The 144,179-nt window shown below is 32.6% G+C and overlaps 3 protein-coding genes and 1 non-coding gene across 5 annotated transcripts; 3 read left to right on the forward strand and 1 right to left on the reverse strand.

The window, feature by feature from the left end:
* The first annotated feature begins 304 nt into the window (after nucleotides 1-304).
* LOC129222022 (carnitine O-acetyltransferase-like) lies at nucleotides 305-43,807 on the forward strand. 2 transcript variants are annotated; one of them, XM_054856438.1, is made up of 14 exons: nucleotides 305-446; nucleotides 1,928-2,134; nucleotides 6,117-6,203; nucleotides 15,612-15,730; nucleotides 19,905-19,958; nucleotides 21,628-21,793; nucleotides 24,002-24,173; nucleotides 24,815-24,996; nucleotides 29,283-29,383; nucleotides 29,478-29,600; nucleotides 34,706-34,828; nucleotides 41,441-41,639; nucleotides 42,672-42,809; nucleotides 43,506-43,807. In XM_054856438.1, exons 1-14 carry the CDS (start codon nucleotides 420-422, stop codon nucleotides 43,719-43,721), a joined length of 1,914 nt encoding a protein of 637 aa, XP_054712413.1. In that variant the 5' UTR covers nucleotides 305-419; the 3' UTR covers nucleotides 43,722-43,807. The 2 variants fall into 2 exon arrangements, with proteins under 2 accessions (XP_054712413.1, XP_054712414.1); XM_054856439.1 differs by lacking the exon at nucleotides 305-446 and adding an exon at nucleotides 654-790.
* Nucleotides 43,808-44,023: 216 nt separating this feature from the next.
* LOC129222023 (dolichyldiphosphatase 1-like) lies at nucleotides 44,024-77,346 on the reverse strand. The gene is made up of 8 exons (XM_054856440.1): nucleotides 77,006-77,346; nucleotides 67,068-67,168; nucleotides 63,181-63,265; nucleotides 58,403-58,499; nucleotides 51,066-51,164; nucleotides 47,787-47,915; nucleotides 46,935-47,024; nucleotides 44,024-44,307 (listed from the first exon to the last, which is right to left on the reverse strand). The coding sequence occupies exons 1-8, from the start codon at nucleotides 77,088-77,090 to the stop codon at nucleotides 44,268-44,270; spliced, it is 726 nt and encodes a 241-aa protein (XP_054712415.1). The 5' UTR covers nucleotides 77,091-77,346; the 3' UTR covers nucleotides 44,024-44,267.
* Nucleotides 77,347-117,097: 39,751 nt separating this feature from the next.
* On the forward strand, nucleotides 117,098-119,142 carry LOC129222323 (E3 ubiquitin-protein ligase RNF14-like). The gene has a single exon (XM_054856817.1). It carries the CDS (start codon nucleotides 117,264-117,266, stop codon nucleotides 118,806-118,808), a length of 1,545 nt encoding a protein of 514 aa, XP_054712792.1. The 5' UTR covers nucleotides 117,098-117,263; the 3' UTR covers nucleotides 118,809-119,142.
* A 24,932-nt stretch (nucleotides 119,143-144,074) lies between these two features.
* On the forward strand, nucleotides 144,075-144,161 carry Trnar-ucu (transfer RNA arginine (anticodon UCU)). Its single transcript is given in 2 exon segments — nucleotides 144,075-144,111; nucleotides 144,126-144,161. It is a non-coding gene; the product is annotated as a tRNA-Arg (tRNA).
* The last annotated feature ends 18 nt before the right edge of the window (nucleotides 144,162-144,179 follow it).

Raw genomic sequence — 144,179 nt, forward strand, 5'->3', positions numbered from 1 at the left:
TATTTTTCCGATCCGAGTCACGTGACAGCTAATGATCAAGTGCTCCAATCAACCAATCAACTGCTTAGAATGGTAACCTATGAGGTAACCGATTGAACATAGAACACTGCGGTTAGTAACCGGTTACCCACCGGTAGATCGGTGAGGTTCGTCGAACGTACGTTTTCATATAGGGACTCTAGTCGAACGCAAGGGTTAAAAGCTAGAAGTTGATAGGCACCGGTAGCTACCGGTCAAGAATGACGAACGTAGCCCATGAGTAAAATTACTAATAAGTTAAGTATTCAAATTTGGCAACGAAATGAGTTGCAGAAAGTAAACAAACAATAAGAAGATATTTGTTTGGATTTAAATACATTTAATTAATAAAATTGAAGCTAGTTTTTATCACTGTAGGAAAGAAGAAACCCGATTCCACAATGATTTTTCGGTTTTCAAAATCTCTGGTAATCAATCAATATTCAGCATTTTTCTAAGGAATTAAATTCACATCTTTTGTTACAATTTCTTTTTATCATTACAAACGCTGTAGCAAAATAAAAAATAGAAATAATGTTCTTTTGCCGTCATGTTTGTTCTTTATAAGTCCCTTATTTGCTATCCGAAACAATGAAACTCGTTTTAGAGGTTAAGGAAATAGGGCGGTGAGCACAGAACCAGGAAAGAGAGGAAGATAGCGCTGGGATTTAGGAATATCGTTAGCAAACATAGAAATTGGAACTATATTCAAGTGTAACATTAAATAAAATAATAATGTTACGTTTTTCAATCAATTCCCAAATGCTAAATTGTGAGCGTAAACTTACATTTTTGTGCATTTTAAATTTCGTGTTGATGTCGTATTTACTATTGTTTCGCGACGAATTTCGATCGCGACATAGTGCTCTGTTCAAATATTGCATGCTAGAACATCTTTTAGTTCTATTATTTTTTGTGTCACTAGTATAAGCGTTTGCCTGTTTTTCAGTTGTATTGTCATCAAAACCGCATTTTGTCTTTTGTGAACTGTTTGAACTTCGCAGGCGCTTTATTTTATTTAACTATTAATTTAGTGTTAAGATCTGCTGAAATAATTTAAAAATTTGCAAACATTTCTTATTCTTAATAATATGGAGTGATTCATAATAAAGAATTTGTTCGTCAGGAATACATCTAATTTTGATATGGCTTGATAGAACATCTATACAAAGATACCTAATTGTATAAGATTTTATTAGGAATATGCCACTGCCAACATTTCACCATTTTGCTTAATTTGCTTCTTAATTAAAAAAAAAAAATTTATTTCAGTGCTAAATATCAAGAAATTAAAATAAGAAAAACGGCAGACATTTCAGCAAAACATTAAGTCAGTTTACATCTTTATGTTGTAAGCAGAAAATTCATCTACTTATCTTGCTGTAAAACAGAATCACACTTGGAAACTGTGGGCAGAGACAAACTTAACAAAATAACAAAGTATCCAAGTAAATTCTTCGGTAGATAGAACCATACGCATCCTAAAGTTTGTTTTAACGCAGAAAACTTTAGTTCTTAGTTAAAAATAAATAATATTAAAAAAAAACTTATTGGTTTGCAAAATGTTACCAGTTAGGTTAAATGAGGTTGAGAAATGTTGTCCTACAAAGACTAAAAAGGCTGCATATAAAACAACTATTAACCGTGACCTTTAAAAGAAAAATTCTAATGCAGAATGTGAATGCTCATCATTATAGATTCATATTTATTATGTCTCTGGCAGTGTACTAATTTAGGTTTGTGCTGCTGCACAAACCTAAATTAGTACACTGCCAGAGTGCTAGTACACTGCCAGAGTTTAAACTGCTAAAATTAATCATCATATGCTGATATATTAATTGATAGTTTTTAACTAATCTGTTAATTAACAAAAGAAATAATAATTTTGTTCATAATGATTCTTTTCCAGTTGAAACAAGTTGACACAGTTCTTAGCAGACATTTGTTTAGTAGTTCTTCTGTTAGAGCTACATCAGTAAAAATGAATGAAAAATTTCAAGCTCATCAACAGTCTCTACCGCGGTTGCCTGTACCCCCTCTACATCCTTCTCTGGAAAAGTATTTATTATCCGTACGCCCCCTGTTGTCAGAAGAGGAGTACCACCACACTGAAAAGGTATGGCATGCTTTTAAAATACCATCTTCATTTGATGGAGAACATTTTAAGTAACCAGGAAAAATAAAAACTATCTACATTTTTGCTTAAAAATAAGATAATGCTCATTATTTATTTTCAGAGGACTTTTTGAAAAGTAAGGGATCTTTCAAAATGTTATAGCAGACCTGCCAAACCTTCCGTATTTTAACCCTATCTTACTCCCTTCTGCACAAAATGCAAAATCTTCCTCATTTTCCTTTCCAATTTGGAATGAATCTTCATATTTCTAGCTTTATTTCCTTCTACTTGCAAACATAAATACAAAAGTGACAGCCAACAGCAGGCTCTGGGCCTAGCTAGGCTGGTTCTAGTCAATTTATCAATCCCCAGTAAAGATCAAGAGCCCTCCTAAAACTGTTCATGCCATTGCAAGTAAGAGCTGCTTCTGGTAAACTATTCCAAATGCCTCAAACCCTGTTAAAGTACAGTAGACCCTCATTTTACACGGGGGTTACGTTACACGAAAATGCCACGTAAATCAAAACCGCATAAATTGAGACCTAATAGTAGTGTTAAAATAGGGGTTAGGTTCCGTAGATTAAAAAAATACTTCATTCTAGTGATGACTAGTTGTATAATAAGTTTAATGTGTACTTATATTGATTTTTATGCACAACATGCATAAAAAAACATAAATAATTTCGTGTTCTGTTTATACAGAGGAGCTGGCTATGATAGTCTTTTGGCAGTCATTTAGAATTTTTCTCTGTAATTCTATGCGGAGCATTAACGCAACCATGATCACTTGCATCGCTTCCCTGATAGAATATTCCTTCAGTAATAAACATGGGTGCCCATATGCAAAATTATAAGGGGGGGGGGGCTCAGATATTTTCCCCATGGTTTCGTGGGATATTTTCCCATGGAAACCGATTTCAGTACAGATTAGAGTTATTAAAATTTGACATTTTTAATAACTTATTCATAAATGGCTGGAGAAGAAATGTTTTTACATTTTTGCAAAGAAAAAAATACTAAAAGTAATGAAGTTCTAATTTCTAGGGGGGGGGGGGGCTTGAGCCCTCACTCGCCCCCCCATATGGGTGCCCTTGCTAACAAATCAGAAAGATCATTTCTTTTGTTCAGGAATAAAATTTTCAATGTGAACATTTTTGGTTGTGTGTCACCGATGTTGATAGCCTCATTGGTAAATGCCTCCTTTGTCAATTCTAAAAGCTCTTCCAGTGAGTTCTGAACTGTGTGAGTTTAATAACTTTACTTCTGGAAAAAGCTTTGGAACCAATCGCATAAAATGTCTTCAGTAGCCTAAGCTCGATTATTAGCACACCAAAATGCAGTTTGTTACATGTAATCTGCAATCTTTAGGAGTTTGGATTTTGAAAGAGGGGAAAATTACCTGTTTGCATTACCACATCCGCGTAAAACCAAAACTGATCGGCGTAAAATAAAATAAAAGTGTCAAATCTTAAACCCCGTATAATCGAAATGACGTAAAATAAACCCACGTAAAACGAGGGTCTACTGTAGTAATTTTTCCTGATTTCAAGAATATCTTGGGTTTTGAAAAGCTTAAAACAATGACCCCCTGATTTTGGTTATCTGTGCAGAAATTCAACCCATGAACATCTTCCATTTTAATAAAATTAAATAACTGGGTCATGTTCCTTTTTACTCTCCTTTCCTCAAGAATATACATATTAAGCATTGTAAGCCTCTAATCATAATCTAAATTCGAAAGGTCATTTGCTAACCTCGTAGCTCTCTTTTGAACCCTTTCCAAAAAATTAATATTTTTCTTTAGAACTTCTTTCATTTTACCAGTAGTTTTAAAAGTCAAGACTGTGATGACATCATGACAGGTGTGAGCAGTAAAGGCGATTTGGGAGGGGGGTGGGCAACCGGCTCTTCCCTTTTTACGGTGAATTTACCTATTTATTTTCCAATTTAGGAGCCAAAACTAGAAATTATATTTAAAAAAAGACAGAAATGCCAAAATTTTCAGAACATAATTATTTTATTTTGTATATCTGTTTACAAAACATTATTTAGAAAAAGCAGTAACTTTTAGTTTATGTATTTATTATTTGGATATTAGTAAATCAATTGTTTTACTTAAACAAGCCATACTTGCTAAATGAAGTTATTACCAAGTGTTTGTGACACCTCAAAATACTTTGTGATAAATAATAAAAGTCTTATTCATGTCTAAGTGCTTCTGCGGGGAAAGTTATTATGTACATAAATTATCAAAATCTCAAGGAAAATGTGCGTGAAGTTGCTAGATTTACATCAGTTTACACTTAACTGCTCTCAAAACCAGCCCTAACGAAATTTTACTCTTTTTTTTTTTCATTTTTTTGCCTTCAATTAAAAGTCCCATGGTTTTTAGTTGTCTTTCTTTTTGCCCCCCCCCCCATCATATAAGTCCCAATCGCTGTCACTTTGTGGGAGCCTCTCTGCTACACAGTGAGCTCTGCACCAACCAAATCTAAAGTGCTGCTTAGGCTAATAATTTATTTCCTTATTGCCCAAAAAATAATGTGTATTAGGGCTGGGCAATATAGGAATTTCTACATCGTAATGCATTGCCAAACTTACATCACGATGTAAGGGTTTTTTTCTTCTTTTTTTAAAAACTAAACTTGTTTAAGTTTTAAAAAATATATACAAGGTATAAAAAATATGTATCATACCTTCATACCAGATACGAATTAACAGATTTCAGCACCAGAAAGAAATTCATTACATTACAAAGCAGTGCTAAAAGTGCAAGTTAGTGAAAAATATGGAAGACAAGTTTTGAGATTACAATGAGCCTGTTTTTTCAGTGCAAAAAATGTAAGTAAATGGACACAAAGTCATGCATTCCATTCAAAAGCTCACATTTTTGAATTAAAAAAAGGTTTCTTGTAATCAGTAGCATGAGAGGGAAACCACCCCGGGTGACACTCAAAGAGGATTTCATAGTTTATTAAAAAATTTACATACTTCAATTCTGAAAATGTCCACTAATTTCTCTTAAATTATATTTAATCCAACAAATTTAACAAAAACACAGTGCCCAATATTGCAGGTAGAGAGGCAGGTTACATATATCATCTAAGACAAATTTTGCATAAAATGGATTTGCAGTTTATTTGTCTTCCAAACTTTTGTTATGCCACAAAAATAGAACCGAGTTATTTCTAAAAATTATATAAATTTCATATTTACTTAAAATATTTACTAAGTTTTTTTTTGGGGGGGGGGGGGATCCTACAAGTTACCGACCCGTGTGACATCTGTGCTAGGAATTCCACTTCTTGTAGCACCAAAATACATGTTGCATTTTTTGTTGCTATTTTTTATTTTTTGCTTTTTTTCTGGTAAGTGACGATATGATAAACTTACTAGGTCAGCAACATATCATTCGTCTGTAAATAAGAACACATGTGCAATTCTTACATATTTTGGGAGAAATGAAGGTCTAATTGTGAAAAATTTAAAGATTAAAGTAGCCAATCCTGAAGAGGTGTCAGTACATCGGAGCAGTATCGATGCATTGGTTTAGAGAAAAATTCTAAACAGGTTTAACAATGTAGGATGCACACCAGTTTTTGGCGATGCATCGCTGCATCGCCCAGCCCTAATGTGTATTATAAACAATCAAACTCTTTGTTTTTTAAATTTATCTTTGGCAATAATGTTATGGAAGTAAGTATAAATAGTTCAACTTTAATTAGTTTTGATGCATCAAACAAGTATTTTACTTTGATTATTTCAAAATAATGTAGCACAAAATCTTCTGTAGATTTACCTATTCCCACTGCAATTTTTTTAAAAATAAATATTCTACATTTTTGGAATAAAAGAGGTTAATAGGTATCGATAGTTGTATGAAATATTTTATCACATTATTGTGTTCATTTTTCTTATTATCTTTAGTGCCCTAACTATGTAGTATTCTTTATTTGCATTATATTAAGAAATTTATTTGCAGATTGTAAAAGAATTTGGAGCACCTGGAGGTTTAGGTGTTAAGCTGCATACCATGTTAAAAGAAAAAGCTAAAGTTACTGAAAATTGGGTAAAATATTTTATTTGATGAGATTTAGTGTTCATAAATTTTTGTTCAGATGATGTAAAGAAATAGGTGAAAATGTTTGCCTTAGTGCTGTCAACCTTGAAAACTTGCCTTTATCGAAAATTTTCAACTTTCTTGTATTTGTAATGTAAATCCAGAGATTTTTTCTCATATTTATTTCAAATAAATGTTCAACGGGACCTTTATATTGTTACTTCTGGTTGCAATGTCATTTTTGAGTTTGAGCTCCAACAAAGTCACGCCGATCTACGCTGATCAGAACAAAGAACTCTTACTACTCTCCTAAGAAGCTGAAAACGGGCAAGATGATTGGTTTTCGTAAACAAAGTGTAAGGCAGCGAGTGAATGCGCAGATCTAGAACTGGATTTCAACATTTTTTGCGTTCATAAGGTGACTGTTGTGTCTGAGATTGTCTGAGCCGTTAATGAATTGTAATGGAAACGTATTTCGTGGAGGTGTTCGTTTTTGATAAATGATATGTGAAGAAGGAAAAAGTATGCTTAGGGTTTATTACTGATAAACTTGTGAAAGAAAAATTGTTCAAGAAGGAAAACACTGATGGTGAGGCTCTTCACTTGAAATATAATTTTCAAAAATTTGTACTAAATGTTATTTATTTTTTACTTTTGAAGTGTCCAGTAAATTATATTCTTGTTCGAAACATGTACTGTCTTGACCCAAAGACTATGATAAATGATGTTCCCAAATCAAAAAATGTATGAAGCAAGTTTTGTTAAGGCTTACCAAATTAAACCAAGTTTTAGAGAAAGATGGTGATGATATTTTAAAGGAGTATAGTTCCTTTTTGGAAGATATTGTTAAAAAAAATAAGTTTGATTTTGAAAACTTCAACTATAAAGTTGATTCAGTAGACACATTTTTTTACCAGTATTTCAAGTGTGGTGAATTTTCCAAATTATGGGACATTTTCAAAATGCTTATGATATTTTCACATGGACAGGCATCAGTTGAAAGAGGCTTCTCTGTAAATAAAGCTATAGAAGTGGAAAATTTAAAAGAAAATTCTTTTATTTCTCAGCGAATAATTTGTGAAAAGATCAGAATTGCTGGGAGTATTTTTGACGTTAAAATCACTAATGAAATGAGAGAATCTGTGTCATCAGCACGTGCAAAATATATGCTATACTTAGAGCAACAAAAAATAGAGAAAGAAACAGACAATTTGAAAAGAAAGAGAATCTCATTAAAAGAGGAAATAGAATACTTACAGAAGAAAAAAGCTTGTTTGGAAAAAGATGTGAACGAGTATGAAATTGAAGCTGATGATCTTTCGGCAAAGGCTGAGACAGAAAAAAATATAAATTTATTCATCAAATCCAATAATTTAAGAAGAAGCATTAAAGAGAAGAAAATTGATATTGCTGAAATAAATGTACAAATAGAAGAGAAGGAAAATGATGTGCAAAAAGGTTCCAGTAATGCAGCCTAGGAACTTCACAGGTTATTTCAGTTATTATTATTGGAGTTTTATTGTGTTAGATTCTCATATGTTATATTGGTTTGGCAGCTTTTGGTATACATAACGTATTATATGCATGATGTAATAATTTTTCACTTGCTCTCATTTTATTGACTTTTGCTAGATGTCTAATAGTTTCTTGTCTGTTTAAAAAGAATATAATCTATATTTTTTCTTTTGACTTACTTGGGATTGTTAATTATCAAATATCATACTGTAAAATTATGTACCTAACACTTGATAAGTTTAATATTAGTAATCTTAATATATAAAAATCAATGTCCTGAGATAACATATATATATATATATATATATCAACACACAGCCGAAACCGCTGAAGCTTCAGACTTGAAATTTGGCAGGCATGTTCACATAATTACAAAAGTAACCACTAAGAAAGGATTTTTCGAAATCTCAATTAGTTCGGGAGAAATTAATTAAAACCCCTTAATTTCTGCGAAATTAAAAACCTGTCATTGAAATTCAAATCCCTTATTTTCGAAGGCTTTCCTCCATTCAAATCATTATTCAGTACTTCATCTCAACTTATGGTCGATAGCGAACTATGAATTTGATATTGTTTTTGTTTCTCACGTGATTCTTCGAGGCTTTTCTCAAGTCAAATCATAATGTTTCTGTCTTTTACTTTTATTTTTTCAAAACTAGAAACAAAGTTTTTAAGAACATCATCACAGGCGGACTATCCTTTTGAATTTAGAAGAGTGCAGTTTCCTGTTCAAGTTTGCTTTGCAATAACCATTAATAAGTCACAAGGACAGACATTAAAAGTAGCAGGGATTGATTTAAGAGAAGACTTTTTTTCACATGACCAATGTTATGTAGCTTGCTCCAAAGCCAGTTCATCAGGCAGTTTAATAATTTTATCACCAGAAAAAAAAACTAAAAATGTTGTACACAAAGAAGTTCTAGCTTAAACATAGGTATAACAATAAAATGTGGATGACCTCTGTTTGCAAAGATAATCAATACTTTAAAAGGATCGTTAATAACAGTTAAAGATCGGTTAAGGACAAGGGCATATATATATAAGGAGTCCAGGGTCCCCGGGATCCTCCCCAAATTAGAAAAAGTTATAGGTAATAAGTAATTATTATAGGGGATTTTTGCAACTAGGTGCACCAAGCACTGTTAACCCCTGCTAATTCCATTACCCGAGCAATGCTGGGTACGGGAATGCTAGTGTTTTTATAAAAGTTCTTTGATAAAAGGTTGCTGTGAAGGTTCTGTTAGAGGAATTTTAATAAACAAAAACTTGGAGATATTTGTTTTAATTTTTGCTCTTTGTGACGTTCTAATGATACATTGGCCATCTTTAAGATTTTTTAAAATAAACAGTAAAACCCCTCTAATGCAGATACTTACTCTGGGTATATTTTTTTTTGTCCGTAATGGAGGGGTGTGCACAGGACAGGGGTTTAATAACGTTGTTTGCCTTGCAATAGAGAAATGAAAAATCGTCAGCATAAGAGAGGTGTCTGTTAGAAGGGGTTTTACTGTAATTTCTTTAACAACCTTACCTTAGTATATTTATACATGCAATGTGTTGCTTAAATGCAAAAGATGAACAAAGGTTTGCACATTCTTTCCTAAGTATGAATTTTAAAAATAACGATATTTATACAAAAAACCAACCTCCTTAAAAATTGAAATAAAACTCCTTAAAAACTCCTTATTTTTTATTTGTAATTTTGAGTATGAACCCTGATAACAGTTCAAAGACGATACTACATATTAAACTAGATTATTATTGATGAATTCTCAATTATCCGAAAGTTTTGATTATCCGAAGTAGGTTCGGTCCCAATTACTTCGGATGATTGAGGTTCTACTGTATTTCCAAACATGGATAATAACATTTTAAGTGACTTTTTTTCATTCTTTTTCCAAAGGTGAACAGTATTAAGTCAAATTGTTCGTCAAACAGTGGGAAGATGATGGCATATGCAGTTATGCCTCTTTCTGTAACAGATGTAAATTGTACTAAGTTAAGTAGTGTTATGATTCAAACTCAGTCATGATATGCAAAATATCTGTCCAAAAAGATTAATAAAAAAAATAATGCAGTAAAACCTCAGAAATCCAAGCCTCAAAGATTGAAAAGTATGGATTATCCAAACAGGCCATGAAGTGTAGGCCTAACATTAGATTTGAAAAAAAAAAAAAAAAAATGAAAAAACTGATTTACAAGCTAAGTTAGATTTTTATTGACAGCTACTTTCAGCAAATGTCTGAATAGAATGCATAATACAGGTCAGTATCTTATTATGAAGAACTGAATTCAGTAATCTTTGACTGAATCACTTTCATGGTGCTTCATACTTATACTGTACGTACGTACAAAGAATTCCTGCTACTATTACACGGATGACATATTAAGCGCTCATGCTTTATCATAAAAAATCAAAAATCTGCCACTGATAATAGTTAAAATTGAACCATGCCACATTTAATTGGTTACCATTTTGTTTAAGTTCATTTCTGAAACTTAAATATTCATTTACAATAATTATTTCAAAATCAAATTACAAAACAAATGACCAGTAACAGCCTCCAGTAACTGTTCCCAGAACAGTCTCTGATAAACTAGTCGCCTCATTGCAAGTCACAACTGCTTCTGGCAAAGATATTGAAGTACTAATTTTTTTAATTTCAAGATAAAAGTCCTGGGGTTATGCTTAAAATATTTTTTTGTTGTGGTTAGATTATTCTCTGCGTTGAACAAGTTCATCGCAGGAGCATATGGTCATATAGTAAAATATGACCATATCAGTGTTTCACAGTATGCAAAATGTATTTTGTTTTAATTCTCTCTTCATTTATTCATTCAACAAAATACAATAGTCAGTGGAGTTTGTGCAAAAACATTTCATTTCCGGATACCAGTATGAAATTTTGTACAGTACTTATGTTCATATAAGAGAGCAAAAAAACGCCGGGAGGCAATTGATTGGAGGTAAAGACCCCCCTGTGGTGACGTCATCAAAATGGCCGCCATGTATCGGTTAGTACGTTGGTTTCACTGCTTAGAACTACATAATAGGTCATAATTTTGTAAAATTCAAATACATTATCTAAAAGTCGTTTAAAAACGCTCTTCAACAGTGCTTAGTTTTATTTTCTACTAGCAGTACCCGCACGGCTTTGCTCGTAGTAGAAAAATTAAAAGGTCATTTGATTCGCCTGTATATTTACAAACAATGGATGATGAATTTTCCCCCAGTTTTCTATGTTAATTTGCACGGCCATTTTACGGTTCATTCCTTCCTTCCTCAGGTGCACGACAGCCCTGGGTGGGCTCTGGCCTTCTCAACAATTTTTTTATGTTACGGTTCCACGGTATGATCATTTTGTAATTTACTCGTTCAGTTATGATAATTTGATCGGTAAAATGTTCTTAAAATTGAAATAGAAAAAGGACAAAATTGAATTTTCTCGCTTCGAGGTGTACACTCCCATGCCACAAATTAATTGTGTGCCAAGTTTCGTGAAAATAGGCCGAACGGTTTAGGTGCTATGCTCGTCACAGAGAGACATCCGGAAAGATATCCCGACAAACTTAGAGCTTTATTACTAGTAAAGAAGACAAATAGTTTAATAATTATTACAATATCAACGTGAAAATTGATAGGAAAACAATGACTTTCGTGTATTCTGTGATATTGGAGTAAAATTTTACTGTTATACCTGCATTATAAATGAACCTTTCAAGTTTCATTAAATTTAAATTCGTACTTCATGTTTCAACACTTTTTGTCAGTATTTTACTTTTATATTGAATAAAACAAAGGTTAAAATGCAGAAATATTCAAAGTCACCACCCCAAATGGATCGAGAACTTAATTATTAATGCTATCGTATAATAAAACAATTTTGTTAAAATGCTTACATTTTAAACATATAAGAGAAATAGACGAAAATTTCATGTTTTAATACAAAGAAAAAGTACCTGTTGTAACAAAAACGGTACTAAGTTTTTTTAAAGAATGTTTTACGTATTGCACTGGCGCTCACAACTACAAAGAAGTGTACAATTCAGACCTGATCTGACGCATCGACAGCGTGTAGACATCGCTTTACACTTGCATGATATAAGTTCCTGTAAATTCTCCATTGTTATTTTGGGGTGTGCATACCAAAGAGATTCAAACTCTTTACCGATTTTTACCCATCCCCACTGATATGGATCCAAGAGCTGAAAATTTTGCTGAAGACATTTTGTCCGTAGTAAACACTGCACTCTTAAGGTGATGCAGAAGAACGTTGCTAGATGGCAGAATAAAATCAACTGGTCTGTTTTGCTGGGTGAAGAAAATAATCCTAGCCTCATTTACGTTTTCCACTGAGCTTGATAAATAATACGTCAGGACTACGAAGCGCTGAATAAGTAAGAAATGCTCATCGTCTTCATTGATGCTCTCGGGTACTTTAGTATAGTACAAAAAACTTTGTCAACATCTTTAATTGCCATCCACATTTTCCATGCAGTACCTAGTTTTACCAATGCTGGCAAAACTAGACACCGTGTGCTCATGTAAAGGCATGGGAAAAAGGCAGAAGATCTGGAACACCTTGTGGAACTTTACAGTGTAAAACGTAGATGGGAAGATATCGCAGATATTTTCCACTTCCATACTTCACCCATAGCTCTTGCAGTTTCCGAAAACGGAACATAGCAATCACTACATCATCACTGTCAACAATTTTCACGGTGGTCTTTGCATGACCCGAGTATTCTATTGCATACTGCACATACAGGAATAGCCTCATATCGGCTTCTTCGTGGGATACGAGAGACATGGTTTCAAATTTTTTTCTTGACTGAAGTAATTACCGTGTCTTTGTAGGAGCATACAACCTGCTTCCCATCTGGTAGATCCAGCTTCACGAGATTTTTTGCCAAAAGATTCGAAAAGCTCCTCTTTATTTTCATCTTTCGCAAGAAATTTACCAAATGACTTTGGTATCAAAACTTTGGATTTCATACTTATTCTTGGTCCAGATCCTCTCAATTGTATCGTCTCGCTTTTCAAACTTCCTTTTGAATACCGGTCAAAAACTAAATCTACTCTATGAACTCTTTTTAATTTCATTAATATGTACGACTTCACAATCTGATCGCAGTTTTGTTGGACAGTTCAAGTAGACTGAGGAACAAGCATGTGAATCAGTGCAGCCCCATCAATGAACAATTTGGTTCCGGAATAGCTGTCAAACCAGTCCAATTGATTGGACGATACAAGAAACTACGTCAGACTTTTTTCTTGGTTTCCTAAATTTGCCAAGGTTGGATATAGAAGGTGTACACGAGCTGTTTTCATGGGAAAAAATTCTTTTACATCCATTTGAATTGCTTGGCAGGCAACATATAGCTTAGCAAAAAGAGTGCTGCCCCTCCTCAAATCAACAATGTTTTGCTTCCCTTTGGACTGAACGGAAATATTTTTTTGCTCATCAAAAGGAGATTGTTTCTTTTAATAACATCATGTATGGATAATTTTCTTAACGCTAAGCGATCTTCTACAAATGTATTGAATTGACTTGCTCTGACATCACAGAAATGGCACTTTTTTCCGAGAGAATAATTTTGTTGCTGTTAACTGTAGTTAAATCGTCATCTTCGAAAGGATTCCTGGATTTCCGTGTTCTTCAAATGTTTCAACTAGGCTGGAAACATAAGTTTCATACAGAATACAAAAGCTTCTAGTATCTTGTATCTAGTATCTAGCTTTTCAGTAGTGACGCCAGACTTCAGGCTCTGATTTTCTTCAAACTCCCCAATCATGCGCACAACTTCCGGTCCAGCAACCATCTATTGTATTAATGACGCTTCATGACGTAAACGTGATAGATTAGTTGAGGATTTTTAAATTAATTTGTTGTTTTGCTCATGCAAATGGTCGTGTGCCATCCTGGAAAATTTCCCCTCAGTTTTGGAGCCAGATATATTTTTCTTATGAAACTCCTGAAAAGTTGCTGGATGCATCTCTGGTAACTGCTTCAATTTGAACAGAAATATTGAAGGCCATCGGGCATAATTTGTATGATCAAGAGCATACATCCATGGACATATGTTCTCAAGAGTGACAGTAAAATCTGAGAAATTTCCGTGACGAATAGCGCGCACCAGAAGTAAAGTATAAATTCTAGCTCCATGGTGATCTTCCAGTACTTAAACCGAGGCAATTCTTCTCATCTTCGCTTAACACAGTTTGTAAATGTTTCGCCTATATCTTTTCGATTTTGATACGCTTTCGCTTACAGAACTTGGAGAGTAGTTACTGCAAAATCGTGAGCGTATCGACTTTTCTTCACATGCGAGACTTTCAGTGTTCCTTCTGCTCTTCCCGATGTTGTTACATGAGTTTCTACTAAGTTCATCCACTTCCTTCAAGCCATGTACCCATTGAAGATGAAACAGCCATTTCTATGTGGAGACCACCTGACATGACCAACATTATATCTTCGCCATACTCATTCAGCATAGCCCACTGAATAGATTTTAGCAGGACGTAGGTGGGACCCAGATTATAAACCCTCAATTCATTAAATATTTTACTTTTCCAAAAGCACATGAAAGAAATGATTGCGAGCTATGTTAGTATTTTGAGGTCACATGGACCAAATGAAGGAGAAAAATTTATTCTAAAAAATCTTGCGAGTTTTAAATGCGTTTTGTTTATTGAAAAGGACGTAAAGGAATGAATACAAGCCATATGATAATTTTAATGCTAGATGGAACCAACAATTGAAGTTATCGATTTCAAACCGTAATAGTATTATATGACTGATCTTTATTTGATATTATTTGCTACAGTATTAACCAGTCAAATATTCAGTTACTGAAAATTATATCTGAGTAATAAACATATCACTATGGAATTAATTATTGCTGAGAACAGCAGAACTGGAAAGAAACGAGCTAGGCGAACTGCAATCCAAAGTTACAGCTTGATTCTTGCCGCTAGATGGCAAATACTTGCAGGAGAAGTGAATTATTATGTGACAATACATATGTATATTTAATCCGGTAAGGAATTTTTAATTAAAAGTTTTAGTGCGGGTTAGATGCAGCGGAACAGTTGGAACAGTTCAATGAGAATGCCCCTCCTCTCCCGCCTCATATAGTTACGTTATTGCAGTGAAATTTTTAAAACTATTTACTAAGGGGGAGGGGGGAGAACAAATGCATATTTTTATTGTTTATTTTAGAGCTTTTATTTAGTGTTGCTGTTTTTTTTATGGAAGAATGATTTCTAATGGCGTTTTGAGCAGTTAAACGAAACTTTTCACCTTTTCACGATGGATATTTTAATGACGGAAATTTTAATAACTATAAAACTACTTGTCTTAGGAGGAAATATCAATCTCTCTATAATAGCTCTTTTAAAACATTTTCAGATGATACACATTCATATCTCACAATATAAAGATCTGTAATGTAGTTCTAAGCAGTTAAACGTACATACTTACCTTTCCAGGCGGCCATTTTGATGACATTAATTGTAATAACTCTTAAACTATTTGTGACAGGAAAAAAAAGTCAATCACTACTAAATAGCTCTTTTAAAGTGCTTTTAAGTGATATACTTTAATATCGCAATATTAAGATCCATAATAGAATTCTAAGCAGCTAAACGAACGTATTTTTCTTAATAAGGCGGCCATTTTGATGACGTCATCACAGGGGGTTCATGACCTCTCATCAAATGCCTCCCGATGGATTTTTGTTCTTAGATATGTACATAAGCACTGTGCAAAATTTCAGACTGGTATCCGGAAGTGAAATGTTTTGGGTATTTTTGTCACAAACTCCACGGACTACAAATGTCAAATGCAATTTGAGTTTTTAATTTTTTCATCAAGTTTTAAGTTACATTTTATATTTCAGCTGTCAGATTGGTGGTTAGATTCTGCTTATATGGAATTCAGACAGCCTGTTGTTGTTTACTCAAGTCCTGGCCTTGTTTTTCCATTGAAAGATTTTAATACTGTTGAGAGGCAACTGAGGTACTGTAATATCATTTCTTGTATTTTTTTTTTTTTTTGTTCTTTTACGTAAGGGACTGTCCTTTTTTTTCATTATAATCAACTCCCCTCCCCTTTGTCACAAAATGTCCCACTTCACCTTACCCTCTCCCCTCGTCACATGTCCTGTTATATCACATAAACGCTGCAATAAAAATGCATGATGTCATACTTTTTGTTCCCCCCCCCCCACCTACCCCCATCACAAACACAACTTCACAAGCTGTCTCCCCACAAAGCATAACATCATTTACGCACAACCACTGAAGATTTTTATTTATGTTATTTGTTTGAATTTAAGGTCATTACATTTGGTTTTGCAATACTTAAAAAAATTAGATACTGTTAAAAAAATACTTTTCAATGAATAATTGCATATTGATTTTTTCCCTATTAAATATGAACATAATTATTTCTCTTGGTATATATATAACTCTAGAAAGGTTTTCATTTATAACCAATAAAAACAGTCATGCCCACAGCCAGGCTCTTGTTATTCTGACCAGAAAAATTTAATTATTACAAATAATTAAAATTAAAACAAAAAGAACATATATGTAGTCCTAACATTAGAATATTTTGCAATTTTTAAAGAATTTCTTACAACTATTCAATTAATAGAAAAAATAATTGGAATTAAAATAGTTAAAAAAATAAAAAATATGTTGAACCACAATTACTATGTTTGCCTCTGAGTCAATCCTTTTATTTGCATATGGCTAAATCAATAGTACATGACGTGCATTAATAACAAACAAACTTTAATTCTGTACCTCAGAAACTGACTGAACTAAGTCCAAAAATTGTGATTTTCGATTTATTAGTGCATTATATGTAGAAGCCTATTTTTCATCCAACCATACTCAAAGGGTAAAAAGCATCCTCAGATATTAAGTGTAAAAATCTAACTACCCATCTAGAACAAACGGGAAATCCCGCTGCAACATCTCCAATATGAAAATGAATAAAACAATCGAAAGGATATCGTTTAGAAAAATGATAAAGGTAAAAACAGTTCTCTGAATAAGCGAAAATCACTCATCCCTCTCCCCCCCTCCCAATGTAAAACAAACATTCTTCATCTGAAATGACTAAAAACTCTTTAAAAAAAAAAAAAAAAAAAAAAAATTCTTTGCAATTTGAAATATTTTGCCAAATAAACAAAAAATACAATAAATTACATTAACAGTAGCTAAAAAAAGTAAACAAATGATCACGCAACTCTCTTGTTTATAGCCAAAGTCGCCAAATCACCACGTTACTGTAATCCAGCCGATCAGTGAGCAAAGCCAACTCCAACTGATTAGTGGTCCAATCTTTTGAACGAAAACTTTTTAAACTCCATATATTGCCTAATTTCTTCTTTCCACCAAAGATAAAGATCTTCCACAGCACTGATCTTTTGTGTACAGAACTACCCTGTTGTAATTTATCTGGACGAAAATAAAATTTGTTTCGTCTTTGAATTTCATCATCTTTTCCTTTAATAATGTACTGATTAGATGGATAATCCTTCAAGTATTCTTGACATTAGTACCAAAACTCAGATGGATTTCAGCTGAGAAACAAATGTTTCTATTGGTACGGTACTTTCTAATCATTTGGGTAGGAAAACCTAAAGCACCGATCCGGTCACATGGTTCAACTACGACAACAGAACACATGTTTTGCTTGAACCTTCCAGTACTTTACTTTAAAATATATCACGGGACCTAAAATCGTTGCTTTCAAGAAATGAAGGCTTCACTCTCTCTCTACGTTTTATCTATTCTCAATTGACATATGGCTGTAGGAAATTTCATTATATAAAGCAGAGCTGGCTTTCTTATTGTCCTTTGACAATGGATTAAATATTTATTTCAGTTCTCGCTCAACAATTAGTTAGAATAAATATTAATCATTTGGGAGACATAACCATCCAATGTTTAAATTAATTAATTAACAAAAACGTTTCCGATTCAATCCATCGCGCTTCAAAACGATGCTCGCCACAACTTAATTACACACAAAATATTTGATCAAAATCGGTCCAGCCACTTAAAAGCCTTATGGTGACAAACTTCCACACAGAAGATTTTTATATATTAAGATTACAAAATTAATGTGAAGAAATATGGCACAAAATATGGTTTCAAAGAAAATTTTGGAATCCGAAAGAGATGTAATTGATGAAATAAAGACTGGTATCCGAACGGCGGTTTTCAGTCCGGGGGGAGGGGGGGTATGAACTACGGTTTAACTTCAGAACAAGGTTCGGAAAAAGAATGAAAATTTTTGACTTTTTTCTGCCTTTTCACTAATTTTTACTACTAGCAAATATGAGAGTCATTCCATGTCAAGTGGACCTAGGGGTCCCCGTTCGATCACCTCCGATTTAGATGAAATTTCATACAGGTGTAGTGTGTAGAGATGCCTTTGAAACTAACCTATGCTACTTTTCAGCTTCCTAGATCCAAATCCTGAAGATCTAGGATCTCCGAAAAATGTGATCCAAAATGGTGCATCAGCTTTTTGTGCCAAACTGCCAATTTTAGACTAAGTTCACAGAACATTTTATCACACTGGGAGCCTGAAATTTTTGGCGCTTAAAGTACAATAAGCTGTTAATGCATTCAAGTATTTTTGGAAATTTGAGCTCATTAGTCTTTTTATTGCATGCGTGGGAACTCATGAAAAGCTCGGCGGGGAAATTTTTCCCTGGATTATAGGTTTTAATAAAATCTGAACAAATATAATTCAAAGGCTCGTACTTCGTGATTACATTATAAAAAATACTTGTTTTTAATGGGTTACAGTTTATGAGCTTAAATATCTATTTTCTGAAAGATATTGACATACAAAGTGACTATCAAAACCGCTCAAGTGAAAAATAGCTTATTTTTAAAGCTCTGTAGCTCAAGTTGGTCACCTTGCATCTTCTTTTCGTTAATACAGTAAACTCCCTCTAATGTGGATACTAAGAGGACAAATTTTTTTGTCCGAGTGTTTACAGGAGAGGGGTTTAATAATCCTTGTTTAATTTGCCTTAAAATCGGGGAATTAAAAATTGTCTGCATAAGAGGGGTCAACATTTGAGGGGTGTCCATTAGAAGTGGTTTTACTGTACCATTAGAAAGAACAGATTTTTACCTTTCAAAATAAGTTTTTCTTCGATGGTGTTCTTTTGAATAAGGATTGAAAAATGAGTTTGAAATTCTGTCTGTCGAAATGAATTGCTACGTTTAAGTTCAGATTACGGGAAATTTTATCACACTGGAGGCCTGAAATTTTAGGAGCTCAAAGTACTTTTAGTTGTTAATACGTTCTTGTATTTTTATGAATTTGAGTTCATTAACTTTTGTGTAGCATGCATGTAAAGTCGCAAGAAAATCACAGTGGAGAAACTTTTTCCTGGAGTTAAGAATGTCATAAGTTCTAAACAAAAATGATTCAAAAGCTCTTACTTTGTAATTCTATTGTCAATATACATGCTTTTAATGAATTATAGTTGCAGAGCTTAAATATTGGTTTTCTAAAAGATATTGCCATCCAGACTGGCTGTTAAAAACCTTCACATGAAAAATAGCCTATTTTTAATGCGCTGTAGCTCAAGTTTGTCCCATTGCACCTTCTTTTTGTTGGTACCATTAAAAAGAAGATATTTTTTTCACAATATTTTAACGGCCCCTTTACTTCAAAATATTTTAGCGGCCTTATGCAGCCGCGCAGTTTGCCACCCCTAAGCACGGCCGTGCTTGTATAAAGTATAAGTTAATTTGTTAATGTTTTTAAACATAATTAGCAAAACAAAATGAACAAATATGAGCACTTTGAAATAATGAATGAAAGATTGAAATTTTTATATTTTTATGCTTATAAAATTCAATTAAAAATTACCTACAATCAAAATGTTTTACTTTGTTTTCAGTATTTGTTTATTTTATTTTCCCTCTCCATCATTGAATATACTAAAATGACATTGGAATGATATAAATGTTAAAACATGTAATGTTAACTATACTGGTATTTTTAGTAATTTATATCTGACTTCATTTGTTAATTGTTATAATCCTATTACTACAATCTTTACAAGAACTTCACAAATTTGCAAATTGTTATTTATTTTGAAAACTAGCTTTTCATCAACAGCTGATTTTTAAAAAAATTTTAAATTTAGGTATGCTGCTAGATTGGTTGCTGGTGCTTTAAATTATAAAGAATTGATTGACAGGTAATTAAAATTTTGTTTGTATGATATCTTAAAGCAAGATGCTGAAGTAGGTTTTAACAGAGACTTTTGTGGATAAACATTGCAAACATATTTGTATGATCTTTAATAATTATTCAAATTTTCTGTAGTTTTTTTCTTTCCCTTTCGATTAATCAGTTTTGTAAGCTTGTATTTCTTTCAAAATTTTCTGTTTTTATAGTTTTCTGGCAGTTTTTTCATTGCTTTAACTTTTCCATTCATTTTTCCTTTTGATGTACCATGTTTCCCCGAAAGTACGACCTAATCAAAAAATAAGCCCTAGTGTGATTTTGCTTAATACTCCTAATATAAGCCCTACTTTAGATGATTGCAGAAATCGGAAGAGGGGTTGTAAATGTATTATTGGGCACAAACAGGGGTTTTGGGGTTCTTCACCTGTAATTTCTAAAAATTCTGACTTGGTTGCTTTAATGAGAGGTCAAGATTATTGAAAGATAATTAATACAGTCGAACCTCCATGTATCGAACTTCCACATATCGAAATTTTCTATATATCGAAATCCCAGCAAATTTCTATGTTCATTACATAGAAAAATTGTTTCTATATATCGAAAAAATCTCTATATATCGAATTTTTTTTCAAGACATACATAGATTTTTTTCCTCTTTAGACTGTTTGTCTCATGAAAACTAAAGGTTAGGGGAGAAAATTATGTTCACTAAAGGTTGCTACGAAACTCGTAAGGAATCTAGGGTTGAGGGGTGTGTAGATAGGTCGTTGTTTTGCTCTAGAATTCTTAAATTCCCTCAAGTTTATTTCAAATATCTTAGTTGTAAGCAGTAACATTGTAAAATCAGTTTCAAGTCATCCCTTTTGTCTGTTGATTATCGTTCCTAGTCGTTTTAGCAGCAGTAAAAATCATTCAAGTTAAGAAGATTAATTTTTTACTTTTCTCTCGATTTGTCAAAATGAAAATCTCCTAATGTTGCGGATCAAGTTGAATTGCAGAAGAATGAAGATTTATGAAGGCGCAAAAATTTAATTTCTGTTATTTTTTTAATTATTAACTTTCATTTAATCCGATGCTCGTATAAATTAGAAATTGGGGTTTCATGCACGAAAATTAGCTTTAATTTTAATGTTTTAGGAGATTTTTAGGATAAAATAAGATCGTTTCTATATGTCAAAATTTCTATATATCGAATTTTTTTCTGGCAATTTGCTACTTCAATATAAGGAGGTCCGACTGTATATTGGACTTGAATAAATGTACTTCTTGAACCCAAATAATTGTGCTTTTTGGGCAAAAAGCAAGTATTATTTATGGTGCATAAAAAAATAAGATATTTTCTAAAACTAAGCCCTAGCATATCCTTTGCAACAAAGTTTTTAAAAGTCCGGATCTTATTTTCAGGAATGGACAATATATCATGTGAAACATATTAAAATTTTCTGCTTTTTTGTGCATGACTGTAAGCATGAACTTTTTGAATTAGTTCATGAGTGTTGAATGAGATGTTTAATCCTATCCTTCATTATAGTATTGTAGATTACTACAATACAAAGTACTTTTCTTGAGTGTTTTTCTCCTTCAAACAAAAGAGAGAGAGAGAGAGAAATGTCTTAATGGTGGGCTAATAATGATATTTTAAAAGGTTATTTCATTACTATACTCTGCTTTTGTTTCAGCAATTCCTTGCCCCTTGATTCAATGGGCGGCCAACCTCTTGACATGTCTCAGTATTCAAAAATATTTTCAACTTGTCGAATTCCTGGGTATCCAAAAGATGGCTTATATTATGGTAACTTGGAGGCTGAAAAGCCGAAACACATTGTAGTTGCTCATAATAACCATGTAAGTATTCAAGTTCGAATTCAGTATTAAATCTGAAGTATTTAAATGCATTTGGAATAGCAACTCATATGTTCCTCAATTGAAAAATGTGAATTCACACCCACACTCGAGAAATGTGTAGAAATTATCAACTTACACAGGAAAGGAAGATCAGAAAGGAAACTGATGTAAAAAGTATATTTTATTTAAAAAATGAAAAAATTTTTTCTCTATTTAAATACATTCTTATCATAATGTTCTTGATTAATACACTGCAGGACGAAGATAAATAACAGCTATTGGTGCTGTATTTGCACATTCGAAAATGACTTCTAATAGCGAACAACCTCCATTAACGACCACTTTTTTCAAAAATGGAGAGTGGTCGCTCCAGAGAAGTTTGACTGTATTATTATTTTGTAAAAAAAGAAAAGAAAGCTCAGCCGTTTGCAGATTTTTTCACCAGTGCGTAACGAATTCCAAGTAAATTTTTTTTTTTTTTTTGCAAAATCGAGTTATATATGTACTGTCGGCCCTGCTTAACCTGTTCGGGACGGCAGCCTGCTGAAGCCAGCGCTCCCTCACGATGGCAGCTGTTACATGCGGACTGTGCGTACAGGCTGGGGCAATTTCTCCCGCTAAACCTAATTCGCATTTTCAGAAAGTACGCATTACATAACAATGGATAAAATGTACACTTCGCGTAGAAACGAAACCATTTTTTAATGTATGATAAAATACGTATGTCATAATTTCAATCATAACAAAAAAATTTAATGATCAATTAAAAAATACAAAATATATTGTTTTTTACTGTAACTAAGATTAGACAATATATTTTGCACAAAACAGGAAAAATATTTGTGCTAAATTTTTGTGAAATACTTGAAGAATATTGTAACAATTCATATTTTAAAGCCTCATGAAAAATTTCAAAGTACTGAGCAATGTGCATTGCACATTTTACACTCATAGGTAGTGTTAAGTCTTTTATTCTGCTTCGAGCAAATGATGCATCTCCGTCTAAATTCTTTGCCTTCTTTTTCAGCAAAATTTTAGAAAGTATCTACTGTATGAAGAACTAAAATAAAAATAATTTATAGTTGTTTCAATGTCGTCCGAAAGATCCATAGATGGATCAGTCATAAATTTAGATATTTCCTCCTCGTAAAGATGACGTGTTCACCATGGCTACACAAATGAATCTAAAAGTAAAACTCCTTTCTAGAATATCTCTCATGAAATCCCATTATAAATGGAATCAAAACTAGAAACATCCGTTTTAAAATGAGTATGTGTTTCCCTTTTCATTTGCTAGCACATGTATATTTTTTTTCACGAAATCCAATAAATCACAGACACTTGACAGACCCCATTCTGACATCAGAGATAGAAATACTAATGTTCTAGACCAATCATCTGGACGAACATGGATACGTAACGCCATCTGATAGTCAACATTTTGTTCTGAAATCGAGCCGCACACTAGCGTCGCTCCGATTCTTGAGCATATGCCGGAAGGCAAATAAGCGTGATTCGGACGGGACGAACAGCCGCCGCTGACACAAACGTGCGTCGTTCGTCCCGAACGGGTTAATCGAATATCGTCAGTTCTAAGAAATGTTATTCGATTAAGCGAGGAAATTTTCTTTACCTTTCTAAATTGACAACATTTGTCTTAAAACGTAGAAAAAAAATCAATAGCTATGTAAGGGGAATAATTGAATAATTAATGTTATTAATAAAAAGTTTTTCAATTGAGATAAATAAACATCAAAATAGTTTTAACGTATGAAAATTATAAAAAGTAACTAACAACTTGGGTAATGAAATCTTTGTTTTAAAACTTTTTTTTAGTACATTATTTTTTGAAAAAAATCCATAATTGGGGATTGCTTGCTCAAAAACTTTCAAAAACATTTAAAAAAAGGAAAAGAAGAAAAATCGCCAGTCCACGGCTTCTTTTCAAAAGCTCCTGCCCATTTCGCATTTTAGGTTACGATACACTGACCTCAAGAAATCATTTCACACATAATGAATTTCATCATGAACATTGTCATAATACTTTTTTATTTTAAGAAAAAGAATACTTAATGTCTAATTAACTTCATCATAAAGTAATATTTGAAAAGTATCCTGAGAAATTGTTATTTAGTTTTGTGTGGAGTATGTGTTAATATGAAATTTGTATTTATTTTAATTTTTTGTTTCTTTATTTCTCTTTTTTAGTATTTTGCTGTAGATGTGTATGGGAATGATGGAAAACCTTTAAATGAAAGTCAACTTTTAGCTCAATTTAAGATCGTTCTTGAGCAATCAGTGTACCCAAAATGTCCAATTGGAGCTCTAACAACTTTACACAGAGATAACTGGGCTAAAGCATATAAAAGATTACGAAAATGTAAGTAAATTACAATCTATGAACTAACAGAATTTACTAGCACAAAAGCTAGATGAGAAAGTTTGCTGCTCTTATATCCATACCTCTATACACTATTCTAAAATTGATTCTATTGGGATGATTTTTTATATTGATTAAAATTAACAAAATTTAAATAGTAAGGAGATATGTAGTCTGCTATTTTTTTTTCTCTTAATGTTGTTTTTGCTTAATTTAAGCATTTATTTTAGCATTGTTAATTTACTTCAAAACAAAGAGAAGTTTTCAATTGAATCTTTTCCCACTTTCGTTCTCTATGTTTGTGCATAACTTTGAAGGCCATAATGCAGTTTGAATACTTTTCATGCATGTTTGAACTGGTGACTTTTTATTTATTTAAATTATTACTTTTGTAAATCTATTTAAATTATTACTTTTGTAAATCGTTACCCACTATTAGAAATGAGCGTGGCCTAGTCCACAGAACCAAAATGGATACCTATGTGCGACCCATACTTTGTTGGAATACTAAGGTAAAATTATGAAAATTAAAAACATTATTTTAATTAAAGTTTGTAAAAGAAAAAAAAAACTTTTTAAATAATTGAAATTCATTTTGCTTTATTCTAAGATTTTCAGGCTAATTTTTCATCTTTTTTTAGATGATAGTAAAAACAAGTTTTCTCTTCAAAAAATTCAAACAGCAATATTTCTTCTGTGCCTTGATAAAGCTGTGCCAGACGTAGGTGCACTAAATAGAAAAACTCATGTAGCTTTGCAGACTATTCATGGGGGTGGAGTTAAAGGAAATGCTGGAAACAGATGGTATGATAAAACAATACAGGTACTTATATTATATATCCTTTTTGCTCCTACAAAAAACATTTTAATTTTTTATTTAATATTAAACCAAGGCTATAAATGTTATTTATATAAGGAGGAATGTTTTTATCCAACATTTAAAAAAAAATATTTTAAAGTTACTTATTGCATAAGGCTTAACTTAAAAAAAAAAAATAAATAAATAAAGAAGAATTGACTAAGATGCTACTTTTGTATAAATTTTACATTTTAGCTTATTCAAACCATATTTAAAATAACATGTATCTGGTAGTTTAGATAGGTGGCTTTTTTGTTTTGTAAATACAGTCAGCCCTGCTTAATCAGGTAACAGATATACAAATACCTTATACAAATAAAAACTCTCCGAACCGAATATTTCCCCCATAGACGCAATATTAAAGATCCCCGGTTAATCCAATAATTCCCCCGATAATAGAATAATATTGATCAGCCTTTGCAAATATTTTTGCAGAATTTTTTTTTTTGAATAAATTAAAAAATGACAATTATTGACGTAAAAATATAATGTAATATTTTCTGGGGTCTACAACAGGCGAGAAAAACAACATTCATGTTCCTAATTAAATTGAATAACAAAGAAATATCCACATTTTAGACAATAATAAATTGATAAAGATTAAATGTAAACACAGTAGCTGAGTTAGATGAGGACAAGAAAAAGGGAGTCAGAACAGTGTCCCCAAAAGACCTTGAGCAAGCAACTCACTATTATGGCCTCTTTCAACAAACAATGTACTGAAAAAAGGTGTTAAAATAGATTTCATAACTCAAGTTATAAGTTACTTTAATTTTCATTGGCACTTGTAATATAAATATTAATTACGTATTAAATTATTTTGTTGTTTACTTAGTTTATTTCAAAATTTTTTACCAATAACATTAATTTCTTTTACATAACTATTGATTAATTATTATTACATTTTAAGACAAATATTTTCAGTTTAGAAAGGTAAAGAAAATTTCCCCGCTTTATCAAATAATATTTCTTGGAACCAATGATATTTGATTAAGCGGGGCCGACATGATCTCCATTCTTTTAGGGTCTCTTTTCTATAGTTATAATGGGTAACCTCATATCAAGGTTTTATTATTTTGTAACTATGTTTGTTTTTGAAACATTTTGCTGGAAATTGAGGAAAGATAAAGGAATTTTACTATCAAGATTTTGTAGCTAGCCTAAGATGAGGAAGCTACCTCATTTATTTACATGTTAATCAGTATTGACTAAGATACATTTGAGCATGACCTGATTTCATTTTTAATCATCGGTAGCTAAGTTTACTCAGTACTAAAAAATACTAGTACGTAACAAAACGGGCATTTTTTAAAAGCAGTGTCAGATTACATTTTGCAATGCAGCAAAAAGTACAACAAAATCATTACTGTGAGATAAATTGCATTATAAAACAGTTACTGAATGTTTAATGTTAAATATTCATACTTGTATACAATTAATAAATGCATGAAAAGGTTACACAATACACTAACTAATTTTGATGTGAGTGGGAAGATAACAATGAAACTGAGAATAAAGGAATACAGTTGATTCTTCTTTTTAAGAATTTGACACTGTAGTAGACAAGCAACACCATAAGATACAGCATATCATTTTCTCTATCTAAGGCTAATAAATGCAATATGGTATTATATTATTCTTTTTCTAAAGAAGTTCAACTAAAATTAAAAATATGTAGACTGATGAGCAATTGATATTTTCTCGCTACTCATATTCATGAATAAGCAATCATCTACATCAATAAAAAATTTTAATAAAAAAATATCACTCATAGCAGATTTACAAATTTATATGAACACAGATTTTTGATCAAATACAAATGAAACTGTAGTTGATAATTAGAAAAAATGTTCCTTATTTAGTGATATTTTTTAAAAACTAACAAATTTGCATTGAATAAATACATCTTTATTGAAATTTGCCTTATTTAATTATTATTGAATGCATAGTAAGACACATTTAGGAACATAATTTTTTTTACTATTTTGGGCAAAAATATCTGTAATTTGATATGTATTAAAAAAAATATGTATTTTTTCAAGTAACACAGGGTGCAGAAAATCAACAAATAAATATGAGACTTGCGCCATAATACTTCAAAGGTTACACGATTTAGTTATTTTTTGTGTTCACTGAAAAAGCGAATTACTGAAGTAGGCTTAACTGTATCTGTAGTCCATGCTGGCTAGAATATGGGATGGACTTAAGTATTATTTAGATGTGATTTCAGCAACAAATGCTGCACATATTCTACTCTAGTAACTAGTAATGAAACATATTGTTATTTGTTTAATAAGATGATTAAACACCTCACATGACATTTGTTTTATTTACTGTGATGGTGCATCGCCACCTTCAAATATAATTTAGAAGACTTTCTTTTTATTTTTCTATTGTCGTAAAAAAGTCCCATACCTGAGAAGTATTCTTGCACAAACTGCACTTTCATACGACAGTTTGTTGCTTTTCTAGACATTCAAAAATGTCTCAATCACTTTTCAGACACCCTGTATATTATATTCAAACATCTGCATTTTTCAATGTGGATATTAATTTTTCCTACATAATAGTTGCATGTTTCAAAGTACAGTGGACACCAGTTACCTGAATCAGTGGTAAATTGAATCAACCGCTTTAATGAATCAAATTGCTAAAAGCCAAGCAACTTCCAGCTTTATTGAATTAGCCGCTTTATGGAATAAAAACTGTTTAGAAGAAATGCGATTTGTATAAGCAGCGGCCACTGTACCTACAACTTGTATTTACCAACATATTGTTTTAAGTTATTTCAATGATATTAAAAATCTATTTTACTAATGCATTTTATTAGCAATTGTTTAAAATATAGAATTGAATAACCCTTCTGTTGGGTGCTTACCCACTTCAATGCTGATATTACTTTGTGAAATACAACAATAGGAGGTTCCTAGCTTAAATTTTGTTTTCCCCTTTTCTTAAATAACAGGATATAGCAGCATTAATTTTGAAAACCATTGTTCTGCTTAATGGACATTTTCATACATTTTTCTGCAGATCCATTCATTAAATATTATAGCCCAGATTATATGCATAGTAAAATCATCAAAATAGGCACTAAAAATTCCTAAAATATGAGATAAGACTTCAAAAAATATGCACTAAAATTTTTTTACTCACTTAAATAAAATTTTTCTCATCTGAAAGAAAACACGATTGACGTTTCCATTCTTGAAATTTTTGTGTTTTTGGCAATAAATTTTGATTTTTGGCAAGAATATGCACAAAAAATAGTACGTGCATTAACAGAAAGAACAAAAAAAAAATCGGGTGACCCAAGAGAAACTCAAAGGTCTCTCGATTTTCGTTCTTTTTGAAGGACAAAAATTTTTTTTGTGATCTCTCTTCTATGAAAAAAAAAATCTAAAAGTGTGAAAAATGCAATGTGCAGAAACGTAAAAAAAATCTCTTTTTTATGCAGTTACAGTGATCTCTCGCTTATACGCGACCTCTGTTATACGTGTTTTTCACTTATACGTGTTTTTTTCACGGGCCCGGCCAGCGATATAAGGAAACAATGTTGACTCTTGTTCATTTATACGCAAAACCTAAAATGCACCTTTCACTTATGCACGATAAAATTTTTTCAAGCTTTAGTAAAATCGCGTATTTGCGCTTCGCTTATCAGAAAATTTGTACCCTTCTTGTTCTGTCAATTTGGATGTATCGCACGCCTTTATTTCATTTTTCGAATACTTCCAAACACGCGTTCTTTTTTGCACAAATGAGCAATTGGGGGTGGAATTAGTCTTTTTATTGACATCGAGAGGGGAGAACAGGTTACATACGAAAAGGTTGTCGTCATTAAAAGTCGTGGTCAATCGGTAAGCATTGACGTTGCCTTGTATAAAAAATAACAATCGTACAACTTCATTTTTTTAAAAGTTACAATGCATAAACCGAAATTATGTGCATATTGATTCATTAATATTAGTAGTGTACTATTAGTATTACTATAACTGATGTAAACTTATTGCATTTAAGCTTATTTTTTGGTTTTTCGCTTATGCGCGAATTTCACTTGTGTGCGAAAATTTCGTTGTCCCCTTGGGTCGCGTATAAGTGAGAGGTCACTGTATATGCATTCATAAGAAGCAAAAATATGCAATGGCATATACACCAATGCATTTGTATGTAATCCGGGCTATTGATTAGGCATACTGTAGATCAAAAACATCCTTCAATGCAACATTTTTATTCTTTTTAATGTTTAGTTCATTGTAGGTGAAGATGGTGTTGTTGGTTTAACTTACGAACATAGTCCAGCAGAAGGACCACCTATAACCAGTATGATGGACCATATTGTAGACTACATGTGAGTTTACAGAAATGAATTTTAAAAAATCCAAAAATTCATTGTTTAGTTTTTTTGACATAATTTTTCATGTAGAAACGTTAAAATTTTACAGTGAACGCACAAAAGGTAATAAGTGGCTGCCTTCATCTGCAATTAATGAACCTCAGAAATTGAGATTTAGACTTTCTGATGAAACAATGGAAGATATAGCTGAAGCAGAACGAGATTTAGACAAGTAAGTTTGTTAAAGTCATTTTGCCAAAGGATCTAGTTTTAAAAGCTGTCTGGAAAGCAGTTCCCATTTTGAATGCATTAGATATGTAACTTAGAGTCAACCAGTTTTAGATGGTTGACTGCTAACTGTGTGTTATTAGTTTGCTTAGTAGTTTAAAAAGTGTTTGTAGTTTTGTTAAGTTGTCAAATTATGTAAAAGACCAAGTGTGCCACCATTATGTTTGGTTTGTAATACTACTTTTATGTTAGAAAACATGGTCTAGTATTTGATATAGATTAATGTCTTGAGATATATCAAAGTTACTCGAGAGAAATGAGGCATCTAAAGAGCACTTAAAAAGGAATGATGTGTTAGTAAAGTAATTTCTGCACCAACCTTGTTCATGTCTTTCATGCTGGCCATGATGACGAACAAAGCCAGCACAATATTATATAGGGTGAGTTGAAGTTTGTTTAAAACCTGATCACAAAACTGGCATCCAACTTGAGGATATTTCATCCTTATCCTTACACCAAACTTTTCACTTTTCCCTTCAGGGTCCACTGTACCTACCACTATTTGTGGTTTAACAAGTTGAATGGGACCCTGAAGACAGCTCTAATTTTTTGATCTGGACCAGAAGCCAATCAATTCCTGGTCCAGCACCCCCAGAGGTATCACTTTGCTTGGAGGGCTTTGTGACCTTGAGCATATTTAACATCTCCCAGTCACCATTAATGAAGACGAAGGATCTTCTAACGGCTAGGATCGAACTCGGGACCCTCCGGTCACAGGCCCCCTGCCTTACCCCTCAGGCCACCACGGCCCTTCCTTACACCTTGAAAGAGTTTATGAGAGAAAACATTTTCCAAATGGTGATGAGTTTTCATAAATCTCCCAATTCCTCATAGAACAGCAGCAGCAAATTTGTAAAAAAAAAAAAAAAAAAAATTAAATATGTTAGCATTTTATTTGAAAACTAGCCGCCTGCGGCGACCAGCTGGTTCGCCTTCTTATGCCATTCAACTTTCTATGCAAGCAGCCACCTACGGCGGCTGTTTGGCTAACTTGTCATTTACCATTTTAATTTAAGTTTGCCGCCTTTGGCGGCTATTTGAATAAATTTGGCAGCAGCATTAATCAATCGATCTCTATCTTTTTTGTGCCATTCACATTTTTACGCCAAGATTGATGCCTTCTCTCGGCGGCTATCTACCTTTACGATCTATCTCTAAAATTTCTTATCCATCTCTATTTATTTTAACCTCCCAGCTCATTTCTAATAAAAACAAAGATCACGCAAAAAACCGCTTTTTTATTTAAGTAGAGCAAAAAAAAAGGTTATCTCCAAAATTCCCCGTAGTGTACCAAGTAAAGTAAGTGACAAAGAAAAAAAAATCTCGCTGTTTTTAGTGACTTAAATGCGCACAACTATGAAATGTAACGTAATATAGATACAACAAAATGTCCAGTTGGGGGGGGGGGGGGAGAATGAAAAAAGAAATAAATGCAATCCCTAAATAAAACAAAAAAAAAAAAAAAAGAAAGAAAAAAAGCAAGCGCTGCCGGAAAAACACGTGGTCATCACGTCATTAAATTAGAAGTAAGCTATGTAGTAAAAAAAAAAAAAATATTAACATTGTTTGCGATTAAGATTCCGTCGTAAATATCGAATCGAAATCCAAGTAGTGACGTCAGAGCCATAGAAGATTGAAGAATGCTTTTTTCGACTGATGCGTGGAAAGACATGATGTGTTCAGTATTAAAAAAATTGTAAAAAAAAAACTATTGCATATTTTTAAGAACTTTTTTCTTCTGAAGAGAGCGAAATGTTTTTACTATTACCAACTTAAATTTTAGAAATGAGGCTTTGATACTTCTCGCAGGATGATATTAGAAAAATATAAAACCCAGAAAAAAATGCAAAATAAAGGTTTTTTCAAAAATTTATAAAAAATACAAAAATTGCTCTATTTTCAAAATTTTTTTGTTCATCATATTTAAAATTAAATTTCCGACCCTATGTACAAAAAAATATTTGTCTGGTGCGATTGGTTCGGGGTCTGTGAGGTTAAAAATACTAAAAAGTGCTAAAAATCACATAAAACATTGAATAACTTTTTTTCTAATTAAAATATGAAAAATCGAAGCCCAAGGTGCACAACTTCAGCAAAAACTGCACCTGTATACCAAATTTCATCTTTCTAGGCCTTACCGTTTTCCCGGGATGCGCGCCTCACACACACACACACAAACATCTTATTTTATTATATGTATAGATTGTGATATTACTTTCCAAATAACTTTCATAATTCTAGAAGTTTCTTTTTTTTTTTTCAAAACTTTGAGCTGCTAATATTTTAAAAATGAATGTTTGTTTTGTTTCAAAAGTCAGTTTTCTGTTGAGGATATGTGTTAAATGCAGCTAAGAAATGCTGAGGAAAATAAGAATGAAATTTCATAAGAATATATTTAGAGCAATTCCTCACACTAATTAGAAAACGTGTATTTCATGCTTCTGTAGATTTTAAAACAAACTTCTTTGAATGTGGTTTAAAATATAAATACCATTAATTTAAATGCATCATGCTTGAGTTTTAAAACAAATTTAAAATCCAATCATGCTGCAGGGTTCGTACTCAATTTCAAAAATTTAATGAAGGAGTTTTGGAGGAGTTTTGAAGGAGTAAAATGAGGATTTGAAGGAGTGCATACTAATGGGCTGTCCTTAAATGTTGTCGCATTTTTTTTCAACATCTTTAACCCCCTACCCTCTTTGTCACAAAGTGTCACACTTCATCTTACTCCTCCTCTAGTCACATGTCATTTTTATAAACATATTGTCATAATAACAGTGTGATGTCACTTCTTGTCACCCTCTCTCTTCCCCTTGTCACAATTTTGTGAACCAGTCTCCCCCTCAAGGCATGACATCACTTGTGGATGACCAATTTTACAATATTATAACTGCCATTTACTAAACAATTAACACAATCACTTAATATAATACATCTGCTTCTGTATCTTTAAGTAATAATTAGAGAAATCGACTTTTGCAGCTGAGAGTGTGGTGGAAGGAAATGCAATAATCATAAAACTTGAAAAATAGTCAAGCCCCCATTTAAGCATGGTTTACTTCAATTATGAAATGTCTTAGTCATCAAATAATATTTTCACCCCTTCATCACCCTTATACCTTCGCCCTTGTGACAAAGTTAAGTTGTCGATCAAAGTATGTATTTTAAGTTACTGTCATAGAGGAAGACTATGTGAAGAAGGAGTTTTGAAGGTGTTCAAATCAAAATGAAGGAGTTTGAAGGGCCCTTCAAAAAAAAATTCCCAAATGAAGGAGTTTTGAAGGAGCGTACGAACCCTGATGCTACTGTCACTATTTCAGACCCTCTTCTGAAGATAAAATTTCTTCAAAGTAGATTTTTAACGACTTTCAAGAGATCACAAAAAATCGTCCTTAAGTAAAATATATCCTTAAATAGAATGCTTCTTAAACTACAATGGAGCATCCTGGACCGTGAAAAATCCTCGTTAAATATACAAATACAAATGTGACGACCAGCAACAGGCTCTGGGCCCAGCTAGGCTGGTCCTAGTCAATTAATTAGTCCCCAATGAAGATCAATGGCCCTCTTAAAGCTATCCACTCCCTTGCTCATTACCGCCTCTTCCGGTAAGCTATTCCAAGTGCCCACGACCCTGCTAAAGTAGTAGTTTTTCCTGATTTCCAAGTTAGCCTGAGATTTAAATAGCTTAAAACAATGACCCCTTGTCCTGCTTTCCCCCCAAAAATTTAATCCATTTACATCTTTCATTTTGATAAATTTAAATAACTGAATCATGTCCCCTCTGACTCTCCTTTGCTCTAGGCTATACATGTTAAGCCTATTAAGTCTGGTATCATAATCTAAATCTGAGAGTCCCTTTACTAATTTAGTTACCCTTCTTTGAATCCTTTCCAATACAAAAATATCTTTCTTCAGATAAGGCGACCAAAACTGAACAGCATACTCCAAATGAGGTCTTACTAAACTCCTATATAAAGGCAGAAGAACTTTCTTAGATTTGTTTGAAATAGATCTATTGATAAACCCAAGCATTTTGTTGGCTTTGTTACTAGCAATACTGCACTGTTGACTAAACTTGAAGTCCTTATTTTTATAAAGATACCCAGATCCATAACATTTTCTGCCTGATTTATGACTGAACCCTGTAAACGATAACTCATACGCTTATTTCCATGACCTAAGTGTAGCACTTGACATTTCCCTACATTAACTGCCATACCCCATTTATCTGCCCACTTAGTAATATGATCTAAATCCTCTTGCAGCTGTTTCAGAGAAAGTCTTTAAACAGAGCGTCGTTAAACAGAGAGCCAACTGTACTATTTGACTTTTTTGGTATTAAAAACATGGTAATGATGTAATTGAAGGGCTCTTCAAAAAAATTTCCCAAATGAAGGAGTATTTGAGGAGTTTTGAAGGAGCGTACGAACCCTACTGTCACTATTTCAGACCCTCTTCTGAAGATAAATAAAATTTCTTCAAAGTAGATTTTTAACGGCTTTCAAGAGACCACAAAAAATCGTCCTTAAGTAAAATACATCCTTAAGTAAAATACATCCTTAAATAGAATGCTTCTTAAACTACAATGGAGCATCCGGGACCATGAAAAATCGTCGATAAATAGAGAAAGTCTTTCAACAGAGCGTCGTTAAACAGAGAGCCAACTGTACTATTTGACTTTTTTGGTATTAAAAACATGGTAATGATGTAATTTGTAGTACCTATTTAGATTTAAAATTAGTGTGCATGTTTTTTTTCCCCCCGATAAAAGTAACCTTGAAATTTCTTTAATGAAATATTGAATGCCAATGAAAAGAATTGCTAGCTTACACTTTTACTTTACACCTATTTTGAAAGTACATGCTAACTTTAAATGTCGTGTAATAGAAATTTAAATTTTGTTCCAAGGGAAAACAAGATGTAAAACTGAAAATTAAAAGCAAGCTGTCAATGCGATCAGTTGAAATTTGGAAAAATATTTTATTTAAAAAATGTGTTGCATTTTTTCCTCTTTCCTCCCTTTACCTGCGTTATTTTTTCTTTCAGTATTGTAACTGATTTGGAGATGTCATGCTTTACGTATGAAGCATATGGAAAAGATTTTGTGAAATCTCAAAGGTTAAGTCCGGATAGCTTCATTCAAATGGCAATTCAGCTTGCATTTTACAAGTATGTCATAGCTGTTTATTCAATACTACTAGGAATAATGCATTATCATAATTATAATTCAATAAAATATTTAATACATTTTACAAAAGCTATATACTTATTGTTTTCTCAGCACATATTCTGTAAGCGTTGCAACATTTATACCAACATGGAACTAATTTAAACTTCCATTCCTGGTACTTTGTACTATTCCTTCCAGAACCCTAAACAAATCTCCAATCCTAGTGCTTTAATTTATATACCTGTAAGCTGGGTACGACTGCAGCTACGAAGGAAGGGCGCCCCAAGCTTAAACTTTTAGGAGGGCGGAAATTCTAAATTTGCTGAACATAACACCAAGTTTTGCCAAATGATAAAATAAGGGTATGCACACATAAGTGCATCATATGAAAAACAACATTCCGACATTTAAAAAATATCAATTATATCTCTAAATTTGGCTAGTAAGGAAATTGTGTTTCCACAGTAATTTCCCGTGACCTCCTAAGGGGCCACCCCTGCTTCTGAGCACACTGGGCAAAAACTTTGTGGTGCTCCTCTTCCTTGCTATTACTTTACAGCACCACCCCGTTTAACCTGCAACTTTCAATACAAAGTTAGTTTCTTCTCTATCTCGAATGTACTCCTCTTAAGTCAAAGTTTTTAGGACAGTTTCGTTTTAATTTTATGCATAAAAATGCAGCCAAAAAATAAGATCAAGTTTTTTCTCCTTTAAAATATTGCTTTGCTTTTCAGCTCGTATGAAGGGGATAATGTATTTACAATAATGCTTCTTAATGCGCTCAGTTAGCAAGATTATGTGAAAATTTGTCTATTGGACCACTTTTTGCCATGGCCGACAACCTAAAATTTCATTGATGACTAATCTTTGAAAGATATAAAATTTTGGCAACAGTTCAAAAAAAGTAGTTTTTACATTCTGAATGACTCAAAAAATCATGCTTGTGTCATGTATTTATGTTTTAAGTTTTAGCAGATTGGCAACATCGAGAGAACAAAGCACGTAACTTGATATTGGAAAAGATTAATTTTAAAAATTGTACTGATCAGGATTGTTGGTAATAAAATCATGATACAATACTTAACATGGTGTCAGAGTATAAAGTACTCACGTAGCCAGTACTAGAAGCAAAAAGTGCTTTTCATTAGTCCTTTTATTTGTAAAATTTGATTTCGGGAGTTTAAAAAAAAAATGGCTGCAAATCTTCCAACAATAGCAGCTTTTCATCCCGGCTCAAATCCATCCGAGGCTTGGCGCCATTGGCGAGAAGATTTTAACGATTATGTAGAAGCATTGAAATATGGTAAAGAATCGGAAAACACGAAAACGGCCCTCTTTCGACATGTTTGTGGCGATGAATTGAAGAAGCAGTTACGAACTTTCAACATTAAGCCTGAGGGTGGATCAAAAGAGGTAACATTGCAACAAATTTTGACTGAATTTGACAAATACTTTAAAGATTATGTGAATGAAGTTTACGCCTCTTTCAAATTCTTGGAAATAAGCCAGAAAAGTGAAGAAAAATTCGTGGATTACTATTCACGTTTACGCTGCGCAGTAGTGGAATGCAATTACGGTGAACTTTCAGATCGAATGCTTCGTGATAAAATAATTCAAGGACTTCATGATAAATCGTTACAAGAGCGATTGATTCGGGAAACTTACAAAAATAAGAAAACTCTGTATGAAATCGTGGCTGAATGTAAAACAGCCGAGCAAAGTAAATTGCAAGCGGCAGAAATGGGTGAGAAAGTTGAGAAAATTAATTTAGATGATATAAAATACAAGGAAAATCGCACGTATTCGCAAAAACGCGAATTTCTGTGTAAAAAATGTGGAAAAAGTCATGCGCCAAGAAGATGTCCTGCATTTGGCGATAAGTGCCGAAACTGTGGCGGAAATAATCACTGGTCCAAAGTGTGCCGAATAAAATCAAATAATAGACAACGTTTGCCAAGTGTTAATACTGTAGAGCAAACTAGGGGCTCTGATTCAGAAAATGGGTACTTAGGAGAGTTGAAATATATAAATCATCTGGAAGAAGGAAAATCAAGAAATGTATGGCTTTACAAACTAGACTTAAATGGAAATGAAGTCACATTTAAATTGGACACGGGAGCTCAAGTTAATGTCATTCCAAATTGCGAGATATTAAAGTGGGTTGAAAAGCCATTGGTGAAGAAAATCAAAACACCTGTACTTGATTACAGCGATAATATTGTGCCGATTCTTGGTGAATGTATGCTTAGATGTATAACAGCGAAAGTGAATAAGGTTCTAAAATTTTTAGTTACCTCTTTGGATTCAAGTCCAATATTAGGCCTCAAAGCTTGTGAGGAATTAGGTCTTATTCAAAGACTTTATAATGTATTGAGACCTGTGAGCTACTTAGGTGAAACTCCTGAGGAAATTTTGAACCATTTTTCTGACGTATTTACAGGGGTTGGTCGTTTAAACCGTTCAGTAAAAATAAAACTGAAAGATCACTACACCCCTCACATAGCAGCACCCCGCAAAATACCTCTTGCTTTGCATGATAAAGTTAAAGAAGAACTGAAAAATATGATGGATTCGGGAATTATTACAAAAGTGGATGAACCAACAGAGTGGGTGAACAGCATTGTTGTTGTTAATACCGCAAAAAAGTTACGCATCTGTCTGGATCCAAGACCACTAAATGAAGCTATCTTACGACCTCATTACCCGATACCTACAAATGACAGCCTTATCACACGACTTCAAGGAAGTAAAATATTTACGATTTTTGATGCAAAGAATGGCTTTTGGCAACTACCACTGGATACAGAATCGTCATTCTTAACTACATTTGCAACTCCATGGGGAAGATATAGGTATTTAGTTCTGCCATTTGGCCTTAATAACGCTGCAGAGGAATTTCAGAGAGCTATGGAAGAAACTTTTGATGATATGCCAGAAGTAAACCCATATTTTGATGACATTGCTCTAGGTTCATCGTCCATTGAAAAGCACTGCAAATTATTGAATAAAGTTTTAATGCGAGCCAGGGAAGCCAATTTGAAATTCAATATCAGTAAAACCCAACTTGCAAAGTCGTCAGTTAATTATTTAGGTCACACTTAGTCTGACAAAGGAATAGAACCAGATATTAAGAAAGTAAAAGCCATTGTTGACTTTCCAGCACCACAGAGCCGTGAAGAGTTGCAAAGATTCCTTGGTATGGTGACATATTTATCTAAATTTACTTCTCACCTCTTGAGTTTAACCTATTCTTTAAGAGAACTGTTGAAGAAAGATAAACAGTGGATATGGGACGCAAATATTCAACGAGATTTTGAGAAAATCAAGAAAGCTCTAGTACAAGCTCCATGCTTACAATATTTTAATGAAAATAAAGCTGTGACATTATCTGTAGATGCAAGTCGCAATGGACTTGGAGCCGTTCTGCTGCAAGACAACAGACCCGTAGCATATGGATCAGCATCACTAAGTGAGACACAGCAACGATATGCCCAGATTGAAAAAGAGTTGCTTGCCGTAATCTATGGTTTAGAACATTTTAACTACTATACTTATGGAAGACCAGTGATCGTTCAGACTGATCACAAACCATTGATTGGATTAAAAGAGAAGCAGTATGATACTATATCACCTAGGCTGCAACGAATGCTCCTTAGACTTAACAGATATGATGTCAAACTTGAGTACGTCCCAGGAAAATTATTACTCATTGCTGATACACTTTCCAGAGCTCAATTAAAAGAAGAAAAATTTGAAAATGAAGAAGAGACAGAAGCAAGTGTAAAAATAAATATTCTAACTCGGGCTTCACCAAGCAAGTGGAAAGATATTGCAGCAATTACTGTAAATGATGAAGAATTACAAGATGTTCTATATCATATAAAAAATGGGTGGGATGATAAACGAAGTACTAAGAAACTCGCCCAACCTTACTGGCATTGTAGAGATGAGTTATACTCTACAAAAGAAGGAATTATTTGTCGCGGTCAACGGTTAGTTGTGCCACAAGCTTCAAGATCAGAAATACTAAATAAGTTGCACTTGACTCACAGAGGTGTAGTAGCTTGTAAAGTGAAGGCAAAAGAATACTTTTACTGGCCTTCCATGAATATTGATGTAGAAAACCTTATTAACAGATGTAAAATTTGTCAGGAACACCAACGTAACAATCAAAAAGAAACTCTGATTGAACAAGAAGTACCTGAAAGGCCATGGCAAAAAGTGGGCTGTGATTTTTTTCATTTGCAAGGTCAACAATATATTTTATTGATTGATTATTTTTCAAAATATGTGGAAGTTCAGTCAGTGAAGCATAACAGTGCACAAAACGTAACTACTATCTTTAAATCTATTTTCTCCAGACATGGCATTCCGGAGGAGCTCGTGAGTGATGGGGGACCGCCATTTGACTCAGAGTGTGTAAAAAGTTTTTGCATGGAATGGAACATAAATCATCAGATCACGTCACCGTACTTTCCTAGGGCCAATGGACAGGTTGAAAGAGCAATTCAGACAATAAAAAAATCACTGATAAAAGCAGCACAAGATGGAAAAGACTTATATACGGTCTTGTTAGACTACAGAACCCAACCATCTTCTGATCTTCCTTCTCCCGCTGAGTTGTTGATGGGTAGACGACTTAGATCCCTTTTGCCATCGCATCCAGAGAAAATGCGACCACACTTCCCATTAAAGAAAGCACAAGAATCTTTAAAGAAGCGACAGAAAGCACAAAATAAATATGCAAACATACATGGAAAAGAGTTGCCAATTCTTCATAATCAGGCAAAGGTATGGTTTCGTAAAATGCCGAACGAGCCGTGGAAGCAAGGAACTGTCATTCAATCCAATCATAATTCTCGGTCTTACGTTATTAAAGGGAAGGATGGTGGAGTTTATCGCAGAAATAGATTTTACATTCGTCCAGACAAATCAGAACACTATAGTTCTTCACAAACAAGATCAGTGGAAGATTTTTATCCTTTGACTTTGGCTAAGGGATCAAATCGAGAAATAAATAAAGAACATTCAAGCATGCCAGAACAAATAGTTCACAAAACAAATGTCCAGCAAGCATCCGCGGAAAACCCGGTAAGAAGATCGTCAAGAACTATTGTCAAGCCTCAGCGATATGGATACACTTGAACTGAATTCAATTATTTATTTATTACTGTAGAAAATATTTTAATCCTTTTTATTTCCTTTAAAAAGGGCATGTCATGTATTTATGTTTTAAGTTTTAGCAGATTGGCAACATTGAGAGAACAAAGCACGTAACTTGATATTGGAAAAGATTAATTTTAAAAATTGTACTGATCAGGATTGTTGGTAATAAAATCATGATACAATACTTAACAGCTTGTAAGACAAAAAAACGTTTAAAAGTAATGCAAACTGAAGTCACTGGAAACGGAATCAGGCTTAGGACAGAAACAATAGTTAAAACTTCTTCAGGAGCTGCGGTTACATAAACAGCAATGGTAACGAAGCTAAAGTGACCAACGAATGGGATTATTTTGAACTCTTTGTTGATGTGGACTAGGCAAAAATGAAAGATTTAAACATCGAGGTAAATGTAATTACGTGTGAATCCTTGTTTAATGAAGATATTATGCAAGCTTTTTGTGGAGAGTTCTCGTGCAGATTCTGATGAATCTTTACCACCTTCTAACTAATTAGCAAGAATCAGATTTTGCAATCATTTTACTGCAGTAGGAAAATTCTGAGAATGAGGACAAGTCAAATTGTGTTTACATAGTTAATGAAATTTTAAGATATGATTTTAAAAAAAAAGTAAGCAAATCAAAAATAGCTTCTTTTTTTGAAATGTCTGTAAAAATATTTTATGTTATCCTAATAATTAAATTTATCCAAACTCTAACTGTTATAATTAATCTATTATGCACTGTTTCTGATAAAGAAAAGAAAAATTCTTGCTATGGCTGGGAAAGGAACTTTTGATACTCAAACTACCAATTACTCGAAGGTTTTAGGTTCGGTTTTTGGGACTTCGAATCGAGAGTTGACTACGTACTTCTAATTGTAAAAATGGTCAAAATGAGATGCCGAGAAGGTATTGAAAATTTGAAGTAATAAAAAATTTAGTGAAAAAATACAAAATCTAACTTTTTATATGGGTTGCAGATCCCCTATTAAATAAAAAAAAAAATCCTTTACTTTGTTTGAAAACCGCCAATACTTGCCCTGAAATCTGATTTTTGTGTGCGTCTACTCTTTTGGCTTGCAAAAATCTGTTGATATTTGCACAAGCCTCAAATGTAGGATATTTTATAGTAGTTGAAAACAACCAATTTTTTGTTTCTCAAAAGCTCAACAGCAACTAATTTTGGATTAAAATACTTATCAGCCTGTAAGCTAAATGTGAATCCATGTTTCCTTGGAACTGTGCATTTGAATAATAAAACAAGCTTAAAAGAGACATGAGAGTTGCTCTGTTTAACACACTGCAAGTTATGTTGTATAGCACTTATAGGACATTGACTAGCATAAGTTTTTGTTAAGTGAAATTCATACTTACTTTAAAGCAAAATTTTAATTACCTAATTGCTTCAAACCAATTTAAATATTTATGTTGATTTTTTATCTTATAGGATCCATAATGAAATAGCTGCTACTTATGAATCTGCTTCTAGTCGCAAATTTTTGCATGGCAGGACAGAAACTATACGCTCAGCTTCTATGGAAGCACTGGACTTCTGCAAATTAATGACAGACAAAGTTACAGCCGCACACACAAAAGCTGCAGCATTACGTTCTGCTGTTGATGCACACAAAGAGTACACAATGCAGGTGATTCACAAATTGATGCTATTAAATCAGTACAGTTCTTGATTCTTTGGAAAAAGTAATCCTTTAAAATTTTCAAAATTGTGCAAAAAAGGCAGTTTTAATAAATGATTTATGTCCCACCTTTTTATTCTTCTTTGCAATTGAAAATGTTACTTAAGCTAAACCAAACCAAAATTAATGTTGATTTTAAGTTGTAATAAAGAATAACTATAATTGAAAAAACCTTAAATCTTTATGAATGCTTGCATTATTTAAGTTTAAAAAATGAAATACATTTATGTCGAGAAAATACATATAGATAATTAAAACAGCATTAACAGAACTGATAACCTTTAATATTCTGAACAAGAAGATAAAGATCAGGGAATTATGTATTGGCTATTTGAAATCAGGAAATTTTTTCATTACTTTTGATGGATTTAAAAATTTGGGTAGTTGAAATAAACTTCAGATTGAAAAATTGGAAATGCTTTTAGAATTTCTTTCACCCATCCTCTTTTGCTTTAATATAGGGACTGTGTTAATATTTAGTTTTTTTGTGCACTTTGTTGTTTGATTAACTTTTCACTTTTATCTTAATTGATTTATGGCTATCTATGTCACTAGTGAAGATCTTGTGCAATCAATAATAAACTTCTGTTTTTTGTAGCACATGCGCTGTTTGCTCAGTAGCATTTAGAATATTATTCGACCATTGTTGCACAGAATAGCCCCATTCTATTTACTTTGAATTTTGTAAGAAATCTCTTGCCTCAAATTGTGATTCTACGATGTGGTCTATCCTAGATAAGTAATTACAAGAAAAATGTTCTGGTCAGCAAATAGTATTGGCCCATATTATTAGCCCACAAGTATTTATTTGATACTCCTGTATGGAAGCATTGTAATTCTTACTTGAATATTAACATTACATTTCATGAGTTGTCTTACCCTGCCAACACTTTTGTATCACACAATTTTAAATATTAAAGAGGCACTTCATTTGAAACATTTTTAGGAATTCAAATTTCTTTTTACTTCTTCTTTTTTCAGGCTATCAATGGATTAGGAATTGACAGACTGCTCTTAGGACTCAGGAAAGTGGCATTAGAAAATGGAATGAATGTCCCAGACCTATTTTTAGACACAGGATATACAACTAGTACTCATTTCAAATTATCAACTAGTCAGGTAACTATACATGGCTTTATAATTCCTAGCACATTATACACATGCTCAACAGTCTGTTGTAAAAATCAGACTAGGTACAACAGAAAACAGTTACCCATTTTTACTACTCTATGCATCCTTTTGCTCACCACTTCTATGAGGGGTGGGGTTAGGGAAAAAAAACTAGTTTTTTATACAAAACCCCTGCCTGCCTTTTTTTTTTTTTAAAGGTATGTTGACTTTTGTGGTTTTTCTCTGAATTGTGATGATTAGTGAAAAAGAACAACATGTCTAAAGTAAACATTCTAGTTTCCATGCTAAATGGTCTATGGCAGAAACCATTTGAGAAAACTCCTTTATTATTACTTTCATTAAAAATACTGTTTAGTAGTACAGTATTCACAATTTTTTTTAAAGTATGTATTTCTTATGAATTTGTAATAGTAGAATTAAATTTGAAATAATCAAAATTGTTTTTGGAAATTTGGATTAACCATCTTTTCATTATTTTGTTTCATGTTAATTCCTTGAAGAAGTTATAAATGGTGCTGCACTTTACATAGTTGTATAAAATCTTGTTCACAATGGCATTTAGTGGTTCAACTTTCATAATAAAAATATTTTATACGCTCAATTAAATTATCTTTTAATACTATTTTACAGTTTCAATTATAATTTGTTTCTCAATATTGTGTATACAATAAATCTTTATTTTAGGTGCCATCAAAAATAGATGCCTTTATGTGTTATGGACCTTTAGTACCAGATGGTTATGGTTGCTGTTATAACCCAAGACCTACATCAATAAACTTTGGTTTGTCCGCCTGCAACAGCAGTCCAGAGACACACTCTAGCAAATTTATGAATGCTCTAATCGAAAGCTTAACTGAAATGCATGATGTTGTTGTTCAATCCCAAAAAGCAAAACTATGAATTTTTTTTTTCTTTTCCCTTTTTACAATTGTTGAAAAATTTAGAGTATTCACTTATATAACTTTATAAAAGATTTGTTTTAATTATTTATTACATGTTTGAATGAAAGAAAATCTTTTCTTTTGTGAACTGCAGTACAATGATTCAGCTTCCTCCTTCCTAAATTGAAGTTTAAATATTCTCCAAACACAACTAAAGTATTTTGACATGAAAAAATTATTTTTTTAATACAATTTATAATGCATTAAACTGCACATATGTAACTCTTTGTATGTTGCTTCTGCCAAGAAAACTTCTACTACTAGAAAGAAATTGAATTTATTAAATTGTGTCAACAATATACAATTAACAATAAGTGATAGGCCTCTAAAAATCTGAGTTATTAAACTTGACCAGAAACGTAAACAATAATTAGAGGTTAATTTACAAAAGAAATGAGACATTTTTCTAAGAAGCATATAAAAATTTAAATGGTCCATTTTTGCTTTAAAAATGTGTTCTATTCATCCATCAAAGCAATGGTTTATTACATATTTGAGCTAAATATTATTGAGATTTCATGGACACCAGCTTTCGCTGTCTTGTTCTGCAAAATAATGAGAATATTAAGTACATTTCAAAGGAAAATTAGTTTTTAAAAGAAAATAAATGTTTATGCTACAAGGTTCAGTTGCATTTAAAAATTTTATAATGTAAACTCAATGTATTTACTTAACAGAAAATTTCTGACACACTGCCAATAAAGCATTTTTACCACATGCATGTTTTCATAACATGAAGACACCTGCAATATTTTCTAAATACATAAAAGATTTTTTCTGTATAACTATACAATTAAGAAGAACACTACGTACAAATTGCCTGTATTTATATTCCATTTGTGTAGACAATTTTAAACTTTACAGCAGGTTATGACAAGTGTTTAAATTTTGAGTCTGTCCATTTATAGAGAAGTTGAAGAAACCAAATAAAAATTTTGTTACAACCACAATTAGGTTATAAAAAAAAAAAAAAAAAAATACCAGTAAAAAGTGAAAAAGAGTTGAATTTGTTATGTTATAGCCTTAAATTTGCTATACATGGGCATAACCGTATTTAAATGGATTTTCAGAACATTTAAAAAATAATTGAAAAAAGAAACTAGAATAAGTTATATTTAATCCCCTCACGTTCTCAAAGTGAATTATTCAATGTAATATTTTTTAACTTATGACTGAAACTCAAACACGCATAACTTCTAGGGGCAGATAGACTAACATTTGAGGGGGGGGGGGAGAAGGTCATGCTGCTGAATGGGTATGAAAAATTTCTGAAACTGCTAGTGTGTCGGTAAAAAGCGACAAATCGGCCAGAAATAAGTCGCCGAATAGGGCATAAACATTACAAATTAATTTCATGAGCAATGAAAAGAAGTCGTATTTCCAATATTTACTTTCAGAAACAATTAATGAAGTGAAAAGACTGCTGAAATCCTCTACATTTTATTCATAAAGTTTTTTGAGCACAATGTGGATGGATACTATTCTCGATGGTTTAGGGGGGTTGGGTTATAACCCCCATGACTCTCCTTTTGTATTTGTGCAATGAAAAGAAGTATTATATTTACTTTCAGAAACAAATAATGTATTTAAAAGACTACTGAAATTGTCTACATTTTATTCATGCAGTGTTTGAATACAACATGGACAAATACAATTGTCGGCGGGTTAAGCGGTGTCATGGCCCTCTCCTTGTATTTGCCCTTGATAACATCTCATATAAAAATCCATCATTGTTTATTTGTTTTAAATGAATATTAATGTATATATTTTGAATATAAATGAATATACATTTTATTCCCTTCTTTTAAAATGAGATTTAAATGAAAAAACATTGCATTCTTGAAAGAACTTCAGCACAAAAAGAAGGAAGATATAGAAGCTTTTTGTTTGATATAACATTTTCTGCACTCCAACACTGAACTAATGTAATAAAAACAGTGTTAAAAGCATAACACTTTGCAAAAAATTGTCAACTTGAGTTGAATGACTTCAGAGATAAGCTTTCTGCTCCAAAAAAGGGAGAGTGGGGAGGTTCCCTGAAGCCCAGAAACAGTTGCCTGTTTTTTTTTTTTTTTTTGCAAATTGGAGCTTTGAACATGGTATTTCTTACTATTACTTTGTAGCACATAAGTATTTATTTCTTACTGAACTAATGCTTTAAAATTTATTACAAAATAAAGGAAAAATAGCAAAGTTAAAAGATAACTCTAAACTTTTTTTAACTTAAGAGATAAAATTTTATTTAATTCTATTAATATAGTAGAGTCCCAAAAATCCGAGTTTCAAAAGTCCGAGGTTCCAGTTTTTTTGAGGTGATTCATTGACACATTTTAGGTTATATATTTAACAGCTGAAAATATGATTTGTATTAAAATCTGAAAATCAAAATCTTTCGTTGTAGTAAAACTTCTTTAATTACATACAATAAAGTAATAGAAAGGTATTGAGAGGTCGAAGTCAACAACACTTGCCAAGTGACATGAAAGATTCATGGACTACCTAGTGGTGGATTAAGATATGCTTTGGAGATAGAACTTGGTAAGAAAAAAAAGAGTTGAAATTAGCATTGTTTTACTGTAAAGAACAGGCGAACAGCTCTTTTGGAACTTCTAATTGCCATCAAAAAGTGAGATGCACAACTTGACGCTGTTGAGTTGCATATATATTAAATTTAAACCTACGGCTAGCCGTTTTTCTACTCGATACATACATATGCACACATACATTCAGACGTCACAACTCGGCGAGAAATAAAATGCCTCTTTTTTGGTTGCCTATAAATTTTATACACATAAACATGTACAGACATAGTAAAAGATTAGTCAAATTTTCCTTAGGGGTAATTAAAGTGGAAATTTATTTTATATATATATTTTTGGTGAAGATAATAATTCTTTTTCTTTGAACAAAGAAGAAAAAAAGGGCATCATATCCTCAAGTCATCCAAAAAGTGTAATTTTTCAATCGCTAAGAATTTCCCGTATAGTCTGAGTTTTCAGTAATTCTAAGGTTGCATAAGCTCCTATTATATCGAATTTTTGAGACTGTACCGTAGTAATTGTCTTGAATATTACAGAATACACCTGGTTTATTACTTAAATATTATTAATCATAATTTATTTAAAAGAAACAATTTGCACTTAGCATCAATTTACTCTCCATAACAACTGACCTGGATTCAGTTCGATGGGACGTATATTCAAACCACATGACATTTGGAATGAGTGTTGTATCTCTCAGCATCAGGAACTCACTAATGGGCCTGAATCAGAATAAGAGAGATATAACTAAATTGAAACATTTACAAAAAAAAAAAAAAAAAACAACTAATATATTAGACCTGAAAATCTAAACTTTCAGTAAGTTGCACTACCCAGGGCACCTTTCAGTTTACTTACTAACCATCAAACTTGACAAGTTAATGGCTGAAAATTCCTTTTAGTAAAGAGTTTTTAATGTTCTCGAGTAAATTACATTAAACTTTACTCAAGAATACTTGTTGAGTAAATTATGATAACAAAATGAGACAATTGACTGCATTAAGATCCTCACCCAAAATCACCAAGTAATTATAACAGGGAACTTATATGCATCTAGAATTAAATATGTTTAGAGATGATAATAGATAATGCTTTCAATGGGGGGGGGGGGGTTACATATGCCTCTAGGGCAAATTTTATATAAAATGCTTTTGTAATTTTTCTTGTTTTTTAATTCAAACTTTTGTTACACCACAAAAATAAAAAATGTGTTGCCCTATGGAAATTCTACTTACTTCATGCTTAAATACAGAATTAAAAGGGTTTTTTCTTGAAGGGGAGCTAGGAATGCCACAAAACAAATGGATCCATAATGAATCACATTTAAATGAAGTCTTACAAATTGTCTTAACAATTTCTACATGAAAATGATATAAGTGTAGCAAATAAATGATGCCTGGGTCAATGAGATTCAATGCCAACTTTATTATTTGAACAATTTCAATAAGCTACTTCCTTCTATTTATGTTTTAAAAACCACTTACCATGCAGCAATAATGGGAAACAGAGGTGTAAGTGAAAATTGTGTGATAATAAACCATATGCAAGCTAAGAAAATACCCAAAGTTGCTCCACACAGGACTTGATTCCATGTGTGATATTGAAGATATATTCTATAAAAAAAATATTACATTGTAAAAAATTATTGAAAAAGTTAACATATACATATATAGTATCTTGTACTGTATCTATAAATAGGTACACTTGCTACAGCCTGCAGTGCTGTGCAAGTACAGAACTGCTACACAGTAGACACACACAACAATACAGTTGAGTTCCAATAATTCAAGTTACTGAAAGATTAATAAACATTAGGATTATGCAGACTATGTAATAATATATTGGAGACAAAATGAGCATACAAAAGTGCAAACACAAAAATTTCTTTTATAAGTTTGACATTGTTATTTTTTATTTTAATCACTGGCTGTTAGATCTCCGACAGTCCACTTATATAATTTTTCACGTTTTCTTCCCGAGTCCCATAGTGACACTTCTCCAACGATTAATTCCTTTGCAATTTTTAATTTTTTTGCAGTCTCTTGTATAGATAGAAAAAAAGAAGTTTTTGCACTACCTTGGATAAAAAAAAACTTGGACTTGGAAATGATTCACATTTCACACATTTCCTTGCCATTCTGTGGAATGCCAAACGAAAAATTAGAAAAGTATGAAATAAATTCCAATTCATTTTGAATATCAAGAGACAAGTCACCTGCTGGTAGCGAAAAATTTTCCTGTTGCACTTTGTAGTTTGTTCCAAGAGTGTCAAAATACACTATTTAACTAAATTATTTAACAAAAAAGTAGTTAATAATTCTCATATTTTATAGTTTGCCTAAAAAGTGCGGCATATATACAATGTCGAAATGTATTCTATGGAGTGCCAGTGTTTTATACTTTGCCAGCATATATATAGGAAAATATATACAAATCCTATTTAACACAGACAGTTTAGTAAATTCAAAATTAAAATATATATGTATTGCAGGTAGGTAAGGGACGAGGATAAATAGGCTGCAATTATTCAAATACAAAATTGAATATTAAAAATGAGCTGGCTGGTGGCATGATGGTTAGGCGCTGGCATTCTATGGCTGTGGACTAGAGGTGCAACATCGATGGCAAAACATCAATGTTTCAAAACATGGATGGCATTGATACATCGACCAAAAAACATCAATGTTTCCAAACATGGATGTTTTAAAACATCGACCTTTTCATCAATGTATAACATACATTTTTGAATATACTACACTAATTTAAGTAATACAAAAGAATACGTACCCGACGAATATATTGAAAATACTGAACCTCAAATCATGAATATAATTTAATAAGAATGATTTCGCAACATCTTGGTATTATAGTAGGAAAAAAATTGATAATAGTGCTTGTCTTATTATCAATTTTTTTCTGAAAATTGATAATAAGACAAGCACTGATTAATACAAGCTAGTTATAGTAATAAGGAAATATTTCCAAACTGAATGAAACTAAAAGTAAATTTACATCAAAAAAGAATCGAAAAAATGTATCATAGCAGTTACTGTCAGTTGAATGGTGAGAAAAAGTTGTGCTAATTGTTTTAAAAATACAAAATTAATTCTAACAATTTTGTTTAAGAGCAAGAAATATGTGTTGTACTGTTAGTTGATAATTAAACACAAATTGTAAGTAATAGAGGGACTACTTGTTGGGGGAAATCAATAAATAACCCCAAATATTGTTGTTGACAGTTTGGAGAAAAAGAAGTTTACTTTGTCCCCAAAAGCTCATTTCTCTTTTCGCAGACTATCCCACCAGTCAGAGAAACATATCTTTCCGATAGAACAGAAGTTGCCATTCACTATCAAATACTTTAAAATTTCAGAGCTGGTAAAAGTTACATTAAAGTTATAATTATCATGGTAGAAACGTATAGAATTTTCCTTTAGTTTAACAACTAAAGCTTTGAAATATGACTGCAAGTTCTGGCACCAGACTACCAGTGTCAAGTTCTTCCAATTGCTTTGACCTCTTCCTCACTCTCTAGTTAATTTTCTACTATCTTGTAGTGATCTCTTCACAAAAATCATCCTCTACACAGAAAAATTAATCTTATAAAATGAGTGCAAAAAAAAATTTTTTTTGCCAGTTCCATAAGTGATTTTAATTACCTAGTGAGAAAATTAGAGCGAATATTATAATTTTCAATTAAAATGCAAAAACATCAACATCAAAAAAACATTTAAACCTAAACATTGATTGTCCAAAAACATCGAAAGCAAAACATCAATGTTTCCAAAACATTGACATCGCACCCCTACTGTGGATCCAGGTTCTGACCTGGGGTGGATTTTCGAGATGCAGAAAATCCTCAGTGCCCATGTCGTCTGATTATGCTGCATGTAAAAGATCCCTTGGGTATTTGTTTGGCTTAGAATTCCCTTAGCAAAATTAAAATTCCTAGTGCAATTTCGCAACAAAGAGAGCCCAGGTGCTTCCATCTGGTGGAAACTGGGCGTCTAAGTTATCTGTGCCATTGAAATCCAGTAGGGGCACATGAAAGACTGGATACTGTATCGGAGGATCGTACTAGGTCTGCTAAAAGGCTAAATAGCCTAAAAATGCAGCCCCCATTAGAAGGAAAAATATATATACATTAAAAATTAAATTAATAACATCTTTTTTTAGAAAGATGGCTGTAAAGTGCAGAAATATTTACAGCCATCAGGCCAATTAAGAGTAAACTGAACATAAAAACTTCTCAATGACCATTAGTAAAACCATCAAGTTAAAATTAATTAACTGGGTAAAATAATTACTGCTAATCTATATAAAAACACCAGAAAAACCAAACACAAAATACTAGAATAATTGCATATATCTGCAATAGTAGTACGATAACAAAAACAGGATGAAACGTTTTACAATTACATATAAATCTGTATAAAATAATGTAAAACACACACACACACACACACACACACATATATATATATATATATATATATATATATATAGGGAAACTTACATTGCTGAATACTTAGAGTTACATTTGAAAAAGTATTAACTCTAAAACTAAATGTGTAAGGCCTTAATTGGGTTTGCACAGCCAGTTAAAATTTTAGATGATCTCAAAGTGTCGATTATAAAGCATCAAAAATGTTATGCCAATAAATATAGCATTTTTTAGGGGGGGGGAAATGCCCTTCTTAATTAAATCAAAAATACTGACAGTCAGAGCATTGAAATAGTGTACTGAAAATATGCATACATACCTGCTGTATGAGACAACAGCAGCAATACAAAAAATAAATATAGTTGCTATATATTTCCATGCATTTTCTAAAGGGTATGTATTGTTTCCATGATGTAATCTATTAAAATGAAAAAGTTTTTAAGGAAAAAACTTCATTCATTTTCTAAAACAAATTGCTAACATAATAAAACATTACGATAAAGTACATATGAAAATGAAGTAGGATTTAAAGTTTTAAAATTTTTTTTACAAAATGACTAATAACATTTTAGTTATTCAATTTATATTTTGATGTTAATAGTTTTTCAAAAAGAGACAGCAATTTTTTAATGGTCTTACTTTTGTTGAATAGCATACATGAAATTATTTTCAATTTTTTAGTAACTGGAGAGATTTTGATACTAATTTATTATCATACTAGTGATACCCACAGGGCTTTGCCTGTAGTAGAGAATTAAAAGGTCTTTGGTTTGCCTGTATATTTACAAATAATGGATGATGAATTTCTCGTCAATTGGCTATGTTCATTCGCTCTCCCATGTTATGGTTCCACGTCATAATTTCGTAATTTACTTGTTCATCTTATGATAATTTTGCTCCTGAAAATGTTCTTCAAATTGAAATAGAAAAAGAACAAAATCAAATTTTCAAAAAATCGCTTCCAGGTGTACACCCCATTGCTACAAACAAACTTTGTGCCAAATTTCATGAAAATCGGCTAAATGGTCTAGGCACTATATGCGTCACAGACATCCAGACAGAGAGACTTTCAGCTTTATTATTAGTAAAGAATTTAAATGTAATACAAATAAACTCTAACTTCCAGCATAGGGGAGAGGGGATTCTCAATCCTCATGTATATAATAGCCAATGATTGAGTAACACACGTGTTTCAACAATGAAACTCGTGCCACTGCATGATAATTCGATAATGTGTTTTGGTAATGTTTAACATGCAGGGAAAGGCTTTATTTTGACAAGACGGAACTTGATCCAGTCACTTAAATGTTTTATTGGTAAGACTGCCATTTCAGGGGAATGAAGAAATGAAAAAGCCATCAACTATGAACGCTATCTACTAGAGTTCAGGGTTAATCCACTGGAGTTAGGGTTAAAATTCCATCTATCAAAATTTCACCAAACAGGCAATTGCTTCATTAAAATGTAGAAGAAGAGAAGCAATTTTCACCCGTCATAACTAACGGGCGACTTTTTAGTATTTTAAGAAGTTTAAATAGTAATGCATGATAAGTGGGTGTCCTCTCACTAAGAAGTTAAATGGAAATGACCAGAAGTTGTTCAAAAACAGAAACCAGTTTATTTAACTATTTTGATTTTAAAGTTAAAGCTTCTTTTTTTTACACATTTATCTTGAAAACAGTCATAGCAATTCAATTTTTTGTTAACAAAAATACTAAACAGCTGTTGGCTGAGTTTTTAACTCTTTCTTAATACTTTATTTGTACTTCATACACATTGTGTCTTTTTTCTCATTCCATAGTACAAAGTTTTCGACTGCTTTTTTACAAAAATACTAGTTGGAATTTTAATAACAGATGGAATAATACGGAAAATATTGCATGTACATTTAAAAAAAAATTAAAATAAGAAAATGTTAATATAAGAATGGCTGTTTGATAAGGGCTACCATTTTAACGGGCTAATGCAATTCATGTAACTAAAAAGTCTATGCATCAGTACAAAATATAAAATCATTATTGAGTATGTGAATTCTAAATTATTTTCCCAAGATGGCGTTAATTGTACCACTTGTATCTTTTTTAATCTTTCAATACATGGATTTAAAAGGTTTGTATGTAAGCTGCTAAGCATGTTATAAGACTTTTGCTTGTAAACAGCAAGTGTTCATGTCACATGCAAAACATCAGAAATTGTTACAAAAAGCAGTATTATAATACTACCCTTTTTATAATACTATATTCTACCGCATTTTTATAATACTATATTCTACAGCATTTTTATAATACTATCCTTTGCAGAAAAGTGTGAGCGGAAATGAGTCATTTGCTTGTAGATCTGATGGAGTATGACAACCATGCATTAGACATTTTTGAAAATTTGAACAAGCTATTTAAGAGAAATGGTTAAAATTACACAATAGAAACAAAAAGCTGATTTTGCACAAAGACAATGTTAGGCCACATGTTGATCAGCTTGTGGGCCATGATGGCCTGAACGGTAAGGCATTGGACTCGGGACTGGAGGGTCCCGGGTTCGATCCTAACCGGATTGAAGATCCACCGTCTTCATTAATGGTGACTGGGGGACATTAAATATGCTCATAGTCACAAAGTCCTCCAAGTAAAACAATACCTCTGGAGGCGCTGGACCAGGGATTGCTCGGTCACTGGTCTGGTTCAAAAAATCAGAGCTGTCTTCAGATTCTCATCCAACTGGTTAAACCACAAATAATGGTAGGTACAGGGGACCCTGAAGTGAAAACTGTTGGTCAGCCCATTTGAACATACCTAGAATAGGGAGAAATAAGAGGTAGTGTCCCATTTGCTGTACACACCAGACATTACTCCTTCAGACCATTATTTGTTCCAGTCGATACAGCAGAACAGGAGCCGATTTAAAATATCACAAATGTTGCAATTGCAAGGAGCCCACCCAATCAAAGGGGATACAAAAATATAAATGATTTACATAGTTCTTAGATAGAAAAGGAACTTTCAAAAATCTGTTAATCCAACTCTGCACTTTTAACTTTTTACTACAGGGTCTCCCGTACCTATCACTCTTAACGTCCCTTAGTCACCATTAATGAAGACGGTGGATCTTTGACCGGCTAGGATCGAACCTGTGACCCTCCGGTCACAAGCCTGATGCCTTACCGATCACAAGTAGCGGATTTTAGGGGGGCACAGGCCCCTCCCAAAAGGATTATTTGATTTAGCTATTTCAATTATTATTTTTTAATTGACTTCTCTATAGCATAATTTTTTTATAGTTAAAAAGAACACAAAACACTCAGCGTATTTTGAATGAAAACATTTTGGTTTGCTGAAGAAGTAATAATTCGTTCATTAACTCTTATTTTCTAAAATCAATAATTAACACTTTTTAAGAAATGTATAGGAGTGCCTAAAAGAGTTATTTTAATCCAGGAAAGTATTTGCAAAACCAAAAAAAAAAAAGATCTCTTTCTTAGTTTATAAAAAATGCAAAATGAAAGAAATCAAGTAGTTTCAAGTCATGGTAGAGTCTTGGTAAAACCGTGAGATTAATGGAAATGGCATATAGTATCAAAATATGTTATCTCAACTGTATCATGGCTTTAAGAACAAATAGCAACTGCTTTAAAATTCACACAGAAATAGTTTCTTAATTCTTAAATAAAACTGTGTTATGATGCTATGATTTTCTCAATCATATAATATTTTAGAGGTAAAATATAAATTAATTTATAAAAACTCAAATGAGGTCTGGGCGCCCATATGTGAAATTTTAGGGGGGGGGGGTGTCAGAATTTTTTTCCCCTACCGTTTACAGTTAAAGACAGATATTTTTTGCTTTTTTAGTTTCTGCTATTTATTTAGATGAAAGAAAGAGCTAGATTTGCAAAGATGTTAATTTTTGTAATTTATACTGACTAGGGATACACCGGATAGTGATTTTGCCGGATACCGGATATCCGATCCCCCCTTACCTGCCGGATTCGGATATCCAACATTTCGATTGCATTGCATGTTCGCATATTTTTCTACAACGCCGTTTCAAAACAATAAATCAAAATTGTTCCACATATCATTTCTTTAAAAACATGTTAAGTACATTCAAATGTACTTTTTTTAGAGCCTCTATATTTTAATTTAGGAATTGTGCTTTATATGAAATGAAACATTAATATATTGTTTTATTTCGACAGATTTTTTCGAAAGAGACAAACTTTCCACAAAAATTAATTCTGTATGTAATGTACACATGGTTTAAACTTTTAATTATTCATAGTTGAAATCTTAAAGGTCGTATAATGAGTCGCATTTGTTATTAGATTTGCATGACAAGTAGAAAATTTTTTTAACTTCATCATAAAGTAATACATTTTCTTGTTTCCAATTTAGAAATAACAAAAAATAAAACTTTGCTTTGAAATCATTTTTATTACAGATAATACACGTGTAAAATTTTTCTAACATAAAAGTTAAAAAAGAAAATATTAAAACAGGGCCAGTTTGACTCAAAAAATAAATAAATAAACTTAAATAAACAACTTAAAATTTTACTTTAATTCCAGAAATAAAGGTACATTTTCTCTAAAGATGCAAATTAGCATCTTAAATACAGGGGTGCCTCCCCCCCTAAGAGCAAGGGCTCACTCCCTAAAAACCATAAATACCCCCAAATAGAAATCCCCCCCCCCAAAAAAAGAGAAAATACCCCTAAAACACCCCCCCCCCCTAGGTGGGCAACCCAGTTAACAAATTAATAAACTTATGCTAAAATAATCAACTGAAAATTTTACTTTATTTCCAGAAAACAAAGATTCACTCTCTCTAAAGATGCAAATTAGCATTAACGATGCGGGAGAATGCCAGAAGCTAGCTTTGAAGAGGAATGGTCATTTTTGAAGCAGCAATTAAAAGAGAAAGCATCATCAAAAAGTTTATGAAACAGTGAAAGCTTTAACTGGAATTTTTGCAAAAGTAAATTCAAAATTAAACCCTCATTTCGTACCGGATATCTCTCACATTTTTACCGGATAACTGCCCGGATATCCTGCAAAAAACTGTCGGATATCCGGATCCTGAGTGGCTTGACGGATCGGATACCTCATAGTTCCGGATAGTTAAAAAATCAGTCGAATAGGTCGGATACCGGATAGTTACCGGATATCCGGTGCATTCCTAATACTGACTTTACTGTTATTGAGGTTACTAAACACATTTTGACCATTTACGCAAAGGCGGGGCCGACTGACCCACGAATCTGGTCTTAAATGAAATGCTTCATTTTTTATGGAAGAATGTGGATCCTACAATGCATTGTTATAATTCTGAAAGCAATTTCAGTGCGAATTGGAGAGATTGACTAGTTTTAATAACTTATTTATCAATGGCTGAAAAAGTAATGTTTTTATATTTCTGAGAGAAAAAAAATAGTACCAAGAGCAAAAGAGAGAAAGTACTATTGTAGCAGGGGGGGGGGGGTAGAAAAGCTTCGAACCCCTGTTATGGGCGCCCATGAATGAGATAAGAGTTTTTTAAGAACCTTTTCCTCATGTTATAATCATTGTAACTATGTCCCTAATTAAAACCACTTATTGTATAGCATCTCGGTGACATTATGTTGGGTTTAGTATTTAATTGAATTGAAACATTCAAGATATTTTACATCCACATTAAAGGTACATTAGTGCATAATATTTAGATATTTAAAGTAGATTTATTGGTCTGAATTGATTTATTAAAAAAATAATTAAGCCATCAAAACTTTGCATTGAAACAATGTATGGGGGGGGGAGTTGTATTCAATTTTCCGGGCCCCCTTCAAAAGAATTTTCTGTGTTCGCCCCTGCCGTTCAGTCCACCATGACCCCTAATCCGACTCTGCAGTACGCACTTACTGTAGAGCATTTCACTTCATATGACAGCATACAGAAAGGGATTGATGAATGGATCACCTTGAAATAAGCAGATATCTTCACTCAAAGAATCCGTTCACTGCCCAAAAAATGGGGTGAAAGTTGTCATTTCAGTTGAAAAATATTTTAAATAAAATCACTTAATACTTTTATATTCAATGTTTTTTATAAACATAAAAAACGATTAAACCTTATTTCCACACCCAATAGATATTTAATTTTTAACAACTCACAATGTTGAATTGTGTTAATTTTTTAAGTAAATGAGCTAGAAGCTGTACAAAAAACTTTTATGCAGAGATAAATGTATAATTTTGTCAGAGCAACTACAAAGATAAACTTAAAAAACTAAGGATTAAAGTTAAATTTTTTGGTAAATTTGTCAATTTAGTCCTTTTTTATTTTTGTGCTACTTGAATTCTGACATTTTTCCTGGTTTTTAGGTTTAGTAGACACCTTGTTTGTATGGACAGGGTTTGTACGGGTCATGGAAATCCTGGAAGGTCATGGAAAAAAAAAAAAAAATCAGACATGGAAAAGTCATGGAAAACTAATGTTTTGATTAAAAGTCATGGAAATTTATTTAAAATCATGGAAAAATTTGTTGAGCAGTAAGAAAGTAACAGTAGCTAAAAGAGCATTAAAAACCTTGAGTGATTTAAAAGTATTGCTAGTAAAAGATATTAATACTGAAAAATTGAATGATCCCAAAAAATAAATCTGAGTTTTGGAATCCTGTTGCATTTACTTCTATAACAGTTGCCCGCCTTTTTTTTGTAATGTGATTTTACAACTGGGACATCACTAATTTTGAATTCGCCATTATTTTCAGCACTTCTTATATTTTATATTCTGTAATGGTGGAATTACATGTTCTTGATTTTGCCTTGCCCACTCAAAAAATAATTTAATTGGATCCAAGTTCCTTTCAAACACTTGTAAAATAATCATTATTAAATTTATTAGAGCTTATCTTAATTTGTTGAAGGCTTCAGAAAATTCATATTTTTGTCAGGGGATAGAACATTGAAATAGGGGAATTCTAATACTCTAAAACAGTGGTGTCCAACACATGGCTCGCAAAACTGATTCATGTGGCCAGCTGAAATATCTGTTTTAGACAAATGAATTTACTGAAAAACGTGGCTTTACTTTAAAGAACAAAAATACTCTCAAGTTACATGGATAATTAGATGCACTGTTGACACCTAAGGGCAATATTTTGAAAGTAAATTTATTATTCAAAACTTTAATGACTCATGCAAGCTTTGTTCCATTCATTACTATTCTGCACTATTTATTAGACATTTTAGCATCAGTATAGTGCATTCTCTATATTTTTACTTCACTTAAATTTAAAAATTAAAGACAAATAAGATCAGTTTGTAATTAGTTTCTATAGTGTGCACTGACATTTTTTCAATCACAAGCACAAGTAGTAAGCGCTTCGATCAGGTAATGACATTCACGTAAAAGTTTTCTAAATGCCTTCCAAAAATTGGAGAGTTTGACATTAAATAGTACTATTCTCTTCGTGTAACAAGGTCATGAAAATTTTTATGAAATCATGAAAAAGTCTTAGAAAAATCATGGAAATTTTTTATCCAAAGTGAGTATGAACCCTGTATGCACTAACAAAGTTTTGAAAAAAATCTCACAAAACAGAGCTCTTCAAAATTCAACAGGAAACTAAAAGCTGTTAAGCATAGAAAGTTAAATGAAGCAATGACTTACCAATTCAAACTTACCTGATTAACAAGAAAAATGCCATATAGGTAGCAAAAAACCACATAAATTGTGCATGATTCGATGGCATGCCATATTCTGAAAAAAGGATTTCCCTACCTGGAAACAAAAAATTTAATATGAAGTTTATTTCAATGTAAGTGTAAAATTAAATTATAGATTGAGAATACAGACTGAAGTTTTTTTAAAAATAATGTAGCATTAATTTTATTTAATTTTTCCCAGTACAATGGATACCAGTTAACTGAATCAGTGGTTAATTGAATCAATCATTTTAATGAATAAAATTGTCAAAAACAGAACAAATTCAGCTTTATTGAACTAGTTGCTATATTGAATCAGCCACTTGATGGAATCAAAAATGTTTGGAACAAATGTAATTCATATAAGAGGCTCCACTATATACATATATATATATATATATATATATATATATATATATATATATATATATATATATATATATATATATATATATATATATATATATATATATATACACACACACAGTTGGATCTCTGTTTAACGACGCTCTATTTAACGATTTTCTCTATTTAACAACGGCTTTTTGCGGTCCCAGATGGTCCACTGTAGTGTTAAAAGCATTCTGTTTAAGGACGCTTTCTACTTAGGGACAATTTTCTGTGGTCCCTTAAAAGTCATTAAACAGAGAGTCAACTATATATATATATATATATATATATATATATATATATATATATATATATATATATATATATATATATATATATATACGCAGTCAGACCCTGATTTAAAGAATCTCTATTGAATGAATTTCATGAGTTAGCAAGCAAATTTTTCTTTTTCCTTCAAATAAAATGAAGGCAAAAACCCGTTTACCAAATAATAAACTACAAATTAACAAATTATTTTAACAGCCTAATTTTTTTTTTTTTGTTAATTTGAGTTAGAAAATATTAGATTGCTTTCCAAATGATATATCGATATTGTCTGAAGCAGAAAAATACCTTCCTTGGAGTCTGCAATTTTTAACGACCAAATGGGCAACCATTGAATGACAATTCTGATGCAGAAAAGCAATAATATCCGATTAAAACTTACTTTTCCAAATGCTTTACACATAATTGTGCATGGTCTGGAAACTAAAAACATATCTCATGCAGCAGGCTGTAAATGACAGAGCATTTTCTTTCCTTCATAACGTCAAAAGAGAGTATTTTGAGTCAAGTATCAAGGAAACTGTCAAACTTCTATTACTCGGTACTTTAAAATTTCAAATTAACTAATGTGTAATAAGTCGCGGAATGCTGAATAAAAAATGTTTACTTTCTAATTATGGATATGTTTGCGTAGTAGCTCTTTACGGCTTTTGGATAAGGTAAGTGCGGTTTTGTTTTTTTTTAATTTTCACACCCTGATATTACACATAATCCCGATTTAACGTATAAAAGTTTCGGTCCCAATGAATTCACTAAATCGGGGTTCGACTGTGTATATATATATATATATATATATATATATGTTAGGCCAGGTTACTGATCAATGGTACAAACAAAAAAAAAAGTGATCCTTTGAAAAATATTGTTAAAGTGCCCCCCCTTCCCCCTCCTAAAAATAACAAATAAATAAAGAGTTTTCTTTAAATAATCACAGCAAACAAAAAAAAAAAAAAAAAAAGAAACGCATAAGTTGCAACAATTCACATTTTAAAGAAGTTCTCGAAAAACAAGAGAACAATTGTTCTGCTATTTTCTCACATAAAAAGTTATGCTTTAGCTGACATGTTTCAACAAAAATTAAATCACTTATGCATTTAGAGGATCAGAAACAAATTGAAGAAACCAATACTATTTTTCCATTATTCTTCATAGTAAACAGCTGGGAAGAAGCTGTAAATTTCAGCAATTCGGGTTACTCCACCAGTAACAGACATGCTTAAGACATCGCTCTCAGGTTAACTAAATTTTCTAAGACTTTTAATGTATTTAGACTTTTCAAACTATTTTTCTCTCATTCTACTACATCTCAGCTAACGTTTGGCTGTTTCTGGATCTTCTGAATTGGTCAACTCTATTTTTATTTATTCAATTTAAAAATAAGGTCTGACCCCCAGTAGCAGACACCGACAACTCTGATGATACCCAGTAACAGATAGGATGAGGAAAGGGCGAGTATTGGACAGAATTCCCCTTTTCTCTTCAAAACGTACAAAAGTTATTTTTAAATCTAAAATCTTATTATATTCAAATAAACATGAAACACCGGCAGACCTCGTGGTGGCTGTTCATAACCTTCCACCACTGCAACTGGTTCATAAAATTTACTTCGATAACAATAGATGGTTGCACCGTATTCATGAGTCGCAGCGACATTAGTTTTACCTGTATAAAATTCTTAATATTTAAATCCAAACTTACAACAATTTACAAAATTGTATAGATTTTTACAAAAATATCATTTATGTTTCAGAAAATATTTGTTTCAAAACTATCAACTTTATGTACAGTGGCTTCCAAAAGTCTTCGTACACCTTGAAATTTTGTTGTAAAACCAAAATAACGCAAAACTGAATTCGAATATGAAGTCCAATTTTTTTTCACATTATTCCTATACCATTCTGAATACAATCCAGTAGTTTTTTTTTTTTCAAAATATTGCAAGATTTTATTTTTGAAATTTGTCAAAAACGAAGAGAAAGAGAAAAAAAATGCCACAAAAGTCATCATACACTGAAATATTTTCGAATAAATTCATGATTAAAATTATCATATGTGGGTTTTTTATTATTTTTGCATTGTAATGACACTGTAAAGTCATTTGCCGTTAATTTTTTGTTTATTTATTCCATAATATTGTGTTTATTACTTTAAAATGGCTGGTATTCGTAAAAAACCACAAACACCATTCGAAATTTGATTTTTTTCCTCATATTAGCGGTAAATTGGTTTAAAATGTCTCTAAATTAGTTAATTATTCCATTCTATAGTAAAGTACTTGATAAAATGCTTTAAATAAAATACTTGGACCGAAAAGAAGGTAAACTGGCAAAGTTAACAAAGCGTGATCGGAGGTTTACAGTTAAAAAAATTATGAAAAATACACATTTGAGTGCTGAAAAAGTTTCTGCAGAATTGAATGAAACATTTTACGTTTAATTTTCACCTAAAATTGTTCGCCAAGTTCTCTGATTAGCTGGATTAAAGGGGACCTCTTCCCGCAGAAATTTTCTTGTTCGTGCGGAAAACAGTAAGCTTACGTTTTCCGTCGTAATATCAACGATAAATAAGCTCAAAACGTTTTGGAACAACATCTTACTTATAGATGAAAATAAATTCAAAATTTTGGGTTAAATTGTTGTATAATTGTAAATAGAAGAAAAAATGAGAAATTTAATCTTAAGAACTTAGTTGGATCAGTTAATCAGAACGGTGAAGGTGTTTCAGTGTGAGGGTGCATTACAGCATCAGGGGTTGGAAATTTGGAATTTTTTGATGAAATTATAAATTATGCTGTTCATTTAAATATTTTAAAAAACAATTTTAAACTATTAGCCCAAAATTTGGTAATCGGAAACAATTTTGTTTTTTTTATCAAGATAACGATAAGAAGCACACGTTTGCGTTTGGAGCCTCAAAAATTGTCCTTAAGCTTAGAAATATCTCCTCAATTGCCAGATTTAAACTTAATGGAACATATTTGGAGATATCTGGTAGCTAGATTAAGAAAGTACACCATTGAAACAAAAAGTGAACTAGAAACAGTAAAACTCGAAGTGCGGCTGAACACTTACTCAGAAATTGCACAAAAAAAGAAAGAAAAAACAATGAACTCTATTCCCAGATCTTTAAAAGCTGTTGTTGATACTGCATGATATTCTACAAAATAATAACTTTGTAAAAAGCTAAATTATTTACTAATTTTTTGACATTTTTTCAAAGTGTACAAAGACTTTTGTGAGATAAAATTTCCGGCAAATTTTGGCTTTTGATTTTTTTTAAAAATTATGTTTTAATGTTTTATTAAAAATTTTTATGCAGTTTTGTTAAAAATAGATCATAGATCTTGTAATAAAATACCTATTAAGAAATATTTATTCTAACCAATGAATAACGGCCTATTTCATTGAAAGTCCTAGGTGTACGAACAATTTTGGGAGACACTGTACATGTTTTTAGCACACAAGACGCAGAGTTTCTCGTCAAACTTTCAGAACACTTGACAGCATACAAGAGATTCATTCCACTAAAATTTGATGAAATTTAAACTTTTAAAGCAATTAATTTCTCACTGCACATGCATGAAAGGTTGCAATTTACAACTTTTGAAATTTCATAGTCAAATAGATTTGGCAACCTATTAAAAAATTCCAGTTGAGTATCAGAAAAACCGAAAAAGATATCATCAACCTAATGAGCAGCGCTTTAATTATCTTCGGATAGGCAACAAATCCTAAGGAATCTTTAAATAATAATCTTTTTATCATGAATCACACTGAGAGATTGCAGGCAAGTGCAGATAAGCACAATTTGCAGATACAGCGAGCTCTGATCATGAAATGATTGGACACAGGGGTTGGTGAGGAGGAAGGGGGGGGGGGCAGCTGCCTCCATTGTCCCTTGGATGTACCCAAATAAGAATTACTTTTTCCCCCCAACTCTAAAGAAGGGCCTTAAAATAACCCTTTCAATAATGCTTAGATAATTTTTGAAAAAATATTGAAATGCTGAAAAACAAAACAAGATAGACAAGATGGCAGAAGCTATTTTATCTGTTTTCAGAAAACGTTTAGTTTACTTACCACGGCAAGGACGCACCTCTTTAATTAAATGCTTCAATATCCAATTAATAGCTTCATTCAAGCAAGTACCAATAAGGAAACTTATCTGCAATTACAAAATTAATCATCATCAGTCATCAAAGAATTTAACATCACTAAATTTTAAAGATATCAGGGCTGTAACCAGACATTTGCTTTGGGGAGAATTTTTCCCGAAAGCATTTCTTAAGAAGTCTATAAGATTAATCAAAATTGATTTTGTTTGTACATTCTATTGCATTTCTTAAATAGTAGATAATTTCAATCAGGGGGAGATATTTCTGCTTTATGGGCATTAATATGTGCTAAATGAGCAAACATAGCAAAGGACATACATATTTAATAAATGAAAAAATCTGATGAGCTCCTAGTAAATAATGGTTGCCTTTTTAACTAACTCAAAAGGATATGTGCTTGTACTCATATACACTTATCAAAAGTAATACTTCTTAAATGCATATTAACATACTGATAAAATAAACTTATAACTGAAACTTATGTTAAATATAAGGAGGGTTTTGAAATCAAAAGAATTGGACATTTTTGTTAGGGTCTGAAAGGTGATTTCATAATAATAATAACAAAAAAAAAGTAACCTGCTTTCTGATATCAAAGATCAAGAATAAGCAAAAAACAGAAAAATTGTGATCTAATATAGAAACAAATATACTTTTACTTTTTAAGACTACTGTGACACTACTACTGTGAACTGGTTGCTATTAGAAGAGTGCTGGAGATTTTCCTCTCTAAAAGCATCCACAGTGCCAGTGGCATAGTTATCCTCTATTCAAGTTCAGCGCTGGAAGCCATTCAGAAGGGCAAGTGCCAATTAAGTCAAAAAATTATCCAATCCATCAACAAAGTCATTGCAACCAAGAAATCTTGCACATTACAATGGATACAAGCCCAAGTGAATATCCTAGGTAATGAGAAAGCCGATGAGCTTGCCAAGGAGTCTAGATCCTACCCCCAATCATCGAACCTCACAACTTCAATTGACAGGGTTCATACACTTGTGGCTAAAAAAAATTCCCTGACTTTTCCAGGTTTTCCACGTTGTTTTTTTAAAAAATTCCAGGTTACTCGCTTCATTCAAAATTAAGTTTAAATAGTAATATTTTCAAAATAATTAAAAATGTTGAAAGTAGCAATGCGGAAGAACTGAAACTTTTCTCCTTAGATTAGAAAAAAAAAATCTTTTTTTTTTCTTTCCCAAATTTCAAGTTTTTTTAAACACTTTCTTCAAAAATGTTTTAATTGATTTACTAATTGTTGAAAACAAAGTGCTTCCAACTTATTTTAGCGTTTTCTCGATGTCATGTGTCATGACTCTTGAGTAATATTAGTGTTTTGCTGTAATGGAGCAGCAATCTTTTAGCATTCACTTTTGGTCTTTTGGTTCACAATACTCCTTTTTATTTTCTTATTAGTATGTAACACAAAACATATTGAGCAAAATACAAAGCTATTTTTCAGTATAAATACGATTAACTTGTTGCATCGATCGCCATACCAGAAAATGCATAATAACAAAAATCAACATCCGCCTATATAGGCCAATGCCAATAATCTTTTTTTTCTCTTTTGCTTATTAAAGAATGCTTCCATTAAAATTTTTCTTTTCTAGAAAATAATTTTTAAAAATTCATAATTTGTTGAACATTTTATGTTACTTTCAATAGTTTACATAGAGACAAACATCCAATTCTGTTTTTGGAAGTTTACATCTACTTCCATCATGCAAACGACCAAATATGACGACTAAGTGAAAAACTTAAGACTTAAAGATAAGACTTAAGATTGAAACTTAAGTAGATTTTTGAATTTGTATCATAAAAGTAGTTATAAATAATTAATAATCCTTAAAAAACTACAGTTAAGTCAAAATAGTCAGTTTTTAGCACATAAGGGTCTAAAGCAATTAGAATAAAAAAAAATTGTTCTGAAGATAAATTTTCGCATTTTTCAAGAAAATAATTATGAATTATCCGAAAAAAGGCACATTTTGCGTTGTTTTCAATTGTTTGCATAGCAATAAACATCCAATGCCTTTTTCGGGAACTTCGGCACTTAAAAAGTCTTGGATACTTCCACCTTGTTAATGACCAAATATGGCGGCTGCGCCCGAAAATAAGTAATTTTTTGAATTTATAGCATGAAAACAATTTAAAAATAATAAATCTTCATGAAACTACAATTCAGTTGAAAAGCTTTTAGCACAAATTGCATCCAATGATGTGAAGATAAAATTAAGTTTTAAGAACAAAATTTTTCATTTCTCAAGGAAATTATTTAAAATAATAATAATAATAATAAAACAATTTTCAGTACATTTTGTGATACTTTCATTAATTTGCAGTTAAAGAAAACATCCAATTATGCTTTGCTTTTGGAAACTTTGGCATTTAAGGATCGTGTCTACTTCTATCTTGTGAGTGACCAAAAATGGCGACTACAATTCACACGTAGCTTAAAAGACTTTTCCGATTAAAAAAATAAGACTTTCCCAGATCCCCCCCCCCCCCCACTCCCATTTTCAGGCTTGTGCTTCCGAAGCAGTAAATTGTCCTCTTCCCTGTTGAGTTTGGGTATAATTATTATTCACCTGAGGAATTATTTTCTTGAGAACTATTGAGGGTCAAAAATGGCGGCTGCGAAAGTTTTTTTGGGTCGCCACTTTTTAAATTGCCAGTTTCATTTTGCCTCAAAATTTTAACAATTCAGGAAAAATAAATAAAACGGAAGATTAGATCTCATGAAACAAAATTCTGTGGAAAAAAAATTGGAAAAAAAAAGTTTGAGGTGCAAATTTGGGAAATTCCCTGACATTTTTAACTGTTTCATTTTCCCTGACAATTCCAGGTTTTCCCGGTTTTCCCGGAGCGTACGAACCCTGATTGATGCCAATGCTGTGGCCAGCCCTAGACTTATCAGCAACAACTTGAAATTTCCTATTTCAGTCTTAAACTGCAATTGCACAATAGCATCGATAATAACCGGGCTACAAACAAAACACGTAAAGGACATGAAAATCTCAAGTGATGGACTAAGAAGTTACTCAATTCACTGCCTACACTGCCCTGACCTTTCAACTGTCTCCTTAGCAAATCTTTGGCTGCCCAGCAATTCAGGCCAGGCTTCTCAAGATCGGAATGCATGACCGAAATGACTTGATTTTTTCAGAAAATGCTGTGGAGGTATCCGAGGCCGTCTTCAAAAACTTCGGAGTAATCTAGTGCTTTTTGTTACACATCATGGACAAGACAACAACAAGACATTACACTCAGAGGGACTCCTCATTTTGAAAAAATGATGAATGAGAATGAGTTGCAAGAACGCTATCGATGAAAAAATTCATGCTTTATTACAATTTAGAACTGCTTCATGACAGTTCAGTAATCAAAAAACACCTAAATTTCACTTCAGAAAATGTACAATATGCAAATCTATTAATACAAAATCATTTTATTTATATCAGTGAAAATGTTCATAAGGAAGAAACTCTAAAACTAAACGTTTCAGAATGATTCACAGTGATGGCTGATGAAACAACTGAAAATTCTCAAAAAGATACAACAAGTTTTCAATAATAAATGTACAATTTTTCAATAATGATAATAATTCCATTTTTCAAATGAAATTGAAAATAAAAATATTAATAATTTTTCCGAAAAAAAACATTGAAAAGCATTTTTGGGGTAGTTTTGAACATTTTCAGAGAAAGTTTGAACCCTAAAAACTTTCCTCCTGCATATGCACTGAAAGACTAGTTTATTTGAAAAATGATTTCTGCAAAAAAATGTAATACATTAATACATTATAATAAAATGCAATATCATATAATATTTAAGAAAATTTAAAAAACTCACAGTATGTAAATCTCTCTTAAACAAAATTAGGGTTGCAAATGCAATAATCAATGCAAGAGGACACAAACTAGAAAGTGCTAATATCTTTCCAAACCAATCACCTGTGGGGAAAAAAACAACATAAGTATAAATATAAAAAATCTACATAAGCTATAAAAGTCTCAAACAGAAATATTATTTCTTCAGTCCTTCGCGACCTTCCTCTGGCTATGCTCATATACCATTTAACTTTTTTTAAACAATACAAGATTTCCTCACTTTAATGATACATTTCATTGGTTCAAATTGGACTGCATTAAGTGTCTATGCTCTTCGATTTAACGATATCCTTGACTTATCAATAACATCTTTCAGTACCTTGAGAATAGTTATATGGGGGTTATAATCTAATATTTGAAATCCAATATTTCCCAAGACTTTCCAGGTGTGAGGACACCCTGTAAAGCATACATTTAATTCAACAGCCATTTGGACATTAAAACAAAATAAAACAGTCGAAATATTAGCGGTAAATACTGCCTTTGGATAAAATAAGTCTCGAAGATTGAAAGGCCGCTTTTATGACGTGCATTCAGGGCTGTGGAGTCGGAGTCGGAGTCGAAGAGTCGGAGTCGGACTGATTTTGGCGTAAAGGAGTTGGAGTCGGAGTCGGTAGAAAATATGCCGACTCCGACTCCGGTCTACTTTTTTTTCTTTAATTTTCGCTGACTCTCCTGGCATTTTTTGAAAAACTGACTACCAGTTGATTCAATTACATGTATAAAAGCCTACTAATAAGAAAACAACTGTCATTAATAACCAGCTGGCTTGATTGTTCATCGAATTTTCTGTAATAGCCACCTACGCTGTTCCCTAGTTTGCTTGTTTTTCAACATTCTTGAAATAATAGCAACTGTGAGCACGGTTTTCTTACCTAACATTTTATATTTTTTTAATCACTTTAAAACAACAATAGTAAAATTTTTTAAAATCACTTTAAAACAACAATAATAACATTTTTTTTTACTTCGACCTCAGTTATAAAATTGTAAAAGGAATGTACCCCTTGAGCAAGTTGGAGCCCGTAGTTCGAGAGGTATCTTACGGTGTTCTGTAATTCAACTTAGTGTTGGCGTGCAAAGGCGCAAATCTAAAAGACATGATAAAATATATCTGTCTTTTCAATTTAAGGACAACATCTACAAGCTTGATTCTCAACAAAAGTATGAAATAGAACAAATATCTTGGTTACAACACTCAAATAATTGCAGTTAATCTTAAAATCTTCATTTCAAGATTAATTCTAAAGCAGCCAGTAAAATTAAAATTAAAAATTGAGGGAATAATTATAGGAAAAAGAAAAGCTATTTGTACAAAGCTGTATATTGCCGCATTTTCTGTAAAATTTTCTCCAAGCGTACATGCACCCCATATTTTCCCTCAATACAAGTATAGTGCCTTATTTTCGTTGAAATTTTATAGATGAAATATAATTTCAAATTTATTGGGGATTTTTTTTTCAGAATTAAAGTATGTGTATTGTTTTTATAAACTCTGAAATATACTTGAGGTGTCACCCACCAGATGGATCTCGGCCGGAGCGGACCGCCCTCGCTCTAGAAAGGTTTTTTGACTTAGCAAAAAAAGCGTTTTTGAAAATCACACGATTTGATCAACATCTATTCGTTAAACATTAATGGGGAGTAGAGACGTACCGAGTAGCACTTTGGCCGAGTAGCCGAGTACCGAGTACTCGGCCTTTCACTACTCGGCCGAGTACCGAGTTACCGAGTACTCGGCATTAAGTTAACAAGTACCAATTATGTTTTAAGAAGAACCACTGACACACACATGATCAATTTTGAACTTTTTGGAATAGTAGTATAGACCTCTTTGTCCAGATGAAAGTTTTTAAAAATAAATTCCTGCTGAAATTTAATTTCGCATTATTTAAAAAATTTTGTTTACGTCAAAAATTTTACAAAAAAATTATTTTTAAAATTAAAAATAAATAAATAAAAGGTATGATTGATCAAGTTGGAATTAAGACAAACTATACCAATCTATTTTAGTTCTAGTCTGCCAAATATAAATAATTTTTAAAAGCAAATGTGCAGGAACACTGCACACACGTGTTTCTGCGTTACAAGGAACGTCTTTATCAGTGCATAAAATGTGAGCTAAAGAATGTTAAGACATTCAACAAAAAAATTCGACTTTTGTCGAATGCCTTTAAATCTACAAGCTCACATTTTGTGCATTGAAAAAGGAATTTCCTGTAACGCCAAAACACGTGTCTGCAGTGTTCCTGCACTATGCTTTTAACGTTGTTTTATTTCCCTTTTTTTTAAGCAAAGGAGAAGCTGGGTGAAGGAATTTTACGTCACGGCCGCTTGAAGGGTTAAAGATAAAAAGTCCTGCTCACACTTGTTTAGAATACAGGTATAATGGTGCCTTCTTTGTCTACAGTTTGGTATATTTTATGCTATCCTTTTAGAATTGCACTAATAGCACAGAGTGGTTGCTTACTCCCGTGGATAAAAGATAGAATTCTCTAAAAGAGATTTCCTAAAACTCTGAGAAAAAGTTAATATGAAAAAATGCTGGTAGCAAAAATTTAACTAGAATAGCAATTGGGTGCAGACTGATAGGGGGTTCTCGCAAATGTGTGTCAGGTTAGATAGATTTTCAGCCATTGAATTTGCACTGGGCCAACCCTAAGAAAAATAAATGTCCAGTTACAGGGGTTATCAGTGTGTCCAGTTACTGAAGTTTCACTGTATTTAAACGGGAATATTTAGAGTAGAATGTTTATAAATCATTTGTATAAAATAAAAAGTGGCTTTAAACAACATACCGCCCTTCAGGGGCGAATACAGAAAAATCTTTTGGAGAAGGCACAGGAAATTGAACTTTTCTGGGGTAATCTTTTTGATCAGCGGAAAACAAATCCATGTTTCAGTTTGATATTAGATTAATGAAACAAGTTAAAAGCTCTGCGAACTAGAAGTGTCTAGCTTCGAATTTGTCTTTTAGTCCGTTCTTTGCCCAGTTGGTTAGAGAAATCATTACTGGACAGATATCAAATTTTTACTTGTATTTGGCCTAGATCTGATTACACACAACACAACAATTAGAATGACATACGTTTTTTTTAATCTTCTTAGTAGGAAAACAGACGTAATTTAGAAGGAATTTAAGAACTATGAGCTGGTATTTATAGGATTTGTAATACTTTGTTATACTTAGTTAGATTTGTATTACTTAGTTATAAATTAGAATTAGATGATTTTTTTTTAAAATTTCTATGTTGTCTTAATGCATACTAAACAATAATTTTTAGTATGCATAAATTGTTGCAGGAAAATTTCGAATTTCGCGATAACCTGTTTTTATTGTTTATTATTAATTTATTTAATTAACTACTTCAATTCAAAAAAATCTTGAGTATTAAAATGTTTAAATTTGGGTTCAAACACCAATGTATGTCATTATTCAAATTTTCTTTGATGCTATTAGTAATTAGCTAAGATTGTAAGATTGTGATCAATTTTTTTTCTTTTATCAAAATAAGGGGGGGGCAAGGGGGCAGAATCCCCCAAAGTCCCCTAAAGATTTTCATTTTATATGTTAGCACACATGTTACTGATCATTTAAAAAAATATATAAATTATTTTAATTTAGTCCCTCATGCCAAAAAATTAAAATTTTGAAAATCATTTTTTTATTTAAAATTTTTTTACATTTTTAGTTTGTTAATTTTTTTTAATTGCTGAATATAAATTTAGATTTTTGATATATTTTTTTCTAAAATGCTTGAAGTCTTAATGTATAATGTGAAAAATTTCAAAAACTTTTTATCTTTAGTTGTTGAGAAATAATTTTTTTTGCAAACAGCTGCAGTTAATTCTGAGAGAACCGTGAATGACAACTAACACAAAATCTCAAAACCAGTGGCGTACCGAAGGGGGGCGGAGGGGGCGGTCCGCCCCAGGCCCCGCTTTGACATAGGCCCCCCAAATTTCAATTTTTGGTTTTCACCAATATTTTCGCATATCTTGGTTTGAATGCTTAAACAAGTTGGCTTAATAAATCATAATTTTTTTAAAGACCAAATATTTGTTCAGGGATACAATCAATACCTCTTCGGGATCAATGGAGGGTTTATGATACCCAGGCCCCACTTTGACATAGGCCCCAAAATTTTAATTCGTTTTCTTTTTCGCCAGACGTGCCTTATGTCATGGTTTAGATAAATAAAAAGTTGACTTTTTATGTAGAATGAATATTTTCTCAGTGACTCTTGCCTAAACAAAGAGAGGGCAAATTATGTCCCACAGGCCCCGATTTGACATAAGCCCTGAAATTGTATCTTATTTTTTTCAGTAGATCTGTCATATACATCATGATTAGAAATATTAATCAGTTACCTGTATATGCGAGTATATATCATAAATTTTGTTAAATATGACTTTTTTTCAGTGACTCGTCCTAGTGTACAAAGGTACATGAGCGCTTGGGCCACGAATTTAATGGGGGCCCCAAATTTATTTTTAAATTAACTAAACCTATAAAAATCATTTGCTTTTATTTTGTTAAGTGCTTTCAGCAAAGTTTTATGCATTTTTTTTTCAAACAATTTATAAAAAAAAACTAATGCATAACAGATGCACGTTTATAATTTTTGATCATTACAGTATACAGCTAAAATATCTGTTTTATGTTTTGTTTTGTGTATTAAGACTACGATGGTATAGTCTTAATTCATACACTACTAATCGGGAAAATTACGCTCTTCGCTTTAGAAATCGGATTAGTTAGTTAAACCCACGCATACGCAAAATTTTTTTGTCTTAATTTCTGTCGAACATTAAATATTTTTAATTCTACCAGCAAAGCCGCGCGGAGCGTTTTCTCCACTTCAATCAAACGCACCAGGCAAGTATAGGGTCACACCAGAGTTTTTTTGTCCGAAGAACATAAAGAGTGTTTTTTTTTTTGTGAGTGAGACCTAGCAGAAAAATTTTATTTAGACTGTGAACGTGTGAATTTCATCCTTATTTAGGTAAGCATGTTTTAAAAATATTTTTCTCTGAGATTAGGTGATGTTATCAGGTAAATAGTTAACTGGTGTGTCTTACTCAAAGGAATAATAAAGGGTTTTTTTTTTCTGTAAAAGAAAATTTTTATCCTAAAATTAATTAAATCTGGAATGCCTAAACGCTTCTGTTCACTGTACTTGGATGTTCAGATGCAATAAATTTTTAAGATACAATATAATTTTAGGACTTTTTTCTGTTTTTGATATTTTCTGACAAAGCACAATTTTATTAAAAATATAGTATTTACTTAATTTTACTTAAAACCATGTGTTTTGCCGTGGTATTTACAACAGTGTCCGAAATCAAACCAACACTACTGAAATATGTAAAAATGTACCACTTAAAACAATTATTGTAATATATGGTACGTACACATAGTTTGAGAAACTTCAGTTTTAATACCAGGTAGGCCCCCATTTCGAGTAGCGCCCCAGGCCCCCATCTGTCTTGGTACGCCACTGCTCAAAACTTTGAAGGGTCATAAAATAAAAACTATTTTTAATAGAGAAGAAATACTTTAGGAGGTTACTAGAGACGTACCGAGTAGCACTTTGGCCGAGTAGCCGAGTACCGAGTACTCGGCCTTTTACTACTCGGCAGAGTACCGAGTTACCGAGTACTCGGCCTTTCACTACTCGGCCGAGTTACCAAGTACCAAGTATGTTTTATGAAGAACCACCGACACACATGTGATGAATTTTGAACTCATTGGAATAGTAGTATAGACCTCCTTGTCCATATAATAGTTTTTAAAACTAAATTCCTGCTGAAATTCAATTTACGCATTATATAAACAATTTTGTTTGTGTCAAAAATTTTACAAAAAAGTTATTTTTAAAATTAAAAATAAATAAATAAAAGGTATGATTAATCAAGTTGGAATTAAAACAAATTTATACCAATCAATTATAGTTTTAGTCCACCAAACATAAATAATTTTAATACAACAAATGTGCAGGAACACTGCAGACATGTGTTTCTGCCCCCCCCCCCCCCGTTACAAGGAACGTCTTTTTCAGTGCATAACATGTGAGCTAAAGAATGTAAAGACATTCGACAAAAAAATCTGACTTTTGTCGGATGCCTTTAAATCCACGAGCTCCCATGTTGTGCATTGAAAAAGGAATTCCTTGTAATGCCAAAACACGTGTCTGCAGTTTTCCTGCACTGTGCTTTTAACGTTATTTTATTTCCTTTTATTTTTTAAGCAAAGGTATTTTCATAATATTTTATAACTAATTTTTGTTTGTAACAAAAATCCATTTTTAATATAAAAATTCCATATTTTCTATACTTTATTTTTTTGCATAATTTTACATAAATAAGTTTTATCAACTTTGGGGACATTAAAATAAAGATTTATTCCATTGAAGCATTACAAACTTCATTATTCTCAAAATTTAAAATTTGACTTATAAATTTTAATTTTAAATGATTGCAGAATATAATGCTTGCTCTTTTTTCTATAAATTTTAGTATCTGCCTTGGACAATATTCAATTTTTTGCAACTACTCGGTATTGGCCGAGTATCTGATCAGAATTTGGCCGAGTACCGAGTACTCGGCAAATTGGCCGAGTAGGCCGAGTACCGAGTAGTTACCGAGTACTCGGTACGTCTCTAGAGGTTACTTAGGACTATGAACCATAGAAGTATACAAAGTTTCATTGAAATCTGAGATGGTGGGTGTTGGGGTGTGGTTGAACTGACATGGAATGACCCGTGTATAAAAATCTAATGCTTGGCAAGCTTACACAGTGAACTCCTAATTATCCGCAGAATAGGGTGGCACTGTAACTGCGGATAATCCGAATAATAAATAAAAAACGATACTAGTGTACACAATAGTTAAAAAAGATGAATAACATTAATACATACATTTAAATTATAGTTAAAAATGAAAACATTGAACGTAAAAAATATATGCCAAAAACTAAAAAAAGAACAAAATACAATCATAAGTTCAAAAAACACTTAATGACCATAATACTAGTATACATACCGTATAAAAAAGTGAAAAGATCCGCGGACAATCCGACCATAGATAATCAGGAGTTTATTGTGTAGTTAGGTTCTTGATATCATGATTTTTTAAATCACAATTTTTATGCAGGTATAAATTTTAAAAGAATTTTACAAATGTGATCCAGGTTATCCAGAGATTTGGATGAAGGGTGTTCTTCTGTATGCCAGTTTAAAAACTCAAATGTCCTCTGAACGAATGTGATTTTGTTTTCAAGCGGCTAGCACTGCATTAATAAATCTTTTGAACATGAAACAGTAACTCTTCAATTCAATTTATTTCAACAAGGGAATTTTTTTTTTACAAAAATGCAATTCACAAATAAAATAAGAGAAAAAAAATTAACTTCTAATTTTTCTCCTAGTTTTCTAATTTAAATTTAGAAAACTAGAAGAAGAAAACCCTTCATAATATTTAGTTATTTAGGCAAAGTAAGTCTTTTTTGCACTAGACAAAAATAAAATAAATAAATAAAAATTATCTGACAATGTTAAAATTTGATTCTTTTTAATTTCAATTTTTTCAAAATTATTTATCAGTTACTGAACAAACTAAGATAGCAGAAAACCACTTGAAATAAGTTGTATACTTTGTAATGATATTAAAAGCAATTTGGATTCGTACTTGTATGTAAGTTAAATGTAGGATTCTTTATTATTAGCGTAACATGTTATACCATGATTCTCAGTCATCAAATCTCATTGTCAGGAAAGAAATTAATGAATAAATAAATATCAATTCATATGCAGAATAGAAAGGGGTACACCCCCTCCTTTGAGCAAAGAAGCGCCCCCTCCTCCCCCCGCAACTGCAAAAACCTCCCTTAAAAAGAGAAAAGTACCTCTCAATCTCCCCCCACCCTAAAAATTTCAATGGCATAGTCTGCGCCATGACCCCCACCCTAGGTGGGCACCCCTGGAATAGAGGATAGGCATGATGGACCAAAGTTGCCATTTACTACCTATTATAGTAAATTACTTTTGCTTTTGGAATAATTTATTTAACTTTTTATTTATTTTAAATCAATAATTACACTTAGTGTAGGTCAGCAGGGGTGTTAAAAGGAAACGCATTTCACAAAAGACTAAATAGATTACACAGTTTCAGTTTTAAGTTGACATGAAATAAAAATCTCTATAATTATTTTTAAAAAATTAATCAAACATTCAGTATTCAGCGAAATATTTGGTTAATATCAACTGAATATTCAGTATTCCGCAAAATATTGTATTAATCCCCCCCTTCCCCAGCAATTTTTATTTTTATTTATGACCAACAAAGCGCACCTATAGTCTCCTACAAATCCTAATGAAAGCACATGACTGGTACAGTCACATTGAATAAATTAACTTCAGAAAATGTAATTTTGGCAGAGATGAGTAACTTTCAGAAGTCTGCAACTGTTTGTTTGTAAATGGTTTTCATGAAGAATGGAGCAATAAATTGCATTTCTCACCTAAAGTTCTCTTAGTTCACAATTATTTGTAGTTTCATTATTTTTTGTCATAATGAAAGATTTATGATAATATTTTTTCGGATCAAGAGCCTGGGGCACGTTAGTCCACTTTTGAAAACCACAAAATATGAAAACGTTTGGAAAAAATAGAAAAGAAATATTTGCAACAGTGAAGTTGATCAAGACCCAAGTTGTGTTGATTTGACAAAACATGAAGATGTGCCTAGCATAAATAGAGCTGAAAGTAGAAGTAAGTCAATTTAATATTAGCTTTAAATTAATATGTAATATTCTTCTTTTATCATTCTAAAACAGAAGTTGTTTTTGCAATGCGGACCAAGTAAAACGACAACATTGAGTTGAAAGTATTGTTGTGTAATGTACAAGTGTATACATACAAATACAATTACAAAAATGACGACCAGCAACAGGCTCTGGGCCCAGCTAGGCTGGTCCTAGTCAATTTAAAATCCCCAGTGAAGATCAGTGGCCCTCTTAAAACTATCTACTCCCTTGCTCATTACCACCTCTTCCGGTAAGCTGTTCCAAGGTTCCACTTCCCTGCTAAAATAATAATTTTTCCTAATATCCATGTTAGCCTGAGATTTAAATAGCTTAAAACAATGACCTCTTGTTCTGTTTTCAGTGCTAAACTTTAGCCCTGTAACATCTTTCATTTTAATAAATTTAAACAACTGAATCATGTCCCCTCGGTCTCTTCTTTGCTCAAGACTGTACATTTTTAGCATTCTAAGCCTGGAATCATAGTCTAAATAAGAAAATCCACTTATAAGCCTTGTAGCCCACTTTAAACCCTTTCCAATACTAATATCTTTCATCTTAGTTACATTGATTGTGGTTTTATTAAAGAATTTTAATTTTAATGTCATCGCCTCAGAGCAACAGTATAAGACATCTAATCCCAAAAATACCACTAAGATATCCTATTGTTGCTCTGATGCGACGATGTGTTTGCAAAGAATAGTTTATAAAAAGATGTGCTGGCAATAAGACATATACTAAAGGGTGTTTTTTAATTAGTTTTGTTCTTATAGTTAAATGCTATATTCAGTTTTATTGTAATTTACTTTTTCATTTTACAAAGCACCTTTTTTAATTCGAATTTTGGATATACTTCAAAATTTTTCTGTCCATCTTCGAGTTCGGATTATTATTGCATACAAGCATTAAGAATATTAAAACTACTTCATAAAAACTTAACTCGCAGCTCAAATATTTCTATTCCACATTACTTCTTTTATTCCAAAAGTTATAATTATTATTGCAAAGATTCAGAACAAGAATATTATCTCGGGATTTCAAAATGACAATATGAAAATATAATAACTTATTACAGTAGGACGTTAAAATAGACTTACCACTCTGATATTCAACATGACTAATTGCCAATGATGTCCACTGTATTTGGCCTTCCTTATCAGACAAATCAGATTTGAACTCCATTTCAAGTAAAATTTTGTCCACGTCTTTTTACATGCATGATCATAACATACAATTCAACAACTTTTAATAAGACATTGACATTGATGTTTATTTCAATGTTTTTCAAAACCTTTGCAAGAAGAAGATACCTGTGTGAAATATATGCCGTAAATAAGCAAATGAGAAAATTTTGTAATTAATAAAATTAACAGGCTTGCGGAACGTTAATCGTAAGTAGGAAGCAGTGATGTGTTTTGTTTCTGCTCTTTTCCCTTTCATGTTTTAGTTTTGCTTTACTCTGGTGAGCAAAAGAGGAACTAGAGCAACAAATGTTAAAAGGCTTTGCAGTCGAATCTTTTTACGGGACAAAAAGTCACTAATAATTCTAAAAGAATGCATTTTAAAATCTTATTTTTAAGTTTTTTCATTTTTAAGCTCTTCATTTTTAAGCACTTTTATTTCTTTCGAATTTTTGTCCCGAGAAAGCGCGTTATGCCTAACAGTCTCTCCTCTTCAATTGGTAAAATCAGCCGAATCGTTTTTTGCGCTCAAAAAAAGACTCATTTATGTTTTTAGTCTTTAAATAGAAAAAATTGGGTTTTTCCGTCACTGAAGGTTAATTTTACGATCCCTTAAAGTCCCCAATTCAATGATTCTTAGAACCTATTTTTTATTCCATCAATCCTTTTAAAACTAAATGCTCTCGGCAGATTATTAGAACAGGGAGGAATCCCCTTTCTCCCCAATTTTAGAAACTATGTAATTATGCATTTCTATATGTAATATTTTGTTTTTCTTCCCTGTAAAATTCATTGAAAATATACCCTTTGCTCCCCTTCCCCACCGGAAAATTATAAAATGACGGGCCTGGGGAAGGTACTTTTCCGAATTTAAACTTTTTCATGGTGTATGAGACACTTTTACAATTCGCAACTCCAACGAACTATAGGGGGCACTGCAGTCACTGTCTAATGGCGGAATTGAAAACTAAAACAAACGCATGTGGTAACGAAGAAAATGCTAAAAGTGTTGTGATTTTTGTTCGTATGTATGATTTTTTCGCTTTATTCATTTGAAAAGATTTTTCAAAGTCTTTTGGTTATTCTGACCCATATAGAAAGAGATTAGAAACCAAAAAGTATTACGAAAGTAAACAATTAATGCAGAACACACAGTAAGTTGTTCTGAAGCAGCCATTTTCACGATGTTGAATTCGGAATTCATAAATTTTTGGTTCGCTTCGAACGGCATTTTCATTTTGTACCGTTTTTTCTATACATTAGTACATATTAAGTTCAGTTTCGTGACATTTCCAGCATTTGTTGACATTTTTGTCACATAGTGCACATACGTGGCAGACTGTCAAGAGTAACGTTTAACACTAGATAATTTATTTCTATGACTATATGATTGGATATCCAAAGAAATCATGCATTTAATTCATTCGTCATGGAAATGATTTACCTGATATGCGAAATCTTGTCAAGATACATTATTCTTTCACATAATTTTAAAACCATAAGCCTATAAACAGATTTTTGGCGAACTTTTATTTCTTATTGTTCAAATTCTTAACGTTCTTTCTGGATTTTTCAATCTGTTCTGCGATAAATATTTTCAAGAAAATTTATTTGCATACTGTCTATTTCAGTAGGATACTGTAGTAACAAAGGTTATTTAAATCATTTATGTGGAATTAGGTTAAGGAAAAGTGTCCAGTCAATGTTGTTAAGTTCGTTTTTTTTTCCATCGAATTGAAAAACTGATTCAAATTCACTCAGAACAAAATAAATAAAATGTGTACTCACAGTTTATATATGGTAGTAGTTTTCTTTTCAGTTGATTGACCATTATTTCTTTTCGCTTATCGAATTCTGTAATCTTACTATCATTTTATTCCACTCATGATAAAAATTAAAAATGGTTTAACTAAAAATGCGAAAACTCGCCAAGGCTACTTTGCTTGCACAATACTAAAACTACTATAACCCTAAACAAATTTGGCGAAACCTTTCAGCTGAGAATAGAAGGAATAAAGTAAATTCTTTTCTCGGTTAAACATTTTTCATTTTGTTCTACGATAATAAATTCAAGAAAATATTTTGCATACTGTCCATTCCAACTAAATGCTGCTGTAAAATATGATTAGTTAAATTAATTTAAGATTAAAAAAACTCATATTCTTACAAATTCATACAAAACAATAAAAAATTTTACCTGGTATTACGTTATCCAATTTTGTTAATCCAGACTTTTCTTGTTTACGCTTCCACCATTTAATACTTTTTTGAAAGAAATAAGAAAAACTAACATTATTTTGAGAAGCTCGAGAATACTCTTAGGGGACGAATTAATTTCTGTAGCTGAAAGCAAACTAAGACACATCGATTGCGTTAATAAATACTCAGAACAAACTGCCTGTGTTTACGTCAACAGACACACGTGATGCGCAACGTGGCAATGTTTTAGGTGCAGACGCAGTTTTATAAATCACCGCAAGGTAGCGTATTCGAGCGCTGGAGTTCCGAATACACTTCTCTGAGAGAAGTTGTGGAAAAAGGGAAAAATGTTTTCGGTATTTTCGTCCTCGTTGCTTGCGTTACCTTCATAGTCAGGGATGTCCACCTAGGCGGGGAGGGGGGGGGGAGGGTCATGGCTCAGAATACGCTATAGAAAATTTTTTAGGGGGTAGTGTTTTGATGGGTATTTAATTCTTTTTTTGGGGGGAGGGGTCTTCATGATATTTGGGGGCAGAATACGCCACTGAACTTGAAGAAGGGAGCACCTCTGTCATAGCAGCATTACAAATACAAATGTGATGACGAGCAACAAGCTCTGGGAGCTAGGCTGTTCCTTGTCAGTTTATTAGTCCCCAATGATCAACGACCCTCTTAAATCTATCTAGATACCCAACGAGAAACCAGCTTAATAGGCAACAAGTTCTAGCACAGACGGGCAAATGTCTAAAATGAAATGAATGAACGCAGCAACTTTTACCATTAACAGAGTTAGTGCCCCTTTAGAAGGTATGGGTGATTCTCCAAAATCCTAACAATATTATGTCCCAGGAGCCTTACACGCAAGAATAGTTTGACCTAGGTTTTTTTTTTTTTTTTTTTTTTTTAATAATTTAAAATAACTTTTCGAATGTTGTTCCTTTCTTATTAAAGCAATAACTCATTTATTTTTTCCTACAAAAATTTTGTGAGTTACCAGAAAGTCACTCTGTTGGGATATCCCAATTCATTTCTCAAATGTATTCAGATTATTTTAAAATTTTAGGTCACAATTTTAACTTATACGTGCAGTATTAAATTATACGTACTTAAGGGTGCAAAATAACATTTTTTAAAGAAATTTAATTACTTAAATAATCAAGGTACATCATTTTAAAGTTTGTCCCCGCTTTTCCGTTTGATTTGAATGTCGGCCATTGCTACTTTGTTTGCTGTTTTAAAAATTTAGTGGAGTATTAAACTGTTTTGAAGTTTTTCTTTTCTTTATTGGTATGTTTATTTGTTTCTGGTAAATGTATTTTTTTTTTACTCAATGATAATTTTTTCACTAATGAGGAGTTAAGTTCACAGGTACCCTAACTTTGATTTCTGTTCGTGTATGTTCGATCTGCATTTCTTCCATAATGTTAACTTTTCATTTTTTTAAACATAAAAATCTATCTTGCAAGTAGGCTAGGTATTAACTTAGATTTCTTTGCATGTGTTGTGTTACTTTGCTGAAAGGATTAAAACTCTAAAGTTGTTTTGTGGAAATGTTTAAGGCTTATTTTCTAGAAATTTTTATGTTCATGAATGTTCAGTTTAACCATTCGATTTAAGCATGCATTCCCCCAAAACATCTATCCAGTTTGTTAATTTTTACAATTGCACATTGCTTGAATATGTGTTTGCATTATAAAGATCAAGATTGCATTTTAGTCTTTCCCCTTGTTGTCGGATGGCACAAAAAGGCCCAATGCTGGGTTTATTATTTGCATTCATGTTTTAGCACCTCATCGTTTACATTAGCAAGATGAGCACTACTATTAATATTATTTCTCCCTAAAAGCTATGAAATCTCATATGCTGGAATTTTGGTTTTACCAATGTATTAAAAGTGTCTCACTTACTCCTCCATAATAATAAGCATTTTTTGGCATGATTTTTTTTTCAATTTCCCGATTGTTTTATTTAAATTCAAATGGTATTATATTTGCTTGAAAACTCAGCCCACTGTTGACTAAAAAGTGGTTTTGTTTAAAAATGCCAGGTTAATGAGAGTGCATATGTAAAGTTTTTCTCTCAGGTGTTTTCGTCCTGCCAGAATGTAGATGAGTTTTCTGGATTTGACGGGGTTATTAAGTATCAAGTTTTTGGAAAATCTAACATATTAAAATTAGTGTAATGTTTTATAAGTCTCTGAATGCTGTAAATTTTGCAACAATTAAATATGAATCCAAGTTAGCCAACTATTACTCATAAAAGTTTGGCTTCAAAATTCACATTGTATGTATTTGATGTGTAGGTTTCACTAGTGCCATCAGGGGTCTGGCCAGAGGATATTTGGGTCCGTTAACGGACCCTTCACAAAAATCCGATCAACCAAAACGGACCCTTCACAAAAATCCGATCAACCAAAACGGACCCTTCACAAAAATCCGATCAACCAAAACGGACCTTTCACAAAATCCGGATCGATCGAACAAAACGGACCCTTCACAAAATTCTGATAAACAAGATCGGATCTTTCACAAATTGTTTATTGAAAGAGCAATCTGAAAGTAAAATAACGCATATTTCTGTGTATAAACCAATATTTTTTTTGAACCTTTTTTTAAGTCTAACTAGAGGGATCAGATTATACAAAATCGGCTAATTTTGAAAAAAAAAAAAAGGCACTCTTGCGATGCTCTTTCAAGCGATAAATAATTGCTACTGCCAAATAAATATAATGGTTGTTTGTTTTATCACAGCTAATTAGCAGCGGTGTTGTAAACTTTTCTGAAAAGGCATTGGTAAGCACTTTTCTCCCTGCTCATGATTTAATAAACAATAATAATATATATCTGCGAAATGAACTTATAACTGCAAAGGGATAGTAAGGGTGGGGGAAAAAATATGATCGCTTCAGATAGGGTTACCAACTTCAAAATTATCACCACTTAGCGTCTGGGCGTTGAACCTTTATAATGACTTGATTAGAAAATATTCTCATCATTTTACCAACTTGTCAATATTTGCGTTTTTATGGTGGGTGCAGTGTGATGTTTAATTGTTATTTTGGGAGAAAATTATATGGGTTTTGATTTTTCGATGCTAACAAGGATGATTAACTTTAAATAAACTCTTTTAATTACCGTTTTTTTTTCTTTAGATGTCTACATTTTGAAAAATGCAATCTTTTAACATCCGATATGAGAATCATATTTTGTTCTTTTTTCAAGCTAACTTCGCTTTATTAGGATGCAAATAAATGAAAAGTCTTTTTATTTCTGTTAAAACTCTCATTTCAAGTTTTTAAAGCAAAATTCCATTTTCTGTTATTAAGTCAAAAATTAAAATGCTGGATAGATGGTTTATTTTATTTTATTTTTTTTTTTTTTTTGCTTCAACTGTGTCCGCAGATATTAATGAAATGTTTATCATAGGACTCTAAAATGCAATTTTAAAATAATTTTATCAAAAATATTTCTTTCACGAGCCGTTTTCATACTTTTGATGCCTTCACTTTGAGAATTGCGATCTCTTTGCATCCGCTATGGGAATCCGATTTTTAGAATTTTTGATGATTATTACGCTTTGTTAAGAGGTAAACAATTAAAATATCTTTTTATTTTTGTTAAAATCACGGAATTTATAAGTTCTAAACGAAATTCTGTGCTTTTTAAGAGTCTTGGGTCAAAAAGTTAAATGCTGAACCCTATTCTGAATTTTATTTTATTAATTTATTTTTCTGTTACAATTATTTTAAATACTGTACAGAAATATTTCTAGTATAATTTAACATAATGCAGAACAGTAGATAAATATTGATACTTGAGAGAGCGATGTCCCCCCCCCCCCCCCGCCAAAAATCAGACCACTCCAGAATGATTTTCTTGACATAGAAGAGGAAAACACTCAACTTTAAGTTTAATTGATGCAGTTTGTGCCATCTCTAAATTCTAAAATTTCGTTTTAACAATTTCAATCAAATAATTTCGCAAATTTTTTTTTTTTTTGGGGGGGGGGGAATTATTTGATTTTTCACAAAATTAATTCATTTTTCACAAAATTATTTGATTTTTCACAAAAAACGGACCCTGTGAAAAATCCTGGACAGACCCCTGGCCATACCAAGTAGCTCTTAGTTCGAGTTCAGAGCATCAACCTTGTTGACATACACTTTACCGAGCACTTAGAATGACACTAAATACTCATAATACAATATAAAAATTATTCTTTTGCAAATATTTAATTATTTTATAGTATGAAAGAGAAAATAGAGAATGAGAAACATCCGGAGAGGAACATTTTACCGCGTTTACCTAATAAAATTGATGTAGTTTCTTTTTTATGTTCCTTCTCTGTCAAGCCAGTTTTTTTTTTTTTTTATTGCAGTATCCTGTGTTTGTCAAGTATGTAAATATATAATTCATAAATTGTTATGAAAAACAAGATAGCAAATATTTATTTCTTTATTTTAGCAGAGAAGAAAAAAACCAAGCGGAAAAATTACTGAGAAAAACATTCAAGAGGAACTATTTAAATTAATGTAGTTTCTCTTTTATGTTTGTTCTCTGTGTTTTCGACATCTTTTAAAATTATATCCTTTAACACTCAAACATATAAGGTAAGTATATCTTATAATTTAATAATTCCAAATGTGAAAACACATGCTTTATGCAGCATCAGTTCATTATTTTTGCAATTTTCTCATTTTTTGAATTAAAAAGTTTTCTTGGCTGTTTTTCAGAACAAAAATTAGAAAAGGGAGATGTTTAATTCAAATATTTTGGAACAGTTTGGACTTTAAGGTGAAAAGGTCTTCACGCCAGTTACATCTGCAATTGTGGTTATGGCTGCAATTTTCTTGAGTATTGTATACTCGACTGCAAGCTTACTTGACAATGGAGAAATAAGATGAGACCAAATGAAGGAAATAGTTCATTGTGTCTTTTCCAATATTCGGGGTAAATTACGCTCTACCGTTTAGAAATCAGATTTGTTCGTTAAACCCACGCATACTACCTTTTTTAGTCATAATTTCTGTCAATCTTTAAATATTTTCAATTTTACGAGCGAAGCAGCGTGGAACATTAAAACCATTGGAATCAAACACGCCAGCCAGTAGCAGCTCATACACAGGTGGTGATCTCCTCTTATTTGTGAAGCAGGTAGGGTGAGGAAGCTAGTAAGTGTGACGTTTTATCTGTTAACACGGTTTTTCTTCTGTGTGTCGTGATGATGTCACTGTCCACTTAAGTTGCAGGCAAGTATAGTTCCAAATGTCATGATGTTATTGTAATTGAAATTCTAAATTTTTACATTAAATTCTAAGTATTTTTTTCTGCTGTAATATGTATTAACAAAGTTCCAGATGTTGCATTGGCATTGCCAAAATAAGTATTTTTATAAATTGGTCTTCTCCCAGTATTAATCAAAATTAGGGCAACAGGTTCTGCCATGAAAAGTTGTGGTTAAAAATTAGTTGCGGCACATCAAAACCTGACTAGATAAAATTAAATAAATAATAATAATAAACCTGAATTTTTGACATCTTGAATTAAAATTAAGCTTTTTGCAATCATGAGTGTGCATGTACTGGTGCGTGTGTTTTTGTGTATGTGTATTTGTAAAGATATGTGAATGTTTGAAGGCGTGTGTGTGCGTAAAGACGTGTGTATGTTTGAAGGTGTGTGTGTAGGATGCAGAAGCAACCGCACAGTAGGAGCGGATTCTGGTGGTCAGTGCTGCTGGTTAGACCGTGCTTGCTGGAGAAGCAGGACCTGAGCCAGTCAACGGTGGTACTCCCGAGGCTCCTTTTCAAAAATCAAAGGACTAACATCATTCACCGGTGAAGTGAAAACAAGAAGCAATTCCTGATTGCTGAAAACAAACATAGATGTTTTGTCCCTGTCAAATTTTCATGCAATTGTGATGTTTTGTTTGTATGCATTTTTTTAAATGTTAGTCAATAAAAACATTTTACAGTAATTTTGATGACATTAAAGCTTTTTTCACTACGTAGAATTTAGTTAAAAAAAAGTAGAGATTGCTGTGTGTAACTCATGTAAAGGGAAGAAGCATATAAAGGTAGGTCATTTTGCCTAGGAATATCAAAATTTTATTGAAGTTCTGTTTTCAGATTTGAAATTCGACATCTTTTAAGAGATATGAATGAAAATAAATATTTTCATATTTGTCTATTATTTTTTTTTTCAGATTATACATGCATTAATCACAATGCATCATAATATTTTAGTGTTATAGTTAATTCTTTTTGAACACTTATCAAATAAACTAAACTTTATTAAGTATTATGCTTTATTAAGTATAAAACTTCGAAAAAGAAAATGATACTTCAAAATTCAGAAAACTAGAATTTGCAAACTAAGATTAAATTTAATTCATTTTTTAGAGGAAATAGGAACCGTTTTGCAGAAAGGAGGGGGAAATACAGTCGAGCCCGCCTATTAGAATATCGGTTAACTGTATATCCTGCTTAATGTAATACATTTTCAATGTACAGAACCATGTCTATTTTAATTCTGTTTAATAGAATATCCGGCATATTAGAGTAATTTTTGTGGAAGACTGGCTATTCCATTAGGCGAGCTTGACTGTATTTGGAAAAAATCGTAACACTGCAATAAAACATTTTATAGTGCACAAGTGATAAGAACTCATCCTTTGAGGATCATCAAGTCAATAGAACAAGCCTGTAAATAGAGTGTTATTTTTATTAAAATTTTTGTGGCATATACTTTAAATCTATAGACAAACTTACACGTTTTAAGATTGTTTTTTTTTATCAGCAAATAAGTTATTTACAAATATTAACACTTTTATTCATAAGTATCAGGAACAGATCTTACTCATGGTGCCAAATAAGTTACTTAAAGTATTAAAGCTTTCGCACTTAACTACAGTTATTAACATTTTTCCGAATTATTATTAGCAGAGATGCTAAATTTAGGTGATTTATTCATCGACACCAAAGAGTTGCTACTTTTTAACTTGTAAAATTGGTTAAAGCAAATTACTTGGAAAGTCTGAAACAGTATGCGAAAAAGTAAAAACTCCTTTTATAGGTACCCACAGGGTGAAAACTCATCCTTTAATGATTATTGAAAAATGAAAAGTCTGTAAATAACTTATGAATCTAGACTTCATTTATTACTAAATTTTGTGGAATATATTTTAAAGCTGTAAACAGATTACAGGTTTAAAAATTACAATTTTTTATATCAATAAATTAATTTATTTGCAAATATAACACTTATATTCATGACAATCGGTGAAAAAAATCTAGAACAGTATGCAAAAAAAAATATTTTATAGGTAGGTATAGAATGAAAATTCCTCCTTTGAAGATTGAAAAAAAGAAGAAAAGTTTATAAATGAAATTTATGACTGAAGACTTTATTTAAAACTTATTACTAATTTTTCTGAAATATATTTTAAAGCTGTAGACAAGTTTACAGGTTTCAAAATCACAATTTTTGTGTATCAATAAATAAGTTATTTGCAAATATAACACTTTAATTCATATTTATCAGTAAAAAGGATCGTCACTGCATTGAGAAAGCAAATATAAGATATTTTCCAAATAACTTATTTTTTAATACACAAAAAGTTGCGTGTTTTAAACCTGTAAATTTGTTTCCAGCTTTAAAATATATTTAAAAACATGAAATCTATAAAACATCGATTCTAATATCTCCTATACATCTATATGATCAAAAATCCATATCTATAAGCAGTTATAAAGACATCCAAAAGCTTTCTGGACATTACATCCTATGAATAGGAAAGAAATATCCTCTGCATGTGCATGAGCTATCCAGAATATCCCCTTCATATCTCTGAGATCGCCGCAGAACGTCTGGATATTTTGGATGTCACTGGAAGTTAAAAATTTTCAACCTTTCGACCACTGGTGGATATTCAATTAGACATTCGGACATCCCATGCACATGTTTTGTATTTGGCTCATATCCAGTTCTATGGCTAGTGGATCTCTTGTAGATAACTTTTAAAGATAGGTGGTTGTCTGGGAATGAGTTTAATTGCTATAGATAAAAAATGAACTTAAAATCTGCTGCACTATAACACTGTTTATTGTAACCATTTTAATGGATTCCTAAAATATATTGTTCATAAGATTTGTCTGCTGGTCTCATTAAAATTCGGAAGTTTAAAAATGGGTCTGAAACATTTTTGTTGTCCTTCTCCTGGGCAACATTTTTGTTTTAAATAAAAGAAAAAAATTAATTCTACTCATAGTGTGTAGTTGAATTAAGACTTTGACCCAAAAAAATAACATTATTTTCGTTAACTATAATTCTGGGCCTACGTAACAGGCTAGTTTCAAGGAAAATCACTCTCCTGGCGGGGGAGGGGGGGGGGGAGTCATTCTCTCAGCGTAAAAAAAAATCACTCTTCTAGCCTTATTTATAACGCACTGGCAATACATTCAGAAGAATATACTTTATTTCCAATATATTAGTTAGAAAATAAGACGAAGATTGAAATATTTAAAAAAAAAATGATGAATTTGGAAAATTTGATTTTTTCAAAATGTAGCAGTAGAAAAATTATATTTATTTTTTCTTGTTCAAACGAAAATTTTAACAAAAGATTTGTTGCTTATACATCTTTATATTTTAATGTTGCTTCTGGCTTAGATAAATTAGAGCACAACTTTTTAGAACTAAGTCCGTTAAGGGAGGTTTTACATAGAATTTGTTTTGTCATGCAAAAAACATACTTTCTGATTTAGGTTATTGGGCTATTTTTACATTACTACGGTTAAAATTTCCATAACCTTTGATGAAACTCATTTTTTCACGCTTAATAAGTTCCTAACAGAGTAAGTATAATTTTTTTTCAGATTTTTATAAGAATTTGTTTTTGGAGAATCACCCGTATATACATGTATAGCGGCTTTCGACTGATGTGGCCACGCTTCTGCCCGTCTATTTCAAGTTTTGCACGTTTAATGGCGGCCATTGACTTTCGCTGCGGAGATGTGCAACTAATTATACTACATCTATGTTGATGCTGTTCCAAGTGCCTACAACCCTACAAATGTAGTAATTTTTCCTAATTTCCAGACTAGCCTGAGATTTGAATAGCTTAAAACAATGTATCTCGTCCTGCATTCTGTACAAAATACAACCCATTTACGTCTTTCATATTAATACATTTAAACAACTGAATCATATCCCCTCTGACTCTTCTTTGCTCCATTCTACACATATTAAGACTTTTAAGTCTAGAATCCAACCCTTGTTTGAACCCTTTCCAATAAAGAAATTTCTTTTTTCAGATAAGGAGACCAAAACTGAACAGCATGCTCCAAATAAGGTCTTACCAAACTTCTACATAGAGGCAGAGGAACCTTTTTAATTAGATTTGTTTGAAATAGATGGGTTGATAAACCCAAGCAATCTGTTGGCTTTTTTACTTGCCATTCTGCACCTTTGACTAAACTTGAAATCCTACTTTATTGAGACCCAGATCAATAACATTTTTTGCCTGACTAATCACTGAACCCCGTAAATTATAACTTGTATGTTCCATGACCTAAACCTAGCACACTTTAGGCACTTCCCACCATTAACTACCATACCCCACTAATATGCTCACTTAGTGATATTATCTAAATCCTCTTGATTTCACTTGTTCTTCATTTTCTCTTGTTAAACACAACAAAAAGTACATAACGAAAAAAAAAAAAGTTTGAATTTTGAGAACTTGAAATCTCAAATTATGTTTTTCGTAATCACGAATTGCAATAGGACACTACTCGTTTCTACTCCTCGTTCTCGGACACAAATGTTAGATAATGTAGACGCACGCCGTGCGCGGATACATCGACGCGGAGTGGCACATCATAAACTCAGATTTGTGCCAAAATTGGTATATAGGGGTTTTTCAGGTCGCTGATTATAAAACTGAAGTCAAAATTACTGTAAACGAAATAGCGGATCCAATATCGTCAACGCATAGGTGAAAAATATGTAAGAATTTTATAAAAATTAATTTATGATGGTTTTCGAAGTCGCCGATTATAATAATCAATATCTGATGCAAAATGAAAATATGTTATTTATTATATAAAAATATTTCGAAATTAAGGAATTAAACACATTTAAAGAAAAAAGTAACAAAGAAAGAAAAAAGAATGAAAACAAAGAATCAAATAATATACTATGATACTGGGAAATCAAATACATTTTATCAATCAATTAGTTAAAATCAATTTCAGATTCGAAATTTATGTTAAAATCAGAATCTGTTTCCGAATCGGTGTCCAATGTAGTTCTGTTCGCGTTCTTAATGTAGTAATGGTTACTGTAGTAGAAAGTAATAATTCTACAACTTCCTGGGATAAGCTTTTTTTTTTTTTTTTTTGGTTGCAATTTTCTAATACTGGAAGTATACGGATCAGAAGATATCACATGAGCCGATTGAAAGTATCTTCCATAGTTTTAGCTCTCGAACATTTTCGCGAGAAATCTTCGCAATATCTTTTAATATCTTTGGTTCTGCTTTCTTGCGCATCTTCTGATAATTCACCAGTTGGTGGTAATGCATGTGCTATTATTTGTGGACCGCGAATTAATAATTTGTGCACCGAAGTTGGCATGTAATACCACAGATACAATTCGACAAATTTCCTTGCAGTTTCTACTGTATGTACTTGAAACTTTTTACAATCTATCGCATGGCAACTTGAAACAACCTGCAGAATCACGTAAAAGCGCTAAATTAACATAGAGCATAATAACATGTTAGGCAGCTAATGGCAGTTAATGTTTACGAATTTCGCAAGATAAGGGAGTGAACTAAAAAGCCCTAAACGTGAATCTTAGCGTTATATAGCGTTATATATAACTTTTCATCTAGTTGAAAATCGAAATCTCTACCATTATTTCGCTTTTGTCAGGGGACAGAATTTTAATTTATTTTAACAGGAAACAAATGAAATATCTATCATATCAATGTAAAAACATTTTCTACATACCTGCAGAAATCGTTTCCATGTTGTAGATTAAAAATTGGACATTTCACTTTAAAATTATAGATTTTACTAGAAGACCCGATAGACGTTGTTCTGTTCGAACTTTGTAAATTGAAAAGTTCAAAAATTTCAATGAACTATCAAGTGTTTGAACCGTTTTGTTGAAAAAAATAAATAAAAAGAAAATGTTTTAAGCTGCTTGGTGTCAGAATACGTATCTTTATCACAACTTAATTTATCTAGTGCCCGCAGAAGAGTTGTTTTATCTATATTTTTTTTCAATATTTGTTACATTTTTTCTTGCGTACTTGATGGTTTGTTCCTTCAGTCATACTCAAAGGATAAAAAGGTTCTCCAGATATTAAGTGTAAAAAACTAACCACCCATCTAGAACAAAAGGAAAATCCCGCTGCAACATCCCCCATATGAAAAAGAATAAAACGGTCGACAGGATATCGTTTGAAAAAATGATAAACGTAAAAACAGTTCTCTGAATAAGCGAAAATCACTCATCCCCGCTCCCTGCCGATGTAAAATAAACATTCTTCAACTAAAATGACTAAACACTCTTTAAAAACGAAAAACAATTCTTTGCAATTTGAAATATTTCGCCAAATGAACAAAAAAATACAATAAATTAGATCAACAGTAGCTTTAAAATGTAAACAAATGATCACGCAACTGTATTGTTTATAGCCAAAGTCGCCAAGCCACCACGTTACTGTAATTCAGTTGATTAGTGAGCAAAACTAACTCCGATCGATTAGCGGTCCGATCTTTTGAACGAAAACTTTTAAAACTTCTATTGCCTAATTTGTTATTTTCACCAAAGGTCAAGATCTTCCACTGCACCACAGATCTTTTGTGTACAGAACAACCCTGTTGTAATTTGTCTGGACGGAAATAAAATTTGTTCCGTTTTTAAATTCCATTACCTTTTCCTTTAATAATGTACTGATTAGTTTGATAATCTTTAAAGTACTCTTGACATTGGTGCCAAAACTCAGATGGATTTCAGCCCAGAAACAAATGTAGCTAGGTACGGTACTTTCTGATCATTTAGTTAGGAAAACCTAAAGCACCGATCCGGTCACATGGTTCAACTACGACGACAGAACACTCGTTTTGCGTTAACCTTCCAGTACTCTGCTTTCAAATATACCACGGGATCTAAAATCATTGCTTTCAAGAAATGAAGGCTTCACACACACACTCTCTCTACGTTTTATCTATTCTCAATTGATAGAAGATTTCTATCTTAATATATAAAAATCTTCTGTGCGGACGTTTGTCACCATAAGGCTTTTAAACGGCTGGACCGATTTTGATCAAATTTTTTGTGTGTAATTAAGTTGTGGCAAGCATGGTTTCGAAGCGTGATGGATCGAATCGGAAACGTTTTTGTTACTTAATTAATTAATTTAAACATTGGATGGTTATATCTCCCAAATGATTAATATTTATTTTAACCTATTGTTGAGCGAGAACTGAAATAAATATTTAACCCGTTGCCAAACGACAATAAGAAAGCCAGCTCTGATTTTTGTAATGAAATTTCCTACTGTGATATGCCAATTAATAAAACGTAGAGATAGAGACAGTGAAGCCCCCTTCACTGTCTCTATCTCTACGCCCAACGATTTTAGGTCCCGAGATATATTTCAAAGTAAAGTACTAGGTAAGTTCAAGCAAAAAGGTGTGTTCTGTCGTCGTAGTTGAACCAGTGACCAGATCGGTGTTTTAGGATTTCTTAACCAAATGCTGAGAAAGTACCGCACTTAGCAACATTTATTTCTCGGCTCAAATCCATCTGAGTTTTGGCACCAATGACCAGAATACTTTAAGGATTACTAAATTAATCAGTATATTATTAAAGGAAAGGATGATGGAGTTTAAAGACGAAACAAATTTTATTTTCGTCCAGGTAAATTACAACAGGTTAGTTCTGTATACAAAAGATCAGTGCAGTGGAAGATCTTTATCTTTGGTGGAAAGAACAAATTAGGCAATACATGAAGTTTTAAAAGTTTTCGTTCAAAAGATCGGACCGGAAATTGGTCGGAGTTAGCTTCGCTCACTGATCGGCTGGATTACAGTAACGTTGTGGCTTGGCGACTTTGGCTATAAACAATAGAGTTGTGTGTTCATTTGTTTACATTTTAAAGCTGCTGTTAATGTAATTTATTGTATTTTTTGTTTATTTGGCGAAATATTTCAAATTGCAAAGAATTGTTTTTCGTTTTTGAAGAGTTTTTAGTCATTTTAGTTGAAGAATGTTTATTTTACATCGGGACGGGGGGAGGGATAAGTGATTTTCGCTTATTCAGAGAACTGTTTTTACCTTTATGATTTTTTTAAAACGATATCCTTTCGATAGTTTTATTCTTTTTCATATGGGGGATGTTGCAGCGGGATTTCCCGTTTGTTCTAGATGGGTAGTTAATTTTTTACATTTAATATCTGAGGACGCTTTTTATCCTTTGAGTATGGCTGAAGGAACAAAACATCCTGTACGGGAGAAAAAATAGTTAATAAAACAACTGTTCAGTGGGCATTAGATAAATCAAGTTGTAATAAATATACGGATTCTGACACCAAGCAACTTAAAGCATTTTCTTTTATAAATACAAATACAAAAGTGACGACCAGCAACAGGCTCTGGGCCCAGCTAGACTGGTCCTAGTCGATTTACAATCCCCAGTGAAGATCAATGGCCCTCTTAAAACTGTCTACTCCTTTGCTCATTACCACCTCTTCCGGTAAGCTGTTCCAAGGTTCCACTATCCTGCTAAAATAATAATTTTTCCTAATATCCATGTTAGCCTGAGATTTAAATAGCTTAAAACAATGACCCCTTGTCTTGTTTTCAGTGCTAAACTTTAGCCCCGTAACATCTTTCGTTTTAATAAATTTAAACAGCTGAATCATGTCCCCTCGGTCTCTTCTTTGCTCAAGACTGTACATTTTTAGCCTTCTAAGCCTGGAATCATAATCTAAGTGGGAAAGTCCACTTATTAGCCTTGTGGCCCGCCTTTGAACCCTTTCCAATACATTAATGTCATTTTTAAAATAAGGAGACCAAAACTGAACAGCATATTCCAAATGGGGTCTTACCAAACTTCTATATAAGGGCAGAAGAACTTCTTTAGATTTATTTGAAATAGATCTATTGATAAACCAATTCATCTTATTGGCTTTGTTGCTAGCAATGCTGCACTGTTGGCTAAACTTTAAATCCTGACTTATTAGGACCCCCAGATCAGTAACTTTGTCTGCCTGACTAATGACTGAACCTTGCAAATAATAACTTGTACACTTATTTCCATGCCCTAAATGTAGCACTTGACATTTCCCAACATTAACAGCCATACCCCGATTATCAGCCCACTCCGTAATATGATCTAGATCCTCTTGCAGCTGATTTGCTTGTTCTTCATTTTCTACAGTCCCCATAACTTTGACATCATCAGCAAAACAATTCATGTTCCCAGAAATATTTTTGTGAATATCGTTCATAAAGACAATGAACAAAACAGGTCCTAACACTGATCCTTGAGGAACTTCGCTTAAGACCTCACTCCAATTAGAATAATTTCCCCTTACAACTACTCTTTGTTTCCTTCCGGTCAGCCAATTTTTTACCCAAATGAAAGTTTTCCCTCCTATTCCTATATCAGCTAATTTGCTAAGTAGAGCAACATGCGGTACCTTATCGAAAGCTTTTTGAAAATCAATGTAAACAACATCTACAGGCTTCTTATTGTCCAAAGCCATGGTAACTTTGTCATAGAAATGTAATAAATTAGTTGCACAAGATTTACCTTTCTAAAACCGTACTGAAAACTAGTCAATAGATTATTAGTCTCTAGAAAATTTACTATCTTAATTTTCATCAATGTTTCAAAAATTTTGCAAACCACCGAAGTTAGACTCACAGGTCTATAATTTCCCGCACTCCCTTTAGACCCTTTCTTGAAGAGCGGTGTAATGTTAGCCAGCTTCCAGTCCTCTGGCACTGTCCCCGAATTATAAGAAGCATTGAAAATGTTTGCGATTACATCTGCTAATTCCTCTGCACATTCAACTAAAATTTTCGGATAAATATTATCTGGCCCCGGAGCCTTAGTCTCTTTAATTTTTTTCAAATGAAGTAAAACGTCATCCCTGGAAAATACAAAGTCCTCAAGCTGTACTATAGCTTGTGTCTTGTTGGTGTCAACTGTTGAGATACAGTTATCGTTAAAAACACTCGAAAAAAAGTTATTAAGAACATTAGCAATATCACTATCGTCCTGAATTAAAATTCCGTGCTCATCAACCAGTGGCCCAATATGACTATTTCGAACTTTCCCCGAATTAGCGTATGCAAAAAACCTCTTGGGATTCCTGTTTATGTTATCTGCCAGTCTTTGCTCCAACTCTCTTTTCTGAATCCGTACCAAATACTTGAATTTACGCCTTGCCTTACAATGTTGGAGCCTATCTGCACTGTGACCTGTTTCTCTTAACCTATGAAAAGCAGCTTGCTAGTAATTTAGAGCATCTTTAGTTTCCCTGGAGAACCACATTGGCCAAATTTTAGTATTGACACCCTTTCTCCTAAAAGGAACAATCCCTAACCGTATTCACTAGATTTTCCTTAAACTCTGCCCACTGAAGATTCACATCGCTATTGTCCAATCCAGAAGAAAAAACTGCTTTCAAACTCTGCCGAAGTGCCACAAAGTCAGTATTTCTGAAATTGGGCACAAACCTAAAATTCTCTACTTTGTGCATATCAAATTTAATCCCAAACCTAATACTGTTGTGGTCACTATCTCCAATGTGTTCCCCTACACATAACCCCTGAACAGAGCTTTCCATGTCGCAGAAAACTAGATCTAAAATCGCGTCCTGTCGAGTATCCTGAGTTACAATTTGATCTAAGAAACAGTCACCAATTACTTTCAAAAAATCCTCTTCTCTGCTATTACTATGGTAAAAATTATTCCAATCAATTCCAGGAAAATTAAAATCTCCCATTATGATGACTGACCCCTTGCTAGAAATGTCACTAATAATACTAAACATCTGTTCGTCTTGACCCTGGCTTAAGTTGGGTGCCCTATAAATATTCCCCAAACGTAGTTTTTTGCCCTTATTACTAATCAACTCCAGCCAAATCATATCAATCTCATTAGGTTTATCATTAATTACCAATTCATTGCAAATTAAAGTGTCTCTGACATAAAATAAAACCCCACCACCTCTTTTACCTACTCTATCTTGTCTAAACAAATTATACCCAGCAATAGATAATAAATCATCATCACTTTCGGTAGCCCATGTCTCGGTAACTCCAATAATATCCAACCTCTCGTTTTTAATTATGCTTTTCAATTCTTCCATCTTGTTCCTAATACTACGAGCATTTGTATAAAAAACCTTAAGTAAGCCCATCTTACTTTTATTTAATGCTGCACGATTGTTTGAATCCCAAGTGTTAAAATCTTTTCTCTTATTAGCCACCCTATTTCCGTTTCTACTAAAATCCCGATAGTTAGTACCCTTTCGAATTCTGCTCCTTAACCATGCCCGCCATTCCAACTTAGTTTTTTAATTCTGAAGCCTCTAAAACCAAACCACTAACCATTTTGACCCCTGTAGAGCTCAGATGTAGGCCATCCCTAGCAATCCAATCTCGTTTACATCTACTCCACACATCAATAAACCTGATACTACGCTTAACGCAAATTTCCTTGAGTACCAGGTTCATACACCTAGCCCGTTGGTTTAACCAACTCCTATGCACTCCATACCTGGGAAGCAAACCAACCACTTGGGTTGGTTTGCTTCCCGAGGTACTTATTTTTTTCAACAGAATGGTTCAAACACTTGATAGTTCATTAATATTTTTAACTTTTCAGTTTACAAAGTTAGAACAGAACAACGTCTGTCGAGTCCTCTAGTATATTAAGATAATCCTTATATATTATTTCTGTAGCCTGTTTTTGGTTTCTACGCGAGATTTTCCTCAATTCTTGATAGATTTCTTTGATTTACACCTTATTTTAAACCTTATCGTGCAGACTACTGACGAAAAATAGACCCACGGTCTAAAAATTGTTTCTTCGGGCAAAAAAAACCTGTTTTAAGGAACCAGAATGAGGTTTTCGGTTAAATTTATAACTTTAACTTGCACTGCTACCGACACAGCTGACAAGCTTGATCGGCAGAGCGTTCGTCTGGTAACCAGGAGAATGCGTGTTCGGGCCCACGTCCGGACAATCTGCAGCAAAAAATTAGAAAAATATCGCGCTTTACATGAAAAACAAATAGGAGGGAATACATGAGGAAAAAACGCTCCTAGCTGTTATGTAAACTTGATGCAACACGGAGCTAAATTGATACTCAATTGTGCGGGTTTTTTTTTTTTTTAAGCTTTGGCTCCGGAAGAAAATTGAAGCATAATGTAAGCGAAAATATAAGTATCAGGTTTAAGATTTCAGATTACATTGGAATTGTTTTTTGTTCAGTAAAATATAATAAATCGTATGTTGAAATATAGATTCTTCTAATGAGTAAAAAAAATAGCGTATCACATTTTTACTACATTTGAAAAGCTACGCTTAAAAAAGAACTTAGTTCAAATTATTTTGTATTTTAACCGTGCTGTTAAATGATGAACACGTGCTGCCATCTAAGTCATAACGGTTCAAACAGCCAGCGATAACAAATTGTAAAAATTTTAAAAAATAAAAACACTTCTCGGCAAGGAAAAAAAATTAAAATTACTTGTGTGTGTGTGTGTGTGTTTTTTTTTTTTTTTTCCGGTAGAGCGTTGGGCTATAAACTGTATGAACTTCGGGCCAATTCGAGCTGTCCGACATAATAGCAAATTTACAGTAATATTACGCATTACATGTACTCATAACATACAACAGATAACACACGTAATAAAATAAATACAGTGGGAATGCTATTTGGTGTTTCGACTCCTTTACACAGGCTACAGTTATCATTCAGATAAGTTGACTGCTAATCGAAGGGTGTTCTTCCCTTTTTTTTAAAGCTTTGACTCCGTCCAGACCACTGAGCATAATGTAAGCATAAAAAAAGTATTAGATATACCTCAAGGGAATCCTTTTTGTGCAGAAAAATATTTTCATTGTATGCTGAAATATAGATTTTTCTAATAGCAGTGTTCGAACTTTTGTACAAATGAAAAAATACAACGCCAAATTAAAACTACGAGTTTCAACCAGTAAATTTTTAATTACTTATTCGACGATGTAAAACATTAAAATTATTATCAACTTCATTAGTAAGAAATCCTTTTCTACTCCTCTGCTTTCGGCTGAAAAAAAAAAAAAAAAAACATTCTGTCTACGTTCGAAAAATTACACTAAAAAACGGACTCAGTTCAACTGGTTTTGGTTTTGAATTTTAAGTGTTCGATTAAAAGAAAAACAAGTGCAGGGTTTTAAGCCGTACAGGTTAAAGAAGCATGCTATGGGAAATTGTTCAATATTTAAAAATAAAAACACTTTTTTTTCCAACCGAATTTATTACTTCTCTAGAATGTTTGTTTCAATCGCTACGTGAGATCTTCCTCATTCTTTAATCAAATTCCATGTTTTACGAATAATATTAAATCGTATCATGTGGCTAATGACAAAACATAGACGCATGATCTTTTTATTTTTTTTCGGCGAAAATCTTTTTTACTGTGTTTTATTACGCATTCCTTCAATGAGTAGCATTCGAAAAGGAAGGCACAGTTGTTAGGTTTGTTGGAGCGTCGTACTGTTAATCAGAATGGCGCCAGTTCGAATCCGTGCCACTTAATATCTCTTTAATGTTTCTTTTTTTTTCCGTCAGATGCTCACATTGGCAGGACTGTATTTGCCACAACCTGTTTTTGCACATGCAAAATTACTGATTTTTCACGTGTCACTCAGTCACACTTTTAATGATATTTATATTTCCATTGAAAATGCGTACAACCAAAAAGGGAGCGATTATCAAATTATCACAATGTTGTATTTAACGAGGTTTTGTTACTGATGTCTTTAAATTACATGCCTTCTCTTGTGCGCTTACTTTTTTCCGTTTACTTTTTTCGGTTTTTCTTCATAATATTCTTTCTTTGCAATTTTTAAAGAGCGAAATGCCTTATGAAACGATTCGAAGTATAGTGCGGAGTTCCGCACGGGTGACTAGTATAGCCTTATTTTCGTTACATTCTAGCGACACGCGTGCGCTCTGCACGAAAGCTAAGTTTCAACTGAAGGGCACAAGCGTAGTAGTACGGTGCAAATAGACCAAAAAAAGGCCTAACCTCAACATCCAAAGTAAAAGTTTCCCTTCATATCCAAATTGTTCTATACAGTCCACATATTGTTTGGTAAAAAGTTACACCGTTTTCAGCGTCGGGTTTTGGGGGGAGGGGGGGGGAAGAAGTTGGTAAATTGGAGTTTTTATCAGTTTTTCCGAAATATTTAGAAAACTATGGCGTTTAGCACGAAAAGTGCAATATACAAAATAATCTACACTGAATTTCGAACAAAATGGTCCTAAACATTATTTTGTTAAGTGAATGGTTGCAGAGTTACGGCAGGTGAAAAATAGAAAATTTTCATATTTTTTTTAGATTTTTCGGAAAAAATATTCATTATCACTTAGAAAACTAATTTTTTGTATGAGGAGTGTTTTGTAAAATCAAATTGCGATCTATAGGGCCGATGGTACGTTTGTGATAAACCCTTGAAGGAACGACAACCTCACCACCTACTCAAGGGGCTCTACTTGTAAGGGAAAAGAAGCATTCATGTACCGTGGCTATATAAATCTGCAGCATGGAGAAACACAAACTTTCTCTAGACAATGCCGCAATAAAAATGAATATATTTTAAACATAGATGATTTTTTAAATTATAAAAATTCATAACAATTATGATTTATTGCTATATCATTTTTAATTATGACATTTTTATAAGTGCAGCTTTTGAAGTTTTTTCTGTAGAAAATAGGCATATTTGCCTGTATATTACAATCATATTTTATTGTTGTATATTTTTGACGTTCGTAAATTGAGTTCAATACTAATGTTTAATAAAAATGTAGAACGTTGAATGCGACAGATTGTGATGTAAATTATTCACCAGTATTCAGTCCTCTTCAAGCATACCACCGTCCTCTTCTAGATCTTCGTCTATGATATTAGTGCCCCTGTTATTACTTCTTAGACCTCAGCAATTGCTGCACATGCTTGAGCAGTTTAGACTACTACTTCTGCACTCGCAGCTACGGAAGCATTCGGCTTTGCAAACGCGCACTATGAGGGAAAGTAATTCCCAGGGAGCTGGAGAACGCATTGTTATAATTGGTCTCAGGTATTCACTAATCTTCTTCCACCCCCACTGGAGGTAAATTCTTTTTCTCATCCAGCCTTTGCTGAACCTGGTAATAGGTTCTATAGGGTCTATATGAATGCTGCCTGGTTGCTGCTGAAGTGGGGGTAAGCCAACTTGAACAATGAATGTATGGGCTGCTTTGCAATAGCCTGCAAGTAACACTGCTAGCGAAAGCTATATAGATCTTCAGTATTATTTGCTCTAAACATCGCAAGAAAGAAATACTTCCCTGCGTCAGCCACTGCACTGGGGTCGGCTTTGGAATCATTAAAGACTTAGAAGCTTCGTACGAAGAGCATTGTTGGCTTACACTTTCCTATATGGTGAAATGTTTCCCTTCTTGTAGAAAGATGGTACATTGTCACATCCTGTGAAGGCATATATTGCAAAGAGTACACCCTTCATATCTCCAATGCTTCGCTGAATGTCGAAACAGTGCATACCTTCTCCTGCTGATTGCCTTTCTTTGGTACCACTATTTTCAATTTGTTTTCTGATGGTGTATGAACATTCAACAAGAATAGTAAGTCCATGTCATCACCGATCACACAAGCTTCTACTCCATTCTTAGCTTTATCAATCGCTGTTAAAACTATTAATAAGACAGCATCACCTGATGCTTGATGAACTGTGCAACCACCTCTTTGCAAGTACATTGTCAGGAGAGAAATAAGGCCCATTTTGTTCTTAGTGTTAGCTAGAAATTCACTTTGGTTGATAGTTACATCGATTGAGTCTTCAACTTTGACTTCAATGTTAGTAGTAGAATGTGATCTATGTAATTGTTCTTCATCTTTTGAGGTTCCTTGCTCGTATTCATCAAAAACAAGTTGCTGGCCTATAATGAGCAATTACGTAATTTATGTATTGCTCGCAAATCTGTCTGAAAGTAGCTGGGAAACCTCAGAAAACACAATGAAGAAGGTGATCATCATCAATGATGTAGGACACTTTTTCTAAATCTGGGGTGATCGATGATTCATTTGAATCTGGAACCAAAACAGACACCATTGAAGATTTGCTCCCCATCCTTATCAAGCCAGATTCGTCGAACAAGGATGGAGGATATGCACATAATTCAAATTAAAATACAGTTGAGCCCGCTTATTAGAACATCGGTTAAAAGAATATCCCGCTTAATATAATACATTTTCAATGTACCAAACCAATATAATGTGTTATTTTTATCCAGGTTTTCGGAATATCCCGCTTATTAAAATATTTTCTCGTGGCAAAATGGCTATTCACTTAAGCGGGTTCGACAGTATTTCTTACAATCTCTCATATTTTCATGCAGTGCACACAATCCGATGTAAGAGAGTATTAAGCAGGGGCGCACGTGGACTCAATTAAAATTTTCTGAAGGCAATGTGAAATTTTCTGAAACTATGAGGAAGCTCGACCCTTCCCCCTTCCCCAGTAAACTCTTCAAATATGCATACAAAAATCATTTAAATCATTTATAAAAATTATTTTAAAAGTTTTTTTAATTGTTTAAAATAATTTTTCCGTTTTAAAATGTGTTGTTAACCCAAAATTTTCGGAAATTTCTGAAATTTCGGATCAAAAACACCCCTGGTATTAGGGTTCACACATACAGTGGTGTTGTTAATTGTCATAGACTTGGTAATAGAGGCTAGAGACTGAACAGCTAACTTTCTTTTCAAATGTATCTCTGAATGTTTTGTTCTCAGTCTTTTTTAAAGCTAATAGTCTAACTTCAAGTGCTTTATCACAGTTCACGCAAATTGCAGTAAACCGGTTCCCGTTCCCAGTATTTCTACGTTTCTAGAAAGAGGTAGAAATTCTTACTTTCACGTTTTACAACTTTTGCTCTTCATCTATGGTAACAATTTTAGGAAACTCGATGAGGGTAGGCCAAACCTAGTGGGATCCCATGTAATGCCTCTTAGCTTCTTTTAGACTAGAATACGACTATACAATATTACTTTTTAACAAAATTGTTTAGTTATTTTTGTTTACGTAGTAGTTAGAATTTCATTTTCCAAAAAAATCTGAAAATTTTCTACTTTTACACCCGCCGCACAGTGTGGCATAGTGGGCAAAAATCCACCGAACTCGCGCGTTTTGAGCTAGGATCTTCTATTATGGCTCAAAATGCGGCAAAATTTTTCGATTATTTCGTAGTGGTGCTACAATTTTGAATTTCTTAACCCCCTAAGCCCCGCAGAGCTCAGAATGGACCCAAGTCGCGATTTTGAAAACTAAAAAGTATGACCATATTTTTTCCCTGATATGTGTCTCAATGCTTAGTATAAATCGAGGAAATCGATGATAAAACACAACTTTTGATCGCTGCCGGGTGTTCAGAAATGCTTTTTTCCACCGTATAAGTCATTAAAAACATGATTTTTCAGGGTTTTCCGTTGAAAAAATGGGTTTTAACGGTCTTCACACATCTCCCGCTCAAGAACAAATATATATTTTAATTCTAATCTACAAGTTTTCAATCACTTTCCAAAGTTCAAAAGGTAAAAACTTCCCTGAAACACCGAAAAATTGCTCTAAGTCCGAATTTCAGCTCGAGATCCTACCATTGTCCACGGGAATAAATCTGCAATAGCGGCAAACAGCTTATTTTATCTGTATACATTTATGTGTATACATTTTGAGAATAAATCGTCTGCGTTCGAATTAAGACCTTTACATTTAGAATTTCCGAATGCTTTTGATGTTTTTAAGAAAATTTAGTGTATTAAAGTAACAGTTTAGGAAATGTGTAGATGCAATATTAGTATGTTTTGTTTCCTTGGATTAATCGGAATATTTGAATTATGGCAGGTATGTTCACTCTTTTACATAAGTATGCAAAATAGAAAACTTTGTTCTCTGTTACATAAATAAGTATTTAAACAAATTATGTAAATTACATTTTTTTAAATCAGTTTCTGCGTGTAAGACCAACAAAACATAAATTTTAATATAAATTCAATAAAACTTTATAATAAAGTTAAAATAACATGTCTTTACTGTTTTTCATACTTCTAAAGTGAAAGCTAATGGACATATAATTGTAAATATTTGTTTTTTAAATTAAATAGAGTGAAGTAAAATCATATAATTTCATTAATCCTTTCATCCTTACCCATAATTTAGCTAACCTATAAATGATGTTGTTAGGAACAAAACTGGGGCTAAAAGGGTTTATCTGAGCATTAATTGTTTAGTTTAAAACACATTAAATTTTAACATGTGTTTTTACATTTTAAGTTAGAATTCCAACAAAAACACTTACGAAAAAGAGTGAAAATACCAGTTACAATTCAAATATTACGATTATTCCGAGAAAACAGACAAACACACACTAATTTTGCGTCAACACATTTGCTCAACTGTTACTTTAATACATTCAATTTTCTTAAAAACATCAAAAGCATTTGGAAATTCAAAATGTAAAAGGTCTTTATTTGAACGCAGATGATTTATTCTCGAAATTGATACATATAAATGTATACATGTAAAATAAGCTGTTTGCCGCTATTGCACAGATGCGCTCTCGTGGACAATGGTAGGATCTCGGGATAAAATTCGGACTTTGAGCGATTTTTCGGTGTTTTAGGGGGGATTTTGCCTTTTGAACTTTGGAAAATGATTGAAAACTTGTAGATTAGAATTAAAATATATATTTGTTCTTGCGCGGGAGATGTGTGAAGACCGTTAAAACCCATTTTTTCAACGGAAAAACCTGAAAAATATTGTTTTTAATGACTTATACGGTGGGGAAAAGCATTTCTAAACACCCGGCAGCGATCAAAAGTTGTGTTTTATCATCCAATTCCTCGATTTATACTAAGCCTTGAGCCACATATCAGGGAAAAAATATGGTCATACTTTTTAGTTTTCAAAATCGCGACTTGGGTCCATTCTGAGCTCTGCGGGGCTTAGGGGGTTAAGAAATTCAAAATTGTAGCACCACTACGAAATAGTCTAAGAATTTTGCCGCATTTTGAGCCATAATAGAAGATCCTAGCTCAAAACCCGTGAGTTCGGTGGATTTTTGCCCACTATGCCACACTGTGCGCCGTAACTCTGGAACCGTTCACTTAAGAAAATAATGCTTAGGACCATTTTGTTCGTAATTTAGTGTAGATTATTTTGTATATTGCACTTTTTGCGCTAAACCTCATAGTTTTTTAAATATTTCCAAAAAAACTGATAAAAACTACTAATTTACCAACCCCTTCCCCCCCTCCCCCCAAAACCCGACGCTGAAAACGGTGTAACTTTTTACCAAACAATATTTGGACAGTATACAACAATTTGGAGTTGACGGAAAACTTTTACTTTGGATGTTGAGGTTTATGTCTAATTGCACTGTACTATAGGTATGAGGATAGACCCTTCTCCTTTTGGAATTTAACGCAGTCAGTTATCCTTCTACTTCTATCCATCCCACAAATCAAAATTTCCCGAATCAAATTTTCATTTTTGAGGTTTTGGCCAGCTTTTCGGGATTTGGTCCCACTGTTCGCCGGGTGGTGGGTATAGACCTACCACCGTTGCGGACGGGGGACACACGTGAGTAAAGATGCGAATTAAATATTGTGCTCTTCTGAATGGCATTTCATCATTTGTGATGTCATCGGCGGAAGCGTTTTAAACAATGAAAGCGCGCCGATTAAAGTAATTTTTTAAGAAATATTAAACTAAGTCAAATTATTTTAAAAATGGTCAGATCCTATGTTTTTAAGCATGCTCTTTCAGAAAAAAATACTTAACATTTTGGAAGCGATCCCATTGTTAATAGGTTAGTACATGGTACATAACTTAAATAGTTGCCTCTGATAAAAACCAGGCCAACTGATCACTGCAATAAGTCTTTTAAAAAATTTTATTTCAGGCAGTATAGAAGCGGGAACTGGTAGTTTAATATTTTTTGAGTTTTGGAAGTACTTGTTTATGGGGAGAAGGAAGTACTTGAAACAGGTTTGTCCGATTTTGTCCCGGAGAAAAAAAAAAAAAAAAAAAGACGGATCTTTTTGGTTTAAACTACTTATTATGTCATTTAGTCTTCGTTTTCACATATATTAAAATGCTAATCTATAGCAGCAGAAACCTAAAATATGACGTTTAATGAATGCAGAATTTAGTTGTTTTACAAATACACCAAGATTGGTTTAAAAAAAAAAAAAAAAAAAAACATTAATAAGATACGAAAAGTGGCAACTTATAGCATACAAGTGTTTTATGATTACAAGGAAGCCGTTTTCAGTGTCAAAGACATCAGCTTAGGTGGAGGATCATCCAACAAAAACGTAACAGTTTTGTCAGAAATGATTTGCAGTTTTTGTGTATATATTCCTTTCCTTTTTTCATTTTACTTTCAGCAAACGTATTGTTTTATTACTTAAACTGACATTTGTTAGCATATTAAAATGTATAGAGATCATTATTATCATTAAGACCGGCCGGCCTGACTTTTTTTTTGGAAAAGGTCGGCTTTGAGTTTAGAAAGCACATAATTGATGAATGGAAGCACCATTTATCAACATTTCAATAATTTTGAACCAAATTAAGAGCCGAACAACTCCTGGTGAATTCTACTGTTAACTGTGAGGATCAATAGTTTCGCGTTGAGATTTAAACAAGCATAGATAATTCGCTGCGGAGTATAATCCGCACCTCATAATTTTACTTATTTTGCAGACAATCCACGGATAATACGCATGAAACTAAGGTAGTTTGAAATATGCAATTTTTGAAGCACGGCAAGAGACTACTTTTTAACAGCTTCAAACCAGTGTTAAGGAACTTTTAACCACGTTAAAATCTTCAGTAGCGTTGATTTAAAAATATGAATCCCCCAAAAGATTATGCATTTATAATTATGCAAAAACATTTACTTTTTATTCATTTACACAAAATTTGTATTTTCAATTAAAAATTACTAATTACAATTTAATTAATTGAGCAGCTTAATTAAGAAAAAGAAAGTGCAATACTTCTAATTCTGGTTTATTATAAAATTTTTAAATACAATGGTAAATGGAATGAAAGTAAATTCAGAAAGAAAAAAAAAAAGAAAACGTCATACACATAAACTACGTACGACAATTTTTACAAATGACAGCAATCTGGGATAGATAAATATATAACAATCAACAGTAATACTTCTCTCCTTCCAAGATCATCTAGATACAAGTATATAGCTCAATTTTGTAATGGTAGTATGAATGTTTACGATTTAGATTCAGGCTCTTTTAATTCAGAGCGAATTTTCTTACTCTCTTCCAACAATTTGAATATTTCTTGATGTAGATGATCATTTTTAGTTTCCAAGGCATCCAAGCAGTTGCTGATTTCATCAAGTTCCTGATTCAGCTGGGTATAAGCTAAATATAAACAAAAACAGAAAAAGACGGTTTGAGAATTTATCGGAAAATAAATAGGAGAAATCAACTATTTATTAGAACTATGCAATGAATGAAGCCCAGAGACTGTTGCAGGTCTTTTCCCTTTTGTATTTGTATCACAAATTTGTTTTTTAACTTCAACACCAAAAGCAGCGAAACATGGAATAATGTCTTGTATGAACATAAAGGTTCTATGACAAAACTTCTTTAGTACTGATCAATATTTCATTCAGTGGAGACGTAAACTATTTATCTGAGAGTACGTAGGCTGTTCAATAAGTGATAAGACTAATTTTACTGCCGCGAAACCACTCATCGGAATATTAATTTCTGTGGCATGAAAAATGTTCGTTGTCTGTATTAACAAAAGCTACCGATAGTTGGCTCGTACACAGGGGAGGATCTAGAGGGGGGCCATGGGTGCCATGGCCCCTCCCAAAGCCTTGTGATTGTAGGAATTTTTTTAAGGAAAAAAAAAGAAAAAAATATTGTGAGAAGATAACAAAATTTAACACATGTATTTTACTGAAAAAGAAGTATAGGCCTTAATTGGGAGATAAATTATATCCCTATCCTCAAAACAAAACTTTTATTTCCAAAATTTTTCCCCATCTTTTGCATCATTTCTTGCTTCTAACTACAGACACTTGGACGATCTCTAAATGCTGCGGTTCTCAGAGTATACCTATTGTTCACAAGACCAAAGAGAGCCTAAATTTTTGTTTTTATGGCTTTAATTTCGAAACTAGGAAGAGAACCCCCTTTTCCCATGCCCTTTCACAAATACCTTGATATGTAGCAAAAAATTGCATTTTAGGTCTTTTATTTGGAAAAAATGTCAACGGAAACTAGCTTATCCAGCCCTTATCACTTAACTTGCTTAAAAGCAACTTAAATGAATTTTTTTGAGACTTCAGTTACAAATGAGTTTTTACAGGCCCCCTCCCTCCCTAGTTGATATTGTGATGATAGCAGGTTTTTTGAAGGAGCTCGCGAATCTTCCATCCCTTTCTAAAATATGTATAAATATAGTTAAAAACCGAATTTTTAGAGCTTCAATGGCAAAATATTTCCAGGAAGGAAGGATTCTAATCACTCTCACACTTCTTTTAATGTAAGCAAACATTACCCAAAGGTGCATTTTTAGGCTGGACAACTGAAGAGTTAGAAGAGCACTCCTCCTCTTCTAGCTTCTCAATGTATAATGACAGAATAATTTGGTTTCTAAGCTTTATTTTCAAAAAGTATTTTGGGGTCAGCGCCCGAAACCTGACCTTTCTCCGTACATCATCAAAAGGTGACAAAATGCGTTTTTAGTTTCCTAATTTTCAAAAATTACTCGGAAATTTAAATTTTGAAGCATTTTTGAGGGAGATTCCTAAATCCACCCCCTCACCAAATGTCTCGATACCCCGAAAATTGAGTTTTTAAAACTTCATTTTAATAAAATTGCTGGGGAGTTATCAGGGCCCAATTTCCCAAAAGGCAGAGTAGGCAGCTGTCTAGGGCGGCAAATTTGCTATTATAATACACATTTTTTGAATTAAATTGTTATTCTTGAAAGTAAAATATTAGCATTCTTTCATTTTCCAGAGACAATTTTTTCTTGTAATTTAATAATGATTACTCTCACACATCTTATGAAAGTCAAATGTTTTTCAATCATGGTACTAGCCGAATGGTCATCAAAATTTGCCGAATAAAAATTTTTTTGGGAGATCACTGTGATCAGGGCGCCTCAGAATGTGAAACGCCATCATTTCTTCATAAGTTTGACAATTTTAATCTGGGGAACACTTTTTAACGTTTTTTTGAGTCAAGGATATTTTGCTTCTTTTAGGGTAGGGAGGGGGCGGCAGATTTCAAATTTGCCTAGGGGCGCCATGGAGCTAAATTTGGCCCTGGGGATCTTGTTCAAAAATTTCGGATGGCCCCTCCCAAAACAATTGGCTGGATTCGCCACTGCTCGTATAGACTCATGTTCTTGAGTATCACGTGATTGAATTGAAGCCTGTTGGCGGGCACCTACAAGACGCAGCCAGTTGTCAAAACAGAAGCGTCGTTGGAACAAATTTATGCGATTAAAGTTTGTTTTCGTCTGCAAAAATCAGCATCCGCGATCTTTAATATGATACGTGAAGTTTTCAACGATGAAGCAATATTTAGAGTCAGAAATTTTTGATGGCATAAAGATTTTAAGGAAGGCAGGAAAATGTGGAAGATATTGAACGTAAGGGAAAACTGTCAACGTTCATCGCAGAGACAATGATTAACACTGCTGCTATAATCATGAAGGGGACTCACAGAATTATTTTACATCAGTGATTTCTGGCTGTTTCTTTAGCATAAGAAATCATTACGAGGCAAGCATTTTGAAAGCAACAAAGCATATCTAATTTCTGGGGAGGCGGCTTTGACTAAGCTCTCACAAACCTTACGTTCACAAGTGCTAATTCTACATAGCTACCAGTTTGTTTCGCTCTCTGAACTCCTTTAAGAAGTTTTCCACCTCCAGCTCTCAAAGTGAAGAAATTCATCCAAGCGCGGGTAAACGGCGGGAGCAACTATGACTCTCTTAAATTACTTCCTATTCCGGGCAGATGAGTTCTAAAAAGCACGAAACTGCAGTCCTTGGATGGAATGACTGAGCTGGCGGTGTAATTTATGTATCTACTTCTAATTAAAAAAAACTTTTATACTTCAAATATATGACAAAATGATTCTTCATCGATGACGAATAAAACTGACAAGGATAGCTAAGCATTATTTGGGGTTACACAAGAGAAAAAAAGGAGAGATCTTCTCACCAATGCTAACGTTTGAGGGTACATGGTGAGGGTTCTTTTAAACCCTCCCATGAAGAAATAACGAAATAAAAGTAGTGTCTTCTACTGTTTTTCAACAAATTTGACCCCCCCTCCCACCCTGCCCTCTTTCCTTTGTCACTTCAACTTAACCCCTCTAATCCCCTTATCACACGTCACCAGGGTTATCCGGGTTTTTCACTGGGACAAAATATCATTTTGTCCATTTCCATTGGCGGATTTACCATGTCGGAACTGTGAAGAGCCCACACGACCATAAGGGCCCCGAAAGTGATACAAAAAAATGCATATGGTAAATGATTTACATACACTATATCACCAAAAGTATTAGGACACTTTAAAAATTCACATTTTTTACGGATTACTCGAGTAATAAGAGACCACTTGTCTCCAGATGCCCTTTTCCAATAAAAACTAAATCACCAATTCGGGAACCAGAAATAAATTGAGAAAACAAAAAAGGGCTTTTTATCAGTCTTCATCGTAAATAGCTGCAAATAAGCTACAAATTTCAAAAAAAGGTTTGCGAACTATGTAAAATTAATATTTATATTTTTGTGAAAGTATCACTTATATTCATGAATATAAAAGCATTTTTTTTTCAAAAATGCAAATTTTGTTTGAAGGATTTTGTTTTCGTCATTCCTTACCAAACTTTTAGAATATTTGACAGCATTCTAAAGAATCAAAATACTAAAATTTAAAATAAAAATGTTGAAAATTGGATTAAGTATAAATGTTGAAAGCAACTAAATTTTAAACCGCGTATAATCGAAAACACGTAAAATAAACCCGTGTAAAACAAAAGTCTACTGTATTGTTTTTTTATGAAATATATGAAGCTTCACGTGCGGGACAAAATTACCATTTTCCGTGGAATGGCCCTGCAGTACATTTAAAAAAAAAAAAAGGTTGCAAATTCATTAATTAGTAATTATCTCTAAAGCTTTGCTGGTTACTTACATTATTTGGATTTTCATTGTCTAATCATATCTAAAATTTAAGGAAACATTTTGGGAAAAACAATTTAGTTTTTCAAAAAAAAAAAAAGAAAGAAATCATTAAAAAAAAAAAAAAAAAAAAAACTACATGGTCAAAAAAACACTTGGTTTCAACCGTGGTTTAAACCAAAGAACCCTGATAAGCATTGAGAATATTCAAAATAACATCCGCTCATTCCTCTGCACATTCAACTAAAACTTTTGAATAAATATTATCTGGTGCGGAGCTTTAGTTGCTTAACTTTTTTTTCAAAAGAAATAGAACCTCCTCCCTGGAAAACACAAAATCCTCAATGCTATTAAATAGCTTGTGTCTCGCTAGTGTCAACTGTTGAGATGCAATTATCGTTAAACACACTGGGAAAAAAGTTATTAATAACATTTGCAATATCCATATCGTTTTGAATTAAATTTCCAAGCTTATCAACCAGTGGCCCAATTTGACTATTTTGAGCGTTTCTAGAATTGGCGTAATCAAAAAACCCTTTAGGATTCCCGTCAATGTTATCTCCTGCCTTTGTTCCAATTCCCTTTTCTGAATCTGTACCAAATATAGTCGGATCTCAATAACTCGAAGCTTATAACTTGAATATTCCGTTGTCTCAAAGTTTTCCTTGGGTCCCAAACTCTTGAGACTGTTATGGAAACTTCCTATAACTCGAACGTCTTATCCAGTCCCTTGGGACTTTGAGTCATCTAAAGTTGATTGTAGGGTCACTCGGGGGAATAATGGGTTACTCTTTTTCCGGGGTAAATAATGGTCACCAATTTCTTAGTGCTAAAAAATTTTTTTATAAAAAAACTAAGTTAGGCTAAGTCATACTCATACATACAATTTTCCTATATCAAAGTCAAAAACAATGCAACCGTGAAGAAAATAATAGGGGGAAAAAATAGTTTTTACAATTCCATAAAAACATCTTCAAGAAAGATTGTCTTAGAAAATCGTGATTTTTTTCAAGATTCGTGTAAATGAAAGTTTTGAAGGAAACATTTTGTTGGTGCCGTTTTTTAATAGCAAATGGTATAAGCTTTTCATACCAACATATATTTTTACTTCTTTTTAAAAATAGTTAGTATTAAAAGTATACTGATTCATACCCCAGTTTAGTGGGGTAATTCTGGGTCAGTATATATTCCGATATTTTAGATGTTTTTCTTATTTATTTGTGTGAATAATATCAGTATTAACTTAAACTCATCATTTTCTGTGCCAAACTTTCTCTCAAAAAGAAAATTTGATGCTCCAAGTGCAGCAATGGATGATATATCATCTTCAGTTGCTGCTGAAGCCCTTTTGGCTATCAAATCCTATACAGCTTTGAAGATGGAGTTGATTTCAGCATGCAATAATGGCACACATAAAGTAATAAAATAAGAAACAAATTAATATGAATCCCTAGAGTGTACCAAATAAGGGGATAATTCAATAGTTATAACAAATCTTGTATCTTGGAACTGCAAGAGAAAAATAAGCAGAAGAAAAATCAAATGCAAAGCACAGATGTAGTCATCGCGAAAAACCCTGCTAGCAAAAAAATAAAAATACCTCAACAAGCAGATATAGACAGCCCTTAAATGCAAAATGAGCTTACTTTGGCATTGTTTATGACAACGAAAAAAGCGGGAAGAATCTGCAATAACTCAATTCCAAAAATATTCATTCTTAAAAATGTTAAAGGGTGCTGCAACCGAATTTATTCTGCACTTAAACATCAGATAGACTAAGTAATGAATGATGATAGTGACATGTTCTACAATGGGAAAGTAACTTGGACAAGGAAAAAACAGAAATGAATTTTCTGAAACAAAGTATCGAAAATTTTATTTAATCAAGCGAGACATTTTTAGAAGTAATTTGAAATAAGTGCATTTTTTTCAGTCTAATTAATTGAAATTGTAAAGAAAAAACCTTGCAGTTGGCAGAAACATGACTGTTGAAGGTAGAATACAAATATTAAAGAAATTTCTTCACGGAATTGTGGGCTAAACCAGGGGTTCCCAACCTGTGGGTCGTTGGGGGTCGCGAAGCATTTCTAAAGAGGTCGCGACATTATCCCTAAATTTTAAAATTTATCATTGCATTTTTTAAAAATTAAAATACATGGGGGAAAATGGAATCACTTTAGTGTAGCATCAATACTTGAGCGCTTTGGCGAATCCAAAGAGGGACTATGGGGCTACAGCAACCCCCCTCCTCTTTCCTCATATCAGAGTATCTGATCCACAACAATCTGTAAGATTGTTTAAAACTTTGGTTTGGGAAGAGCTCCGAAACCTATCCGTCCCCTAACTTCATCAAAAATAGCCAAGAAATGGGTTTTTAAGATTTTAATTAAAAAAGAATATATTACAGGGAGTGCCTACTGTTCTCTTTCATACAATTAAAAATAGTATAAAATTTCGTTTTTAGAACTTAAAATTTCAAAAATTCCGGGTGAGGGTCTCCGAACATTTTCGCTTGTCATCAAAGATAACCTATTCTTCTATTTTTTGGATTTAAATTTCGAAACATTTCCTTGGGAATGCCCTCAATATCCTCTCTTCACCAACATTAGTAAAACTCGCCTAAAATGTCGTTTTTGAAACTTAAATTCCAAAAAAATCCGGGGGAGTTATTCTGAATTCAAACCTTTTCCCTAATGATTACAAAGATGGCCTACAATTGCGTTTTTAGGATCTCACAGGGGTGCTCATCCCCTCCAAGTTCAATGGCACAAATCTCCCCACCCGTCCCCCATTTTCTCACCCTTCTCTCCTTTTTTTTATTTTTAGCTGTCTTTTTTATTTTATTTATTTATTTTTAAATAATTTTTATTTATTTATTTATTTTTAATTGTTATTATTATTGTTATTATTTTACTAGAAAAGTTCTGTGCTGCACCAATGACATACCAAATACACACACACACACAAACTGAATAAACCCAGTAAGCAAAATATCTTGCCTCAGTATTGCATAAAGGTTGACATGCAAGAAAAATCATCTTGCATTAATGCTGCCTCAATATTGTTATGTTACTCCATTTATGCTGTCAGCAGGCTGCCACAATATTGACTGACAAGGTGTATGTAGCATAATATCAGGAAAATATCAAGGTAGGCTGCTTTTGTAATATTGCATACGTATTGATATGACAGGATAATATCAAGATGTTGCCATGACAGCATGAAATCAAGGGCTAGGCAAGATGATCTTGCTTTTGTAATATTGCATACGTATTGATATGACAGAAAAATGTCAGGATACATTGACATGACAGTATGAAATCAGCACGTTTGCAAGGTGTTTTTTTTTTGTTATTTATTTATTTGTATTATGTCATTTATTTATTTGTATCATTTTCACTTTAAACTCGAAAATTAAATTTCATTCTTTAATTATTTCTGTTATTTTTCAAGATAGTTTTCTAGCCAAAGAATATTTTCTTAAAGCTGACATCTGATCGGAAATTCATATAAAAGTATTAATAGTACTCGCAATTTAATTTAAAAAAATGAAAGTTTCTTCGTTTTGCCTAATACTTGACTTATTTTTTAAATTCATGCTTCTAATTGTGTTATAAAGACATAAAATGCCTAGCTAGGAATGATTGCAGAAGGTTTTATAGCACATTTAAGAGTAAAGATAGCAAAATAATAAATAAATAAATAAATACAATAAAGTACATTTTCAAATGGATGTCAGCATTGAAAATATCCCATGGACAAAACATATGAATTTATCTTAAAGAATAACATAAATAACCATTGAATAAAATTAATCTTACTCATGAGATTGAAGTGATAATACGAAATTCTGGGCTTCATGTCCTTTGTTTCAAAGTCTAGGGACGAAAAAAGTTATTTTCGGCCATTTCTAGCATTGATCGCACATCGTCTGCGATATGACTTGTTTAGTACTATATTAATAAACAAATGCAGTTATCAGTCATTCATAAGTTATTCCTAAAACAATAATATTCCACACTAATAACTAAGCAACCAACTTAACGAAGCCTAAAAAAATGCAACGCCACGTGCAGCTCCTCTGAACTGACTGAATCGAAGATCGAAGCAGGAAGATGTGCCAACAATGCGAGGGACGCTGGGTAGAAAGAACTGTGCGCATGCGCAAGTATCAATGAAGGTCCACCTGTTCTATTGTGTACTAATTACCTTGACGGCGACAGCATGAAATCAATATCATCTTGACGGCGTCAACATGTATGCAATGTTGTTATTATGAGGTAATATCAATATTTATATTTTAAGATGAATGCAATGTTGCATACGTGTTGTTATTGTAATATTGCTTTTTAATCTTTATGCAAGCTTTATGCAGTATGAAACACGTCAATATTGACGCCGTCAGTATAATATCAAGATCTGTCAAGGTTGATGCAAGAAGTTTTGCTAGTAGGGAAGAAATGAAATAAAATATAAACAGAATAAAATAAATTAATAATAAATAAAAAAAGAAATCAATAAATAAATTGAAATAAAAAAATGTACCCCCCTCCCCAATAATTTTGATGGCACACCTTGCACCATAATCCTCCCCCCCCAATAATTTTGATGGAGCACCTTGCACCATAATCCCCCCTTGTGGGCACCCCTGGGATCTCAAATTCAAAAATGTTGTGGGGAAGGGTCGTATGAACCCTTTCTCTTAACTTCAACAAGGACCACTACTGCGCTTTTTTAGAACATTTCATTTTCATTTTCGAAAAATAGAGAATCCACCTCTCCTCTACCTTATCTTTAAAAATCATCTAAAATTTCATTTGTAGGGCTTCAATTTCAAAACTTTCAAAGGCAGAGTCTCCGAGCTTAAACTATTCATAAAAGTCCCTGAATCTCTCCTCCTCTTAACATCACCAGAGATCTTGCAAACTGCAATTTAAGAAATACACTTTCGAACATTTTCCGGGGAAGGACCTTTGCAAAGGTTACATTTACGACTGTAGAATCACATTGTTAATTCTCTTTTTTCACTTATATAACGCAATTCTATTAATTAATTGTTCATATGCTAGTAAATGACACCCCCTAACCCCAAGCAAAAATAATAACTCTCTCTCTCTCTCTCTCTCTCACACTATATATACATTTGGAAAAAATTGAGTGGCTGCCAAATGCCTTCCTCCCACTTTTTTGATTTCGCGAGGGCCTTGTTAAACGAAAATGTCTTCATTCACTTCAATGAAAGTTGGCATCACTAAAATTATATAAGATTTTTATGACCTCAACTCCTCCGAAAACCAAATCCTGCATTCGTCACTGCTAGAACACGAGAATTTTGAAAGTGTCAAAATGTATGCTTAACATGATATAGTGATTATCTTTTAATTAATATTTCCACAATCAGTGCATGTTGCCCATGGAGCATAAATAAAACATCTCGAGCACCTTGAGTTATTATGTAAAATATGCTCAATGTCTATGCATATGCACTCACGCATATATAGAAATGTGGGAGACACATAGGGGGTCGGGTGTTGTTTATTTGGTGGAAAGGGGGTCATGACGTGAAAAAGGTTGGGAACCACTGGCTTAGAGCAAAGAGCAATAACTAAATGTAGTCGATTAGAAAGAGTAACATCAAATTATTTCAATCATAATGTGTTATTTCTTTGATATAAATTTTTTTATCATTAAAACATCTCTTTGTGGGCCAAAAAAAAAAAAAAAAAAAAAAAAAAAATCATAATGGTTAATTACTTTTGACAAGGATTACTTCAAAAAAGGGGGTGACCTATATTTACTCCATGTGTGACCCATAATTGCTCCGATCCGGTGGAATTCTTGGTCACTCATTTAATTAAAATAAAATAAATAATAATGCAATTTTATGTAAAGGGATTAGTTGAATAATTTCTAAATTATTTAAGCTTACTCCATGCCAAATTAAATCATTTTATCTTTTATACTTTAAAAAATATTAAAATGTTATGGTTTTTACACACATATTTCTCTTGTCTGACCCTACTTAAAATTATGCTTGAAATACAATGCTGGAGCCTATCAGCACTCTGACCAGTTTCTTTAAACTGGCGAAAAGCGACTTGCTTATAATTTAGAGCTTTTTCAGTCTCCCTGGAGAACCACAAGGGCCAAATTTTAGTATAAACATCTTTTCTCCTAAATAGAACATAATCTTCAACCGTTTTTGCTAGTTTTTCCTTAAATTCCGTCCACTGCAGATCTATGTCGCTATTTTCCAATCTAGGCGAAAATACCTCTTTCAAGCTTTGCATAAGTGCAACAAAATCAATATTTCTGAAATTGGGCACAAACCTAAAATTTTCATCTTCGAACACATCAAATTAAATTCAGAACCTAATACTGTTATGATCACTATCTCTAGTAAAATCCCCTACACATAACCCCTGAACAGAACTTCCTACGTCACAAAAAAACTAGATCCAAAATTGCATCCTCTCGAGTTCCCTTTGTTACAACTTGATCTAAGAAACATTCACCAGTTACTTTTAAGAATTCCTCTTCTCTGCCATTACCGGGGCAAAAATTATTCCAATCAATACCCGTAAAACTGAAATCCACCTTATGATGACGGATCCCTTAATGGAAATATCACTAATATGTTAGCAATCTAAAACACAAGTCATTGTTCATTTTTCCAAAATTATGCATTACGATTACAGCTGTCTACTTCAGAGAGGGATTTTATACATGCATAAATCATTCTACAGGATTTTAAAAGAATAGTAACAACCGATCGCAAGCATCAAAACTAACCTTCTGAGTCAAAATCTTGAAGATCAGAATCCACGGACACAGACGACTGACTTTCTTCAATAGCTTCATCTTGAGGCTCTCCTGATATATTAGTTGCTGTCATTTTGCTTGATATTAAATTTTCTACGAAAACGAGATAACTGGAACGACTGGAACACTGGAATTTTTGTATTTTTAGAATTATTTTTAAAGAGCAGAAAGCTCAGCTGATGAATCTCAACCTGGTTACAGTTAATGAAACAATTTGACGGAGTAGAAATTCAAAATTGTTTACTTTTTATTTCTTAAGTAATCTCTTTTAAAAAGTAAAATCTCTTTTAAGAAACTCAGTTGTGTCATCAAAATGATTTGTTTTCAATGCAAATATCTTGTTAGCGAAAAAAAAAATTTTTTTTTTTTGTCTTCCGAAACCGGTTTTTGTTGTTTGTTTGTTTTCCGTTTGGATCAGATTTTCGTTTTCCGGTAAGTGATAGCAGAACGAAAGATAAATAAGAAATAGCGTTTGTTATTACTTCACTCATGCGTTGGAATCATAATCACATGTCTTTTGAAGAAATGTCTTATTTGGAAATACTGTTTTCAGTTAGATCATAAATTATTTTACAGTTCAATAATTTATTCATCATTCAAAATGGATAACATCGAAGCACAGACAGAAGAAATAATAGCACTACAAAGCATTTTCGAAGAAAAAGAATTTCTAATTGAGGGAATGAATCCTATATGCGGGCGGTATATTGCCGAAGTTTTATTGCCGAACCCGTTTTATGTTGTTTCAAAACGCGGATTAGGAACGAATGGTGCAGAATCAGAAAATTCTAAAGAATCTACTGTTGACGAACACCTGCAATTAGAACATTTACCTCCAATCAATTTGTTTTTTGAATTTCCTAGTACTTACCCTTCAGATACTTGTCCTGCTTTTTTGTTATCCTGTAACTGGCTTACATTAGATCAAATAACTTTGTTATGCAAACAACTTGAAAATCTATGGGTAGAAAGCTTCAATGAAGTTATATTGTTCAGGTGGATACAATTTTTAAAAGAAGAAGTCTTAGGTTTTTTGAATATTACGGATACGCTTGATGTCACTGAGCTTACCAAGTATAGTGTTAGAAGTGCCTTCACGTGCCAATCTGTGTCTTGTAACAAAACTAATGGAAAAAACATGTGTAGTGATGAAAGCAAAATGAATGTAAATAATCAAATGGATGGCGATTATGTAGTGGGAAAGAAGTGTAGTGGGTTCCAGAACATTCAACCATCTGTTCATGGTGGCTCTGGATCAATTGATAATAGAGCTATATTGGATTTGCATGACGGGAAAGTGCTAAAAGCTCGGTTAAAAGATTTTGAAGCCTTTAAAAAAATGGAAGTCTTCCAGAACTCTTGGCAGTTTTGTAATATTTGTTTTGCTGATAAAAAAGGAAGTGACTGTACTGTGTTTAAAAGTTGTAATCATTTCTTTTGCAATGAATGCATCAAGTCCTATTTCGAAGTTCAAATCAAAGAAGGTAATATATATTCACTAAATTGCCTGGAAGGGAAATGCTCCTCTCAGGCTGATGGTACCATGGTGAAGAAAATAGTGAGTAGCGAACTTTTTGAACGATATGATTCTTTGTTATTATCAAGAACCTTGGAAAACATGTCTGATATTGCCTATTGTCCAAGGCAAAAATGTCAGTGTCCATTACTTTTAGATACTTGTGGCCGAATGGGAGCTTGTCCCGCTTGCAAATTTGTGTTCTGTTCTTTTTGTAAAATGGCGTACCATGGTGTAGCACCTTGTAATTTTAAGTCTGGACAGAAAAGGCAAATATTTGATGAATACATGAATGCCGACGCAGCGAGAAAAGCAGAATTAGAGAAGTCGTATGGTAGAAAAGCTATGAAGTCACTTGTTGAGGATTGCCTATCTGATTCATGGATTTCTTCTAACAGCAAAAATTGTCCCCATTGTCAATCTGTAATTGAAAAAACGGAAGGGTGCAACAAAATGACTTGTTTTCGATGTGGCTCGTACTTCTGTTGGTTATGCCTGAAGTTGCTAAAAATGTCTAATCCATATTTACACTATCAAGACAGGAGTTCTCAGTGTTATGATCAGCTATTTCCGGAAGAGTACTTAGATGATGCATTTGAGATTGAACCGGGAGAATTTCTCAATCTTTAATTTTTTTTTACTCAGTTGATTTGTGTTACAGTATAAGAATTATTAAAATTATTTGATATTTAAAAATTTATTTAAAGATTTTTTTAAGTCAACAAGATCTATTTCAAATGGATTTAAAAATTTTAGTTTTGGAGTGTTATACCGGTGTCAAAGAACAGGTTTGTATTACCATGTGTCCAATGTAAATTTTACATTTCTTTGAGGTTTTCAGCAAAAAGATATTTGAATACTTCTATTTTCCTTACTAAAATAAACTATAGGTACAATGTTTCATAATTTTGTACATTTCAAGCAAAACTTACTGATTGTGTCTCTCAGATTATTTAAAATAAATATTTTTAGACCTTAGTATCTACTTTAATTTTTTTTCGATGACTAGCAATATATCAATTCATTTTAGTAATAAATTACCTATTCGTTATAATTATTTCACTTCAATGTTACAAAGGTGTCAAATATTTAATTTTGTAGATGTTGAATAATACTGTAAAATATTGATATGACTCATGAATTACTGTTCAGAATATCATTTAATCTTCTCAAGAATAGATGAACGTATTTACTACCAAACAGATTTTAGAATTTACTCTCTGCTCTGTTTAAAAGAATATCCATGTGTTAAAACTAGGGCTGGTTCTAGTAAATTTGCCGCCCCAGGCAACGTTGAAAAGTGCCGCCCTCTGCTCTTAATAATGTATACCGATATATTGCTCATTTGGAAGAGGAGTGCCACAATATGAAGAAATGGAGAAAGGTTTGAAGTTTCACTCTTCAGGACATTTACTGTAAGAAGAGTAAATTTGCTGTGCTCTCCAGTAGTTAATATTAGAACGAAAAATCTGCCACTTTTTTTCCAAAGAAGATAACGTCATTTGAAACCTTTTAAACACAGAAAAAAAAAGTTAAAAATTTTGTATTGTGGCACTTTTTTTTCCAAACAAGGAATATATATTTTTAAATCATAGAGCATACTCTCACGCATTGCTGCAATTTGAGCTGCAAAGAAAAGAAAAAAAACTGAGGAACAAATTTGAGTTTTTCATTTACTTTTCTTTGTTTCTGCCTCCTTACATTTTACCATCAAGAAATTTTCTGCCTCTGAAATCTGGTCCCTGGTAGCACAGGTCGCCTAACCCAGGAGCCAGGCCTGGTTAAAACTTGCTCACAATAGTGATGGATTTACCATATCACAATTGTGAAGTTCTCCCATGTCAATAGGGTCCTTATAGAAGTTACAAAAATTTACTTGATGACTGTTTTACATAGTTCCATGATAGACAAAGGGGGCACCTAAACTTGTAAATCAGCCACTGGTTCACAATTTCGTGTGCATGCCTTGCATAGGTTTTTACATGGAGAATTTTTGTACTGGGTCTTTTTTACTAAGTCTCCCAATATTAAAGGAGAAAGGTTGTCTGAAGGTCACTGATATGCTGTTGTTAGTAATTAGCAACTAGCTTAGTTGTTTTAACAAACAGTAAAAAAGTCTGCTCAAGAAACAAAAAGGATATTTTTCTCTTTGCCTCCCAAAAATTTTCAATAGCCCAGTCTGCACTATAGCCCCCCAGTTGCGCACACCTGTATTATCTATCCCTGTGCCCCTACCTGTTCTCTTTATACCACAAGATGATACAAACACTACTTTTACGACCGCTGGTTGTATTTCATTATTAACAGGCCTTTATTGTATTGTTATTTAAAAAATTAATAGGATTTTTTTTTCTTGCCATAAAAGTTCTGTCTAATGGTAATATCATATTGGTACATGTAATGAGAATTTTCTTTTATTTTGCAGTGCATATTAAATTTGAGTGTATCAGTAAGTAAAATTTTATTTTAAAAAATGCTCAAATTTTGTATCTGAGCTTCTGGTGTTCTAAAAGTGTTTAATTAGCACAACTGTCTAGTGGGTTCACACATTTAGGGGACCCTTGCAATACATTTTTGGGAGCCCCTTTGTCTGATGGGTAGATATTGTCACATGCAGTTCTGGGCCCCTTGCAAGACCCTTATGTCATGGGGGCTACTCACAATTGCAACATAAGACGAATGTAGCTAATTTTTATCAAACAAAAAATGGTTTATTTACAATTCATAAAAAATAACAGCATTTTCACAAGCAGACACAATTTGATGGACTCTTATGAACGAGATATTACTATGCACAGCCAGAGTCTAACTGTTGCCAACAGTATTATTTGTTTACCTTTCACCAACGCCTCCTTAATACTAAATGCCTGTCACTTTCTCGCTTTTAACACAGAGCAAAAGTGATCCCAATAAGTAAATTTCAGTTATCTTGCTACTGCCACCTATCAAAGGTCAAAGGTATTAGAAATTAACTGCGCAATTGGTTAACTTCTAAATTTAAATTTTGAAATTAACCAATAAATAATTTGATTTGAATTATTTGCCATAGCAACGCCATCTTTGTATAGCTGCCAGGTAGCGTTGAAAGTGTACCGACAGAGGATCATTTTTAGAGGCAAGTGTGAGACGCATTAAGAATTACAGAGGCGTTGCTTTCACATGAGTGAAAGGAAAATAATAAGCCACTATGAGTCATTACGATCTAAGGATCAAGTAAAGTATTTTAATAGCTCTTGTGAATAGATTCCAAAATATATGTATAAAGATTAGCATAATAAGCAACTTTTATTAATGCATCTTGTAAGAAACAATGCTATAGTTAAATTGCGACAGATACAGGTAATTTGTAATTTTTTTATAACTTTTTTGGTGCTTTAAACTGGGGTTTTTGATTTGAATAAAATGCCAGAGCTACACTCTGTGTTAAAAAAAAAGTAACAGAAAAAAAAATTAGTGCAACTCGAGAAGAAGAAAACTTACACCAGCAAAATTTGCATATATGTGTCTTCATAGGCAATTTGTATGTGGGGACAAGAGAAGCAACTGCCCTATAACTTCTGAAAGTAAAGGGGCCTTGCCACTCCACTTTTCTTAGTTCAAAATTAACTATCAATCAAAAGATGATAGTGTTGATCGATTCATCTGTTTAAAGAAAGGTAGAAGAATCAACGTAACATTTATGTGTTTTACATTTTAAATCTTCTGTTATTACTTCTTAAACATTAAGATGGAACTTGATGAAATTGAAAGAAAATCTTCTATGACTGTTGGTTTTGATTTTTTTGAGTCCATGTTCTGAATTTTTCAGAAGGGGTCATTTAGACAATAATCCAATAATGTAGCCCAATTTTCCAAGACAAAGACAAAAGGGGCTTAAGACAAAATTTGGCTTAAGGAGCACCTTCTCCTACCTCCTTGACCCTTTGCCCCATTACTTTTTCGGTGCACCAGCTGCCTGTGGTGCTTCGAAGGTGTACCAGCCACAGTAAAATGCAAAAGCTGTTCCTTAGTAAAATATTTGCATAACTACTGATGGCTCAGCTTTGTCAGTTGTCAAGCTTTTGCACTTCAAACAAATACTATAATATATATTTTTTGGTTACCAGTAAGTATATGAGCCTATTTAAGGCATGATCATGGCACAGCTGAGCCTTGAGCCTATTAAGGCTGATGGCTCAGCTGTGTCAGTTGTCAATCTTAAAACACAGTTTTAGCTATAAATTTTACTTTTGAAAAAAATCTGGAAAAGGTTTGTTTACATGCGATGCCTCCTATTATAAGACTTATGAGGTGCCATAAAAACAACATTGGAAAACAATTGTTTGCATTTCATAAATCAACAATTTGCCCTTCAAGCAATTTTTTTTTCAATTAGCAACGAGTCTATATGAGCCTATTTAAGGCATTGTTGGCGCCAAACCTACTCTTCTTCCCCCCTCCCCTCGATCACTTAACTATGCCCTTTCACAATAAACACCCACAGCAGCATTTTCTTCTGCACTTTCATTTCTCCATTCTTCCTTTTGTGAAGTAAAAGAAACTCGTCCAATATTGCCTTTTTTTTGCAGGATATTGTGCTCTACTCCATATTGGATGTTTCTCCTACATGATTTTCATTCTCAGTCAAATGTATTAATTATTGAAATCTAATACTGTAAAAATATGTGCTTAACATTTAACTCAGAAGCAATTATAACGTATGAAATTATAATTTTCAACGTGCGAAATGGGGTTGCTGTCTGATTATTGTAGTCTGATGGCACTGTCAAAATTTCTTGGGACCATAATCAAGCAAACAGCAGTATAACCTCTGCAACTGCAGCTCAGACTACTGTTTCTTGTTACAGCACGTAACATTAAATTATACACAACTAGTTCCAACATTCTCCATAAATATCGAAAACATATCTAAAAAAGGCATTTTAGGAGGTACCATTATAGTGGGTGACTTTACCAGTTATTTCTTTTGTAGTGTTGGATTCTTCCTTTGTTTGGTGCTCATTTCTCTTTCTTTCGGGATTTCGGCTAAATGAGTAAAGGGAGGTGGTTACACACCTTACTGATAAATGTTTGCAGTTTTGCATTTTTCACTCGATTTGGGGGCAGTATTGTTAACGCTGATTATTTGAAAACTAATTTCATTTTTACAATTTTGCGTGGCATTGCCTCTTCTTCTGTCTAACAAACTGCAAATTTTACTGGGTCTGGATAAATTCTCTGCATTTTATAACCATTTTTTCGTTTGATGCTTATTTTTTAAGATGGGCTGTAGAAAGAACAAGGGAGGTGATATGAAAATCTATAAATCAGAAAAATTTCAAAAACTCAGGCAATTAAAACTTATCAGCATTGAAACACATCAAAATATTAAAAAAATTCAGGGGTAAAATGTGACAATCAAAATTGACTGCCAGTGTAACTAATTCTTTTGTTTTAACATTAATTTATTTTCATCTGACTGTCGAGAAATTATAAAAATTGTTATAAAGAGAGCAAGGTTTATTCATCTTAATTCTTAAAATTTCGAACTGTTTTTATAATTTAAGTGTGACTATAGAGAGTTATACCGTAGCATTATTGTGCTGCCATCTAGTATATTTCACGTCAGTTAAAATGGTTCCTCGAGCGACTTTTCTGAAATTCTTCAAATTTCTTCCTTCATTCAACTAATAAAAGAAAGATTGAATAAAATTACAAGTCGATAAAAATTTTGAATATTCATATACATAGGTACATACATATTTATTTGCTCTCTATCCCCTTGCTTTAAAATGCTTTGACAATTTTGAAAACTTTTTGAAAAAAAAAAACATGCATTTTGCCTGGGATGTAGGGGGAAAAAAATCAAATGAACAATTTTGTTCTGCTTCAGAAGTATATACAAAAGAAAAGCAGATAAATTATACATTTTAGTTGAAAATTATTATTATTTACGAGTGTTTATTTCTAAAAATTATGGAACAGCAGCTCGGAAATAATAAAGTTGTAAACCTATTTCCTCCGAACTGGCAATGTCTATCACGTCAATACTAGTACCTTTGGATGCAGGACATCCAGAGGAAACTTTCCGCCCTGTCTCACTCCTCTAAACCTTAAGGGACCGAACATCCAGTGGTTAAAATACATTTAAATAAACCAATAAACGTTTAGAAAATATCTTTTAAGGTAGGATTTTTCATTGAACATTTTAATTTATAATTTTACCATTTACATTGAAAATAAGCCAGTCGTTATGTCCTCTACGATGGAATATTGGCTCATCCAGTATTTTGACCGATGTTAGTTTCAACTTCATCTACATCAATGTATTCTGAAACTTCTTTTTTTCTCAAACAATGGATGTTTGGAGAGATATTGAAGGCATATTTGTGTTTCGGCTGACAAAACTTTGCAGACAAAAGTCATTTACAGACAGACGCATGCAGAAGTTGATTATATCGATAAATATAGTTTCCACAAACGGGGCAAACTTGACATAAGTTGAAATTGGCTTAATTTTTTTCCTTTTATTTAAGTACACGTTTTTTGTTAACATTAGTCTTAAGTTCTCTTTCTGAAAATTAATAGTTACGTTCAGAAAATGTTATATTGCACAAGATAATTCCTTTCTGACCCGTACACTCAACTCATATTAAGATATTGTCTAGAAGATTATCTGCATTTTCTCCTCTAAGTAAAATACCCAAATAAAATTTCTTTTACTGCATAAAACCTGTTTCACAGCGAGTATAGTGTTAAAGCAGAGAAAGCACTAAGAGTCCCCGTCCTCGCTACGAAACAAATTGACAAAATATGAACTCGACAAATGAAGAAATACTAATAACCTTTGAGCCTTTAGTTTATAAGTTCTACACTCTTTACTTTCATTCATAATGAGACCAATGATGAAATGGAATACTGCTGTTTTCGGAAATAAGTCGTTACCGTCTGAAAATGTTATATTGCTAGTAGAAATGAAAACAATCCGAAAAAAACCGGAAAATTTCAGAAGAAACGGGGAAAAGAAAACCGTTTTTTTTTTTTCTTTTTTTTAGGAGTTTATTTCCGATTCGGAAAAGTTGAAAAATGTAATTTTTTCAACTTTTCAGGAAGTTTTAACTGAAATTTCCAGCAAAAAGTGATAAAATTAGTTAGTACTTAAATTCTGATGCTATTTCCTTCTCCCCCATCCCCTCCTTGTATGTTAAAATACTATCTAACTTTGATAATGCAAGTTGTATGACAATAAAATTTGCATATATAGATCAAAAAACATTTAATACTTTTTGCCCAAAAAATGAAATGATTTCCACAAAATTATGTCAATAATATCAATTATATGTTTATTTATTTATTAGAGTCCTAAAAAAATGAAAATTGGTTTTTCAAGTCGCACATTCTTTTATATTTTTTCCATTTAGATCAGAACAACTGTAAAAAGAGTTTCATATAATTTAAACAACGGCTACCCGTGCAGACTTGAGCCTGAAAGTGTAAACCAGCCCTGTGTACTAGACCGAATAAAAGTTTTTTTTTTTTTTTTTGGAAGTTCGTAATTTCATGTAGATTAAAAAAAAAAAAAAAAAAAAAACGTTGCCTCTATAGCCGCACATGTACCACAAAAATATTTATCCAAATCAAAAAGTATTTAGGTGTCCATCAGAATGCCTAAAATTTATAATTTTCTTCAAAAAATTGATTTTTTTCGATTTACCTTCTATAAAAGTACACATACATTTAAAAAATAAAATATCAAGTTCAAAAATTATTAGCGAACACATTTTCAAATCAACATTTGCAAATTTATAATAAAAAAATAATGTATTTAAAATGAAAAAAATAACTTAAAATGGAAAAGATCCATATTTTGAGTACCATGTGGGAGACTTAAATATCGCAAGAAAGCAAAAATTGCAATCATCGACTCTATTGTTTATATTTTTCATCTTGATAACTTCTTAAAATTTACCTTACATTTTTAAAAATATATAGAGAAATGGCATCAATTTTTTGAAGAAAATTACAAATTTTAGACCTGCTTGACACCTAAAATATTTTTTGATTTGGATAAATATTTTTGTGGTACATGTGCGGCTAGAGGCAACGTTTTATAAACATGAAGTTTCAAACCTCCAAAGAAATACTTTTTCGATTCGGTATAGTACACAGTGTTGGTTCCCACTTTCAGGCGCATGTCAGCACAGGCTGCCATTGTTCAAATTGCATGAAACATTTTTTACTTTTATTTATTTATTTATTTATTTTGATCTGAAAAAAGATAAGAGGGTGTGCTACTTGGAAAATCGACTTTCGTTTTTTTGGGGGGGGGGGAGCACTAGGGTACGGGGGGTCTTATTTTTGAAGATGTTATTTTTTCATGAGGCACCCTTTCATTTTGTTTCTTTGGATGAAAAAAAAATTCACATATCATAAAAATAAAAATTGAGTAAAATTTAGAGGTTGCTACCATTGCTGTAAAATTTGATTTTTTTTTTCTTTTGCATCGATTATTATAATATTTATTTATGTTAAATTTTTGTCATTAATTTTAATTAGTAATAAATTAGATTGTTACTGACTTTGAAATTATTTCATATTTTATTAAATAATGTCAATAAACTGTAGCTACAATCAACTCTCAACCTCTTAACTAACTGCAACTGTTAGTTAGCAACTCAAAGGAACACAAGTTGTCAGTTAAGAACTCAAAAAGAAAATTAAAAGAGTTCTATCTCCATAGTAAAAAACAAAATTATTGGAATCCATCAGATTATTTGCTTGATCTTGCTCTTGCTGATGAGACTTTACGCAAGATTTCACTTCCAGGCGAGAAATTATTTCTAACCGAAAGAAAATTAGGAGGGCAAGGCGAAATTGGTAACAAATAAATCTCTATTTAAAGAAGGCAACAGAACTTGCGTGAAAAGAAGAAATTTTGAAAGAAAGAAACTCATGAAGAATCTGAATCAACTGTAGTGAAAATATTTTTTTTTTAAAGCCTCTGTTGTAACTAAATGTACTTTGACTGATTCTGAAGAACAAGAATTAGCAATAAAGTTTATCTAGATTTGATCTTTTGTTGTTGAAAAGCATTTTCACTTACAAGAAGGAAACTGTTGCTTCAAGTAATTTTATTTGACATCTACGTGTCATTTCTGAAGAAACACAAACTCCAAATTGGTCTCTTTCTTAAAGAAACCTAAAAGAACAACTCCTCCAATGAAACACTGTACAGCAGATTTTGTAGAACTAAAACCAAAGGAAAAAAAATAGAGGATTTCATTACTAACATTCAGATTTTTCACCATTAAGATCTTTTCATCAAGTTTTTTTTGAAGAGATATTATCAAATAGTTTGGATGATGAGTAGCAATCAGAAAAAGGCTTGTTTATTTCACATTACTAGAAACAAAGGGGAAAAATTACAACATTGGTGAATGGTAAAAGACTGAAATTGTAAACCAATGATATGAATGGCATAGTGGAACTTTGCATGATTTTTGTTTGGCATTATTATTCAGCATAGCAACCATGAAATGCTTATTATTTTTTTGTATGCATAGGAAATAAGCATTCGGGTTATGTTTCTACCCTAACCAACCCATGATTGCAATGTTGATGTCAAATATTGCAATAGAAAATTGAGAATATATTTTTACTCTATTTTTTTACAATTAAGGTAATTTTAATCATTGGTAACAACCGCTAAATTTTGTTCAAATTCTGTGAAACTTTTAAGTGGGTGTTTTTTCATCAAAAAAAAAAAAAAAAAAGCAATTAAAGGGGTGCCCCATAAAAAATTCAAAATTTTTTCAAAAAGGGCATTATAAGACGCACCCTAGGGGACACCCTAGTATCTAATTTATTATTAACTTTTGCATTCCATTGAACAAAACCCAACTAACTTTTACGCAACACAGAACAAAAATAAAAAGTTTTGAAAGAATACAGAATTGAATTATTATAAATTCACATAGCAGTAAATTAAACACTACTTTAAAAAAAAAAATCTGCATACTCTGTCGTGCTAAGAACAGAAGTGGAATCTGCAGTTCAGCTCAAACTGAGATAGTGCGTTTTAAAGTTTGCCTCTTCCATATATTTGATTCAGATGTCCTTTTTTTTTTTTTTTTGTTTCAGAATTCTTCTAAAAACAATATCAATCATGTTTGAATGTCAATGATTGCTATTATTATTTCAAGTTTCAAAGGCAATCTAAAATATAAACCTAATTGTTATGAGTAGACACTATTTACCTTTTATATGTTCCAGGAAAAATTAAGATACCCTATTTTTATTCATAAAAAATCAAATTTTCCATTTTCTCCAATTTTTAAAGAAAAAACTCGTAAAAAAAAACGTTTTTTTTCCACCACATCGAAATTTCCAGAAATTTTACATTTCTAATTGCAAGTAATAACTAATCTCTCCTACCCATCTACCCATATTAAAATTACGTCGCGAAGCTCCTCAACTGCAACTTCTCCAATGAATAACCCCGTAAAACTTGTTTGACTGCCAAAATAGTGTTAATGCAGGGAAAACAACCAGACTCCCCGCTCTCGCTGAAAAGAAATCGGAGGGGGGGAAAAATCAAATTTTCCAATTTTTCCAGAAAAAAAAAGTATTTTTCCCACCAATTCAAAATTTCCCGAAATTTTACATCTGTAATTGCAAGTAATTACTAATCTCTCCTACCCATCTACCCATATTAAAATTACGTCGCGAAGCTCCTCGAATGCAAATTCTCCAATGAATAACCCCCGTAAAACTTGTTTCACTGCAAAAATAGGGTTAATGTAGGGAAAACAACCAGACTCCCCGCTCTCGCTGAAAAGATATCGGAGAAATTGACTGAATTAGAGAAGTATTATTAGCATTTGTGTGTGAGCTTTCTACTTATATACTTTTCTTTCATTGATCTCATATGCTCTTTCCAAAATTAGTCGCTACGTTCAGAAAACATGTTATATTGCACGGAAAAACTTCCTCTGCCTTCTAGTCATATGAAGTTTGTGTTGCGTAGCTTTTACTTTCAATTCTTCTATAAATAAAAAATCTTAGTAAAGCCTATTTAACTGCCAACATAGTGTTAATACGAGGAAAACGACCAGACTCTGTTCTCACCAGAGGCGTGACCAAAAATTTTGGGGCCCGTCACAAATGACTTTTCCTGACTCCCTCCATACTGTTTACCCCTATATTTCACGCCTAGTTTTAAAAATATTGGGCCCCCTTCTGACCCGAACCAAAAGGTGTTCCTTTTCCCCCCTCCCCCCCGTGCACGCCCCTGGTCCTCACTGCAAGGAAACCGGAGAAACTGACTGAATTCAAATTATGTTTTTCGCAATCACGAGTGTGCGTGTGTGTATGTAGACGTGTGTGAGGGGTTTGTGTGTAGGGGGGTATGTGTATGTGTGTAGGCATGTGTGTTTGTGTCTGCATGCAGGTATGAGTGGGTAGTTGTATGTAGGTGTGTATGTATGTGTAGGTGTCTGTACGTGTGTGTATGTGTTTGTGTATGTGTGTGTGTATGTGTGTCTGTACGTGCGTGTATGTATGCGTTAAGTGTAGGATATTGAAGCAACCTGGAGACGGTTCTCGCTATAGGAGCAGCATCGTGAGGAGCCGGTCGACGGTGATGCTGCAGAGGGTGCTGGTGGGAAAATAAAATGATAGCACATCAAAACAGTCAAATGAAAGCAATAAGCAATCGTGATTGCTCAAAAAAAACTTGTTTCACCTGCTTTCACATAGTGTTATTGCAGAAAACGCAACCAAACTGACCAACCATCGTTGCTGCAAAAAAAAAAAAAAAAAAAGAAAATAATAATAATAATAATAATAATAATAAAACAGAGCAATTAGTTGAACTCGAACCCGAGAAAGAATGAAATAATATTAAGGTTTTGGCTTAGAAGTTCTATGTTGTTTCTTCTCTGTCTCTATTTTTGTATTGAACTTATTTTTCCTGTTCTTACCAAAATTTGTTGCAGCGTTCAGATTTTTTTTTCACAGATTACCTCCTTCCTTCCTCCAACCCGCTTTGCGATTGTATCGCAAAGTTACTAAATCTGTAAATTTTCCAATAAATGAAAAAAATCCCGTTAAAACACGTTTCACTGCCAGTGTGCCAGTATAGTGTTAATCCAGGGAGTACAACCAAACTGATCAAAGATCACCCTCGTTACAAAGAAAACGGAGAAATTGGCTGAATTTGAACCCAAGAAATACAGAAATATTGTGAACCTCTGAGCTTTGAGCCTATAATTTCTATTTTACTTTTTTGCCTTCTCTCTCTCTGTTTTTTACTTTCTTCTATATCTAATATATAGAAGAAAGTATTGGATTCGTGCAAATTTTCGAATTTCGAATTTTGACGGATTCGAACGTTTTGAGGTGTGCTGAGTCCATTTCGACTATTTTTGGAAAATGTCTGTCTGTCTGTGTGTGTGTGTGTGTGTGTCACGTCTGTGTGTGACCAGTTTTTTGTGACCGCTCTACAGCAAAAACTACCGCATGAAATCGAACGAAATTTGGTACACATATGTGCCCCTATGTGAACTTGTGCCCATTGGTTTTTGGCGCGAATTCCTCCAAGGGGGGTGGAGCAATGGGACGTTTTTTGAGTTACGAGTGCTTGCTATTCCTCAGGAAGTAACTGGCGGAATCAAACAAAATTTGATTCCATATGTTGCCATTAACAGGAACAGGTGCTGATTCAATGTTAGTGTCAATAACTCAAACGGGGGTTGAGCTATAGAACGTTTTTCGTCGTCAATTGTGACTGCTGTATCTCAAGAAATAATGAACGGAATGAAAGAAAAATTTATCGGCAAGTAGCCCTTAGTGGGTATAAGAGCTGATTTTATTTTGGTGTCAACAGCTAAAAAGAGGGTAACGCAATCGGCCGTTCTTTTTTTCCATTGTGAGTGCCCCATCTCAAGAAGTAATGCTACGTTCTGGTTGAAATTTGGAATATATGTGAATCCATATGTAAACAGGTTTTGGTTCAATTTTGACGCCAACCGCTCGATGAGGTGTAGATTTCTTTTTTGAGCAATCACGATTGCTTATTGTTCTCATTTGACCGTCTTTTGATGTTCCGTGCCTTTTTCAACCACCACCGTCACCTGCTGGCGAGGCTCCGTCCTCCGGTAGCCACTCCTGGTCGGTGGCGTCCATGTCCTAGACACACGCACGCTCATACACATACGCACTCACACACATACACATACGCCAATGTGCATACAGACAGGTCTACGCACACACAAAAGCCTACACATGCACAACTAATACACACGTCTCCGTTCAGCAGGAGGGTAGACTTGGAGGGACAGGAGCCGTGTCTAGAGACAAGTGAGTAGAGTAGTAACCAATGAGTAGGGTTCTGTCGCAACTCGTGATTGCGAAAAACATAATTTGAATTCAAAATTTAAGAATTCAAATTAATTTTTTTTTTTTTTTGAGAATAAAAATAGTTTTATTAATGCATAAAAGAGCATAAAATAAGAAAGATAAATCGTAACAGATTGTCGTCTGCGTATTTCTCGCGATTTTAATTGTATGGAAATGGTCGGAAATATTATCTCAATGATTTAAAATTTTTTACTGTTGCCATCTTATGTTTGTTAACAAATAAAATATTTGTAATTAATTCAAGCAAGGCTTTTAAAATAACTTTCAATTTTCGCTCTTTGCTTTGCTTTTGCAATTCGCAACTCCAACGAACTATAGGGGGCACTGCAGTCACTGTCTAATGGCGGACGAAAAAACTAAAACAAACGCACGTGGTAACGAAGAAAATGCTAAAAGTGTTGTGATTTTTGTTCGTATGTATGATTTTTTCGCTTTATTCTTTTTAAATTAATTTTCAAAGTCTTGTGGATATTCTGTCCCACGTAGAAAGGAATGAGAATTCAAGAAGCATTACTAAACGTCAAAGATTAATGCAAACTACGTAGTTCGTAGTTCTAAGCAGCCATTTCCACGATGTTGAATTCGATATTTGTCAATTCTTGATAAAACTAAATAATAATTGTGGCCTGACAAGAATAACAATTAATGCTAGAAAATTCAATATGACATTACAAATTATTATCGAACGAAGATGATACTTTTTTGCCTTGCTTGGCTAGCGCTTATTGTTTTTGCATTTGTAGCTGAGTTATTTCTCTCGAATTCCCAAATCGGTTGATTTGAAATTTTTCTGTTTCGATTTTTCTAATTTCTGAGTTACGATTTAATTGTGTCATGGTATGCAAATCATCAACAAAATTCTCACGATTATACAGTGGCTCCCAAAAGTGTTCGCACACCTACGACTTTCAATGAAATAGGCCATTATCCATTGGTTAGAATCAATATTTCGGAATAGGTATTTTATTATAAGATCTATGATCTATTTTTAACAAAACTACATGAAAATTTTTAATAAAACATTAAAACATAATTTTTAAAAAATCAAAAACCAAAAATTGCCGGAAATTTTATCTCACAAAAATCTTTGTACACTTTAAAAAATGTTTAAAAATTAGTAAATAATAATTAGTAACTTTTTACAAAGTTATTATTTATTAGAATATCATGCAGTATCAACAACAGCTTTTAAACGTCTGGGAATAGATTTCATTGTTTTTTCTTTCTTTTTTTGTGCAATTTCTGAGTAAGTGTTCAGCCGCACTTCGTGTCTTACTGTTTCTAGTTCGCTTTTCATTTCAATTGTGTATTTTCATAACCTAGCTACCAGATATCTCCAAATATGTTGCATTCAGTTTAAATCTGGCGATTGAGGAGATATTTCTAAGCTTAAGTACAATTTTTCAGGCACCAAACGCAAACGTGTGCTTCTTAACGTTATCTTGATAAAAAACGAAGTTGTTTCCGATTACCAAATTTTGGGCTAATAGTTTAAAATTGTTTTTTAAAATATTTAAATGAACAGCATGATTCATTATTTCATCAAAAAATTCCAAATTTCCCAGTCCTGATGCTGTAATGCACCCTCCCACTAGAATACCTTCACCGTCCTGATTAGCTGATCCAACTAAGTTCTTAAGATTAAATTCCTCATTTTTTCTCCTAGTTACAATTATACATTAATTTAACCCAAAATGTTGAATTTATTTTCATCTATAAGTAAGACGTTGTTGCAAATGTTTTGTGCTTATGTATCATTGATATTACGACGGAAAGCGTAAGCTTACTGTTTTTCGCACGAACAAGAAAATTTCTGCGGTATTAGGTCCCATTTAATCCAGCTAATCAGAGAACTTGGCGAACAATTTTAGGTGAAAATTAAACGTAAAATGTTTCATTCAATTCTGAAGAAACTTTTTCAGCACTCAAATGTGTATTTTTCATAATTTTTTAACTGTAAACCTCCGATCACGCATTGTTAATTTTGCCAGTTGACCTTTTCTTACCTTTTTTTCTATCCGATTCTTGTCTTTAAAGCATTTTATCAAGCACTTCTCTATAGAATGGTATAAATTACCTAATTTAGAGACATTTCAAACCAATTTATGGCTACTGTGAGGGGAAAAAATCAAATTTCGAATCGTGTTTGTTGTTTTCTATGCATACCTGCCATTTTAAAATAAGCAGAATATTAGGGAATAAATAGACAAAAAAAATAACGGCAAATGACTTTACAGTGTCATTAAAATGCAAACATAATAAAAAAAACCACATATGATAATTTTAATCATGAATTTATTCGAAAATATTTCAGTGTACGATGGCTTTTGTGGCGTATTTTTTCTCTTTCTCTTCGTTTTTTGACAAATTTCAAAAATAAAATCTAGCAATATTTTGAAAAAAAAAAAACTACTGGGTTTTATTCAGAATAGCATAGGAATGGTGTGAAAAAAAAATTAGACTTCATATTCGAATTTAGTTTTGCGTTATTTTGGTTTTACTACAAAATTTCAAGGTGTACGAACACTTTTGGGAGCCACTGTATGGTGGTAGTTTTCTTTTCAGTTGATTGACCATTATTTCTTTTTACTTATCGAATTCTGTAATCTTACTACCATTTTATTACACTCATGATAAAAATTAAAAATGGTTTAACTAAAAACGCGAAATCTCGCCAAGGCTACTTTGCTCGCACAATACTAAAACTATAACCCTAAACAAATTTGACGAAACCTTTCAGCTGAGAATGAAAGGAATAAAGTAAATTCTTTCTCGGTTAAACATTTTTCATTTTGTTCTACGATAATATATTCAAGAAAATATTTTGCATACTGTCCATTCCAACTAAATGCTGCTGTAAAATATGGTTAGTTTAATTAATTTAAGATTAAAAAAAAAACCATATTCTTACAAATTCATACAAAACAATAAAAATGTTTACCTTGTATAATGTTATACAAGTTTGTTAATCCATAATTTTCGCTTTCACCATTTCTCAATCAACTCATATTTTAGAAGGAAATAATGAAAACTAACATTATTTTGAGAAGCTCGAGAATACTACTAAGGGACGAATTAATTTCTGTAGCTGAAAGCAAACTAAGACACATCGATTGCGTTAATAAATACTCAGAACAAACTGCTTGTGTTTACGTCAGCAGACATACGTGGAACGCAACGTGGCTATGTTTTAGTTTTCCCGGCAGTTTTATAAATCACCGCAAGGTAGCGTATTCGAGCGCTGGAGTTGCGAATAGTTTTTGCATGTGTAATTTTGTTTTTGTTGGGAATATTGCTTCCTCCTCAAGCATGGGGAGGGATCAGAAAAAAAAAATATATATATATAGAAGAAAGTTTCGTGATGGCCACAACATACTAGTTTTATTTTGTATTGAATACGAAACTAAAATTATTTTCCCTGATATAACTTCTTTCAGATATCTACACAAAGTTTCCCCGCTTAACCCCTGCTTTGTAATGAATTTCAAAATTCAAGAATATGTATAACTTTTAAATACATATCTCTAAATGAACTTGTGGTGTCCTGTCATCCTGCTTGAAAGTCCGGTGGATGCTAAAGCGTTTTCAAACAGAAAGAAGTATAACAAGAAGTTCCGTCTAGAACTAAAAGAGCCTACTTTCCCGTATACCCATATCTTCTTGCTTGTATATGATCAATATTCTCAAAAATAGCAAAAATTGTTTCAAATATATTTTTTAAAGAATTTTAAGCTTATTTCTATAGATAAAATACACTTCACTCATCTAAAAAATTAGATGCGTAAAAATGAATAAATAAATAAACGAACAAATAACATAGCAGCACCTTTTAAACAAAGTACCTAATACACTTTTTTTCCATTAAGGGAAAAAATTCTTTAACCGCTTTCAAAAAGAATAAAAAATAATTAAAATTAATAAGCTTATTAAAATAAATAGGGTAGGTGCACCAGTTGTGGTCACTGTACCAGTTGTGGCCAGTTTCACATTAAAATCAGAAATACTAAGAATATTGACCACTTTCACTAAACCTGAAGCTTGTTTTATAATCCGAGTTGCAGCTCTCAAAACGTTCACTATGAGAGGTTCAGAACTTTTTCTTTGTCTGGATGCAGGATGCACTTGTCTGAGGAATAGTGTATTTGTTATTGCTCATTGTTAAGAATGTGTTTCTTCTTAGTCTACTTACAGCAGCAATAGCTTTGCATATTTTTATCTATTGTAAAGTTTTTCTTATCAAGCTAAGATCAAGTCTTAATGTGAGTTCCTTACTTTTATTTCCGATTTCCGATTCCGAGTCACAACTGACTACAACTGTATTTATGTTGAGGACTGCATACTAAGTGCCTTGCCTCCATTATTTTTTATACCGATAGATGGCAGCACCATCACCGGATCCTACAGTTAATGAGAATTTAGAACTAGTCCAGGAGCTAATAGCTACCTGGTGCTAGCACCCCCAGAGGTATCGTTTCACTTGGAGGATATTGAGACCACGAGCATATTTAACGTCGCCCAGTCCCCTTTAATGACGACGGTGGGTCTTCGACCATCGAGGTTCGAACTCAGGACCCTCCGGTCCCGATTACTTTTATTTATTTTGTAACTAATAAGCTGCATGAAACAGTCTGGCCAAAACTGGATCACGAACAAGGAGGATAGAAGAAAGGGGAGACGCCCAAAGCCGTAAACTTGCTGCGCGCACTTGAAGCCGTGAACAGAGCGGGTAAGGGAGAGAAGGGGAAAACTCTACCCAAGAAAGCAATGGTATTCAATGTAGAGTAATAGGGAAAACGTTCAGAAAGAGAAATAAATGTGCGGCACTTTTATAATTTTTACTGTCGGAGCAAAAAAAAAAAAAAAGCTTTATTTATCACATACAACAATGAAAAAAGCTAGTCTTTGATATTTTTTTTTTCTTATTTTTATTCATTTTTGTTGTTAGTGAATGCATTTTTGGAATGTAGAGCAGTTACTTATTTCCCCCGATTACCACACAATTTCAGAAGCTTAAACGCACTTAATTAAAGAAAAAGTATGACTAAAACTGTGCTTAGTTAGAATTAGAGTATAAACACATAAGAAATAAATTATACTAAAAAATGTGGATGCCTTTAATCTTAAATTTTGAACATTGTTTGAAAGAACCACAGAATGTACCAAGTACAGAAAATGTCTTTATTATACACAACAAATATTGACACATTGAAAGTAAAACACAAATGTATGACAAAAATTAAATTTCTTAAAAAATACCCTTAAAATAGCCAAAAATTTAAATAATTTTTCTATTACATTTTCTTTGTCAAGAGCTCTCTTCAATAAGTTTATTTTTTTAAAAAAATCTGCCTTGTAGTTCAAAATTTATGTATTGCTTAAGCCATTTTCACAAATGAGACTTTTTACGCACTGTATTTCTGGAATATTAACCTTTTTTTTAAATTGAGACAGTTATAATAGGATGAATCATCATTATATATCATAATATGATGTAGCAAATTTATAATTTCCTTGCATTTGAAAATATATGTGCCCTATCCTCTTTTTTCTATGGTTCTAGTAGAGATATTTCGAACACGAAATGAGTTATTCAAGTTGTGTTGCCAGGGTTGGAAAGTATTTCGCCACGGGTGAAAAAAACCACAGTCTTCCCCCTTCCAGCAAAAATAGATTTTTTTCCAGTATTCAAAAGGGAACAAAAAATGGAATTTTTACAAACAACTTATGTAGTTTTTTTAATTTTGCCCTCAGTAAATTGATAAAAGATATTAAACATGCTTTAATTAAATTCTAGTTTCGGTTTTCTTTGACATCTAGCTTAAACTAAATGTAGTATTAAACTTGCTTAAAACGAATGCTTCCAAAGATTGTTATTTTTTTAAATAAAAATTGAATTTACAATTTGTATTTGAGACAGGAAAATAAATGCAAAGGATGATTGTCTAAAAGGACTAGACATTACCAGTTCTCAACTACTTTTCCTCGGGTACCAATTTCCCCAGTCAGGAGAAAAAAAAAACGTATTATTTCTTTAGAGAAAAGAAAATAATTTTCTATATTATTTGACTATTTTGTGTCAAAATTAAATAGCTTGAAAATCTAAATGAAATCTAGAAAAAGAATAAGAGTTTAAATTTTTGATGAATTTGGTCGTCCTGCCCGCAAAGGATAGGGGCAAAAACTGGGAAAACAAGTACAACAAGTGTATGATTTGAATAATTCAATCGAAACTTAAATTAAAGCCTACCAAGACTAGGTTCTTCATTAATATAAATGTATAATTAAAACAATTTAAAGTAAACTAGGGGAAATAGATAATGATTTAAAACTTGCATATTGCGATGCAATGTTTAAAAAAATATCCTGATGTACCGGATCCAACTGAATTTGAATGAGCTTTGACTATTTTTAGGAGTAATTATCAATAATAAAATTTTATTTAGTATGAATTATACATTTTTATCACATTTATATTTCACACTATATAATCAAAGTTGACCTCTTATAATTTTTATTACTGTTGGCATTGCAAAATTTGCACTACTTCCCTGCCAAAAATTAAAAGATGAGAATTTCTTATTTAATAGTTAGGACAGATTAATATTTTATACCAAAGTCGGTGAGTTGATTTTTATTGCTTTTTACTCCTAAAAATAGTCAAAGCTCATTCAAATTCAGTTGGATCCGGTACATCAGGATATTTTTTTAAACATTGCATCGCAATATACAAGTTTTATAATGATTTAAAACTTGCATATTGCGATGCAATGTTTAAAAAAATATCCTGATGTACCGGATCCAACTGAATTTGAATGAGCTTTGACTATTTTTAGGAGTAATTATCAATAATAAAATTTTATTTAGTATGAATTATACATTTTTATCACATTTATATTTCACACTATATAATCAAAGTTGACCTCTTATAATTTTTATTACTGTTGGCATTGCAAAATTTGCACTACTTCCCTGCCAAAAATTAAAAGATGAGAATTTCTTATTTAATAGTTAGGACAGATTAATATTTTATACCAAAGTCGGTGAGTTGATTTTTATTGCTTTTTACTCTCCACTTTCTTTCTGCATTAATAAAATAAAAAAGAAAAGCATTTCACTAAAACAATGGATTACTGTTCCACTGATGCAATTTAATATTTTAGGCACAAAAACATGAAAATTATTAGAATGCAGTTAAAATTACTATGATATTAAACACGTTAGATCCAATCCCCATAATTGAAGCAAATCTAGTTTTGCCACTTTGGCAAATATGGGCAAAAAATAGTTTTGCCAGGACACTTTTAGATTTTCCCCCCTACCTTTGGCAGAAATGTGCCAAACCTAATATTTTAAAAAATTTACTTATCTGAAATTTTATGTACAAAAGAATTAGGCTCATAGAAAAATTTTACTGCATTATATTGCTACATGTTGTGGTGGAGGTTTAAAAAGATAACTTTTGTTACTAAACGCAAATTTTGCAAATTATGAATAAATATAATTAATAATAAAATTGATAGCTAAAAAATTTCATTCCTATATCTTTGTTAACAGAACTCAAGTCAACTTTCTCGAATTCTGTTTTTGCCATTTTTTCCACTGTCCTGGCATAAATGACTTCTTGCCTGCAAAATGTCTAACCCTTTGTGTTACCCACTAATGCCGTTTCAAGTGCAATAATTTTGAATATAATTGTCTAAGCGAATTGCTTTTTTTTTTCAATATTTTTTCCCCAATACCTAAACCTTACATTTAAATATTCTTTTATAATGGCACGAAAGATATCCCTGGAATCTTGTTTCCCGGTCTGTTTGTACACCCGTACGCAACACAAGCGAGCATTTTAGTTAAATCAACAGAAAATATTCACTATTAAACACAGCATTCTAGGTAAAATAGCACTGATAAAGCCCTTGAAAGCCGAATGTTTTGGGCAGACTTTTCCCCGCGCCAGTTAAAACCGGTTACGGTTTTAGCTTCAGGTTTTGTTGCGTTGAGCGTCTCCCCTTTCTTCTATCTTCCTTGATCACGAATCCTTATATTTTGCTAGTTGCGGTCATAGTTAAGGCCACAACTAGATTACATACTGTTCCAGTTGTGGCCATGCAGAATATTTTAAATATACTGTGAAAATCTAAAACAACGTTGTCCAAGGACCCTCAATATTTAAGTGCAAAAAGTTAAAACTATAGTCAAGTTACATTATAAACGATCATTATTTCTGCTTATGGTTAATGAAGGGACGAAAATTTTTTGACGTTGTAGCACAGTTGTCACTTTAACCAAGTTTGACTGCATTCAAATAGTGAAATTTATACTGCATCTACATCTATGATTCCCTTTTTATTTTTGGTTTAAATGTCTGAACACTTTAAAATGAATATTTTTTACCAATTACGCATTTTTGTTTTGATAAATTTATTAGATTAATATTTTTTTTAGCTTCACTAAACCGATTAGTTTTTGTCTACATTCTATTAGGAACAGAAAATATTGACTTTTGTATAAGCATAATATGTTTTAATAACATGAAAGGTGCATTTTTTTGAAATTATTTTTTTTTATGTACATATGCGCACTTTCAGAAGTGAAAATTCAAAATATTCTCGTTCTATTTACATGACACCTATGTATGTGTGTCATATATTGTAAGACATATATTGTAAAAATATGAAGGTTTAAACTAAAGATACTTTTTTTTTTCGAAATGAGTTTTCCACGAGAATGGACGGGCTTCAAAATCTCGTGTTTATGTAACACTTTGCAGACTTTTACTTTATACTGGTTGCTAAGAGATATACCAAAATGTTAATTATAATGTTTCATTAGTTAATGGTCTACTCTTACAATATGTGTCGTAAATTTTCTAACAACATTACAAAAGCTAATTCAATAAGCTTTGAATTTTTTTTTTTGTTCAACATAGCTTCAAAATGTTTAGTACATTCATTAAGTGAAAATCAATAAGGTTATTTTATTGGGTCTCAATCGTAATAAGATAAACAAATTATTTTACAGCTTTTTTGTAGTTTTTGGAAATTTTTGTACAAGTTCTACAAATAATTGCATTCATTTATAAACGTTTTCGGAATCATTTTTAAAAATGCCGGTGAATTATTTATTCTAACACGAATTATATGAAAAATGTAATTACAATGTTTATAAACATGGTTTTTCTATAAAAGAGTTTCGAACATATTCAGATTTCTTAATTGTTTAAACTGAAGAAAAAAAGAAGGAAAGAAAGAAAGAAAAAAAATCAACTCTAGAGAGATTGATCAATTTCAAAAACATTTTGCATAAATAATGGCAGCCAAAAAAGCAAGAAAAAAATTGTTTTTTAACAGAAAAGAATGAAACATGCTTAATTTTCCACTAAATTTGAAAATGCCGTAGAGGCTGTAAGAAATGGTTCCGGTTTTGTATTACATGCTAGTATCACCTGTAAAGTGCCCATGACCTTAGAAGGGAAATATCAGACAATCCAAATTTGAAAGACTAGCCTTGTACCCAAACTTAAAGAAATTAAGAGTTAAAAAATGGAGGACTAGTTCATATTTTACGGAGGAAGTTTAATATTTTACGAAAAATTTGAAATCGAAAGCAATTCAGAAGTAAAGAATGCCAGAAAAGGACACAGAAGACACATATGCTTTAACTATTGATTTAACTGAATCAGCTGGGACAGTATGATTAAACTTACTTCGATTGATGAATATGTTATAGTTTATTATGAAAGCAGTTATTATGATTTTTTTTTGAGTAATAGTTGCTGAAATAACGATTCTAATTATGATGTGAGTGCTATGATGAAAAGTGGCCACTTAGGTTGAAAATGGTATTTAAAAAAAAACAGCAACAAAAAAAAAAAACGTGATTTATTGTGGGGAGCTACAGATGATAGTAGGCAGTTGCAGGCTATCAGATATCCTAAAGCTACAAACACACGTTGTGCAAGTATTTCTTTCTTATTATTACCAAACGTTTATTTACTGTTTACTTTTCCATTATTGTTGCTGATTCATATTCATTAAAATGAATGAACATGAAATATTGCTTTCCTTTATTACACGTTTCCTATTAATTGTATGTCTAATATTGGACTTTGATTTTAATTATTAGGCAAAAATTTTGTATTGGTCACTGCTTATGAGTTTATATTTATGTTAAAGAGGCTTAAATTCTGAGAAAACTGACATATATTTTATTTTTAAAGTGCATTCGGGCATAAGGGACAAAAGGAACTTGGTCCCTTAGAACTTTCTCTTGGCCTTAAAGTGGCCACAATTGGTGCGCCTACTCTATATCATATCAAAAAAAGTAAATCGTTTGTTTTTCCACTGCTGCGTAAAAAAAAAGAAAAAAAAAATAATTGAATTAATGTATTTCCCAAAATAAATAAAAACAATAAAATGTTAACTAAAAGAAATAATTTTCAATATCAAAAAAAAAATCGTCTGCACATATTTTTATGTAGAAACATATAGGATTTCGAGTTATCCACCGAAAACTGAATACGAGGGGGAACCTAAAAGAAACCGGACTAATGGTGTGATGCCAATACTAGATGTAGTAGAGTGTTCTCCAGCTAGATGGCTCAAGTAGAGACCTTCACAAACCAGCTGTGTAAGTGGCGTCAGTTTAGTTGATAACGTCTGGTCGTAGTGTTGGTTTTCTCAGGTGTTGTTTCTTTCCGCCTGCGAACTCATTATGGCCGATTTAAAAGAACAAACTGTAAGCTTGAAATTTTGCTTCCTGCTTGGAGAGTCGGCAATGGAATAGCTTACCAAATGCTTCAACAATCTTTCAAGACCGATGCCATGAGCCATACACAAGTTTTCGAGCGGTTTGGGCGCTTTAAACGTGGTAGCATGAGTGTTGAAGATCATGCTCGTTCTGAGCACCCTTCAACGTCTCGAAATGATGAAAACGTTGAAAAAATCCGCCAAAAAATCAACGAGAGTCGTCGTTTTACAATTGACGAAACTTTAGAAGAAGCAAGAGTGAGTTGGTGCTCGCGCGAGCGATCAGAAGTATGGTTCCTTCACCATGATAACGCTCCCGTACACTTACCCTTCACTATTAACCGCTACTTGGCCTCTCAGGGGTGGCCAGTCGTTCCTCGAACCCCGTATTCGCCAGTCCTAGCCCCCTGTAATCTTTTTCTGTTCCCGAGGATGAAAAAAATTCTGAAATCGAAGCATTTTGATGATGTAGAGGCTGTAAAAACTGCCTCGCAACGGGCACTGAACATGGTCAAAGCTAAAGAGTTCCAGGGAAGTGTCTAACAGTGGAAAAAAATAATTAGCAAGTGTATTTCATCTAAGGGTGAACACTTTGAAAGAGACAAAAGACATTTTGTGAATAAACTAATAAATAAATATTTTAGAACAAAAATCCGGTTTCTTTTGGGTCCTCCCTCGTACATAAATCAAAATTTTAGAGTGAAAATAAAAACAAGTCATATTAACAATAATTATTTCACAGTTAAAACCATGGCTGCGGAGTTGAAGTCGGAGTCATTCTCATTTTGGGATAACAGAATCCGATTCGGGAGCCGAAGATATTTAATTCAAAGACTCAGAGTTGCTTGGAATTGGTCATTTCCCTTAGAGTCCGCTACTCTGCCAATGTTTGTGGAGTCGGAGTCGGACTTATTTTGAGATAAAGGAGTCGGAGTCGAATATCCAAGATTAGGAGTCAGTCATTTTCCCTCCGTGTCTAAATTTTTGCCAAAGCTACGAAGTAAGAGTAGGGGAGTGGGGGAGTCGGAGTCCGACTAATTTTCAGGCACAGGAGTTGGAGCCGACTGATGCAAAATTCTCGGAGTCAGAGTCTGAGTTGGTTATCAAGAGCTATTTTGAACAAAATTTGATTGAAGTAAATTCGCCTTTAAGTTCGGGATCCTATATTGACTTATATTTTCGCCGTAGTCGCTAATGTTAAGGGATTTGAACTGTTCAAAATTGAACGGAAAATTGTTCAAATCAAAAAGATATTTTATATACATGTTTTTCATCAAAGGTTTTTTGCTACGAAGTTTTTTGAAGCAAATTCGCCTCTAAGTTCGGAATTGCCTTGAATTTCCCCGTAGGCGGTAATGTTAAGTTTTTTTGAACTGTTCAAAATTCAACGAAAAATAGTGCAAATCCAAAAGCGAAATGCAGGAATGAGGTGTCCTCGCCGAGATCTTTCGAACAAAAAAAAAAAAGAAAAAAAAAAGTTCGAATCGGAATATTCACTCAAAAGAGTTTGGGGAGGAGGGAGGACAGACAGACAGTCAATTTTCCCCATCTTAATACCCTAATTTACAATTTTAAATTATATTTATATATATATTTTTTTTTTCTTTTGACCTTTTTTTTTTTTTTTTTGTTTTTCGCGATATTTTCAAGATGCATTAAGCCTTCTTTCATGCTTTTTTCTTCTTTCTCTGACTTTCACTGAGAAATTAGGCTAAAAAGGATGAAAACTCTTCATTTTGCTTAAACAAGAAGTGTCCCTGTAGCGCAGTGGATAGCGCGTTGGACTTCTACTTCCTTAGATGGAATCCAAAGGTCCCGGGTTCGAATCCCGGCAGGGATGGTCGCATGTATTTTTGAA

The sequence above is a fragment of the Uloborus diversus genome, chromosome 5, assembly GCF_026930045.1.
Source record: "Uloborus diversus isolate 005 chromosome 5, Udiv.v.3.1, whole genome shotgun sequence".
NCBI lineage: Eukaryota > Metazoa > Arthropoda > Arachnida > Araneae > Uloboridae > Uloborus > Uloborus diversus.

Bases quoted from the DNA above. Each gene is read 5' to 3' on its own strand.
- LOC129222022 (XM_054856438.1), top strand. From the start codon at position 420: ATGATTTTTCGGTTTTCAAAATCTCTG. The intron at 29,601-34,705 runs GTAAGTTTGTTA...TTTTTCTTTCAG, and splicing joins GCAGAACGAGATTTAGACAA to TATTGTAACTGATTTGGAGA. The intron at 41,640-42,671 runs GTGATTCACAAA...TTCTTTTTTCAG, and splicing joins ACAAAGAGTACACAATGCAG to GCTATCAATGGATTAGGAAT.
- LOC129222323 (XM_054856817.1), top strand. From the start codon at position 117,264: ATGGATAACATCGAAGCACAGACAGAAGAAATAATAGCACTACAAAGC.
- LOC129222023 (XM_054856440.1), bottom strand. From the start codon at position 77,090: ATGGAGTTCAAATCTGATTTGTCTGATAAGGAAGGCCAAATACAGTGG. The intron at 63,266-67,067 runs GTGAGTTTTTTA...TTGTAATTGCAG, and splicing joins TTAAGAGAGATTTACATACT to ATAAGTTTCCTTATTGGTAC. The intron at 47,025-47,786 runs GTAAGTGGTTTT...ATTCTGATTCAG, and splicing joins TTTCCCATTATTGCTGCATG to GCCCATTAGTGAGTTCCTGA.